This window comes from Stylophora pistillata, chromosome 14, assembly GCF_964205215.1.
Source record: "Stylophora pistillata chromosome 14, jaStyPist1.2, whole genome shotgun sequence".
Lineage (NCBI taxonomy): Eukaryota > Metazoa > Cnidaria > Anthozoa > Scleractinia > Pocilloporidae > Stylophora > Stylophora pistillata.
In genome coordinates this window covers 801,829-942,992 of record NC_142532.1, presented here as the reverse complement: position 1 = coordinate 942,992, position 141,164 = coordinate 801,829, and the positions used below count along the sequence as shown (strand labels likewise).

The window sequence follows — 141,164 nt, the reverse complement described above, 5'->3', positions numbered from 1 at the left end:
AACTTCCAAGATCTGATTGCTAATCCTCCCCTCTAGCTGCTAGACATTTCCCTGTAAAATAGTTCTAAGAATTTGGTGTTCGATCAAGATGAACAACTTCTACCTGATAACTTTGAGTATTCTCATAACCTGTTTGCTGGATCATGTATGGATATTAAAGGGAGAAGTTACATTTTGATCACTTCTAGGAGTTACAGGGTTAACCCTTTCACTTCCATTAGTGACCAAAAGAGAAATTCTCCTTACAATATCAATACAATATCAAGCAGAAAAGTTGATGAGAATAAAGAAAAATATCAGTTAAGGGATTATTAGTTGTTCCAGCTCCAAATTCTCTGAACTAAAACCATAAGAATTGTTTGGCATTCAGTAAGGAGAATTAACAAGGAGATCTTGGGAGTGAAATGGTTTGAGAAGTAATAATGCCAATGGTGATAGTGATGCCTCTGCAAAAAAATCAAATCTTAAAATTTTTTAACAAAAACCTTTGGATGCCAAAAAAAAATCTTTGCAAAAACTACTTAAATTACATCAATCCAAAAATCTACCAAAGTAACACACAGTAAACAAAATGTATTTTGGCAAGCTTTAGGTGAAACAACAAGTGCTCCAGCACTTCACCACACTTTACCTGCACAGTAAACCTGCGTATCATCAGAATTGAATTAGCACTGGATGATGATGACGATCCAACAAAATGATACAACACCAGCCGTCCAGACAAGCTGCTTTGTTGAAGAGCTATCCTGAATGAACAACAATGATGAAAATGTTAAAAAATTGTCAGCCCACTTTCTACCACATTCACATCATTATGATTACAAAGAGTACATCAAAGGACCCTCTGGTCCAACTCTTGAATGAAAAAGAGAACATGTGTGAAAAGATTAAACCTTGATAAATTGAAGGGATGACTTCATTCTCAAAAACAGAAAATATATGGACTAACAAGTACCTTAATTTACATGATTATACAACTAGCTTCCTTTCAGGTTGTCAGGCTGAACAAAATGTATAAAATATTTTTCATGTTGTCCATATTTTATAAAATATAACACTGCATGATGCCACACCCGGGGCCACACCCTATAATAAACAACGGAGCAAAAGAGGTTCTAACTGAATTCTTACCCTATCTATTCCACAATATTACTTAATTCAGTCACATTCTTTTATTTATCAACTAAGCCCAAACATGCTTCTTTCTCTTTATACCAAGGCCTCGAGTAAAAAAAACATTGCTGGCTGAGTGTAACTCAAGGCTACCCACCATTTTGCCAGGAGAAGTGATTTTCCAAAACCAGCATCACCCTTAACAAGCATTGGAGCTTTCAGTCCTGCACTGGAGACATGTTCATTGAGGTCGCTGTAGAACTGACAGTAAAGATTACATGTCATAAATTATTACAGATGTCCAATGTAATTACTATGCATTAAGGGGAATTAATCAAGGAATACTGTTACTCCTTGTTCCTAGTAGACTAGTTTATTAAGGATTTTAACTGATGGGTTTGTGTATTCTTGTTACCTTTGTGTTAATTTAAGTATTGCTGTTGTTTGGAGAATTCAAATATCAGTCACTTCAAGTAAAGGAATAGACACTATTGCTACTAAACCATCTGACCCTTTACATCTTAGCTTCACTATGCATATTCTCCATACTGTTCTCTAAACATTCCTTAAGGTGCTGACAAGGAGAATTTGTTAAACAATCAACAGCTTTTTTAGTTGGTGATCATTTCCTTTATTCTCGTGACATTAATGTGTGATTCAGGCGTGATATTGTAAGGAGAAATAAGAAGCTTGTACACTCTTGGTGGTCAAAGGGTTCAATTTAATTGTAGTGACAGGTAACTGAATGGTGGGACAGAGAGAGTTCTCTTACAAAGCTTTTCACAATGGCAGCTTGATACTTGTACCAAACCTTAACTTACTTTACTGAGTCCTAGTCCCATTTCACAGGAGCATTCTGCAGCAGCTTTCAATGTTTCAACTTGTTCCCAGTCTTCAGCCATATCCCAAGAAGAACCATCAAGAAAGTGAGTGTCAACAAGTGATGAATGATCATCTAATAAGCCAAGTTCCTGAAGAAAAGAGGAAATATTGAGTCAAGGATTTAATCAATTTGGTCATTTATTTGCAATATTTAGACAGGCAGGCCTAGTGCAGCTTTAAAGCTGATTTCAATGGGGACCTGTACGAACAATAACAAGGCCAGACCACAAAAACAGGAGCTACATTTCCTACGCTTTGCAAGAAATGCATGGGTTCTCTAATATCCTCTGCTAACAAATACAAAGAAGATGCAGGACCAGGTGTATGATTTACCATCCTCAACCCAGAGGATTAGAATGTTCAACCATTTGCAGGTGTCAAAACAAAGGCAGCGCATTCTCCTCAGTTAATTTAAAGCCCGGAGCATTGGTCTGGGCTGGAGCTTGAACCATTGACCTACAAGCAGTCCTGCACTCTACAACAAAAGAGCTACCCAAGCCCTCTGGATTTAGGGATAGTTTCTGAAACCAAGCTGACCAGTTGACACTAAAACACTTTAAGGAACATGTCAGAGGAACAAGTTGCTATGACAATCCCCTTCATATGGCCAAAATTTTTTTTTTCAAAAATCCTTCTGCAACATAATCCCATCACAACAATAAACAAGTTTACTTACAACACTGACTCCTTTTAGAAATAGAACATACAAAGCATTTTGAAACAGCCACGGAAGACTTAATCTGTTCAGTGTTTAAAGTCTTTAACAGCTGTCATTACCTTACCTTGCCTAAGAGTTTCTTAAGCTCTCTGTACACAAGCTCTGCTCCTTTTTCTGCTGTCTCATAGTTGTCAAACAGCTATGATGACAAAAATAACAAATCATATTTCTATACAGGTGTAATCTACCAAAAAGTTGTTTATTATAAAGGCAGCTTAAAAATAACTGAAAAATTTTGGTGAAAATTAACCCACCCTAGTTACCATAATTCCAATTACAGTACCTTCATGTCCTCGGTTTTCCTGATTTCTGTCTTCAACTGCTCTGCCAGAAAAATACTTTCATCTTTCAGAGATGGATTACTGTAGAAAATTTATGCAGAAGAATAATTATTAATGACTCATTACCTTCAGATGTCTCACCAATCTAGGGGTACATCCAGGAATTTTTTTTGATAAGATTGCCCCCCCCCCCTTGTCCCAACCTTCACTTGCATTTTCACAGAAATATCAGCCAGTTGAGTAGGACCCACATGCCATCTTGTTGTTGTGAGAATTTTGTCATCAGATGAGTCATGAAAAAACCCACAGTAGATGTAGATCCACAGGGATCCTTCCCCCTTTCCCCCCCCCCCCCACCCCACATCCACATCCTTCTTCTGGATCCTCTCCTGCTGTGTCCCTGACATATCTAAGACAAATAAAGTTGTAAGTCAAACATCTTTCACTTACTTATCCCAGTCTGGGTCCTTGAAACAGAAGATGGCATGGCATTTTCCAGGGTTACTCAAGTGTGCTTCGTGGAACTCTTCATAAGTAAAACTGAGAAAACAAAATGCAAACGGACTAAATTCCTGTTTGGGTTCAAAACCAGAGGAGAGAGTAGACCATTGAACAAGCTATTTCTTAGACATCAGAACACATATTAACAGTTTACAGTACAAATAGAATATAGTACATAAAAAAAAATCCTGAAATGAGAGAGGTAGGTTGGCCTAATTTCTATTTCTTCCTTGTCTAATCCTTTTGCTCCTTACGAGCGACTTGCATCTAAATTCTCCTAACACTATCGTTCCTGTGTCAAGCATAAAGGAAACAAGAATAAAGGAATTGATCACCAATGAAAGAAGCTCCTGATTGTTAAACGAATTCTCCTTGTCAGCACCATGCGAAATGTATAGCGAACGGTATGGAGAATATGGGTGTGAAGGGCTAAGTTGTTAAAAATGAGTGATGAGAAACAATTTGAAAGTTAAAGGTTCAGGTGTAGGAAATGAAACATGAGTATCAAATAAGGAAAACATTTAAACGAAACTTAGACAAACCTGTTTGATTTTCCACCCAAAAATGCAACAAACACCTTACTCTCCTTGATTTGCTTTCTTCTCATCTGGACCATCGTCACCACATCCTTAAAAAGAAAACATTCAATACCTTCTCTCTCAATATCATAATACTCAAATTATTTTCACAGTGATTTAGAGAGCTGTCAAGAAAACTAATTGGGATTGGGATGATTTCTTGACATTGTTAACTTTAATTATTATCATAAATCCTCTAATCAGACCCCAGGGGGCTTATTAATTATTAGTCATTGTTATTATTTATTAATTATTAATCATTAGTTTAGCCCGATGTTCACAACCAGGATACAATAGGATATGATGTACCATATTTATTCAAAAATTGTTCTCATTTTACATTTTTTCATTTACAAATTGTAATTCTGTACACTGTATTCTAAAGATGCCACTGTGATAACATCAATCAATCAATCAATCACCATAATCAGTTTTAAATGACAAACTAAAATTAAAGTATTTGGATAAATTTATCGCACTTACTGAGGAGTATTAATTTGAATTTTTGTTTTTTTGAGGGAGAGGCGTGGGGGGGCTTAATACATTTCTTCCTCTAAAAGGGAGGCTTATTAGAGGGGGGACTTACTAAAGGATTTAGAGCATGTAATGCTCTAACAGCAGTTATTGATATTAAATAATAATTATGCTCAAAGTCACTATCTAAGTAACTGCTCACCCACCCCTCCCCTAACTCAACAACAGTCACCTGATAACAGGTTAGGTTTAAGTTTGAGTTAGTGTGCACATTGATCCCAAAAAGTTGTTTAGTGAAATTGTACCTCTTCATTTAAGTCTTCCTCTGTTTCCTCCAAATGAACAACTACCAGGAACTTTCCATGACTTTCACAAAACCACTCAAGCTTGGGAACATATAACTGTTAAAAATCAAATCATCTGTAAGTCTGCAATATCACATCCTCTGACGTTTGTTTGCATGTGTCACACCCTATTCATCTTAAGATAAGCTATAATCTAATAAGCAGTTACACAGTAACTTACAAAAAGATCCTCAGCGTTGAGATTAACCTTAACATCAGTGTGCATATTGCAGTTAATGGCTTGAACCCGGGGGTAACATGTGAAGGAATTTTTTGTTTTTTTTTTATCGTCCGGGTGGGTGTAGTCCTGAGAAGGACTGTTGTCGGTGGTAGCGACTGACGTTTCAACAACCTGTGCAGAAGTCATCATCAGAGTCAAGTGAATGATTGTTGTCAGCATATTCCCTAAACTGTGCTTGATACATTTCCTAAGGTGCTGACAATGAGAATTTGTTTAACAAGCAAGAATTCATTTAGTTGATGATCATTTCCTTTACTCTCGTGACCTTGATGTGTGATTCAAGGGCAGGGGAAGATCCAGGATTTTTTTGAGGAGGGAGTGCACCACAAAAGAATGGCGTAACTGACTGGTGACCAAACGTAAACAAATTGTAAAAGTGAATACGAAGAAGGCTTTTGCCTAGGCAATAAAATAATATGAACTACTGAGAATACATATCAAACGATACAGTAGAATACCACTTGTATTAGAAAGCCGCAGGTCATCTCAGGGGGGGGGGAGTGTGCACCCCCTGCACCCTCCCCCTAGATCTGACCCTGAAGGGTGATTTTGTAGGGAGAAATTAGATGCTTGTCACTCTTAGGAGTCTAAAGGTTGAAGACAGGAAACACATTTTTGGCAAGAATATCAAGAGCACTTACCTGCTTGAAAAGATCCACTTCCTGTTGCATGCCACTTGGTGCAGATATGTACATTTTAATTGTTTGCTGCTGGACTGGGGCTTGAAGACTTAGTGATGCAAGCTGCAGAACAGAGGGTACAACTGCATTCCAATCATCTGAATTAAGAGTGAATCAAGAAAAAAATAGGTCTGCAATGCATACTTGTGTGGGATGTCATCGACAAGGTAGTTGTGAGGGGTTTTTGAATAGAAGTAAAACTGTCCCTCACTGTGAGCCAACAATGCTACAGGGGTGAAATTAGGCCTGGAATCAGTCAGTCTGGATAGAAATCATTGTGCAAGGAATCATTTAAACAAATAAAAATTCACATGAGGGATCTGGGGTATTAACTTATATATATATTAAGCAATATACCTTTCCCTCCCTCCCTGGAAGCTTTTTGGCATGTTGTTGGATGTTTACTGTTGGTCATCATTTTCAACAGATAAATTATCTTTTGGTGGTCTGGGCTATTTGTTTGCTTGTACGGCAATACTGGAAATATTTGGAGCAATAAATATTTTTTGTAACAGTCATTGAAAAAAAAAAACAAACAAAAAATCTTTCTGCTACTACTTTTTACACATGGTCTCATTTGCAGTTGTTGGTTTTAGTCTTATCACTCAACGCTACATGCCACCCTTGTAATTAAAGAGCACAAATGCAAAATTTTGAATAGCATTTGTTAAGCACACCAAAAAAATGCACTTCTTTGTTATTGTGAAAAGTGCACATTCAAGCCAAATAATTCTTTTCAACCCCCCCTCCTACCTCCAAAGGGGCAGACATTTCAACAGATTGTTCTAAGCTCCCCAAAATACAAGAAAATCCTTTTTGATGCCAAGAAAGCCCCCCAAAAAAAGCTTGAAAGGCAGACTGGTGCTAAATATGCCGTGCCTCAAACAAGTGGCATGACTGAATTGTAAGTTACATGACCATGCACTGAACTGTCACTCAAACCACTTCTGTGTTCAATCTTGAACAATTTGAGATAATTTCCAGCGAATGAAGAAAAACAATGTTTGTGGATGATCAAATGTTGCATGGATTGGTGGCCAGAGATTGGCTAGCACCATTGTTTTGACAGGCGTGAATAATCCAATATAGATCAAAATACAAGAAAATAAAAAATATTATGTAATTACAGAGAAAGCGAATGTGGGCAACAACATAAATGAAAGGAAAGCTTCCCAGATCAGCGAAAAGGCTTTTGTGCTAGCACAAAACAGGTACGCACTAATATATAAAGCTTCTTAGGAGTTGGTAACATATTAGTTGGAATAATTTCATGTTAGTTCTGGGAGCATCATTCTAAAGCCATCACAAGAGGTATTTATTGAAAAACCTGTTTGCAAAAATCAAAACTTTTGCTGTAATTTATCCTACAGTCAGACAAGCCAAATCTCTTATTGTTCTGTTGTCGATGCAATGCTTGTTAGAAATTTTAGATTACATGGAAGTCACACATGTGGTTATTTGCTCACTTCACTGATGTTTGTATATTTACTGATCTTTTTTTTTAATCCTGGTGCATTTCAGGATGGTCGTGATTTAAATGCAATTTGTGCAAGTCCCCGAATATTACATTTCGTTCATGGATTTGTTTTAGCTAATTCTTCCCCCTGCGAATGAAGATTATTATTTATTTAGGGTTGAGAGTTATTCAACTTACTAGTACTGTGATCACTGTGTGTAACATTTATTTTCTGCACTCATATTTCACTTTAAAATGTACCACTGGTACGACCCATCTGTAAAAGAGTTTGTGATATTCCCTTCTTATTACTGATGAGGTCAGTGATAGAGATTTGTTTTCAAACTCAAAAGTTTATTTAGTTTAGCTGAAGAAGCAATGTAAGTGAAATGAGGTTCTTTTCATTGCAAGGTTGAAATGGACAATTTTTAAGTTCTAAAACTTTTCTATAGACCTCTTGCACATGACGTCACTAGCGATTTAGGATCACATGACAATTTCCATCTGGAGGACAACCTAGCATGATAATTCATTGCAAAAATGTAGTAAATGCTAATAATTGATTTTCGCAAATCTTGAAACTGAGCGTAATAAATTTATGGCAAAACATACTGGGATAAAAACACAACTGAAATCACACACAGCCTAAGGAACCGAGTGTAGCGCAAACATAAATGAAATAAGTTTCTTTGCATCCAAGTTCAAATAACCAACTTTGAAGTTAAAAAATACAACAAAGAACTACAGAGGAAACACTTAACAGGCTGCCTTCAGTTCTTAATTCTGTATAAGTTCTCCAAAACAGCTGAGAAGAGAAATGGCCACCATACAAACCGCTATGTAAAAGCACTAATTGGAATCTGTGCAGTCTTCTTGGATTGCTGAATGCCAAACAGAAACCACATGACAAGCACTTCTCTCTCGTGGACAAATAAATAAAGTTCGCAGGCCTTGACAATGAGTGTGAAATCCCACACAAAAATATTTGCCTTGGTCTAAAGGGTTTGTGAACTATAATCCAGATTTAGGAATATCAGCCGACAGTTCAACAACAACAACAACAATATTCATTTGTACTCCCTTGGCTGTGTCAAGTTAAATAACAATATTGAAAAGAAATAGAGTACTGGCTGTCTGGAATAACCATGCAAAGGGGCTAGTGGAGCCAGGCAGCCAGTAGGCAACAACATTAAATGAAAATAAGTTAATGGTCAGCAAGATAGCGCAAATGCACACAAAAAGAAAGAAAAAGAAGCGGAAAAATGCTACAACTAAGCTATCAGGGAAGTCAAAAGGTTTGATCCCTCATTGCAGGGGCTAGACAAGATAGGATAATTTGTTTATTGTTTGAGCTTCCTCAACTGGCAATCGTACCCTTTGTTCCTGTGACCTTAACAAATATTTGATTCAGGGGTGAAACTGCATGGGGAAATGTGATGCTTGTCACTCTTAAGCCACACGCGCATTAAAGGGTGTAATGATATTGTACCTCTACTGATGTTTGTGAAAGGTCCTTCTTTCTCCAATGGACTGTGAAAGAACTCAGGTCCCCGAAAAGATGTCACTTGTGTTAAACTGTCAATACTTGGGTCACTCTCTAAAGATGATGCCCACCAGTCTGTGGCCATGTTGCCCATAATTTCTGACCTGTTTTCATCTCGGGACCATACTGACAAACACTGCTGAAACTGCAGTTCAAGGTCACGCTTTGCTTGTAGTACATCTTGGATTTCACGTTCTCTGGATTCTCTGAAGATTTTGAACTGCCGCTGAACCTTGTCCCGCTCTAACAAAGAACATAGCATTCGTTATTCTCATTTTACAAATATCGACATTACTACGCCCACATCAATTGGGAATTCTAGCTGGCTGTGCTCATCCTTCAGAGCACACCTAAATTAAGAATTGTCTTTGTGGTAAAAATTGTTATTTTCCATCAATTGGTTTTAACCTCTTATAAGCATGAGAATAATGCTGAACCACTGGTTAGAATTGAATTGCTTTACTTTAGATATGCATCAGTCATTTAAGGCTGCTATCTGCTCTCTGTACCATAACATGACGGCGGAGACTCGCTCCTTTCGCCTTCCTGGTTATAAATTACAGATCATTGTTTTTATACTTTTAATTTATTGTCTGTGCATCTCTTGCTTTGTTGAACAAGAGAGATTTCACAGTATCGCCTTTGTGTAATCTGTCTTATTTGTCCTTTTTGGCAAACAATCAAGTTTGGTGAATAATTTGCCTGCTTACCTTTACGACTTAAAATGTTTTTCATTTTGAAATCTTCACGTCAAAGTTATTTAATTAATTAATTAACCCTTAACACACTAACATCAGCCTGCATATTCTCTATACTGTTCTAATATATTTCCTTAAGTGCTGACAAAGAGAATTTGTTCTACAATCGGGAGCTTCTTCGGTTCGTGATCATTTCCTTTATTCTCGTGACCTAAATGTGTGATCCAGGGGTGATATTGTAAGGAGAATTTAGATGCTGGTCACTCGTAGGATCAAAGGGTTAACACGGTAACTGACAGATTGTAATCAGTGCATTCCTAGACAGATTTTTAAATCTTCACTTCAATCTTTCGCATTAAATTACAATAACCCATATTGTCTTGGAGCCAAAAAAAACATTTATCAAGTCACAATTAAGAACTTTATGCACACTGCGATTGGATCAAGTAAATAATGCTTATTCTTGCCTTGCTCGCTATATGATACTATGACTATTTCTCACACACCACTGGTAGCCATGTCAAGCTGACCGCCGCAACAAAAACAACTTTTCAACACTCGTGTTTGACATGGTGACCACCTCATGTAAGGCCACCACTACTCTCAAGTTGTAATCAATCTCAACACAAACCAGATAAATTGCATGAACATAACATACACTTCTTTTGAACAAAGAAATGGTTTCTAATAACAAATATTCCAAAAAGTCATTTGTGCTTGTCTACTTTTGGAGTATTCTTACCAATAAGAAATTTCCACAGAGACTAGATCATTTCTCTGTAATTGTAAAAAAAAAAAAACAGATTCCTCTCAAAGAGGATGGTCAGATGGAATTGTTTGTTAAGACAGATAATGAGATGGCACCAATAAATTCAGCTGCTCTAAGCTGCTCTGATAAATTCTCAATCATTTGACGGCTGCACTGCCCTAAAAGGGCTGTGCAGAACTGCTTTGAGTGATATGCGACAAATTACAAATACCGCAATGTAATTTCATCATCGCATCAAAGTTACTCTGAATTCTATCTCCACAGAAACCTTCAATTGATTAGTTATTCACCAGATTGTGAACAGTGGTATGTCTTGACAAGCCTGTACATTTCTGTCGCTGTTTTAATTATTCGAACACTTTTAATGAAAGCTTAGCTTCTTAACAAGATTACAAAAATTGTCATCTTGACCAATTCAACCACAAACATAAAATATTTCCTAGGGCAAACTGCCCACAGCTTGAGGAGATCACGGAAGAGGCAATAACAATGTTTCCACAATAAAACAGAAATTCTTCTGGCACAATCAAGAAGCTAATCTAAAAGTTTCTTAATTAACTCAAAGAGTTAGATTAACAAAAAACATAAAAAGTATGTAAACTACCAGTACATTGCAACAGTATCACAAAAACGTTGTATGTTGTTATACTAAAAAGCATTTGTAGAGGAGATGAAAAAAAGAACTCAGGATCTTGAAGATCTAAAAACTAAATTAAGGAGGGAGTGTATTTTAGAAGGAAATAAAGGATAATTAGAGTAAATTAACTACAAGTAACACAAAAAATTATAAGTGGGGTGTGTTTTTCAAAAATTTGGCACTAATTCATGAAAGCTACAGTTAAGAAATCCTAGTTAAAGAGAAACAACAGTTCGTGTTGAGAGAGCAGGGTAAAATGTCCTTCGGAAAACCTTTCCTTGAATAATGTTGTGGAAAGTATCTACCATCAAAACTGCAATTAACTCCCAATTTGTCATTTCTTTTGTTTTGATAAATTGCAGAAATACAAAATTCAGAAACAAAGTTCATAAATTTGTGTGTTCTGATACGTACAACCCTGTAAGATATATTACCCAAACCTGTTGCCTGATATGGGCATTGCTGTCATCTTTAGATAGACATTTTTTCAGTAGAAGTTTGTATATTATGTATACATTTCTAGGTTTTGTGCAGAGTTGCCCTGAAATGATCGGTATTCTAAGTCAAGCAACTCTGAATTCACCATGAGCAGACTTTTGATTGAAAACCCAACGAAAAACCTGAGAGCAATATTATATTACTTGCCCAATATCCGCTACAAACATAAAAAAAAAAAAAACACTGGGTCATTTTAATGTATGGAAATGTTGTGGGACTCTGTTCAAATTATTAAATTAACTAACAATAGAGAGTTTAAAGTCCTTGGTTAGCTAAGTGATGATCATTGATCAAGGACAAAGAAATTGTCACGATCCACAATTGGTGTAACATGAACTGCAGACTTTAATCTTAGGCATGCATGACAATATGTATGTCGCTTGCCTCGCTCACAGTGACTACGACAAAATCAATTATTTATAACACAAAATGCCTTCATTAATCTAAGCGTTTGATTATTTTCCATGTGTGCTCGATCACGATGGAACCAGTTAATTCAAAAATTCGATGACAAGCTCCTAAGTGTATGTAAACACAGCTGCACATGGTGATGTAATACAAATCCCAGTTGAGCACACACAGATTTTGTCTCACCTTTCTCAAATGCTGCAGCTCTCTGAAGCGCTTGATCCCTTCCTTCCAATGCCATAGCCCTTTCGTTCTTTAACTTTAAACAAGTGGCTTGTAAAGCTTTGATCTCGCCACGAAGCCGCTGGTTATCGCTGTGCAATTTCTCCTTTCTAACTTCAAGTTCGGCAATTTCTGTAGCTTTATTCTGTCGATAAATTTCAAGCTCTTTACGGAGTTCATCAGCTTCTCTCTCTAGCTCCACAGAAAATGCAGAGCGGAGACTAAAGCTTTTAATAACTGGCTTTGCCTTTGTGCTTCTTCTACTCTTTTTCTTACCAATCGAGCCACTGGGTTTAAGCGATGTAGTTTTTCGTCCAGGCGGACATTCGATGGGAATATTCTTGGTCACCATGGAATCTCCCTCGCTAAATTCATCGTCCACGATCACTTTTTTCGTGATAGAACTCCCAGACCCCATAACTAATTCTTACTGGCCTCTCTTCTAATGAGTGGTACTACATCAGGCTTGAGAAACTTTTACTTTTACTTGTAAGCATAACTCGCAATTTGTGTGGTCGCCCGGACGTATCACGCACCCACAATCTCAAATCCCCATGGGTCGTGAAGTTACAACTTCCTCCAAAGGACATCCATTTGATAACGTAACTTCGTGAAAATTTATGACAACCGCCCAGTTTACATGCACTAACTACTGCGTAGATTCATTCCTCCAGTAGATTAACCCTTTGACACAATCCCAACGAAACGCTTGTTTTGCCTCGCAATCATCATGGTGGAACCATCGATCATCCAATCGCTGTGCTGTAACACATCTCTGGCGGTAAAGCTTGATATCAGCCGCCATCCTGTTTCTGACTGTTGCTGTCATTCTTTCATTGTTTGATATGACCGTAATTACGTTCGATCATTTCCGGAATTTCAAAGTAGCGGATATGAAAACTTCCACCGGTTAACATTGCCTAATCGTTATGTTATGTAACATAACAATCATCAGGATATACCCACGAGATTTCAAATGAAAATTCCACAACTGATGTCAAGGAAATACGGTTTCTTATCAAGTTAAGGCCTGAATTTTATTCAGGCCTCTTATCTGCAATTTTAAATTGCAAATCAGTTGCAAGGATCATTTTTTGATCATACGGGAGGGGGAGGGGGGTTCAGAAATAAAATTGAAAAAAAAAGCAGTTTAAAAAAACACTAAAGCCCTAATGAACTAAGAAATATTTCAAAATAGTAAATTTTAAATGCTTCAAGTCCAAGAGTACAACTACAGTATGTATTCTACTGTTGTAAAATTTTGATTCACATACTGTAAGGTGAGGAGGAGGCAAACAAATACCACTTGATTCTCCTTCATCAGATTTTATTTCAAAATTCTCAAACTAATACAATTTTTGAAGTGCTGCTACTTAACTTTAAGAAAACACCAAAGTACTAACCAAAATACTCATTTTAGCTGTTAATATCCTTGGCCAGAGTCCGAAAATAACTATTCTGATAATTACCATGAAAGAATTGTCATTTAAATTGTCATAAACTATTTATTAAACATTTCAAGGGTCAAATATTTACAGACACTTTCACTACCTGCCAACTTTGAACTCATAAATTAACAAATTACAGATTGATCAAAAACAAGTTTTCTAACATAATACATTACAACTGAGAATGTAACTGCTTTTGCACTTAAATTATAACAGAGACTTAAATGAAAAATGAAAATATTTTAAACAAAGTTTCCAACTGATATGAAAATCATTGCCTTCCTTGAAGCTCTTCTACATTGGAATTTAAATTTTATAAATGCCCCACAGTTTAATACAATATGTAAACTGGTTTTCCCTATGAAGTCTGTGAACTATTCCCAACAAAGAAAATATCTATTCAAGTGTACGTAAAAATGTTTGATACAGATTCAGGGCTTAAAGTTCACTATTTTTTAAAGTCACCATATGGCAATCTAAATTCATACATGTAAAAGTAGTACCCGGATTTAAAACTTTTGTTGTCAAATTGTTTTTCTACTTGGTATGGAGAGTGAATGATTGCAGTTTAAAAGAGATGAGAGTCAACATATTTCCTAGCCACCATTTTACTTTCCTCTATGATAGCAATCCCTTCATACATGAATAGAAATTAGCCAAGATTCACAAATGACTGTGGAGGCAATTGCTTTCAAAACTTTTGCAGCAACTTGTTATCTCTGTTGTCTTTTTGTCTTCTTTTTTTAATTTGAATGTTTTATCATCACCTGATCTTCACCAAAACAAGCCAAAAACAGTCTAAAACTCTCAATGCTGCAAAAAGTAAAAATTCATGACCATTGTTGGTGATGTTCATGTATGCACTGTATCAGTAAAGAAATCAGGCAGCTGCATCCATGTGACAAGTTCAAACTGCATAAAAATTCTGTTGACCAGTACATTTTGGACCCAAATTAGCATAATTTGAAGGAAAGGCAACTTGACAAATCAACTCATCTGCGGCACAGGGATTGGAAGTGTCCTTGAAGGTCTTTCAAGAATATATAGCTTCTCCAGCACATGATTCAGACCTTTTACAGCCTAATGATAAAAAAAAAATAAAAATTTAGAATTAAAGAGAAAAAACATTCAAGAATGTGTTTTTGTACAGTGCTGTACAATTCTTATAATCTATACTTATTGACAGAGTGAATGGATGGGAAAATATTTGACCCAAGGTCGTGACGTATGGACCAAGTGAAGAGAGGTGAGGGCCTGGGGACTGGAAGCCAAATAATCTCACATCCAGCCTGAAATAACTCAAGTCATGTGACCATCAACCTCTCCTTTTCTCCTTTCTTTTACATACATACCTACATACGTTACTTGACCACTCCCCATAGGCCCTTTTCACCCATCCCACCCCAGGGGAGGACATCCACAACACGGTAATCTCGTGCGTGGGAAATTAATGTCTCCTACCCCTAACCCTGCAGGAGACGGGCCTACGGTTTATTCGTCCTTATCCGAGAAGACTAGAATATCTATCCATTTTTTGATTATAGAAAGGTACCAAATTCTCCTCACTTATTTTAAGATCATGAGTATCGGTCCGGCCGGGGCTTGAACCCTCGTCCTCCCGCACAACACAAGCCGGCGCTCTAACCAATTATTGAGCTAAGTGGGAGGCAGTCCCATGCAGCTTGATGGGCCAACAGGTTTTTGCAGCCCTGCTCATGGCCTCTCGTACCATATGGGTCGTATAATGAATCCTGTTCCACCCAATACACTGTTACCTCTCTTTGTAACAACAAATAAAATCAACTGCAAAAGGCGTGGTATTAAAAAAAATGTACCTTGGATGAATTTGATTTATATCTTTCAACTCCAAATCGTTCAACTGGTCTTGCAAAGCCAAAAATGCCACTGGATATCCAAGATTCTTTCTTGCACATGGTCCTTAATCAAAAACAAAAGTAAGAATAAGAATTTCAAATTTTTTCAATATTAATTCCAGTATGTTATTCATTGAAACTATAGGCCAAGGCTGTGGTCTAGCAGTGCCTGGTGGCCCCTGGCACCTTACTTTTGCTCTTGGGCAACTCATGAATTTTAGTTTTTTTCATAAAAAGCATCATGCTGGGCACTCTGGATTTCACAGTTTCAGAGCACTGGGCTCCATTAAATTTCCTTAGAGCACAGCCTTGCTACAAGCTCCTGTGGTTAATTCTCTCCTTTCGTCTCCCATAGGTGACCAAGACAGAATTTCTCCTTACAATATCATTATGATGTCAAGCAGACAAGTAATGAGAATAAAGAAAAATATCAGTTAGACAATTATTAAATAGAATAAGAAAGATGGTAAGTTTTTGAGCTTGCTAAAGAAATAGAGAAAGATGTTTTTGATCTTGCCATAGCATGGGACAACAACAAGTCACACTCGTGAGAAGACAAAAAGCACCTTTCTCTAGAGGATTAGTAGTTGATCCAATACCAAACACAAGTCACTGCCCTCACATCAGTTTTATTTTCAGATATACACTGTACATTACCTCCTACCACCTCACCCAGACCAAACACAACAATAACAGAATGCAATGCATTATCAACATTTAATTCTCACCATTCTTTGTTGCTGGGATGTACTGAATAAACACATTTTTCTTCTACTACCATAAGTCTTGTAAATGTGATATTTCTTGTATACGTCGTGAGGGTTTTGGCCTCTGGATCAACAATAGATTCTTCCACAATACATGCTACCCGTGAATTCACAAACTAAAAAGCCAAGGAAGGAAAGAAATGATGAAGATTGATTCCATTAAAACTTCTGCTTGTTAAATAATTTTTTAAAAATAATGAACATGATTGGCTGTCTTAATCAGGTCTCACAACTTAAAGAGTTGTCTTTAAAAAAATTGCAGAGTTAAACTGATAGTTAAACAATCAAAGCCTGGTTTTCAATAGCAATGCAAGCATAAGGGTAAGCACAAATATAAGCACGAGGTTTACATGCCAAATGTAAACAAACATCAACAAGCAAAAGCACTAACACAAGTAGTGCTTGTGCTTGCATTTTTCTGCTCACATTAAACACAAGGCATGCTATATAAGGAAGTCTTCCCTGGGAAGACCTAGGCTCATTTGTCACTCACCGTTGACCTGTGTGTGGGTCAAATGTGTGGGTCAGATTTAAATGCTGGTAGACGAATAAAAGGAGCTAATGAGATATCTATTGTTTACTTCCACCAGCATGGTGGCATGAGGTAACATGTGAACCACCTACTTCAATCTCAAATTTACCACCAAAAATAAAGACAGTTTCCATTGGAGAAAGGAAATAAAATCTCAAAAATTCTTGTATTGTGATGAAGACACAAAACAATTTTGAGGAATGCACCCGCTGTTCACTGCTTTGAAGTAGCTGTAGCTCAAGCTGACTTGACTCTAAGAGTTCTACATCACATGATGGTTGATGACAAATGGTCCAGTGGGAACTAAGGCTCCTTTTATAGCGTGCCTTCGTGTTTAAGATCATTTTCACAGTGAAATAAGAGCTGTTATGCTTGCATTTATTCTTGCACTTGTGCTGCATCGTTAGGGAAACCAGGCATTATCATTCACTCATCATCATAAACTGTGATGAACTAACATATATTTTGCAATGTCACATTAATTACAATAAAACCAATTACCATTGCTTACGGCGCTGCCTATATGCACACCATATCTGCATGCCATACTCATCCTATAACAGGCAAGTATAATTGTTTGCCATTTATCACTTTAGTCAGAATACGCAAACCTTAATTAAAAATTTTTTAATAATAGTTGAAGTAAAACACAAGTTATCAAAATGTTTCTCACCCTCTCTGCCCATCTGGGTGGACTGTTTGTCTTCCTAGTTAGTTTTTTAGTCACTAGCTTGTTTCCTACTACTGATCTGAAAATAATAAGTCATCACAAAAATTACTTCACAAAATCTTCAGGACAAAAGGGGTACTGATGGATTCTAAACTACTTAAATAAGTTTATAAAATATTTTGCTTATGCTCAGATTTCGAGCCTACACATTCTTCATGCTCCAAGACTCAAAAATGTTATAACAAATTACCCAATACCAATTTTTTTGACAACTTCTTTACTTTTTGTCTTCCAAATTGATTTTTTTCATTATTTCCCATACCTTTCCATGCCCCAAACTAGAATTCTATGAGTTTTGAAGCCTGATAAAAAACACTGTGGAATTTGATGCCAGTGGCTCATCAATAGCATCACTTTTGAGTACTGTATGTGCAAATTTCTCATTCAATTTTTCCCATTCAAACTGCTTTACCGAGTGAGGTGAGAGAAACAAAATTGTTTCCAATTTGAAAACTCTACAATGCTTTGCCTCATACGAAGAGATGTTAGAACATATCTTCCTTCCAGTACAATCATGTTGAAGAAGAGTGAAAAAATGTTGAGAAATATAAGAAACAAACACCGACAAGCATTTTAATTGTTACTTGAGGTTTAAACGTTTCAGTAGGTCTTTCGGGACTTTCGTTCGTGGTAGTGTTTATATATTTAAGATGCCTTTCGTTTATGTCCATCCACGCGTGTGTGTAAGTGTCCTTAAGGTTTAATCAACAAAAAAGATTTCAGTTCCAGTATCAAGGAAAATAAATTACAATTTCGACCAACTCGTATGCAAAAACACACTTTAAGCAAATTGCTTGAAAAATTATTTCAAAAAATGCGTCTTGGCAAAGTTAAACCCATGTAACAAATCTATCGGGTTATCCATGGATAAGCCGAAAAAAAACCAAATTAGAGAAGGTAATTTAAACGCGTCAAAATGTAAATTTGACGTAACCAATGCACAACATATCAAGGTTGCATGTGGTCGGTCACGATGTTGTTACAACTGCTAAAAATCCAAAGATTTCACCAAAACACGAAATAAATGATTCCAGAATTACCTTATCCTTCATGCATGACAAGGAACAATAACAAGTTGGGGGAAAATGCGAGAGATATCTACCTGCTTATGATGTCCTCAGACAGCACGTGTCGACTGAACGGGTTTGGATATCGTGTCCAAAAAGCGCTCGTTACCTGATTCCAGTTAAATCTAAATATACCAAAGTAATGAAAAAAGTTATTTCTTTCCATATGCGAAAACCTTTATATATTTTCGAGGCGAAAATCACTCACTTGAGCAAGCAATCTGTGCAGTAAAACTTCATCGCTTAGGCGAGACCGAATCCATGCGAGACTGATAAAAATGAGGAAAGATATGGACTTATTCCAGGTCTCCCCCAAGGAAATGGTATTCAGTTTCCACACGGTCACAATTCAACCACTGAAAGACTGGGTTTGACGGGGCGTCGACTGGGCGTATGAGTTGTTCGTTGATTTTAAATTGAATTTCTTTTTTTAAACTTCAAGTAGTACACAATCCCTGAATTTCTTCGAGGGGGGCAGATTAAAGCATGTAGAGTATCAATGAGAGAGATGGGCCCCTGCTTCGAGTTAAAAACTGAGATTCTCACGAAACAGTTTTCTTTGTATGTGAACTTGTTACAGTGGGATTTCGCTAATTTTGCTTTTAAAAAGGGAAGTCATTCAAGAAGAGATCATCTACGATCAGTTGTGATCTGAGGAGGTCAGATTACTCTGAGATGTGAAGTCAAGCCAATCGACCGACAGTTTTATAATTTCCGAAGCATTTATTGGAAAACTTCATCGAAAAACAGACAATAATATTTTATTTTATTACAGGACTCGGGCAGTCAGAGGTAGGCATTTATAGATTATGCTAATAAAAGTGGCATATTATGCTAGTAGCATTCCTTTTTTTTTTGGCCAAATTATCCTAACGTTATGCTCTTTTTTCCAAATTATGCCACCGTTTTTTTAAATTATGCTCTTTGAAAAAATGCAAATAAGTCCAAAATATATATTTTTTAACTAGAAGCCGTTCGTCTACAGGAAAGAAACGCAACAAATCTACAATTAATTTCAAATAAACATGTGGTTCAGGTTAGACCCGGGTTCAGTGCTTCACAGTGATCTAAAAATGCTACTAGTTTAACTAAAACTTTAAATATCGATTAAGGTCACCAAGTGCTTGGGACTAGAGACAAAAAATTATCAAATAATGGCATCAAAAATGATCTGATAATTATCAAAATGCGCAAATTATGCTAGCATTGCTGCTTGGCAGAGATTATGCCAGTTTGCTCGAATTATGCCAAAAATTATGCTAGCATAATCTATAAATGCCTAGTCAGAGGGCTAATAACTAAAATCAACCAATCAAAATTCTCTATTACCGATCAATATTCTCTCAGTATTGGACCGGGCACTGTCCCGAATGGTCCCGAATGATACCGCACTTGTGTCCCTTTGAACTTCAGTCGTATAATAAATCTCTTATTAACCAAGCGCGAGGGCCGTAGTGGAAGAATATCGGCCCTCGGTCTTTTTTGTACGGACCTCGCTGCGCTCGGTCCGTACTGTCAAGACCCCGGGTCGATATTCTCCCAGTGCGGCCCTCGCGCTTGGTTAATAAGATATATATCGTTAACAAGAGAGAATGTACTCGTAATTTCTACCAAGAGATATCATTTTAACATTGATTAAAAAATTGTAATTTATTACAATTTTAATGGAAATGATGACAAATAAATAAATCTAAATGTACAAACAAACGAAGCCATAAGGATAATATGTAAAAGAGTGGAAAGCTCCATGCAAGACAGATCACCGTGTAGCTAATTAACCTAAATAAGTCAAATATAATGACAGACAGAGAATTTTTAGATCAACAATAAAAACATTACAAACTTCAATGTTCCTTACTTAAAAACTTCCTCACTCTAGACTTAAAAACTGCAAGACTAAGAGAAAATCTAATATCAAAGGGTATCGAACTCCACATTTCAATAATTCTATTAAAATAAGTGAGTTTAAAATTAGTCTTTCGCGCAAAATTCTTCTTCAAGGAATAGTCATCAACATGTCTAAATCTGTACGGATCGTCCCGAGAATAAAAATTCAAAAACGGAAAAACATCCACATTTAAGTATCCATTTAAAGCCTTGTACAAAAATGTAATATCAAAAAGATAACGTCTCTTTTCAAGTGAAAGCAAATTGAGACCTTCCAGGCGCTCGTCATAAGTAAAATTCCTTTTTCCGAGAATAAATTTTGTTCCCCTCCGCTGTATGCACTCAAGTTTTTCAATGTTTCTCTTGGTATGTGGCGACAAAACTATTGTTCCATATTCCACTTGCGATCTAACCAACGTGCGGTACAGGTATCTTCAGAGTTTCGGTGTCCTTCCAGCCCCTACAGGCTCTTCTTAGCAGGCCCAAGATTCTATTAGCTTTATTTGTAATAGCATCAACATGAGAGTTCCAGGAAAGATGATGGCTCATAAGCAAACCTAGGTCGCGAAACTCATAAACTTCCTCTATGTCCGATCCGTTTAAGATGAAGCTAGATCTGAATGGTTGTTTCTTCCGGGTAATGCGCATCATCTTGCATTTCTTAACATTGAGGGTCATCCTGTTCCGTTGACTCCAGGCGCGCAGACTATCTAAATCGTCTTGAAACATCATTAGGTCATTTGAACAAATTACCGCCCTATACGCCTTGCAGTAATTTGCATAAAGTGCCACAGAACTTTCTTGGACTACCTCAGGCAAATCACTGATTAAAATAAAAAATACTAGGGGGCCAAAATGGATCCTTGTGGCACGACAGATGTGATATTCAGCCAGCTAGAACTTTTGCCATCCACCACAACTCTCTGCTTACGACACAATAAATAATCACCACACCAGGCTAGCAGTGACCCTGCTATTCCAAAGTTACACAGTTTATGCACTAGAATCTTATGGTTCACGCGATCGAACACCTTAGCGAAGTCCAAGAACACAGCATCAACCTGGAGATCATCATTCAGCGCTTTGCTCCACATATGGTTAGTGAGGACCAGCTGGGTTAAACAGGAACGCCCTTTCACAAAGCCATGCTGCCAATCAGTAAGAAAAGGTGAGACTTGAGAGTAGATGGCACGATGGATAATTCTTTCCTGACATTTTCCTAAGATCGATAGTAGGGAGATGGATCTATAGTTCTCCTTGGCATTGTCTTTTAAAAATTGTGTAACATTGGCTCTTTTCCAAGTCAAGGGGACTACACCCAAACTAAATGACAGGTTAAAGTGCTACTGAAACGTAATTTTCATATCCGAGATTTTTGCAATATAATAGAGTTCGAACGTTATTTGCAAACGTGCGTACTTTTTTTGGGCCAACGGAGAGCGGAAAGTACATTTTTAACCATTCGAAGTTGACCGGCTGAGATCAAAATTGGCGGCCATCTTGGCGCGGCCAAAACAGCCCTGTGACGTCACTGGTTGTGTACTTCTGTGAAAGAAGGGTAAAAGCAGGGAGTGTGGCTTGCATGTTGGGAGGCCGAAAAAGAGGATTTCGGGCAAAATGCCATCCTCGTCTTTTTCATCGGCGGCCACATCGGCATTTTGGTTATCTGCGAGAGGTTCGCCTGGATAGGGAGCAAAATTCCCGACTGATACCGAGAACGAATCTCTACCTGTCTATTTAGTTAATCGGCAACTGACGACATCCACAAGATTAGGATCGAAACCGCGGTCTTGCTTGACCATCTACAGAAAATGTCGAAAGATATTATAACGGCAGATGGGCTACTAAACGCCCCGGGCCAAAGCAATGCCATTCAGAGAATGAAGAAAACATGGAAGCCTCATACGACACCGCCACTGAAGATCGGCAAGTCTGAGGATAACGAACAAATCCCTCTGTACCAAATGCCTAGCAGAACATGCCCAGAATCCCTAATTATAGGGCGAGGGCCAAAATAAGAGCAGGCGAGGATTTCAAAAATGAGATAAAGCAAATCCTTAACAACGCGGAGCAAGAAACAGTAAAGGCGATCATGTGCTTCTATGAACGTGAAATCGGTCGTTTTAATACCGAAATAAAGAAAAGAAAACGAGCCAAAACGGCTGGAACACTGAACACTAAGAACTGTAGTACGACAGAATCAGCGCGCGTGACGCAAGCTGAAAGCAATCAAGACAACGTAAAGATCGAGACAGTCAAAAAAAAAGCTGTACATCTACAAAGGCGAACGATTCGAAAAAGACACCAGTTGCCTTGTTAGCATCCAGATTAACTAAAATGTCCTCAACCTCACTCTGAGTGGTGGAATTCATCTACTTGGAGATCGTCACAGTTTACGCTATCTGAGCTATACACAGTACTAAAAACTTCATTGAACAGCGCAGCCTTGTCGACAGATTCCGATGCGGATCTATCTTTATAGGTGACAACTGCAGGCTGCCTCTTTGTTTTTGATTTAATGGCATGGAAGGACCAAAACCTCTTAGGATCTACTTTCAATTTCTCTGATAATGATTAGAGATACTGATGATAACTTGTGGCAATACATTTCTTGGTTTGTTTCCTCAGTTGCTTAAAGCGCATGAAAAGATCTGTAGAAAGAGCAGACTTCATTCTGTTCCACAGCGTTTTTGTTTTCTGATGAACTTTTTGTAATTTCAGCAGTTATCCAAGGTGGCCTTGAACGACCTCTAAGTGTTATTCAAGGAACATGCCTGTCTATAGAACATAATAGCAGGTCCTGGAATTTAGTCACACTGTCATTTAAATCACTAGGTAAAATCACAAGGTCCCAGGGGATATGTTTCAATATACGCCAGAGAGTAAGCGAGTTATTTGGAGATAAGAGGCGGGGAGGGAAGTGGAAAATTACGAAAGTAGATTTTGGTAATATTGCATGTTTACCTCTGTTTTATCCATCAGCTTATTTACTCATTCATTTATTGATTGAGTTCTGAAGTTCCACACTTGGTGAGTGGTTACAAAAAGAATGATGCGAACTATTTCTCAGCAAACATAGCTGAGCGAGCTAGACAAGACCCAGACAGCTAGACATCGGTTAGCTCTTAGATTCTCCCGCAAAGTGTGCGTTAAGTTTATAAGATATGCCCTTCTGTTGCTTTGACTTAAGTGTCTTTATAAGATTTCTTTTCTGTTCCGAATGTTTAGATTTCAGTTCTTCTACTACAGCTTTTATTTCCGTCGTAAAACCTTCCACAGTGCCATTCATTTCGCTCTTTGTATTCTGCATTAACAGCTTCAAACGATCTCCTAAATGGGTAAAACAAAAATATTGCGATCAATGGCGAGCGGAATTAATTTTCCCTAATAGCTTTAACTCTTTAGCCATAATATCTTTCTTTTTCATAATAGCTTTAACTCTTTGGCCCCTAAGAGTGTCCAGCATCTAAACTGTCCTTTCAAATTCTCCTTGTCAGCACTTTAAGAAATGTATAAAGAACAGTATGAAGAATTTGAATGCTGATGTTAGGGTGTAAAGTTAGTTTATCAGCTTCCTTATGATTGGCCATAGTACTGTTTGTCGTACGCGTTTTGTTTGACCCAATCACCACAACAAACACTTGACTATCGCCATGTGCACTAGGAAAGAAATCACGTCAACAAGTTATGATTGGCTCCACAATTGTGTTTGATTGGTCGAATTAATATTTGGTGTGATCCTTTTTAACCAGACAGAGAGTGCATCTCAACACAGCCAAAGCAATTTCAGTCCAACCATCAAAAATACTGAATCAGAATGAGGAACTTTTTTTTTTTTCGTTTTACTCACTATCGGTTGCCACTGTTCGTCTAATTTTTAACCTCTTCGCCAACTCCCACACAAGTCCTACTACGAGAAACACCAGCAACAAAACGGACGATGAAATAAGAGTTGCTTGGAACATTGAACTCTCGATATCAAACAACCCTGTAGTTCTTTCCACTGCAAGTGGTATCGAGGATTCCTGGAGGAAACCATTGATACATTTTAATAAAAATTATCAATGGTACTAAAAACAAAGTAAAATATAAGAAATATTCCGTGGGAATCTCGCATCCACTACGCTATTGTTGAATACTTAATCTGTAGGGGCCAGTGATTAGTTGTCACCTGATGGGGGGGAGAGGGACTTTTGAGGAGGTAACATGGTTTTCAGGGGGAACGGAGGGGGATCAGTCGTCGCTAACAGAGTAAAAAGTGGAGTGGGGACTATATAGAAAATTGACTGCCAAATAACTACCAATAAAGGGGGGAGGGGAGGGCGGGTCACGAGAACATTACAGAGCCTTATGGGGGATCGGGTAAATTTTTTTGTGACAACCAAATTCTTCACATATCTCAAGTGAGTAATAAATTGTTCTAACCTCTACAGACTCAACATGACTCTCTATGATTTGAAAAATTTCTTTCTTGTGGCTTTGTGCAAATTTTCCAAAGCACGTTCTCAGCTTTTTAGCTTCACCGCTAAGCACCAGTCCGTAAGCTGAGGAATAGTCAAAGACCTTGATGATTCGAAGAGAGGGATTTTCAAACAAATCCTTCCTGTTACCAAGAACGAATGCATCGATCAGGGCTCCTGTCACTTCGCCGTCTAACAACGCATTGGCAATCTCTTCATAAGTTGTGTACTGGTTATCTACATGACAAAGAGAGGGAAGCTGGTTATTACAATGTATGTGACCAAAACAGACTGAGAGGATCCACCCTCTCAATGAGACATTTTTTATCCCGGGTTTCCCCCACGACTTTTCATCAGGTCTCCTTGACAATTTATCGTCATGTTATCCCTTCATACTTCTGGATTGGATCCTGGATGGAAAGGGTCACTAAAGGTATAGCCAGAAAAGTCAACTTTATTTAGCCAGGGTGGCCCATTTAGCTACATGGCCCTGCGATAGTAAAGCGACTAAGAGCATTGCTACCCCCCTAAATGATTCCTGGTACCCCCTTAAAAGGCCTGGGTTCGATCCTGATTGGAAGGGGCTCTGAGAGAGTGAAGTGTCGTACCCCAAGAATATGACATGATATCCATGGCCGACACTCAAACCCAGACCTTTCGATCGGATGTGCAGCGCGCGAATTAATCGAGGCATTTAGTCTTCATGTTTGCCTCTTGTTTGGTAGGAGTTGTTTAACTTACCTGGATTAACCAGAGCGTTCCGTCTTAAACCAAAACGATATTCAAAGGAGTCTTGAATTGCAGCAACCTTAAGAGAGAATCAATAATTCCTGATTAGTAGCTTTAGAAATAAACAACCCTACCTGTTAAATTACAAGGATTCACAGAGTAACTCCAACATGATATAACTTAGTAGAGCGCACTTTCCTTGGCTGCCGTCATAGCAGTTACAAAGTTATCTCAATGGCGAATCAAAACGAAACAAATATCACAGGTGCCACTCAGAAATCAAAACACAACTAATCAGGGTTGAGTTTATTTCTCCATTTGATTGGTTGAACTATTGTCGCTGGTTTCCTACACAAATCGCCGACTAAAGAACGAAAAACCAACGCAGACCTGGATTACTTCCGACACTCAAGATAATGTTGCTGCAAATGAAACGCTGATATCTTTGCATGTATTAGGGAAAATGCCTGCCTCTTTCGTGGAGAAAAAATATTCTAATTTCAAAAGCTCCGCTACCTTGTTTCCGTAGAGTTTATAGTCAGCGTCTAGGGACTTGGAAACTAACGACATTGTTACCGTGGCAACGAACAGACTCTGAGTAGCCAAGCCAATTAACATCCATAGAACGGTGAATATTCTAGCTACAGGGGAGACAGCATATCTATCACCATAGCTGTGGAAAGAATATTTCAAATTATCACGAACTACCACAAATTCGCAAGTCTGATTGCTGTTTTAGTTGTCAAATATTAGCCAGAAAACGAGTGTGCGGCGTTTGCAATAGGTTGGAAATTATTTCGCATTCTTTAGTAAGCAACCAGCGTTTCCCGAAATAAATGTACACAAGCAAACCTGATTGAAACATTTACACAAGAGGGCAAAAGCTTACAAAAGTTACACAATTAACCAAAAATAGTAAAGATAGTTCAACGCTTTATATACAGGTGATAGTAAACTATGTAGGATTATTAATTCTTCAGATGACATGACGTTTTTTCAGAGTGACTTGCTGAGTGGTGTAAGGATAATAAAATGAAAATAAACACAAAGAAAAGTAAGATTATGAGAATTGCTATGAAAAAGAGTCCTTTAGTTAGGGACTATAACATAAACGATCAGAGTTTGGAAAGTATACATATACATTAAGGATTTAGGCCTTCTTACCAGCTCTTATTTATCATGGAACGCACATGTAGATTCTGTATGTGCTAAGGCTAATAAGATTCTTAGTTTGGTGAAAAGAACATGTAGCGATTTAAAAGATATTACTACATCGAGAACATTATACTGTAGTCTTGTCAGATCACTGCTCGAGTATTCATGTGAGACCTGGAATCCTCACACACAACGTAATATTAATAAAATAGAGGCAATACAGAGGAGGATAACTAAGTTTACTCTTAAATCCGATGAGGATTATGTTATTAGATCAAAGAAATTAAAATTACAAAGTTTATTTCATAGAAGATACATCAGGGATGTTTTTTTATTCAATTTAATGAAAGGGCATTATGATATGGATATTTCTGATAAGTTTTTGTTCTGCAACGATCGTAGTGTGGATTATAATTTAAGGGAGAATGATTCTCTTGACCTGGTCAGTATGTATAGTAGAACAAATATTTTTAAATATAGCTTTTTTATCGGTATTATTAATGAATGAAATAGTCTACCTAATAATATAAAGGATTCTGTCAGTATTTCTAGCCTTAGATATAAAGTCACTTCATTTCTTGGTAACACTTAGAATTTTAGATTTAATTCAAGTTAATATTTTTATATTAGATTTTTATACTCTGACGATTGTTTCTTGATAGTAGATATATTTTGTTAGCTTACTGGGGAGCATCCCTCGTATGGTGTCTAGGACGCTTTTGGATGCTGCCTCTCCATCATTATTATTATTGTTTACTTATTATTTATTATTATTATTTATTGATTAATCCTTTATTTAGTAATTTAGATTTTGGAGAAACTAATATATAAATAAGAAAATCAATACCTACCCAACTGTTGTCATGGTGACAAATGCCCACCAGAAGCCTTCACCAGGCCCCCGCGTTATAGATCGTGGAAACTGGTCCCGATTTTCCACGCTTTCCTGAAAAGAACGAAGTATATGTTAGATTTCCTCTTCTAAAACTACCTTAGTAAAATGACACATCAATTCAGTTGATGCCAAAATTTAACCGATACCCTTTACCGCAGTATAAAATCCTTAGTTCAACAGAATTGTCATTATCGAGTTTGCAAGGTAGATTACAAACAAAACCAAGGAAAACGTCGCTATGGAGTTCTTGCTGGCAAAGCGCGCTAACGGAACCCCATATTAGAGACCAATACCACAAGTAGCCAATAATCTTTTACGTCACAAGCGAAATCTCTTACGAAGTTCTAGTGTCACCCAATACTCTTTGTGGAGACAGGGGCTAATAAGAATATACCCTTCCTCTTCCCCTTCCCTCCTCCTCTTCCCCTTCCCTCTTCCTCTTCCTGTTCCCTCTTCCCCTTCCCTCTTCTCCTTCCCCTTCCCCTTCCCTCTTCCCCTTCCCTCTTCCCCTTCCCCTTCCCCTTCCCTCTTCCCCTTCCCTCTTCCCCTTCCTCTTCCCTCTTCCTCTTCCTCTTCCTCTTCCTCTTCCTCTTCCCTCTTCCTCTTCCCCTTCCCTCTTCCCCTTCCCTCTTCCCCTTCCCTCTTCCCCTTCCCTCTTCCCCTTCCCTCTTCCCTCTTCCTCTTCCCCTTCCCTTTTCCTCTTCCCCTTCCCTCTTCCTCTTCCTCTTCCCCTTCCCTCTTCCCCTTCCCTCTTACTCTTTCCCTTCCCTCTTCCTCTTCCCCTTCCCTCTTCCTCTTCCTCTTCCCCTTCCCTCTTCCTCTTCCCCTTCCCTCTTCCTCTTCCTCTTCCTCTTCCCCTTCCCTCTTCCTCTTCCCCTTCCCTCTTCCTCTTCCCCTTCCCTCTTCCCCTTCCCTCTTCCTCTTCCCCTTCCCTCTTCCTCTTCCCCTTCCCTCTTCCTCTTCCTCTTCCCCTTCCCTCTTCCTCTTCCCCTTCCCTCTTCCTCTTCCCCTTCCCTCTTCCCCTTCCCTCTTCCTCTTCCCCTTCCCTCTTCCTCTTCCCCTTCCCTCTTCCTCTTCCTCTTCCCTCTTCCCCTTCCCTCTTCCCCTTCCCTCTTCCCCTTCCCTCTTCCTCTTCCCCTTCCCTCTTCCTCTTCCCCTTCCTCTTCCTCTTCCCCTTCCCTCTTCCTCTTCCTCTTCCTCTACCCCTTCCCTCTTCCCCTTCCCTCTTCCTCTTCCCCTTCCCTCTTCCTCTTCCCCTTCCCTCTTCCTCTTCCCTCTTCCTCTTCCTCTTCCCCTTCCCTCTTCCCCTTCCCTTTTCCTCTTCCCCTTCCCCTTCCCTCTTCCTCTTCCCCTTCCCCTTCCCTTTTCCTCTCCCCCTTCTCTTTTCCTCTTCCCCTTCCCTTTTCCTCTTCCACTTCCCTTTTCCTTTTCCTCTTCCCTCTTCCTCTTCCCCTTCCCTCTTCCTCTTCCCATTCCCTCTTCATCCTCCCCTTTCTTCTTCCTCTTCCCCTTCCCTCTTCTTCTCCCCACCCCCACCAAAACTCGACTTCAAAGAAAATATCGGAGCCTTGATGCAGGGATCATCACCAACATATTTTGTACCAGGCTCTTGCACAGTGCAAGTAAGTAGGACTCGTCCATTACAGAATGAATATCAGGTTTTTTTTTGTAATGAAAACTCACCAGAATCCACATGATAAATCCTGCCAGCAGGGAAGTCGCAAAAACTAAAAGCAAAGCTGCCCAGCACTCAAATAAGGTATCATTTAGTGCGTCTGACGGCGTGTAACTGTCTCCAGTGTTCACGATGTAAGCCACACCCGGGGTCTGGACCAACGGCCAATACCCATGTTCCGCGCCGAACTTCTCTTGATCCATGGATCCCGGCATAGGAAAATGAAACTCAGTTTTCTCGGAGATGGCTTCCCTCAAAGCTGCATCGCTGGGTTTCTTAGAGTTTCCCTTGTCGCCATCAAGACTGAAGTCGAGGAACGACTCTCCGTGAGTTTCGCAAGACTGACAACACGTGACTGCCATCTTACTTATGAGAGAAGCCAGAATTCCATCAGGGAGGGGTAGGTCCGCATTGTTTTCACTGACGTAAGGCGGCAATTGGCGCCAGTTTGTTGTGAGGCGCTTATTGCAACGACATGTTTCTATGGAAAAGAAAAGAAAAAGTTGCTAATTATGTTTAAAAGTTTTTGATGATATTCTGGGACCCACTGGTGTCTTGTCAAAACAAGGAGACCGGACTAAGCAATTTATATAATCATTCATATATGACTGAAGAATCAAAGAATATGCATTGAAAATACAACTCATAACACATAAACAGCACTATTTTGAGAGAATTTTCCTTCTGAATTGGTATAAATGAATGGATACTCAACAGAGACCAATAGTTCTCTCATATATACCCTTAAGAGATTGAGTAAAAGAACAATCATCAGGCTTTCAGCGTTTAATTGTTCGTTAGGTCCCTACGGCATTGCGTCTCCCCTTACATCACATCAGTCTTTATTTCTGACACGCAATGGCTCAGAACAGTAACTAACTAATGTAAACTAAGGTTGAGAGCGACAACAAAAACGATAAAGTACAAAAACTAAAACAACAAGTTTAACAGCAGCCTTTAACTCAAACTTTTTCCAGCTCTAACCTGCTAAAGTGAAACTTGCTGGTCCGTGACCATCAAAAGTAAAAGCAGACACCCAAACGCTGTAAGTCCCGTACAGTTCCAGATTTTCCAATAAAACTTGATTGGTTCCCGGACTCGTTACCAGCTCCTTCCGAAAACTTTCCGAGACAGCTATGTCTCCGAGTTTCGCCAGTTGATACCGAACCCGGTACCCAGCTAGGACTCCGTAGTCATCTGATGGCGGTAATGGCTGCCATCTAATCATGACTGAGTGAGTTGTCTTCCGATTGTCTGCTGTAAGGCCTGGGGGTCCCTGATTAGGAACTTAATAAAAAGCATGAAAAGACAAAAGTTAATCTCAAATATCCTAGCCTAGGCGACGACAAAAGTCTTATCTTGAGAAAATATAAGACTTTGGCCTTATTGACTTACTCAGGAACAACTATGATTATTACTCGTAAGGATGCATTGGACCAGATATGGGGCAAATGTTCGACTAAAGTAGACTAAGCGTTACGATTGCTCTAAGAAAATAGTCATACTTTATAAACCAATCATCAATTGTGAGTTATTCAACTTCACCGTCGTTTTCTCTCGCTTGACGCGATTTAACACAAGCCCGCTGTCAGGCTTCAGCAGCCGCATGAGTTCTTTTCTTTACTCCCTGGTTGCTGAGATAACTTTGGTTTTAGTTCTGAGAAACTCATTTAGTAAGAGAAACAGGACGAAAAATAGTCTACTCCCTCAAATGACTACTGTTTACTATTCTATACTCTGCTTTAAGGACAACCTGCATAAAGCTTTCATTCATTTAAAATTTCAAGCAAGCGTTATCAAGTAACGTCATTTCCCCACCTCCCATGTCAGTAGCAACCTTCAGATAATGAGCCGGGCCATTTCCTTTGATGGTATGAGCTTGAACGTACACGAAATAGAAGGTAAATTTTGCGAGTGACGTTAGAATGACTTCTGAAGCGTCACTTGGGACTTCAATAGAACTGGTGTTTGATTGACTGGAGTTGTAAGTGATCCTATATCCTGTTATGATGCCACACCGAAAACCTGGAGGCACTAAACCCCAGCGTACTTTGATGTCCGTCTTGCCCAGCCGCTTGGCCGTTACGTCTGCGGGAGGGAGGTCTGGTACTGGAAAGATGAAAAACGCAGTATAATTCTATTGACAGCTCTGTTACTTTATCCAGAAATCTGGAGATAGTCTTGGTCTTCATGGCATGAAGTGATCGATTATCGCCCATTCCTTTACATTTAAGTAAAGTTTCCCTTTACCATTTCTAGCAACTTATTTTACACCAGCTCCTTGTCAGATTTCTCGAGAAGTTTGCTAGGAGTACGCCTTTGGGAATTTTCATAATGGCCCACGTCAGGCCAAGATGAGCTCATTTGCTCTGTAACATGGGACTCCAACAATAGAACTTCATCATGCAGCAGCCATCTCAACTCCCTATGGTTACAATCTTAGTTTAGCCCGTTCAAACTCGTTTTCGTTTGGAGATTAGACAAGAAAGAATGTAGTTTTATCATTAAAAGCTCCACATTAAACTAAGCCAGTAATAAAGGCTTACTTGGCCTCTAATTCTCCTTCATCCACTAAAGAACAGGCCTAATCCTTTGAGTGGAGTAATCCACACAAAGAAAAGCAGTACACGACATACCTCCTTCATCGGTAGAAACAGTGATTGTCTCACTTTTCGGTCCGTTCCATCTCGTCCGCACTGTGACATATATCTCGTACAAAGTATACTTGTAAAGATTTGTCAGATGCGCATGCGTGGCATTAACATCAACCGCAACGCTCATTTCTACTGACGGTCGCGAAGTGTCACGTGGTAGGTAGAAGATACTATAACCTCGGTGAAGGCCCCGGATATTCTTTTCTTTGGGGGATATTGGTTTCCAGGCAACGAGGATAGAGGTAGAGCTTGTGTTGTGTCCAGTAAAGTTAGCAGGAACAACGAGGGGGACTGGATAAGAGAAAAAGACTGTAGTTCAAGTTTAGTAATGCAAGATGAGAGTATGGCTAAGTGAATGAACGTTGTTTGTCCAAAGATTTTTGGCCCACCCGGTATGAAGTAGTGGAAAAAAGTTGAATCGTAAAGTAACCTACCATCTTCGTTAAACGTTGCTATAACACTGGAGCTATACGGCCCATTCCCCTTGGATGTGAACGCGCTCACTTTGACCGAGCGGTTGACCCATGGTTCTAGGTCCTTTAACTGACAATATAACTGGTTGGAATTCATAATGGTTACATTTTGTAAGAATTCACCCCAGGTGTCGAGCAAGATGACCTGGTAACCGAGGATAATGCCATTCTGATCCTCTTGAATTACTGGGTACCAGACAACGTCCAAAACTGTGCTCATATTACTGTGTGCAGAGACATTGGTGGGTGGACTGTCTGGAACTAGAATTGATCAGTATAAGAAACTAATTGAAGTAAAAACACAAAAATAAAGCCAGTCAGTCAACCATTTAATCAGCAGTCATACAATCAGTCAGTAGACCAGTCAGACAGACAGTCAGTCAGTCAGTCAGTCAGACAGTCAGACAGTCCGACAGTCAGTCAGTCAGTCAGACAGTCAGTCAGTCAGTTAGACAGTCAGTCAGTCAGACAGTCAGACAGTAGGTCAGTCATTTAGTCAGAATGTCAGACAGTCAGACAGTCAGTCAGTCAGTCAGTCAGTCAGTCGGTCAGTCAGTCAGTCAGTCACTCAGTCGGTTGGTCAGTCCATCCAAGATTGTCTCAAAATACTTCTAAATTTTATGTCCTAACCTATGCTGCTCTCATTTTTTTTAAGGAGGGAGACATTGTCCATTAAAACAACAACACTGATAACTGAGTCAGCAAAGCATAGTTTATGACTTGGCCAAATAAGCGATTACATATATTTCCTATCTTTTACGCATCATAATAGAGATTGTTTCAATATATATGTAAAAAAAGTATAAAACATACTTCCTTCATCCGTAGAAACAGAGATTGTTTCACTTTTCGGTCCGTCCCATCTCGTACGCACTGTCACATGTATGTCGTATAAGGTGTATTTGTAGAGATTTGCAAGTTGCGCATACGTGGTAGGGACATCAACAGTTACGTTCTTTAACACTGATGGACGGGAGGTTTCACGTGGTATATAGTAGACTCTGTAACCATAGAGAATACCCCGGATGTTCTTTTCTTTTGGGGAAACTGGTTGCCAGGCGACGAGGATAGATGTGGAGCTCGTGTTATGCCCAGTTATGTTAGTTGGAGCGACGAGAGGAACTAAAAAAAAAATACGAGAAGAGATCGATTCACGTTTATGTAAACGAACTAGTGGAACTCGTCATCAGAGTCACGTGGCTTTCCGCACCCAGACGAACAATACAAGGTAGACTGTGTTATGACTGGCCAAAACTAGTAACTGGCCCAGTCTGATGTAACGTAAAACTAAAATGTAATGCATGGTACTGCAACATACCGTCTTCGGCCGTCTGTACAACAAAACTGGAGCTAAGTGGCCCAGTCCCCTTGGATGTGAAAGCTTTCACTTTCACCGAGTAGTTGGTCCATGCCTCAAGGTCGTGGAACTGATAAAATAAGTGGCTGGAGTTCATAACCGTCGCGTTTTGTAAAAATCCGCCCCAGGCGTCGAACAATAAAACGCTATAGCCAAGAATAATTCCATTGCGGCCTTCTTGAGTAACTGGATACCAGTAGACATCCACAGTCATGCTTCCGTTGTTCCGTGCAGAAAGATTTGTCGGTGGGCTCTCTGGAACTAATTTCCAGAAAAAAAAGCAAAACTAAGCAGTGTCCAAATACTCAGTTAGTAAGTAAGCCAGTCGGTCATTGAGTCAATTAACTAGTCAATTAGTCAGTGAAGTAGTTATTAGTCTGCTTGCCAGTCAATCCTTCCATCAGTCAGTCAGCCAATCGGTCGATTGGACAGTTAATCAACGGGTCAGGCAGTCAGTCACGTCAACAGTCGGTAAGTCAGCCAGCCAGTCACTTCAACAGTCAATGAGTTAGTCAATCAGTTGATCATCAATCAGCTACTCAGCCAATCTGCCAATCAGTCAATCCCTCCGTCAGCCAGTCAGCCAGTCAGCCAGTCAGTCGCTTGGCCAGTAATCATGAGTACGTCAGTCAGTCAGTCGGTCCATTGGTTAGTGAATAAAGGCTGATAGTTTTGAAAGAAACTGTTTGGGGCTGCGTCATTGGGAGTAACGAAATAATTTGGATATATCAACAAAGTTGAAATGGTAAATTGGCCATCGTAATGATTACAAAAGCTGACGTTTCGAGCGTTAGCCCTTCGTCGGAGCGAAGTTTTATTGGTTAGTGAGTTTTATTGGTTAGCAAGTCAGTCAAAAACATTCAGTTAGGAGGACAGTCAACAAGAACTTCTCCTCAGTCACTCAGACATTCATTTAGTCAGATAAACAATCAACCAACCAGTCCATGCGTTATTTTCTCAGTTATTCTCCAACAATCAATCACTAAGTAAGCACAGAAAAGTAATAAGATTATTGAGACTTCCTCAATGATATCTCGATGTCTGCCAGTTACCAAATGATTTTAACTTATTTCATATTCCCGAAGTAAATAAGAATAGTAACTAAAAAAAGACAAATGCGTACTTACTATCTTCGTCAGTCCAGCTTTTGATCTCTGCTGCGGCCCCGTCACCCTTACTAGTGAATCCGTTGATCAATATCCTGTACTGAGAAAACTTGCTAAGTCCTCTTAAGTCAACCGACAAGGATGAGGCATCCACTGTCTCCATAGTAACACTTCTCTTCACTCTGCTAAGTTTTTGAGTAGTCACGTGATAACCCAACAACAAGCCGTTGATATGTTCGGTAGCTATAGGTTCCCAAACAACCCGGATAACGGTGGAGCTCAGGTTGAACGCGGTTAAATTGGAAGGAGGTAAGCTGGGAACTAAATGAAATTGAAGAGAAAATGAAGTAAGCAAAGAACAGGACTACTTCCAGCATCTAGAAAGCCACACGTTTAGTTTGATAAGATAGAAAAAACCCGATCGGAAGACAAAAACATTTTAAAAAAGAAAGAAGATAGTCAGGTAACCGGAAAAGTTTATATGGATAGCACATGACCAACTCGAAAAATCTACAATAAATCTTTCAAGCTTCCCAGCGATAACTACAATACGAAAGCGAAGTTTAGGTAGAAGTTTCAAGCAAAAGAAGAATATCTTACCATCCTCGCCGGTGGTAACGTTGACAATGATAGACCCAGGACCAGCTGCTATGGTAACCGCCTTCACCCACACTGAATACACCGTGAATTTATCTAAATTTGAAATGCGTGCGGATAATGATGAAACTTTAAAGGATATATTCTTCGGAGGCGATATGGTATCTGATGCCTTACGATAGAACACTTGGTAGGCACGAAGGATTCCATGCAGGAACTGTCCTTGAACCGGAGACCATGTGACGTAAATAGAAGTTGAACTGAGGTTGTAGGACGTCACGTTTCCAGGTGGAGCGTTTGGAGCTGATGAGAGAAAAACACAATGTAATGAGATACGAAGGTGACGGTTTTTGGGATATGCTTATCCTAAACTCTGCTTTAAAAACCGTCTTTGACTCGATCCCACCATATCGTGGATAATACACCATTAATTAAGAAACAGTTACGAAATATTGCGATTCCTTAGTTTTGATTGGTCAACAGGGCATGGTTTTTTAGCTTTTATACCATTGACTCTTTTCGTCGAATAATCTGAAGCATTTCCTGGCAGATTTTTGGATTTTTCGCAGGGGTTAAATTGGAGTAAAATAATAACAGCAATAGCATTACTACTACTAAGAATAATGATAATGTAATATAGGTTCTGTAGAATCGAACTAAGAGGAGTCAGTAAGATACCAGTTACTGATCACCTCTCCACAGCTCCCATGAACATTTGCGGGTAACCAATTGATTCGTTCCTTACCTCCTTCAGGAGTTGCACTCATTACAGCCTCACTCCATAAAGTGTAACCACCTTCCAACATCAAACCCACTTTCATGCTGTAAAGTGTCATTCCACGAAGATTTACAAGATCCACCCAAGAGTTACTCCGCTCAACCACCTGGTACCGGGTAAGACTCGCCTCAGTAATGGAGTAAGTCACGTTATAAGCGGTAAAAAGACTTCCCTTTACTGGGCTCCAATCAACACGCATCGTTGAATATGTAATCGCGGTCGCAGTGATATTCTGAATGGCTAGAAAAGGCAAAAGTTTTTACACGTTAGTTTCTCTTCATACAACGTACGAAGAAAATATTCCACGCATGACTGCAAGGTCTTACTTGAAAAGTGATAATTTTATATGAAAGAAAAAGCGTGAGGAAGAATCTATCCCTCGCGCGCGTCCTTCAAACACACGCGTAGACGACCCTTGTTTTTCCAATTCTAGCATCAGCTCAGTGGTTGATCCAGAAAACCAAACCGTTTCCCGAAACTTAGACAGCTGGCTTGTATTTTCTTTTCTGAGAGGGGAGGATGGAGGAGGAGGGGGGAGGGGCTGGTAGGTTTTTTCTTGTAAATTTTTTTTTTATTTTGATTAGCAGATGTTATTACATGTAGTAATAAGGAAAAAAGATTTTGTTTACCTTTACATGGAATCGAACCGTTTACTGCTTCACTTAGTTTGCCGTATCCTTCCAAAGAATAGGCGCGGACTTTAAATTCATATAACTCGCATTCTTCTGCGTCAAAGAACCAAGCTTGAGTAATATTGTCCTTAATGTCATTACTCAGTAAGAACTCATCAGTTATCTCACTTATTTTTCTGTACAAGACTTGATACCCCTGAAATGTCCCATACTCTGGATCGTCCTCAGCAAATTGCCACTGAAGTTGAAAGGTTGAGCTGTTAGCCACAGTGACAGTCATTTGTAAAGATTTGCCATATACTGCGAAGGAGAAATGTTTAACTTATTAGAGTTTCAAGTGTATAAAATGAGGAATCGTGGGAGTGGGGGTGGAGATGGGTATAATTTAGTATAGGAGAGGGGAGAGGGTCGAGTCAAAGCCTAATGGGCCTTTTTGGCTTGAACTAGTTCCTTTTCCGTTGTTAAGCTTAAAACTGCGTTTGTTGCAGATATGCGATGAATGATGAACACGTATACAAACCACCTGGAACTCTCAAGCTTGGCGGATTATTAAGATTTGATGAAGAAAGAACAAAGTGGACTCTTTGATATAACAATAGGACCGCTTGAGTTTAAACCTACCGTTGATTGGATTAACTTCCATAAGATGAATGCCCATATCCCCAAGGTAATTGGATTCGTTCGGTCCAACTGTTTTGTTAATAACCTCCAGAAGCGGAGAGATCAAATCGTACTGAGGAACATTAAAAATCATACTGAAACTTGCTATGACACTTCCAGGCCTAAACAAAAGAAAAATAGTCTGTGAAGAATCAATTTGCTCTAGAGTATTTAAACACGAAGGCGCGCTATATAAAGAAGTCTTCCCTGGGAAGACCTAGGCTCAGTTGTCACTCACCGTTGACGTGTGCGGGTCAAATTCAAATGCTGGTAGAGGAACAAAAGGAGCAAATGAGATATCTATTGTTTACTTCCACCAGCATGGTGGCGTGAGGTAACATGCGAACCACCTACTTCGATCTCAAATTTACCGCCACAAATAAAGACAGTTTTCATCGGAGAAAGGAAATACAAATCTCAAAAATTTTTGTATTGTGATGAAGACATAAAACAATTTTAAGGAATGCGCCCGCTGTTCACTGCTTTGGAGTAGCTGTAGCTCAAGCTGACTTGACTCTAAGAGTTCAAAATCACACGACGGTTGATTGACAAATGGTCCAGTGGGACCTACGGCTCCTTTTATAGCGCGCCTTCGTGTTTAAGAACAGTAACAATTCGACTGAGACTGATCGTGGTAATAAAGGGTCATGTTTGTCAAAAGAGGGGGGTGAGAAAGAATCTGAGTACCCCACGAGGTTTTTCATCACGAATCTCAAAGCCGGATGCTTTGCCAACTATGGAATTCGAGAGCGGATTATATTATTGATATTATTGTTTTAGTACAAATCTACGGTGGTCTAAAGCATGAACAACAAGACAGGCTCGTGTTTTTGCTCTATCTTGTTTGCAAATGCACTCCGCTGTTGGGCAACTGACCTTACCCGCTATCTATTGCGGACTAGATAGCAATAGGCTTAGCCAATCAGATAGCAGCAATATGCGGTAGAACGGTGGTAGATTTAAAAGTACTGAATAGAATAGCCTACGTGTAGCCGCACCCACCCCCCCTGTGGAGAAACATCGTGAGGGTGCGGCTACACATAGGCTATCAATTGAATTGGTTGGTGAATGACAAGTGTCCTGGTCATCAGAACAGTTAAACCATAACTATGGTTAAACCCGCCAATCTCCGAAAATTGATCCAGAAATGACTTCTCCTTACAATACAAATACACTATCCTGCACAAGGTACTGAGAATTGCAGTCGTATCAGTTAGTGGCTGTCATCTTGATACAAAACCCTTTGTTCATTCACATGATTTATAAGAAAATATTAAAGAGCTTTCAGTCACCGCTTTTCAATTTTAAAACTTACGTAAAGGTGGGTGTTAGGATTGTTTCCAAATAGTGCTTTTTATTAGCCTTGTCATAAATATCTGTGATCTGATGATGCGAAAAAAGTAATAATAAGCGTGTTAGTAAGCAGGTATTGATGTGGGATCCACTTACCTCAAAGGTTTCAACTAAGTGCGTCCTCTGATCACCTCTACTCACAAATGTTATAAACACGAAAATTCTGGCCTCAGATTCAAAGCCAAGAAAATTATGGTCCCGTTACTTTACCAAAAAATCTGATCATAGCTTACTTTCTTTTTCATTTTGTCTTCCAGCTGAATAAAATCGATGTGTGAAGCATTCGTTAGAGTGGCATTCCATGTTTCATCCAACAACTTGACTTTCAGACTAATCTCAAGATTACGATCTTCTCGTTCATCTAATTAGAAGGGAAACAAGTGAGAAGATTTAGGATTAAGTCCCTCCACCGGTCTGTACCTCGATCTGTCCGTCTGTCCGGCTGTCCGTGTGTCCACTCGTCTGTTTTTTTTTATCCCTTTGTCCCTCCTTGGTCTGTCCATCCAGTAGTTTATCTGTTCGTCTGCATGGTATTCTTTTGTCAATCTGTCTAACCGTCTGTCTGCACGTCCGTCGCTCCGTCCCTTTGTTTGTCTGTCGGTCCAGTTGTCTGTCCGTCTGCATGTGTGTTGTTTTGTTCATCTGTCTGTCTGTCCGTTAATCTGTCCATCTGTCGGTCTATTTTACCATCTTCCGCCTGTCTCTCCATCCTTCCATCCGCCTGTTCATACATCCATCCGTTCGTTCATCTCTCCTTCCATCCGTCTGGTTTTCTGGCTACATGTCCGTCTATCCCTTCGTCTATTTGTACGTCTGTCCGACTGTCTTTCCGTCTTCCGTCTAACTGTCTGTCTATCTGTCTGTCTGTGTGTTTTCTGTCAGTCTGTCTATCTGTCTGTCTGTCGTCTGTCTATCTGTCTGTTTGTCTGTCTGTCAGTCTATCCATCTGTTTGTCTGTCTATCCATCTGTCTCTCTGTGTGTCTATCTGTCTGTCTGTCTGTTTGTCTGTCTGTGTGTCTATCTGTCTGTCTGTCTGTCTGTCGTCTGTCTATCTGTCTGTCTGTCTGCCTGTCCATCCTTTCGTCAATTGGGCTGTCCTTCCCTCATCTCCTCGTCCCTCACTCCACCCACCCCCTTCCCTGTTTCTCCCATCGTCAAAATTTTCAAACGGTCAGTCAGTTAATCAGAGTATCAGCGAATGAGCGAGCAAGTTTGTCCGACAATGAAGCAGTGAGTGAATCAGTCAGCGGTCAGTCATGCAGTTAGCCCGTCAAATATAAACTAGTTAGTCAGCCAATGAACTGGGGATTTTCTACTACCTGTTTTCATTCTGCAGCATTTAATCCGATTAATGCAGTACAGCTGTCTACAAGCTCCAATGTGTAAACCTGCTATATAGTAATGTTCTTCACACTTTGCCAAGCCAGGCCTATTAAAGTCACCGATATGATAAAAGTAGCAATTATGGTAAGAGGATGGGGCGCTACGAAGCCTGCAGCAGTTACTTGTTGTGACAACATCCAAGGTAGCTGGTGAACTCCCCTGGCGGTAAAAACTTTGAAGGAAGGAGCCATAATGGCATTCGATGCGTAGCTCATTTCTGAAGGAGTAAAAGAAAGAAATTGAGAATGTTGGAGGGTTGTGGAGAAATATTGAAGTAAATGAAGTCAATGATAACCGTAGCACTTGTGATGAAATCAGTCTGTCAACTTTTATAAAGCAAAGGAGATACTACTAGTACCCTCATTGGTTCCAACAAATCACGTGAGTTATTACGCCAGTAAACTAATAGAAAGTGCAGTCTATAGTTTGGATAAGAGGAGCCTTCAAGTATTAAAAGAAAAAAACACTTAACAATGCAACTAAAATCGAAAGTAATAGATACAATACTATTAAAGCCGGCCAAAAAATATATTCCAAGGCATAAAGAGAAGATATTCCTAAGGGTTATACAAAGTTATAGACAATAACTTTCTCGACTTTTTTTAATATTGTATTCCACGTATCATTAACATTACTATTCCACTAACAAAAATGATTTAATTATGCTATTAAGAAGGTCTCAGCGGAGTAAGATCTCCAATCAAGGGCATAATACTTCTCATCGAAAATATATTTGCGTCTTTCAATAGTTACCGATTATTGAGGTAGTATCCAGAACGATGACATCGCAACTTGTCATCTTTGTACTTCGGTGGCGGGGAACAACACATTGCGCCTTCCAGTCGATCAATGTAATCTTCTAAGCCACCGTTCTCTCCTCTGATTAATCCATTCAGCAGAGCGTTGGGCTGAGGACATTTCGACCATCCCTCTGTTTTCATGCTTTCTGTCCAGTCTGATGTACTGCATGTCCACGGAGGGACTGTATAAAGAAAAAGAATTAAGGCCGTGTTACGTTGAAGAAAGTTGAATGAGACAAAGGAAGAACCCTAGTGCCACGAGAAGACCACTTCTCAGACAAAAACTACAAATTTCTTTCTCTGAGACCCCTCTTACAGTGCTGGAAAAGCAACAACTGAGCAAAAGAGAAGATGATTGTAAAGTGGACCATACATTAGGTGAAAAATCAGTAAGAAGTACTTTACACAAAGCAAGGATCCGTAGCTATTCAACGGAACTAAAACAGCTCAAGTTCAGGGTTAAAATTGGTCGTGTCTACACCTGGGGGGGGGGGGGGGGAGAAGGGGGAGCAATAATCCCCCAGAATATAATTACAGATCCGCTCCGCTCAACGGGGTCGAGATTTTTAATTTTCTAGTCTAGAAAGAAGAATCCATTTTACCAGGACTGTATCAGTCCAGTTTCCAGATCCGAGTCCAAGAAATGAGGAAATAGGTCCGTCTCATTTTTTTAAACACCCGGCTGATGAAATTCACTCTTTCTAACATAGGGCATCATGTTGAGAGGAGATTCCTTAATTAGCAGGGTCCAATGTGGGGGATCCTGGTGAACCATACGAACCACAAATAAACCTTCCCAAGTAACCCCAGGGAGCTCAACATACCTCCTAAACACGTGAACATTCCCTCGATCTCTTTTGCTTCGAGTGTTCTGCTCCAAATCCTCAAATCGTCAAACATTGCATCACCTTGCAAACTTACCACTGCCCTTTGGGAGGAAAAGTCAGATATTGCTACACACTTTGTGTCTAAGAATCTATCCACCTTTACACCATCTCTGTATATATTCAAATCCGTGGTGTTCCACACGAAAGCGAACAGAGACCATAAAAACTTTGGAACGGGGAAGATGTAAAGACAATTTCTCGACGACAGAGATAATTCCACAGCAAGATGTTCTTCTGTTTGCTCCGCCAATTGAAATATTTTGAATACGATGTTTTCATTGTCTCCAATAGTCAGCAATCTTTGTTGCACAGTATTATGGTTTAAGTAGGTTGTACTGTGCCTTAACCACAGGGTTAATGAAAAACCGTTGCTGTTTTTACATGACGAGGGCTCAGTTAAGCATTTGTCGATGATTTCGCCCAGGGTTATCACTGCACCTGCGCCTCCTCCACTGGTGTGAACAGCCCCCAGCCGGGCCCCTTGTGTAGTACTCACAGCTCCCTCAAACATTCCCCACTCATCCCCACCTAGGTTGACCATGTTCACGTGACTGTCCAGGGGCCAGTAGGAAGTCCAGTTACCTGTTGCATAGAGGCAAGTGTTACACGACGCATGCTGGAATATCTCGCAGCAAGAGTTACATTCGTTACGACCCCCTTCCAATACACCCTTTATTAGTTATCTTGAAGTGCCAGATACTGATCATGTGAAAACGCCCTCAGTTTTGTCTTGAAATCTTGTCCCTGGTCCCTCCTCCAGCCCTTCTTAATTCGGTTACCTATAGAATGCTTAGAGTATGGCGAGACAATCAGTCAAATGCAATCACCAATTACCGCGATTTTATATTAACAATAAATATCGATTGATAGTAGAAATTGGATAAGCTTTGCTTGACTTTGCTCTGTGACTAGTAGAACTAGAAAACGCGCCCCATATTCTCAACCAAACGATGGGAAGCTTTAACTAATCATGTCTTGTCGTCCGCCTTTCCCCCCGCTTCAAGCAGTATTCCTTTTCCTACTTTTACTCCCGGTAGTTCATCTCCGCTCTGGTTGGCTGCCGCAATAACAAATGTTGTGTGCATGCCACGACACTCAATTTCAAAGCGTTGTAATCTCGCTCCCAACTGTGCAGTTCGGACAAAAAAATTTAAAGATGATTTGTTCCTGTTATTGAAGATTATGAGTGACTACATTTTGAGGAGAATTTAGAATTTGCCTTGTGGTTAACATGAAATTCATCTTACCAATTCCACAAAAGCGAGCTTTTTGGAAAGCGGAGTCCCACTTGCACCAACCCTTGACTTCATCACAGTACTGGTACAGTGGACATTGACTCTGACAAAGTGTATCTGCAAGGAAGAGTAAATATAGTTCAAGAAGAGAGCAAAACATAAGGAAGCAATACAACAAGGGGCAAAGTCGAGCGATGATGGTAAGAAACGAGAAAATTAAGTCGATGAGCGTGAATAATTTTGATGCGAAAATGAACACTGCATGGCCCTATTTTGCGCATGGTGGCAAATAGAGGTTTACATAGGAGCTAAACTAAGTTATGAGATCCTTCATATTCTCATTATCTCGTTCCATGTTCGATTATGATCAGTCAATCTTATCAGTCATTCTGGCCTTAACTCATCCAAACAAAGGCGATTCTGGCTCAGATAAATTATTTTTAACGGGCGGAGTCTGGAGCCAAAAATTCTATATTGGCGACTTGTCCACAAGCATGCTCAATTCGAAGCGGAGCTAAAGCAACATATCACAAAAATACTGTACAGTTTGCTATTCTCAGTATCGTTAGCACGATAAATCGTGGTCTTTGTAAATCTCTACAAAAAAAGTTTAAGTTATGGATCCCAATGGTTTCGTCCATTGCAGTTATTACATTTGTCTTAAAAGTAGACAGGATAAGGGAGATAACATGGGACACTCGGACTTACCTCCTATTGTTAAAACCTCTACGGCGTGAAGAGAGACGTATCTTTCCACCAGCAAGTACTCAAAGGACGAATAATTATTGTTCAAAGCTGCTGGATTAGTGTAATTCATCAGTTTACTGGTTATAGCTTGTTTCATGTTCGATGAAAAGGCCAGCTCTTCCACTCCAAACACTGGTCCTTTGTCCACTTTCCACTGAATTAATTTATGAACTTGTTTCATCCCCAGGACTTGGTCTTCAGATAGCTGGCCTATCTTTTTGTCAAAACGAAATAAAAATGACTTTGTACTGATACGGTATCCTTCGGGATGGCCTGAAAAGGGAAGTGAAATTGTATGTCAGCATATGGCTACACGAAAATCTAGGAAAAGAGCTTAGTCTCTCCGCAACTGCTGTGCAGTTCTTGTGGTTGCTGATACGACCTAATTGCATGTGGTCACAAGAAGAGTTATTTTTACCAAACCTTCTGTATAGGCACAAGAAAAAGAGGTGGTATGGAGGTTTATTAAGTTCCCCACCCTCCCCTTCCCCCATCTCATTCTCGCATGAATTCTGCCATAAGTACCTCCCCAGCTGTGGTCTGAAAATCCTCCAAATATGGTATTATTAAATCTGGCAATTGTCAACGTGGCTCCCTTTCCATCGCACTTCTCGTGGAAAATACCGCTGTCCCATCCATCTTTAGCAGTACTGTAGCAAGGCTTCCAGAGCTTTCCATGAAAATTAACAGACGTTAGCCAGCTCTCAAGGTGCGCCTGGTATGCTGGGATGTGACCGATGATATCAGATCTGAAACCTGGCGAAAGTATAGTGAGTTTGAATTTTGTAGCAGTATTCTGATTTTAAACAGAAAGCTCCATCATGATGAAAAGGAAAACTTTCTGTGACCTTCATTCCTTCTGTAATTACTTCAGTACTTACCTTGTACCGATGACGGATTAGCAGCATCAGGTATGATCGAACAATTACTATTTGTTGTAAACATCACATTATCGATAGCCAAGTCGCCTTGATTTCCATTGCCAACGACTCCTTCAAATATGATCTGATAAAGAACATAAAGAACCCAGTTTAGGCTAACTCTGCCTACTGGAGCCCAGGTGTTTCGATCCGGCTGCCGCCCAATCGACCTATTATTAGGCAGCCGTGCCAACCCTAGCCTACAGAAGAAGGCGTAATTTTTTTGTCTTAACAAAAATTATGGCTGTCATCTTTGATTTTAATGGAAGAGGAAGGCAGGGGAGAGAAGAAATTGATACCAAGGTGGCAAGCGACAATGAAAAAATAGGAGGGGGTGAGGGTGGGGGAGAGAATACCGATCACGCCGTCTCTTCGCCCCTTCCCGCCCCCTCTCCCCACCGTCGACTCTAACACCTAATCAAACATGGCCGGTTGAATAAACGACGCTAACGCCCTAACAAGACGCCTGTGCTGCAGGCTAAGCGATCCAATGTACATCACGGACCTGTACCACATTAACAGCTCTCTATGAAGCTGCTCTATGATAAGGTTTTATAAAAAGCTATTATCATATACATAAGTCCCAATTAAACTATACGTATAAAAATAATTTTTTAACTGAAGCGCCCAACCTGAAAGGTGACGTTGGTTTGAATCGGGATTTCTCCATGATGCCAGTTATTGGACTTCCCCTGATATAGTCTCCACAAAAGAATCTCAGGACTCATGTTACACTTGAAATATACATTCAACCTGCCCATGTGACTTCCTTGCATATGGTACGAGAATGCTAGACAGTTGTATCTTGGTAGAATATACCGTGTCATCAATCGAGACTTTTCTCCTTTAACGCGAGGAGACGCAGAATTTATATAATTAAAACCAGTAGATTGTGCTGTTGGAAAAATATGGAGTTTGTATGGTGAAGCTCACGCGACATTCTCAATTACTTTTCCCTTGTGTTATCAAAAAAAAGCAAGATAGTTGTAATATTACAATGCTAATAAGAAAAGAAACTTTACAGACAGTTAAATTCTGATCTGCTGATTCAATGACAAAAACGGGGATCGTAAAGTCTAACAGGGTTATTAAAAGGAGCTAAAATATTGCTGTGATAACTTCAGTTTGGCGAAAAAAATTACAAATTACTCCGAAATAATGGAATTTTTTTAGTATATTATTTCAAGAAGACAAATCAGAAACCTTTAGAAAATACAGTTTATCAAAGAATTGATGTATAAAACTAGGGAAAACCATTTTGACTCACCTCAAGGACTGAAGATTAAAACTAAACGTAGTTTGGTCGTCTGTGTGACTTACAAATGAAAAAAATACTTCCCTAAATGAGCCTATTTCCTTACCCATCAAAACTTCCACCTCATAAAGGTTCATTACTGGAGAGGGTGGACACGTTGTTAACTTTTTACATTTCACGTGGACTTCCATTGTTACCTCCACCTTAACAAATCTTCCTAGTAACGGCTTGCCACAGGACGTCACCTTGTAAGCAACCTCGTTTGCAATGATGTCACTCTTGTTAACAGCTTCGCACAATGACTGCTCAATCTTTCCAGTCTCGTGCACAATTATAATGTCAAGTCTCGACGCTGTGTTATTCCCATTGCTTGCTAGCTTGAATACGAGTCTTACGCCTGTTACCAGACCCTCACGCCCGAGGTCTACCATCCACCATGTCTCTTCGACTTGCCCCAGTTCACTCCGCGAGTTAAAGTCCCCATCCACTACCATTCGAGAGAAGCTGGTTCTATCATATTGCTCTGTTTTTCTATTGAAAGCTGCGTTGCTGAATGAACGCCGAACTGAATAGCACAAACAGAGTATTAGCCAACAGGTAGACAGTCTTTAAAGTTAAAGGGTTTTTTTTGTAAGAATGATTTCCTAACAACCAATCAGGAGCAACCTATGTTATTTCCATAGAAAAGCCTGGGTCGCAAATACTGCTTCAACGAATTCTCGACTTTGAGGGGAGTGAGTAAGTTTCAATTAAATTCCTGTGTTCTTCACTGTACCCCAGGCGCTCGTGGTGTTCAAAATCGCCGTTTGCACAAAAAAGATCAGAAAAAGAACTGTCTTTACGATTTGTACGATAAAGGAATTGAAAACATACCTTCACCGCTAAGCACGTGTTCACCGCATGGACCAGTGTGATAAGTCTCAGTACAGCTTATTCCAAATGACCAATCAAAATCGTCGTTATAACTTTGCTTCAGGCACTGATCCATAACGTGACAGGTAACTAGCAGGGAAATAAAAAGAGTTACTTTGATTGAAAAGGATACAATCCAAATCTATCATGGGAGTAAAACTAAGTGGGACTTAAAAGTGTTTTGTGAAACCTATTAGAACAATTTGACTGATTTGAAAATTTTGCTGTTAATTTATATCCTGAGTACATCAACAGAAAAAGCATTAATTCTTAAGTTCTTCAAGATAAACATAGGGACGTGACTCTGGTGTTCGAAGAGGCTTGGAACGTTCACTCCTTAGATTTAAATATCAATTCCCTGCACTTCCCATAATTTGAGCCCTGGAAATTTGGCAATAAATCTAATATTATCATCTAATTGATCATTTTCTGTCTTCACGGCTTGAAAATGTAATGTGAGGAGAAATTGCTTTATGGTCACTCCAGATTCAGGCAGGCAAAGGGTCAATGAACTTCTTAGCGATAGGCGGCAACAAACTTGCGTGAATTTTGCTAATTCCTGTCATGTGTCAGGAACACTTAGTATTGTATTGTATTGTAATCTTTATTTAGACACGATCAATTCATCAGCCTATAAAAATACATATCACATACGCTAAGATATTTAAAATTAAAACTACATACTATAACACTAAAGCTGTTTTCCGTGAATGCCGTGCGTTAGACTTTAAAAATGTCATTGATCTTACGTTTAAATAACCCCAGAGACTCTGTGTTCCTTATATCGCGTGGTAAACTGTTCCATAATGTGGCGCCATTGTAGCTAAAGCTTTTTCTGTAATAATTACTGCGCGGTAGTGGAACATTAAACTTATTTTCAGAGTCCCTGAGGTCATAAGCAGAGTCACGCCACGTAAACTTTGAATATAGTAGTCTCTTCCGGGTTCCGCTGGTTCATTACCACGGTTATAATTTACGCTCAGGCTCACAATCGTATCAGGCCTCTACTGGCAAATGTAAAAGATTGAATGATTTTGTAACTGTCAAATTTCAAAATGTATGTCGCGACCGCCCCCTGTGATTCAGTTGTTACTGCAATAGGGTTGAATAAAAGATTGATTGATTTTGATTGATTGATGAAAAAAGGATGAGAAGACACCAGAGAATTCATTGCATCCTGTGACGCTATTCAGTTAAGAGGAAGTTTCTCTGAATAGAGGGTCGAAAAGCACTTCGGACGATTCTGAAGTATATTGAACGATGATCAACGTAACTATAAAGCAAACCATGCGTTCCCTAAAACAGAGTCAATGAACATTTCACTAACGAAAGATAATTGACGGCTTCTAACTGGCATGAAGGAATACAAGTGAAAAATAAACGAGAAGAAAGAAAAGAAAGAAAATTAGTCGCTTAAACATCTGGGACATACCAGTTTCCAACTCGTGTTTTAATTGCGCTAGGGAGACAAGGCGAGGCCACACAGTCAGTCCTTGAATTTGAAAATTAGATATACCGCTTCTTCCGCTGGTCAGAACCCTGTTTCCAATGATGAATAATCCACTGGATTCCCCTTTTGTTACAAATACACTTTTCTCTGATCTCCCTGTCCCTGCTACAAGAGCGCCATCTTGATAAAATTTTATTCCCCAGGCCTTGCTCCACGTGAATGTCACATGATGCCAGGTTCTGGGGACTGTTGGAATGTACAGAGTGTAAGTTTCATTTGCAGCTGTGACGGACAGCTGATGATGGGGTGTCAACAAATCATTCACTTGTTTGAGCTCGAATGCTTTGTCCTCACTGTTAGAGTTTGTACCTCGCCACGAAACGATTGTATCATCTTCCGCTTCACTGGCTAAAGAGTAAGAAGATCAGGAAGAATATTAGTGCTACGCCAGATAGATCTCTCTCAATGGGACGCCTACATTCAAGGGTCCCAAACCTTAGTCCGATCTAAGAATGTCGGTGTGTCTAAGTCCCCATCAGCCCCACCCCTCCAATCTCCATCTGTGTTGCTTCAATTTGCTGTTCATTCAGTTCAATTCAATTCATCTCAAGTGACCCTATCATGATTTGAACTTGAACCTTTCCATCCGGATATGAGCCAATTTTCTCCCCTATCTTGGGCCGCCCACAAGGGTTCATATAAGCATTCTATGCAGAGTTCCTGAAATTCAAAAACAGTTAGCATTGAAAACGTTCATACCTTGTACACAGCCGTAATACAGCTCCACCCTCATAGCTATCAATCCGTGGTAAGTTAGTGGCAGAAAACGGACATAACGTGCTATTATTGGTGGGTTAAGATCGTGTGATACGGTAGAGTTCCCGTCTATGTTACCAGAAAAAACCTAAAGCAAAAGAAAGGTCATAACACATTTCATGACGAAAGTTCATCCATTTGTCTCACCACAGAGTTAGTACAAATTCTTGTTTGTAAGTTTCCATTAAAAAAAAAAGATCTGTCATCCAGCTGGAGCTCATGGCGATCCGCACTGCATTTTACCTTAGCCTCATTTGTCCCGTCCTCTTTAAAGTATTTGAAGTAGTATTCCAAGTTACTGTATTGGAGCCTGTAAGTCGATACCCACTGGGTGATGTTCCCTATAGACCTTCCCTGTGTTGCCACTGAGGTTACGCTTGTGCGGTAATTGAGGAAATCGATCTGTAACCATTCATCTGGGTTAAGCTTTGGTGCCCAAGCGCCACCCTGGGGATAGTTCAGTCGCGCATTCTTGGCGGGCCATTTCAAACCGTTTTCAGACGACGCAGTTATCTGACTATCAGAGATTGCACCGTTCTCCATCCCAAGAGGTTTAGGGCTGCAATCTGAGACAAAATGTCTAAACTAAACATCAGCGGATCAAGACGGAAGACTCTGGGGGAGGGTCTAAAGGTGTTACCCCATGCGAGGAGCCTGTTGAGAGCAGGTACGTTGCACGAAGGTGAGGCTGTGGGGTGCCCATGACAACCTCCCCTTTTCCTAGGTGCGGTTCCAAATAATCTCCTTGGCATCAATGTTCTCTGGGCTAAACACTTAATTTTCTGATTAACTTGGTAGAGCAGCCATATCAGCCACTTCGCTTGAGGAACATGCAAATTAATGATCAAGAGCTCCTCCCCCAACCCCCCTCGGCGAATCCTAGTTAAATTCCCCAGGGAGGCACAGACTCAGTCTTGCTGAATCCTCACACTTTGTTGAAATCAACTTTCCATAACCTGTCACCATTTAAATCTGACGAACAAGAGGGGTTGCAGCTTTTAAACACATTACAGTACAGTAAGCTATAGAAAATGCATTTTTTTTAAAGAACCTTCATCCTTTGAGTCAACATCTACGTGTTTCTAGATTCCGTGAAAATCACTGGGGAAGAAAGACTGTTGGAATAAATCACCCTCAGTCGACCTAAGGAGTACCAAAACATTTACCTGACGCGAGACTAACATTCAATGTTCATTCTTAAACGCATATATTTTTTGCTAAGGGAAATTTTCACAACAATTTGAAAGCTTTCTCATACATTTTCTCAAATGCCTGGAAGTACGTGTTGATCAGAGCAACGTCTTAACCACCCACCATAGGACGGAGGAGTAGGACTCTTCCGTTTGTAAAAACTTAGATTCATAGGCTTTTGTCTGGTTGCACATTAAAGAATGGTCCCTAAGCACTTTAAAGTAAGGACGTATTACTAGAGTTTTGCAGCTGTGGCCAAATTTCATTTTAGTTACCTAAAGGACATCCATAGAGTTCCACCCTCATTGTTGCAAAATCATGCCAAAGTGTCGGTCTAAATCGGATAAAACGCGCTCTGATTGGAGGATCGAGGTCACGATAAGCAACAATATCGCTGTCCGCTTTTGCCCAAAAGCTCTGGAATTAGAGAATAAAATGACGCAATTTTAAGTTTTTGATTTTCAAAGTCATTATTTTGAAACTTAGAAAGGAAGCTTTTTCTTTTCTGGTGCAATCGATTTGAACCTGCCCAGCAGGAGGGGGCAAAGAGGTGCTGCAAGAAATCGTGTGCAGTTTTGTTACTAAAAACCTTTCACCATTGTAGATTATATATGGAAGGCTCAGAAACCCATGCGCAAGCTCTGACGGCCTTTACAAAGGAGTGGAAACAACCACTTCCACAGTATGGCTATTATGGGGGAAGAGGATAGGGTCGCTCAGGCAAGAGATTAAAAAACTTTATACTTTAATTGTCCTCCCTCGTGGTTTCCTAATTTTTACCGATCATGTAATACACACTGAAATGTCTTATTTCAACTACATCACCTTGTGTTTTGTTTCTCCATATGCCTTGTAGTAGTTAAAGCTCACACCATCCTGACTGTACTGTAGTTTGTATTTCTTTACCCACTGCTTATAAAAATTCCTTCCCTGTGTGGCCACTCTGGTGACTTTGAAAGTTTCATTGCCGAGATGGACCTGCAACCATGGATAAACATCGTCCGGGGCAGCTACCCACCCTCCCGCTAGGTAGGGGTCTTCATTGTGTTGTGTATGGAGCCTAGCTCGGCTCGGAACATAGGCCTTAGGGTCAGAGGGTGTATGCCAGGACGAGGCAGTAATCTGTGCATCAGAGATGGCCCCGTTTTCCATTCCAAGAGGTTGTTGACATCCTACCAGGTTTAAGAAGACACGACATAAACTAGTTCATGACTGTAACCAAAAATATTTTAATGACAGAACAATTCGGTCGAACGACCGATCAATCCGTTGATTGATCCTTCCGGTTTTGCTGTGTTATTACCACCGTGAAAATTAGCTTTAAGACCTCGCTACTTTTAGTGATTGGTCCAGAACTCTTGCAGAACCCCTATAACTACTCTAACGCTCAACATGAGCCAACCCCGTCTTGGTCACGTGCGTTCTGCTTTCGATGGCTGTCACGTGTCTTTTCATTCACTATTGTTTGTCATTGGCCATTGTTCGACATTCTTTTGAAAAGTGCTCCATAATACAACAGGATTTTAGTGATCTTAAAAAATTAAGCTCGGAAACAGGCTCAAGTTCTTCGCTTCAATCTTCAAATTCCAATGTCCCTAATCACTGAATTTGACAAGATCATAAGCTATAATGCGAAAGAGATATTCAAAAATAGCTATCAACCCTCTCTGCACAAACTGGAATCAAACCCAACAAATCCACAAAACCTAACTTGATTGAAATAATTCTCTTAAAAAAATATCAGTTTTCTTTACAAGGGTATTCGATAAACGATCGCTTACTTGGACCGTAAATTTCAACTCTTAGGCAACACTGATCTGATTTCGAGTCAACAATGTGAAAAGTCAACGATTTTGTCTGGAATGGATTCAAAATTGCGTTTTTAACAACAGTGGATCCATCCCAGTTCCCTTCGAAGATCTGAAAAAAGAAAAGACAAAAACGTAAACTAAGTAACAATGTACTCTCTTAGAATCGTATGTCCATTTTATCTCTCAAGTGGTAGAAGGAGAACTTTTATCGATCGTAACCAGTGTTGGGTCTTGTCACACAACGCAGTGCAGACGGAACGCGTTGTGTGACGAGAGCAAATGAAGGCTGCAAATGTGACAAAAGAATGAGAGGGCGCGGGATAAGAAAGGAGATCTGGTCAAATGCCTTGTTTTTCTTCCTTCTTTTTCTTAGCTATCCCCACAGTTTTATACAGATCGTTTTCTACATCTGAAATATTTGTCCCTTTTGAACAAACAGCTCTACAAATCTCCCCTAACTTCCGGATTTCAACTTTTCTACCTTTAAGTTCCCATTTTCTGTGTAGTTTCTTATTGTTCCATCTTCCTCATGAACGTAACTAAGATAATAAGACAATACATGAGTCTTGTCCTGTCCGTTGTCGGAACCTTGTGTAGCAACAAACAGAATCTGGTTCAAGCTATTCAAGTTCACGCTCAGCCAGGGATGAGGGTCCTGGGAACGAGGCCGAGGGCACCAAGCAGAAAAACACTCCCCAGTGAGGTGAAGTCGAGCGAAGTAAGCTGGAGACATACATAGTTCAGACGACGCTGTGAGTTTGTTGAAGGCAACTAGAAATCGAGAAACAACAGTAGCAACAAATAACTGGTATGTCTGTGATTAAACTGTTAGACAAGAGGTCATTTGTGCTGCGTTCTTGGGCAAAACATTGTACTCTCCCCAAGCCTCTCTCAACTAAGGAGTATGAATAGATTCCGGTGAGCCGGTAGGGAAACTTAAAGAATTGCCAGGAGGTTACTTTCAAATACAATTGATGGCTTCAAGTTGTGGACCTCAGACTGTGCTCTGAGAAATAACCCTTTACACCCAACCTTTATCCTCAACATTGATCCCCCTACACTTCCTCGGGTATCAACAGGGAAAATCTCTCTAACAACCAATGAAGAACTTCTCCAGTCGGTGACCATTTCCATTAATCTCGTAACCTCAATGTTTAAATCTGGAGTGATATGTTAGGAGAAGTAGGATGTGGTAAATGGCCTAGAGGCTCGTGAAACTTGGCCTTGTTGTAAGATGGAATCAGCGTTAGGGGACCAGTCCTTATCCATCACCGGGGGTTCGGAGGAGTTTGGGGAGATCACATGGTTCTCAGAGGAGGGTCAGTCCTCGCTAAAAAAGTATAAAGGAGGGAGCATAAAAAATTTGACTGCCAATGAGGGAGGGGGGTGTCATAAATATATCACAGAGCCTTTTGGGGATCAGGTAAATTTTATAGTGACACAACAATGCTGATATCACCCCTTAATATTGACGTATTGACTACACATTTCTTTAAAGCTTTATGTGTACCTTGAGATTTGTTTTTTCCAGCATCTACTTCTACTTTCATGCAGATACGAGAATCCCATGACTCAGGTATGAACCTCACATAACGAAGATTTCCTATAAAGGAGACGCCTTTGCCTTCAGGAATTCTCTGCAAAAAAAAAAAAATTATTGAACCAAACCCATGTAACTTAAATAAAACTCATAATAAATTTTACAAGGATATTTATTTGGCCGCTGCCAAAGGCTTTCGTCTCACCTCGCCATTTTTAAATTCGTTCCAGATCTTTCCATCTGTGCTTGAATTAAGTAGATACCAGGTCATCCCTGATTTTCCTCCGCTTTTCAATGCCTTCAATTCAAAGTTATTGTGGTCAGGATCATAACCGATACTCGCCTCCAGCCACTGATGTTCATCATTGTAATACGCACACCATTCGCTGGCAGAGCCTACTGGTGCAGATTGTGCAGAGTAATCCAAAGAGACTTTTTCGGACGAAGAATTGAATGCTGAATTCTGAACTGTAGCTGGGTCGCTGGCACCAAGGGAAGCATGCGGCACTAAAAACATAAACACAATTTTAAATAACACACGTTGGAAAATTCTTAAGTTGAGTATGGAAAGACATGCGTGAGAAGACGCTGAAATAGCGCTTATGATACAATATTAAAGCGCCGCGGGACGCCCGTTTCTCCGCCCGTGGGATACTCGTTTCTGCGCCCGCGGGAATATTTCAGTCGAGTCGGGAAGGTCATCGCTAGACCCCTCGCAGATCCCTCGCGCGCCCATGTTGCCCCAAATCTCATGCGTTCCCGCGAAACATCTACGAACTCGCGCTCGTGACAAAATCGATAGAAATTACAATGCATATAACTCTTAATTTCTATTTTTAGGTTGTGACAATCTTATCTTTATCTTTTTTCTTTTCCTATTCGGGAGTTTATTTTCTTTCACTCAAGGACCGTTGCAAAAAATGGTTCTGAAAAGCATTACTCATCTGATTATTCATTTTAATCTGCGCTATTTAGTAGTTGAATTACCTTCCCATTTATTCAGCGCTTTCTACAAACGTAAGATGTCAATAAGACAAAAGACTCACCATCGTAGTAAAATACTTCTAAGTCGTCCCAACTAAAAATACTGGTTCCAGCGAAGAGTTTCATCCCATCGACTTGATCCGTCCCATTAAATCCTTGGGGTAATTCGTAGGCATGGCCGATATGTGACGCACCATACAGGGGAATACTTCTGTTATCGAAAGTGACTCTTAAGTCGTCTTGTCCAAACACTGGTCCGGTAGTTGGATCATACAGAGCAGCGATCTGTTTTTGACTTTTTTTAATGTTAAGTTTGAAAGGTTTCAGCTCAAGAGCGTTGTTGATGTTAAAGAGGAAGGCCGAGTCTGAAGATATTGATCTTATACCATTCGGACCTATAGAAGAATAAAAATAGCGATGGTCCATATTTATCCCCTTGGTGGCCCCACAGTGCGGGAGGGGAGCCTAGGGAAGTTAGTATATCAAGTTTTAGTGGCATTTTAGTGTTATTATAGCATCATTTTGCATGTACCTTTAAGGCCTTCATTCCCCTTATATATCCTTTAGATCCCTTAGGCATCTCTGAGCAATTGAACTAAGTTCAGAATGAAAAGATGACGATTCAAATCAGTGAAGGTAATTAAGTTTGAAATTTCGTTTGTGATACCTCCCCAATTCTGATCCAAAAATCCTCCAAACACGAACTCGCGCACTCGTACCAAAGTCACAGTGGGCCCTTTGTTATCACATCGCGAGTGAAACGCTTGCGCATTGTAGCCGTCTGACTTGGCGTGGTAACAACGAATCCATTTGCTCCTACTAGGGGTTACCGCTGACATCATCGACTCGATGGCTTCGTGATATAGTTCGTTTTGTCCAAGAATGCAGGATGCAAATTTCACTGGTCAAGAGGAACAGAACGAAAAACTTCAAATAATGCAACATCACTGAGACAATATTAATGGATTCTACTGTCTTTCAAAATATTACATTACCTCCGTATTTCATCCAGAAGCTCACAGTAAAACCATCCTCGCACATAGATGGGTTTCCTGGGCAATTGTCGTGGAAACGTCCCAGAGTCACGTGACCTGCACCTTGAAGACTGATAACGTTAGTGTCCAGATCCACTCCGTCACCCTCGACTTTTCCTCTCCACAGAAGACTGTCATCGGCGACTTCACTTCCGTTGGCGCTCGATAAACTCCAATGAATGTTATCTATGCAAGAAATTAATCATGTCATTTGTGCACGATATAGTTTCCCTAACCTATTCCCCTTAGAATAAGAATAAGGCTTTCCAAGTTTTTCCTCTATCGCCGGCATTAACGATTTTTTCCAAAAAGTTAGCAAGACACAGGAGGGTCTTAAAACATAAAACAAATTACCTTTACTTGTGCATGATGAAGGGGACGTTTTATTGACGCTGCCATGAAGCCAAAACTGAATCACTGACCATGAGATAAAGTTGCCTGTTTGGGCGTGACACCCGCGTGTCATTTTAAATATGTCCACAAAATTTAACTGTGCGTCCCAAATGTTAAAGTGAGTTAACTCCCCGATTACCGATTCCTTCTCTTCTCTGTTGCTGAGCTCCAATTGGGAGAAACTTCCGATTCTCAAAAGGCTGCCTCGTGGTATCCTTAACATTTTTAAGGATTGTATTTGTGTTCGGACTCCATCCACCGCGAACTTCCACTTATTTTTAAACACTGACCCTCTGATACACATGAAATGCCAGTGAGTATCGAAAACATTTATTTCGGGGAGATGAATATCTCTGGAAAATAAGAGTATGAATAAAACAGTTATTCCCTTTACTACGTTCCTTTGTATCATTGCGGATCACGGCAAAAGACCTAAACCCTTTGACTCTTATGAATGACCGAAACAGAATTTCTCCTGACAAAATCAACCCAAAATCAAGCAAACAAGTGATGGGAATAAAAAACAATTTCAATCCCAGGATTAACATTTGATCCATGAAAATTCTCAGAACTGATATTATAAACAGTGTGGCGTAGACATTTAGAAGAATAACTAAGAGATCTTGGTGGTGAAAAGGTTAAAGTAGGAGGGGAGAAATACTACGAGCCAAGTGTTTCTTGGGTACTGCTATTCCTAGAGGTATCGCTATTTTTCCGCGGATTAGATGCTGTTCAATTGCAGGCAATCTCGCAGGAACTTTTCAAGTCTCCCCGAGAATTTATAAACCTTGTTGCAGATATTTTCATAATTTTTTTGGCGGCCACATTGTCCCTCATCTTGCAATCTTTTAATCTTCTGTGTGCCAGGAGTTTTCTCCAGATCGGCTGCCATTTTGGAAAAATAACCGAGAAGCCCTGGGAACGAGGTTAACAATTCCCCGGCAACGATTTATACCCTTAGTGGACTGAGAGGCAATAAGTGAGAGGAATTGACCCGTCATAACTTTAACCCGGACCTCCGAATCTAGAGTTCAGCAAGCATGCGTACGAACCAATAAACCGCGGCGACCGATAATGGAATTCACCTGACTTTGGTGGCGAGCTCCGATAAGGTAGTCGATCGAAACGTCAGTTACTACTGCCGACAACAGTCATTCCCAGGACTTCTCCCAACCCGACGATCAGACTATGAGATCGAGCAGCGTACAGTGGAGAAAGGAACATAAAATAAACCTAAGCAAACCTGACTTACCCGTCATTTCTATTGACAGTAACTCTATACAAAGACGTGCCTTGAATGGAAAACGCAACACTGCTTTGTGATGAATCCCCGATCGAAAACACCGTGACGCTTTGAGTATCATTTAGTCTTATCCACCAGCATGCTGAGAGCTCATTGAGTTCAGTTATATTCGAAATCGTCGCATGTGTGAAACCAGCTTTTTGAATCAAATCTATAGAGTAGTCCCATTCAGTACCTGGTACAAAGCATTGGAGGCAAATCAGTCTCACACTCAGTTTTATCGAGAGGAACTTAATAAGAGATTCCAACCGAAGCTTGAGTTGGTGAGGCACGACTCTGTTAACCCTTAAACCCTCGAGAGTGACCAGCATGTAATTTCTCCTTACATTATCACCTCTGAATCACAGATAAAGATCAGGAGAATGAAAGAAATGATCACCAACTAAAGAAGCCCATAATTGATTGTTAAACAAATTCTTCTTGTCAGCACCTCAGGAATGTATAGAGAACACCTTAGAGAATTCAAAATGCATATTGATCTTAGGTGTGTGAAGGGATGATAAATACGTACGCCCCAGAGATGATGATGCGAAATGATAATCTACGCAACTAAAAAACTCTTTCAAACCTGTCAATCCTCTAATCTTCATCGAAGTGAACCTCCGTGGGCTAGTAGGACCATTGCTTGAACCGTTGGAGTCAACAGCTAAGCTATTAGGAGAACATTTTTTGTACCACCATCCACTACGATACATTTGCGAGCAGTTCACCGAAACTTCTTCATCATTTTTTACATCTTTAGTAGAGAATTTCACATTTTTGTGGTACGTGAATATATCTTCCGCACTCCCTGTATAAGAACCCAAGTGAAGCTCGTACCCATTCTCCTCGGAACCAATGCTGAAATAGCTATATATCGCATGCACAGCTGAGTTATCATGCGCCTCAAGTTCCACCAATAGTTCGTGATGCTGATTGGTTAGTCGGTGGATTTTGTCATTTCCCAACCAAAATTCTTGTGTAACGTTTCCAAATCCATTCTTGTAGTCAGACCAGTTTCTATGGAAGTCCTCAGATCCGTCGAAACGTTTTTGAAAAACAATCCAGCCCCCTCCATTGGTGTTTTGATCACAAAAGACTTGGAAAGGTTCTTGGTCATCGGGGTTGATGAGGTACACGCCATTTTGTTTGAAACCTTTTTCAAGAAGATCCACACAGTCTTTGGCTAATGGGAAAAATAACTCTCTAAAAGACCGCGAAGATTGGAATTATTTGTAGAATATTGCTTCGTCGGAGAAGAGGAAGCCAATAAAACACCAGATACGTCAGCTGTGGACTGCGGTTTGTTTGCATACCCAACAAGCGTCACACACAGGAATTTTCCCGCCAAAAAGCGCTTCTGGCAATGAATGTGTGCACAAAGTTTTGTTCATTTTGCGCGGTCAAAGTGAGCATAATCCTGTGGTCATTAAGTTGACCGCCTGAAACGGTCGTGTTGTGTTCATCCCTGTTTCTCAAAACCCAAGCAGAACTCATTCCAGAGGATAAAGAGACAAACAAACAAACTTGATCTAAAACATAAAATATTCACCTACCTATATCCTTATTGTCTGCATACGTGAAGAAAAGAAAGAGTTGCCAAGTTCCAAGACTCAGCAAGACCTGGCGAAAAGAACTCAGTTAGTTGAAAATTACTTCTACAGTTCTGGGCCAGGTTGTTCAAAGATGGGTTTAGATAACCCAGGGTTTAGATAACCCAGGGTTTAGATAACCCAGGGTTTAGATAACCCAGGGTTTAGATAACCCAGGGTTTAGATAACCCAGGGTTTAGATAACCCAGGGTTCAGATAACCCAGGGTTAGCGCGAAACTTGATTTCAGATCTGCAAGCTTTAAAAGAAAATTAAGTTCAATTATTTTTATCTAAAATTTAATGCTTAGATGCTCTAAAGAGAACAAGGGAAAATTATCCCAGAAAGGCTCTTGAATCGAGAAACAAAGAGACTTGGATTAAAATTTAACCCCAGGTTAGTACTAATCGGCCTTCGAACAACTGGGCCCTGAAGTATAACTTATGATTAATTCACCCTCCCCCACCCTCCCCCCCCTTCCTCCGGCCTGATTCTCATCCATACAGACTGATGCACATCCTTATCATAAGCAGAGAATTTGCACGAAAGTATCGGAATAACATAAGCTTCGACGTCTCTATGGAAACAAAATATTGAACCATTTTGGAGATTGACAGGTGTTTGAGAATTCACTGTTATAAATAAAGTTTCACGAGTAAAGAGGAAAATACACATATGTTTAAGAATCAGTGGGAAAATCTAAAAACAGAAAAGCAAAACATATATATTTGTTTGAAATAGATTACAAATGATTCGAGACAAAAATAATACTCTCCAAAAAATGATTTGTGTATAAATTAAGTAAAGTAATAAACTGCGAAGTTAGTGATGAACAACAGAAACAACAACAAAAAAGTATTACAAATGAAATAATTTGAATATATCAACAAAGTTGAAATGGTAAATTGGCCACCTTTACGAAAATAAAAGAGGATGTTTCGAGCGTTAGCCCTTCGTCGTTCGCTCCGACAAAGGGCTAACGCTCGAAACGTCAGCTTTTATAATCGTAACGGTGGCCAATTTACCATTTCAACTTTGTTGATATATTCAAATTATTTCGTTACCCCCACCGACGCAGCCCCAAACAGTTTCTTTAGAAACTATCAGCCTTTATTACAAATGAAGCAGAATTGTATCTCCAAATACCAAAATAAGAAAAACAAAACATAAAAAGTTCCTCAAAAGGAGACTTTTAGTTAATAACTTAAACAAATACAAAAGTAGAAAAAAATTAACAAATTTATTTTTGATGAGTTTCATAAATCAAGATGTAAGGGGCTTTGTTTTTAGCTTTCCTTCGGTAAGAAAAATTTGAATATGAAAGAATATTACTGTTGCAGGTGTTTTCCTTTTTCTAGCTCAAAAAGAGTGGTCAGCTAACATAGGTGCATCGTATCCAACTTTATCCTACGTTGCAACAAGTTCATACAACTTACATGAGGGAGATTTCGATTTTTAGTGCTCTCGTACATTTGCGAAATATGGGTATTCATTTTGACAAATACGAAGGAAAATGAATGATGATGTTCTATCTCAAAAAAGTTTGATTCCACAGATACGGAAAATTTCCAAAAAATAACGAATTTGTTATTTCGTATATACCCGTCAGTTTTTCTTGTCGAGGCCTTCCAAGTGGCCGACAGCTTATTTCTTCCTTTCGCGGAAATAGGCCATTTGAAGTTGATAGATTTCGTATTAAATGTTCATTGAGGAACGTCGTATATCTTTAAAAAAAATTCAAGAACCTACATCTTGGAAAATTACTGTATTATTTTTGTTCACATAAAGATCACATACGTATCACTGAGAAAAAAAATTAAAGCCGATAATCCGAGGTGACTTTTAAGTGAAAGGAAATGCGTCATCAAAAATACAAACAAAACACGACTAGAAGTACTGAAGTTCACTGCGAGTTTTCTGATGCAAGGCTGACATTTTTTTCACTCCCCAGGAATATCAAACGAAATTCCACCAAACTAAGTGCGCACACAAAATTGGGTAAGTAAGAATTCCTTAAAAATTGAAAACTGAACTGATGTTGCCCAACCTTTTTGAAAACCCAAGTTATCGTAGACAAAACAAGAGTGTGAAGAGCGAATCTCAATATTTTTCTTTTGCAAACTTAGAATTCAAAGTCAGAAGCTTTTGTTAAAACTTGGAATTGTGTTTGACTTATACGTGTTCGAACCCCAAGTCAATTATCTCTAGATGTTTTAGGATAAAAACAATTCCACTTACTCTTACCATAGAGAACATATTGATTTTATCCAGAATTGGACGATGAGCTTTAGAAATGACCAGAAACATCTAAACTTGCTTCTTTTTCGTAATTCTTGCTAATAATACTGGAGGAGGCAACTTCACTGGACTTGAACTGTGCCATTCTGTAACATGTGTTACTTTCTCATACAGGCTTCCGCATATTGTTATCGACTGAAAGGTCAATAACATTCAAATTCCCTACCCAGCTGTTTTATATATTGATTTTTATAATTCTTAAGCTTTTATCCCATAACAATTTTATCTACTGAGAAGATTTTCATTGAGATAATATTTTACAGCAAGAAGACTAAATTGTACATCCTCCCAGACTAAAAGGACTGGAGATTTTATGGAAACATCTCTTAGTGAGAATCAGAAATACACGACCTTTAATTAAATGTCAACCTATTCCTCTTTAGCTTATTACAAGACTTTTCTTTAGTAGAGGTAAATTGATAGTGGGGGTCACCCTGTGCAATGTATACAATTTCTTGTTATGTTTATGGCGAATGCTTTTGAAGTTTCCCACAGATACCGTAACGAAACTGACTAATAAGAAAAAGCGACTATTAAGAGTTGCTTGTCTTTAAACAAAGAAACAAGCTGCTTTAGTTATGTTTCTTTTATTAAAGTTATTATTTTCTTCATATATTTACAAAATAACCACAATAGCAGAATTCTCGTTGCTTCTAAAAGCTTTAATGAAAGTTAACTGAAAGTTAACAACTCTATTTAGGCAATAAAACATTTATGATTCACGAGTTTTTTTTTTTTATTTGCATAACCTATAAACAGCTAGCCTAATATTTATCTCAATCTTACGTCCTATCATAGAAAAGGTTTTTTATTATAGTTTAATTCAGTCCTTGATTAAGAACTTATCATCATTTTATTATTTATCCAACCCAGTTGTAAGTATCAATATGTTCAGCGGTCCTGTAAACTCGTATAAAAATATCTGAGCTTTTCTAAGTATGAAAGGCAAGAAATTCAAGCTATCGCTCTTCAGTTTTTTATCCCAAACTCAACGAATTTAATTCTCCTTCGTACTGACCATACATATGTTTAATGTTATTCTGGAGAATTAAAGCTAGGTTACGCAACAACCAGGTCTGACTTTACTTGAAGCTGTGACGTCAACATTAGTTCCTACCCAGACTTTTCGCGGACATTCAGCCAAGGTCAAGACTGACCACACAATAATTCGTAATTCGCAGAACCTGTCCTGGATAACTAAGCTTTTATTTCTGAGAAACTTTTTGTTGATGTTTTAGTTTAAATAGGCCTATAAAAAATTTGTTTCGCAACTTTTGTACGTCCGCTTACCAGGCTAGTAGAACAACTATACAAACACAAGTAATCGAGAAAGGCTTCTTTTTTCCCCCTTTTCCTGTTTCCTCTTTCCTTTTTCTTTCTTTTCATTTCTCAAACTTGTTCTTACACTATTATTTACAAACCTTCTTGCTTTCTCATGTAACCAAGAAAGGTTCTGCATTCTTATAGAAAAATATGCAAAACTCATTCTTTTTTTTTTTCTTTTTCGTTTTTCTTTCTTTTCATTTATCATACTTATTCCTTGATTTCTTTTCCTAGAAACTTTCTCGCTCTCTTACGTAAACATAAAACACAGGTAAAGACATTCGTAAAGCTAAACGATTACAATACTCTCGCTACTCTTCATGGACCGAATACCACTCGAACACGTGATCATAATCTTCAGTTAACGGCTCGGAATCGGAGCCAGTCCTTTGGTGAGAAGCAACTCCACAATCGTCCTGTAAATTAAACAGTGTGATGTAAAACCTTAATCAATGTAGTGAACGGACAAATTCTTGTGTCCTGCGTGGCGCTTGGGCACAAATACATGAAAAGCTTAGTATACAGTCAACCTTGTAACTTCCACGAGTGACCAAGACAGAATTTCTCCTTACAATAACAGATAAGTAATGAGAATAAAGAAAAATATCTATTTGAGGATTATTAGCTGATGAATACCAAATTCATCATAAGGAATGTCTTGCAGACAGCAAGGAGAGTTACTAACAAGATCTTGGGAGTAAAATGTTAGCGCGCGCCAACTTTGAATTTTAACACACTATCATTTTCCGTAGACAAAACTTTCTTTCGATAATAATTGCTGCGATCTGAAAGTTCTTTATTGGAAAACTTAGTCCAGTTCTAAAACTGTAGGAAGAGTATTTTTTGGTAGTCTCGAATTTTCGATTCCCAGGAGATAACACGCCACTTTTGGAGAAACATTTTTCATAGATAAGTGCTGATGTTCTGTAAAAATTACGCTCGAGAAAACTTACATCTTAAAAAAATATACCATAGTAATATGTGAGTCGAGTTTACCTGATGCCATAAACAAAAAGAATAAATGCAATGAAAATTGCGGCAGATGCGTCTAAGAACCAAATGTTAGGATTCTGATCGTAGATGACGTCACTCATAGCCATTACAAAAGCCATTACTGCCTCTGCTGTCGAATTAAAGGCTGTGAAAAAGAAAGATACTTTGAATAAATTTAAGGGCGTGACAAAGGAGTGTTTTTTAAGGTAATCATGAATCTGTTTTTGTCAGGTAAAAGATATGATAAATAAACATGAAATCCGTTTCTTCACAGGCGTGAGACTAAACATCGATCTAAGTCCAACCCTGCTTTGACAAAGGGCTAATGCTCGAAAAGGCAGCTTCATCACTTTGCGGTGGCCAATTTCACGTTGTTAATTCGGTTGACAAAACCAATATCTTGTTATACCCCCATCCCTTCCTTCCCCCACCGAAGCAGTAACGCAGATTCTTCTGAAACTTACTGCCCTTCTCTCAGTTGGAGAAAGAGCTTTTGCTTTCGTAAACACCAAAACAATTATCCCGATATTATCTTAACAAAGAGAGCGAGATCAATAGGGAGAAAAGCTACATAACTATTAGGCTTACCGTCTGTTCTGAGAGCTCTGCTGTCTACTTTATAAGCAATAAGGTATTTAAACCAGGCCAACAATACCATGAAACCAAAAGCGGCAAAAGTTGTTATCAAAAGTGGTGTACTCTAAGGATTCCGAAAGAAAAAAAAAAAGGAATTGAGCAAATATACAGAAAGTGTCAGGTGGATGTGGACTCGATCGTTCATTATCGGCCGATCGATATTCGGTAAACAATCGGCTAATTCTCGGTATCCATTCGGTAAATAATCGACCGCGAGTTACAATATTTTGATTGATTTTGAAAGAGACTGAAAAATACCTGATCAGAAAGAAAAAAATAAACCAGAAAAGGCAGTAATTAACCAAGAAGTGACTAAGGTGGTAAGGATAGAGAAGGTTATAAAGGATTGCTGGCGATGAACATCAGTGAAAAAATTATTGTGCACTGAACTGATCGATTGAATCAGGTACCCACCCTTTTCGGCTCATTGTCAACAACTAGCATGTAGACAGCTTTGGACAGGATCGCGCAGCCAGACAAAACGAAACATCCTCCAATTATAATGCACGCTCTATGAAACAACGACAAATAGCATATTAGTTATAGTCAGCCACTGCCTCAGTCTGAAATGCAGGCTGTCTCCAACCTCGTTCCCAGGGCCTTTTCCCTTAGTTGGGGTGGAGTTGGGGGTAGGGCAGAAAAAGGCCCTGGGAACGAGGTTGGGCTGTCTCCTCACCCCAATCCCCCGAAAGAGAACTATTAGCATATCAAGTTACATATATTTACTGCCAAACATGGAAACGTAAACTTTCTGGGGGGAGAACAAGATCAATGAGAGAAATAAATGGAAAATTTCCAGTTAGTGATGCCTTACTTTCGTTCTCGTTCAAAGGAATATTTTTGTCCCGCTGCGCCTGAGAATCTCCATACCACAACAGCCGAAGAACAGGCATCTAAGACTGCAGCAAACTTTAAAGAAAAACAATTATGTGTTACAGTGCAGAAAACATCAGTAAAACACAAACTGTTCGTCAATTCAAGCAGCTGGAGTCGCTCTCGGCTGCGCAGGCGCCTAGTGAAACTCTTACGCATTTACCGCGTGAGCTTCATATTTCGATGGACGCTCAGCTGCCGCATAAACTGATTTTAAGTAGAATTGCGTTACTGAATAAAATCTCGCATTCTTATTGGTTAACGAAGCGAGGTATTTGGCATGGAATTGCGAATTGAAAACGAGGCAAAGTGATATTGTTTCACATCTACGTATACGTAACAACTACAAGTAACTTCTTTTTAATGAAATTATGCGATTCAAGGAAAATCCATTGACTCGTGAATTCTGCGTTAAATTGCACTTGAAAACCGATATCGCACTCACTGCTACGCTATTCGTGCGATATCGGTTTTCAAGTGCAATTCAATGCGGAATTCTCTCGTCAAGTAATGAATTCTCCTTTATCATTTTTTTTTGCAAGAATTACTTACCGCGAAGCCAAATGCTGCTGGGCTTCCATCCAGGGTCGACAATACTACATTTGAAAAGGAAAAGATTCATTGATAATGATAGTCTGAGGCGTTCGACTTTCAAGTTAACAGGGTAATTACGCATTCGATAAAGGTTATCTGGGCAGACTGGAGTTACGTGATAAGCCCTCATTGGCTAAACCATCCCTGCCTTCCCCTCCTCCACCACAAAATCAAATATTTTCTTTTACACGTTAAGATGCATTCATTATCGAGAAATTGAACCAACTTGTTCCACTAATGTCACTAAATTGTAGACAACAATTCAGATCAAAACTGCCTTTACTCAATCACGTTCTGAAATTTCAACCCTCAATCTCTTGGACCTTGTACTTGTAGAGGAGGGTCTCAATGGGATAGTGGCTTCAACGGCTAACGCTTCAGTAAAATTTTGGCCAGCTTTCGATTACAGTTAACCCAAAATTACACATAATTGCTCATTAGAATAAGGAAAAACTCAATTTTTTACGCCTAAAAGCTATATTTTCTGGCCGTTTTGCGGCCAATGGTTTACCCCATCGAGAGCACTTAGGACACCAGTTTCCTTTTTTCGGCGAGGGTCGGATGTTTGGGATTTTATTTTAATATTTCCTTACTACAGAATCCTTTTGAAAAGATTATCTTGACTTCCACGTAATAGACTTGAAGCTTCTAAAATGTTTTAGACCTGAATTCTCTTGAGGATAAGCTAATCCCCGTCGTAGTGCTGACTCTTTACAGCCCCACCTCAGCACGCATAATTCTCCATTCATTTCTCTTTGTATTTTCTTAGATGCCGACAAAGAGAGTTTGTTTAATAATCAAGAGCTTCTTTAGTTGTTGATCATTTCCTTTAATTTCGTGATATTAATGTGTGATTCAGAGGTGATAATTTAAAAAAAAAAAGCTGGATGCTAGCCACTGTCAAAGTAGAAATGCACCCTTTTCCAAATAACGATAACCCATTTTATCGCTATAATGCAAAAACAACTGATAAAAATGATAGGATTTTCCCTACCGTAGGAAGTATTTTAAAAAAATTAGCTGAGACAGCATCAAATTGTGGCCGAGAAACGGTGATTTCTCAGTAATTTATTTCCAGTCTTCTCCAGACCACAGATAGTGCCGGCAAAAAATAATACGAAATAAACTAGATGGCATTAGTAATGATTTTATAAAATGAGAGCTTTTGAAAATGTAAATTTCAAATCATAGAATAAATTTCGATTAAGAAATTTTATTGTTTCTTTGCCAAGTTGCTGTTTTAATAAGATATATCTATTTTTATTTTGACGTTTCTACGATAAAAGTGCTTCCTTCATTTAATTATCGTTGTCCAATTTTACATAACAATTTCAAGGGACGGCTCATTTTAAATGATCTTTGTGCGCTTTTAAGCAAACACTGAAAAGGATCATAATTTATTCACCGCACAAGCAAAACGAATTCTCTTCAGACATTATCAGACTCTATCATTCAATTCTAATTGTACTAAAAAAACATCGAGTGAAATATTAATCAACTAAGGCGAGTTTGAGAGGTAAATGAGAGATACTCACCAAAGTACGCTATTCCTAGGGTTAAAGTTATCGTTATGGACGCGAAGGACACCAGAAGAGCTGCCCTTCGCCACGTTTCAGAAATATCAGTGTCAACTTTATCAAACTCACGGAACATCCCATCTGCAAGATATAACCATGTAGACTGATTACAAATTCTTCTATTTTGAATTCACGTAGGATTCTTAACGAAAATAAATTCTATACGCAATACCTTAAAAAACATCATAGAGAATGAAATATGATGCTGCTAGAGAACCCGGTTTGAATAAAAAATAACTAGGCTTATTAAATGTCCGGTAAAATGCTCTCTGTTTTGACGACCGCGACAACCTCGAGCTCGTTGGAAGAGAGTCGAAATGTAAAAAGATACAATCTTTACAAAACAGGTTTAACTACAGACCTTGATGTGCACATCGATTCGCTCTCCTTTGACGCTCTAAATCGAATTGTCGTGAAACATTTATATACTGTATTCTGCAGTCTTTTTCAACTGTAGCGTTGCTTCGAGACATATTGAACGAACAGACGTTAATCTTTTGTGACTACATCTCATCCATGCATTAAAACCGCATTCAAAGAGTTAAACTTGTCAGAAGTAAGAAGTTTCTCCTCCGCCGAAAAACACAAACATACAGTTGACTGATGTGCGTGACTGAGCCGATAAACACAACACTTCGAAGGTCTTTTTCTTCACCAGCGTTTGTCGGTGATAGATTTCATGAAAAAAGCACAGGTGAAAACGCACTGTACGACACTCACGTTATCAATAAATGATGGATAAATTTCGTAATTTCACCGAGACCACGCAGAGTTTCATACGCTGGTCCAATTAATTCAAAACCATACTTTTTGTTCTGGGAAGTCTTTAATTGCGATCAATTCTTTCCTTTGAAATGCAAATTTGCTGGCAATAGCACCCCCTAAAGTTAATGTATTTAGATGTACAGTGTATTTAACTTGTCGTTCCATTAGCATTATCACGTTGGCTAATAGTTTTTCAGATACGAAATCAATATAAAATTTACAGCTGTTAGAGTAAAAACGTCCTGGCATTATTTGATCAGATTGGTAGATGTTTTAAATTTATTGTCCTTTATCCGGTGATAAACGTTAGGGAAACCTCCCTTTTGATAAATAATAAGCGAGAAACGATTTGAGTAAAATTTCAGCTGAATAAGTATGTATTTTAGGTAAGTCGCTTAAATGTAGCCTTTTAAAAGCTGACTGCTTAGAACGGTCAATCAGTTTGTTTACTGTAAACAAAGGAAACGTGGGACTTGAAAATATCTCGAAATACCGGAATGATGAATCAGTACAGTGAAAACAAAAATCGTCTTTAATACAGATAACATTTAATTGAAAAAAAAAATTAAAAAGCGAAAGATGGTATCTTTTCCGTCACGATGATGCTTAATTTAAAAACGCAAGTCGTTTGTGCTTTTGTAAGAAATCAAAATGAGGCGGTTCCCGTAGACTTAGTAATATAATAGTATTTCTGACCACTTGCAGCCTGAGGCTGAATTACGGGTGCAGTTTTAAGGCTGAGATCAGACGTCAGCCTAAAAGGCGCCTCTGGCAGCCACTTCAGTCCATCGATCTCACCTTCCCACCCATCCCACCCCAGGTGAGGACATCCATCACAGCAATCTCGTGTGTGAGAAATTAATGTCTCCTACCCCAACCCTGCAGGACACGGGACCTCCATTTATTCGTCCCTATCCGAGAAGACTAGAATATCTAACCATTTCTGATGTTATAGAAAGGTAGCAAATTCTTTTCAATTATTTTAAGACCCTGAGTGTTGGTCCGGCCGGGGCTCGAACCCTCGACCTCCCGTACAACAGTCCCGTGCACTATCCATTGGGCTAACTGGGCGGCGGTTGAAAATAACCGAGAGTCACATAGCGCTACCGACAGCGTTTTGTGAGTTATAGTTTCCAGGACTATGTTAACGGGCATCAACAAACATGGTTTGTACTTTTACTTAAATTTTGAAGCAAGGCAAACCTTGTGCCTAGTCTAATTATAGCACTCGTTGCTTTGGTAACATAATAGAGAGGGTTAGCACCGCGTTACGTGAAACGCGAAAAAGGCAAAAGTGACCATGTGACAACGATTTTCCCGCCATTTTTTCAAGTTTGCCGGTCGCGGTTTGCCGCTTCAACGTGAAAGTAAGCTGTTCCTAGTTTGCCGTGTACGTAGGATTTTCTTCACTTTTTCTCTTACAGGGTAGAAGTTAAGTTGCTGGAAAAAGTACATAACTATTTTCTATAAGTTATACAATGGAAGGTAAAGTTTCATTTTGAAAATCCTTCAAATGCCGCACTTTTCAGCAGCAGACAGCTGTAAAGTTTACACTTTTCAGCGTGAAATGTAAAAGGGGCCAGCTGACGTTTGCCTTTTTTAGGTAAACAAGGACCTAAATCTCTCCAATACTCGATGATCCCGTACGGTGTTGCCTTTGGTAAATAACATCCCAGATTTCAAGCCCTTTTCTTGACTTTTTAAGAGTGCGATATGGTAGCAACGCCTATGAGGACGAGACCCTTCGCAGATAACTTAGCTCAAATCTTGCGGACTTCACGAGAAGCCCGCGAGATCTCTGTACAGCGGCGCATTGAGAGCTTTTCAATAGTCTACTCACAACCAAAGGAGGCAAAGAACAAACATCGTATTTGGCAACTTCGACCGACAATGCAAATTCTCTAAGCGTCATCATCACTTTTTCAAGTGAAGAATAACAAAATTTTAAAACAAGAGAATTTAAAGATGGTGGATTTTTCCATAAGTGCGTGGGGCCCTAGGAATAAATAAAAGAGCACTTTCCTTGTTACATTCAGCGACATATACCCTGAAGAGATTTTTATTTTGTTATAAAGAAAAACCCACTCGAGTGGTCAGATAAATGTCGTGCGATTAGGAATATCTTATTGCACAGCGCTGTTAGCCATGTCTTAGACGCTCGACAAGCTGTGATTTGGGCACGAAATTCACTTTTAGGAAAGAAAAGCAGTTGTATACGAAAGAAAACTTGTCTCTAATCTGGTTTATTTTAGGAGTTACCCCTCGGTCACACTTGCGCTAGGATCATGCTTGCTTGGTCAATTTTTGTTTATCTAGCAAATTCCTAGCTTGTTATAAATGTGACTGCCAATCTTTCAACTTGGCCAGGAATGTACCAAATACATAACCTCTTGCGTGACAGCCGTTCAACGTACTTTATTTCAACGGGTCACTATTCAGACTTGAACGTAACAAAATAACAAGAAATTAATATTTCCTAAGAGATAAAAGGACCATCTGCTAGAACACAAAATTTAAAAGCGGGATTGCATCGCGTTGTAGCGTACGAAGTTGCCAAAGTTGTATCATTTTTCGTTGCTTTACGGGGAGGACAACGGCCATTTAGGCGGATTTCGAACTTTTCGCTTTTTCGGAGAAAAAAAGGCGCATAGAACTTTTTGATATAATTTTTGAAAAAGGTTCATTAAAAGGGTCCTTTAGAAAAAATAAAACGAATTACAAAATTTTGCAACTGTCGGCGGATTCTCAATATTACATAGTTAATTTACGGTCAGTAAACAGACTGGTCATAGGCAAGAATAAATTTTCTTTGAGCGGGAATCGGGAGAATAAATTATAATGTTTAACTGGCTCTTACTCAGGTTCCACTCGGTTCGTCGGAAAAATAGAATAGAAATAGAGACATCACCGCGCCAATTTCTATTGTGTTTCGCCAATTTCTATTCTGTTTCGGCAATTTCTATTCTGTTTCGCCAATTTCTATTCTGCTTCGCCAATTTCTATTCCGCTTCGCCAATTTCTATTCTGAAAAGAATTTGATAAAAAGCAATAGCATACAGGTCTTTTAGAACAGAATTTGAAACAGGATATTGGGGGAGATGACCCCTCATAGTGACCAAGGGGTTATTCTCCAGCTTATCTGTTATGTTAGACCTGATATCCAATTACAACATTCATATTCACTCCAAAGTGAAACAGCATATTTTCCACGAAGCTTCGTTGTCTTAACCACCTTACGATAGATAAGTTTATATTTTCATCCGAAGGAAGAATCATAGACAGTATTCAAAACCTGTGCAAACATTTCAAAATTATTTCTTTTGTTTTACCTTCTTTGCTCGAAGTTCGTTAACACTTTTTACTTAGAATATTGTTCATCTTATCGAAAAGATCTGTTTTCTTCCCTGTTACTAGACATAATGGGTTCAAAAGCTGTGACTTTGTGTTTTATTGCGAACAAACGAACGCCCCTGATCACAAGAGAATATTTTATTATTTTCTTCTCTCGAAAATTTAACAGCAAAATCTTGATATTCATTTAAAAAACAATTTAGTCTGGATATCAGCGTAGCTCGAGGATATAACCGTGCGTGGTAGCAGTGAATATTTACGAATTTGTTATCAAAGAAATTTTTTTCCTGGTACTTTTTTACCTCGAATCGAGCACTCCTAGCAGCATTTCTGGCCATTTCGTATCTCACCTTTGAAGAATCTTTTAAATTTCATTTTTATTTTTATCGTATTTTTTTTTTAACGGAAATTCGTCCGTGACTCGCACGTCCCAGAAAAGCTGCGATGTGGTGCATAATGGTTTTCAATGAAAAGGTGAATAAATCGCACTAGAAAATGTCTGCCTATCAAACTGCTATTTAGCCAAATGGTAAATCTGTCTAAATCCTGATCACAGTAGATCAGCCACAAAATAAATAATGAAATGAAATTCGTGTCTAGCGGACAATACAGAAACCAGGAAATTAATCTAATATTATTTGGTACTACATCCGTTTTTCGTAACCTCGCGTTCAAAATTATACGTGTTTGAATAAGGAAGTTTTTCTTAAAATGAAATTGCCCGTTCATTTTAAATGCTTCTTTAAAGATTTTAATTTTTTTACTCAGTTGAAAGGTGAAGCAAACGTGCCAGCGGGATAGTTTGTGAAAGGGAAAAATTACATGAAAATGAAATATGGCCACTTACGCAACAGGACTTCGCGTTTAGAATTTTATATTTATTACATTGATTTCATGTCATACTAGGTTATTTGTAGAATGCAATTCTATCAAATTTTGAAATGCTTGCCTAGGATAACTGCAAAAGAGTTAAGATTGGTTATGAAAACCGCAGTAACAAAAAGAAATAAGGAAATAAATAAAGGTAAGTAACAGCAGTGATATTCGTTTTTTGCTTGAAGGCCAGTTTTAAACAGCACGACTTTTCATTTCTGGTCAGAAGTTTTAGTTTAGGATTGTGAGATGTCTAAATTGCCGAAATAAGTTAATTCAATCACGGTTTTTGAAATACACAAGCTACCTGTACCATAAATCGTTTTTATATCTTTGAGAAAGAGCATCTAAATCTGTCGATTTCTCTACTCTTGAAATAGCAAGGAAAAACTTACCAATTTTTAACCACGTAGACTCGATAAGGAAACTGTTAAAACAGTCTTAAATTTTCCTACAATATGATATCTCCCTTAAGAAAGGTCGATCAACATGTACCGAGGAGACTTTATCGCTGTTATCAATCACACGCCGTCAATATGTAATCAGCTGTCAGCGGCGGAATTAAAACGCTTATCATTAAATGAATACATAGTAGCTAATTATTGTTTGGAAAGTGCGTCAGTTTGTTTTAGAGATTGTGATTTTAGAAGTATACTTTCTAAATTCCTAAAGCTGAATGTGTGCGATAAATGCTCCGAAAAAAGAAAATTCACTCTCTTTCACTTTTAAGACAGATACTGATAACTGCTACTGATGGGTCAAGTATACTGACGTATTTTGTAACCCAGGTATAGGAGACGCGACTTACAACAGACCAATCAATGTTAATAAAAGAAAATTTACATAAGGGAACTTTTTCAAAAGTTGCTAGTAGATTTCTGATTTTTGGCATTTAAAAATTTGAATTTTTGGACTTAACCCTTTGAGTAGTTGTAATTGCAGTTCTCTCTGCCTGGACCTCCGGCTACATTATTAAATGTTCCTTCTGAATTAGTTTGGAAAATTTAGTCTTTTATCAGCATAACAGACGCTCGAGAGACATGCCTTCTCAGCTCCAAACAGTAACTTATTAGGGGGGAGGACTGGGGCTACGGACTCTTTCCTCAAACCTGCGAGTATTTTAACATCTTGTATGAAACCAAAATTCTACCAATTACATGATTGCATATTAATTAAAAGCCAAATTAAACTAAATAAGTTGTACTCATCTCAAAATATTTCTAAGCTTGGTAAGGATCTCCTAGAGTAAAAAAGATTATGTGTTCCCCCCTCCCCCCATCTTATCAAAATTCCGTAAGTCTGCACCCTATTGAGTGCATGAAGATCAGAGCCATTCTCATAAGCCTTTTGAACGAATGTCAGTATTTGGGCAACGACGCAACTACCCCTCCCCTAACCATTTACTAACCCCAACATCCTGTCGGTTGACTACTGTTGAGCTAGGGGAGGGGGGTAGGTGCGCAGTTGCTTAGATTCTGACATTGATACAACCTTTTCATCTCTAACAGGAAAATTTGTTTTCGTATTTTTACATGACGCTACATTTGAGGTACAATATCTTCTGTTAGAGCCGAGGAGATGGGTTGAAATTACAATGTTCGTTATTGAACCGTTTTGAATAAAGATAGGTGATGAAATAAATCATACCCGGATATTTTGACTCCACTCAGTTTTATCGCACATTGAGGCCACAGACATACAAACTTTTATGAACATGAACATTTTTGAGGCTTCGCCACCTTCATTCCACAAGAACACGTTCATCATACAATCTTAGCCGGCTATGAAAACAGTGTAATCTCAGGCCGAGGTTCTAGGAAATCAGTAGAATTCGAGTTTTTAATTTTTTTCTACAGGACGGTTATTTACGGAAATATTTTTTTCATCGCAAACTGCAAGACTTGCTGATATTGTTGACAAAAATTAAAGGTTTGGTAAAACGTGAGGCTCAATTTAAGGTGATCTTCAAAACACGGTCTTGCTAAAGAAAAGCTGAACCTTGTGGTAGTAAGTGTTACTTTTGGAGGTCCTCTTGAAGTTGTTTTGCTTTGGACAGCCTCCGACGAATTTAATCTTACTTGCTTATAAGTCTGTCTTTCCTCGACACAAAATTCAACACAACACCGTTATAATTACAACTTAGATTGAACTGTAAATGAGCGGAATGGAAATTGATATCAAGTATGCGTTTCGAAATTTTCCCGATGTACGAGAGGTTTTACTTACCTCTACTTGTTTCCATGAAGGCGGAAAGCGGAAAAAAAATGCCCTCGAGGCTTTCTTTCAATTTTGCTCTGTGTGGCGTCAATTTGTGTACGAATTCTCGGTCAACCGGCAAACATCAGTCCTGCGTCATATCTGAAACTTCTAGGAGGGCTTGGATGACAACTTTCTCCTCTCTTCAGTTAGAAATTGAAAATTCAAAGTGCGGTTTTTTATTGCTTCCCGTTTCCTCGTTTACTTACTTGTCAGCTCACTTGTTATGAAAAAAGATATACTTCACTTTTTTGAATGATTTGTCTGACAAGTTTTCACGAGCACGAGATTGCGTCACCTTTTCCGAATAATTGTCAGGCCGTGAAAAGCGTGAAACACGTTATTTTTGTTGACCAACTTTCTTCAGGAGTGCATTTTGTTTTATCTCGCACCCTAACGAAACATTAATAAGGGTGTTAATTTGAGATTCTTGAAAAATGAATGAACTCGCATCACAAGTGACAAACATTTAGCAAGAGATTATTCATCTGCAGGGTGTTTACAGTTAAAATTCTGGTTGCTCTATTCATTTAAGGGAATTAGAGGACGGGGGTCCATGCCACTGTTTTACCCATTGCGGAGAAAAAACATTTGTCGACATTGGTTATGGTTTAATGGCAGCAGCGAAAAGGTCTATGAAAAGTTAACTTTTCTTTAGATATCACACGATTCATTTATCACAGGCACTTTCACCCTTTCATTTTGTTATTTAATACTTACCCCGCAAACTTTCAATTTAATTATATCTGTTCACATGATACAAACAGCTGCTCAGTGCACGCTATACAGTCGGGTGCGTGCATCTGCTGCACGAACTACCCACGTCGATAAAATGTTTTCGAAGTTAATCGACAACAAAATTTCAAAACACTGCAAAACGGATTGAACTTTTTCGCATAATTTAACATAAATCTCATTCCAAAGGATAATTTCATCATTATAAGTGGTATTGTTAGCAGAAAGTAAAATATTAAAAAAAAAAAATTAAATATAAAAAGAGACAACAAAAGCTTTCCAAAATAGCATAACAATTAATATTTAATAGTCGTCCTTGATACGGGAGACAAACAAGTACTTCTCAGATTAAAATTGTGACAATAAACAGGTTCTGAAACCAAATTTGAAAAGAAATACCAGATGCTAAAATTCTCTGGGAAACTAACACCTGAGTGCATATGTATCTATTTGAAACTTATATATTGAATGATATTCAACTTTAGTATTTAATAAGTAAAGCTATGTCACATTTCCCAAATTTTTTCGAGTAAAAAATAATTTAAAACATTCTTACGCATGTGCATTTAGCTCTGATTTGACCCAATTTTTTTCCTTAAGTTTAGGAAGGTAGCGAGTGGATCAAAAACTTCCCACCCACTCCCCACACATTGTGAATATATCACCCCACAATGTGAAGTAATCACCCATAAATTACATCACCTTAGTGTGTCCTCTTTCACAAAATATTGAACTTGATAAATAATTACATTCTCTGCATATCAAAATACTTGGTTAAATATTACCAAATGACAACCCAAATAGTAAGTTCTACTCACTGGCTTTGAGTTCACCGTTTACACCCAAGCATCAGTTAACAATTTCTCCACACTGTTTTCTATATGTTTCCTATGGTGCTGCCAAGGAGAATTTACCTACTGATGAAAAGCTTCATGATCTTATGATCATTTCCTTTATTCTCATAACCTTTGTGTTTGCTTTAGTGATACTCTGGGGAGAAATTGAATGCTGATCATTCTTTGGGGTTTAAGGGCCAAAGAGTAGCCTTGGAGGCCCTTTGAAGTTGCATGAGGGTGTCACTCATTACAACTTCTGCTTTGTCCCTTCGAGGGTTTGAACTGGTGAGTTAGGCAGATTTTGGGTGAAAATAATTTGCTCAAAGCTGTGTTTTTAAGTCAAAGAAGGATCATTGGGTGAGTGAAAGCTCTGCTCTCACAAAATTGAAGTGTCCAACTCTTAAAATCTTTCTTAGAAGGAAGCTGATAAAAGCCATCCACAGGTTGCTGTTAATTGCCAATCTCCTGTGGAACACAGCCCCACAGTTAGAGATTTTTCAACATAATCCTCTGCTACTCCCCTTTTTTTTTTTTTATACACAGACCAGGAAACAAAGTGATAACTGTGGACCAAAGGTACTCATGTGATACATACAGTTCTCAAGTGTATTGTCCTTCCTTAATTTTATTTCCTCCTTCCTCTCCTTCGCCCTGGTCTTTCATTATCAGAAAAGTGGCAATTGGACAAGAAAGTGTAATCCATTATGAAACAGAAGGTTGACTGAGTAAAAGCTGATTTCTGAAAATAATTCTTGTGCTGTACTGATCCACTATCCCCTTCTTATTAAGGATATCTACAGTGTACTAGTCAAATCCTTCCCACGTGGGTGGGGCTGCTTTTCCTTTTGAAGAAAGAAGATTTGCTAATAACCTGTTAAGAGGAGAAAAAGATAGAAATTAGTAAGAAAAGTCAAGCTTTAAATACAGGATATACTTTGACCTACACGAACAGTTCATGACTGCAGGATTTCAGTTTAAGTTTTGGCCAAGGCTTTGTTGTTGTTTTCTGGGACATGTCACTTTTCTTCTGCACGGCCCCAGTTCTTTGAAGGCTGATTAACACTAACCCCAGGTTAGATCTTAATCCAGGTTTCTTTACTCCCTTCTTCAGAAGCCTATTCAGAATACTTTTCTCTATTCTTTTTAGAGCATCAAGTAATTAAATTCTAGACAAAAAGAATTCTACTAAATTATCTTTAAAGGCTTTGAAATCTGAAATCAGATTTTACCAGTTAAGCCTAGGTTATCTTAACCCAGCTTTAAAGAACCCCGCACAGGAGTATAATTGGGCACTGATGGACTATTGGAAACTGTTGGGGAGGGGGGTGGGGAAGGAGCAATGCCTCTCATCCCTTCATGTACACTGTACTACAGCAACCAAGATAAGTCCCTTGGGAAGCGGGAGTGCCACCGTCAAGAAAAACTTGGTACTTGTACATCAATTTTGAATATAGCCCATGATGGCAGAACACAATAATAGTTCTATAGTGCAACTTACCTAATACCATAACCAAACAGGCCCAAAGCAATGCAAAAAGCAATAGCTGCATCCAGATACCATATGCTGCTACTGTACTGATACACCATGGTACTTATAATGATACCCAGTGCCATGATTGCACCTGCTGTGGAATTGATAGCTGAAAAGGAAACCATAAAGCAATGGAAATGAGATGCAATGTTGTCTAAATGTTAAAAAAATGGTCATTTATATCATTGTAAGCAGTTTGAACCACAAGTAAACTGAACTGCAGTACTTTGGGGCGTGACACTCCACTCCTTCCCTCCCCCACTGGGTACACTGACCCTTTCATATAAATACTGTGATGATTCAATTAAGGGCCCTTATTCCTCTCTTATAAGTGCCCCGTGAAGTTTTTTGTTTTTAAATATGCAACACTATTGAGTACTGAGAAACCTTATTCCAGCAAGCCCCACCCCCCACCCCCCTGATTGCTTGGCTGGTCATTAGTTTTTAGCCAGAAAGGATCCAGGGACAGCAAGTTTGTTTTCCACTCTTTGATCCTTTTCAAATAAACATCAGAACTTTGTAATTTGCACATTCTGCTATGTTGTTTCTTAAAAAGGAATTTATCACCCCCTCCCTAATACAGTGCTCTTTCTCTGGGTATCAAAAGTAAATAAGCAGCCTGGACCTCAATTTGAATCATTACATTTCTGCAACTAATCCAAGAAGATAGCTCCAAGAAAGCCTGATTTTTCTTCTAGCACTTGCATGTTATTCTACAAAATACCCTTGCTTGATATTTAAGGAACTTTTTTCCCAATCTCTCTGGTTAGAAAGTAAAAGAACAAATAAATAATATCATTTTTCCAAGGTGTTTTCCCCATACCCTACCTAAAACAACAAAAACAAAACCAGACTGAATGAATTCCTTGAGCTGTACCTTTTAAAATGTCTCTTCCCCCTTAATGTAAGTTAATTAAGATTCCCTGAAAACTTGATTCTTGATTCTAAATCCTTGATTCTTGAAACTCTCTCTCTCTCAAACTGAGATTTGCATCATTTAATATTTAAAAATTGCAGAGTTCTGTTTTACCAGGTTCAAACAGCAGAGTTAAAAGTATAAAAATATATATCTATCAATGTTAATGGTAAGTTATAGTCAGGGTTTTGATCTAGCCATACCATCAGTTCGTAAAGATTCACTATGCAGTTTTTCAGCTGTGGCAAATTTTATCCATGCTAAAGTTGTAAATGCCACCAAACTGACACCTGAAATGGCCTCAATACCTGTGAACTACATTCAATTTGAAAATGTAATGTTTGTGAGTTTTTTCTCCTGTACTTAGTACTGAGATACAATGAATATATGAAGTTCATATATTTTTGAACTGCAGTATTAGATACATATGATGGACGATCCTCGCTGTAGATAGCGCTATTTAGGCAATAGCGAGAATCAGACCTGAAAAAAATCAGGCCTGTATGGGATTCGAACCACTGACCTCTGCAATACTAGTGCAGTGCTCTACCAATTGAACTAACAAGCCAACTGGGAGCAGGCCGTTAAGTTGATTCGTAATAAACCCGTGAAAGTGATAAATGAGATACAATGAATATATGAAGTTCATATATTTTTGAACTGTGGTATTAGATACGTATGATGGACGATCCTCACAGTAGATAGCGCTATTTAGGCAATAGCGAGAATCAGACCTGAAAAAAATCAGGCCTGTACGGGATTCGAACAACTGACCTCTGCGATACTAGTGCAGCGCTCTACCAATTGAGCTAACAAGCCAACTGGGAGCAGGCCGTTAAGTTGATTCGTAATAAACCCGTGAAAGTGATAAATGAGATACAATGAATATATGAAGTTCATATATTTTCGCTATTGCCTAAATGGCGCTATCTACTGTGAGGATCGTCCATCATACGTATCTAATACCGCAGTTCAAAAATATGAACTTCATATATTCATTGTATCTCATTTATCACTTTCATGGGTTTATTACGAATCAACTTAATGGCCTGCTCCCAGTTGGCTTGTTAGCTCAATTGGTAGAACGCTGCACTAGTATAGCAGAGGTCAGTGGTTCGAATCCCGTACTGACCTGATTTTTTTCAGGTCTGATTTTCGCTATTGCCTAAATAGCGCTATCTACTGCGAGGATCGTCCATCATACGTATTTAGTACTGTTAGCCAGTATTTAAGATCAGTGCATCAGCAAAGTTACTGATTTTACATGTAAATCAGTCTGGGATGTGGATACCATAAGATTAACATCAGGGGAAGTACATGTTAAGCATCTGAACAAAGCTTCAGACATTCACTTATTTCTAATGGAATGTAGGTATAAATGTGCAGGATTGGAAAAAACAATTTTTGTCAAGCATGCACTCAGAAGGTACTGTACCAAGGTGGGAAGGGGAGGAAAAAGGAGTCAAGATTGTTCCAGGAGAAGCTGGAGAAGAAAAGCAGATGGCAAGGTTAATGATTTATATAACAGGCCACACCTAGCCACAGCTTGCAGCAATATACGAAAATAGACTACGGTAGACTGGACGGTTTCCATGCCAGACTATGCTCCGCTGGCGGTTAGGTGGGAATGAACCAAGTCAATAAGGCTATTGAAAAAAGTTATAAGCTGCTATCTTACCCTTATAGGATGCTTCTCTACAATCAGGGACCTGACTGCTCTAATCAATATTCCGGTACCAGATAACACAAATAATGCAGCAATTGCTATACATGCCCTAAAAAGAAACGAAGACAAAAAAGTAAGTTTTTGCAATTCTTACAAGGGCATTTATCACTTACAAGCAAGATTTGATCACATTTACCTTCGTTCTCTTTCCCAAGAGTAAGTTTGTCCTGCTAAACCACAGAATCTCCAAATAACAACTAATGATGAACAAACATCTAGTAATGAATCAAACTGGAAGAAAAAGATTGAAGAAATGTTCAGTCAGATTATTTCATGCTGAAAGTATGACAAATGCTTTTTCTTTTGCTAAACACAATTTTGTCAATGTGGCCTGAATATGGCAAAAGAGCAACTTACAGCAAAACCAAATGCAGCAGAACTTCTTGCCAAGGTGGAAATGACTGTGGAAAACAGAACATTCAATTATTTTAATAAGACAAGAAATTAATAAAATCAGGAATTTATCAAAATTGGTTATAGAACATACTCGTACCAAAGGCACTAACTCCAATCACAAAAGTTGTAAACACAGAAGCATATGATATCACAAGGGCTGCTTTCCGCCACCTGTCCATCAACTGTGTCGGTACCTGCTTCTCTTTATGGAGAAGATAATCTACAAAGAGAAAATTTGAGTGAATAAGGTCAGTTCTACTTATAGCCACCTAATTCACGTGCTGTGATTTCAACTGATCAATGACAACTCTTATTTTTACTTGCCCAGTCTCCCACAGCCTCTTCATGAGAGTCAAGGAACCTTACTGGTCCACAGTGTTTGACTCCTTCCCTCGTAAGGGAAATTTCACCGTCCTTACCAAATTATGAATTGGGCATTTTATTCTAGACATTTTTAACATGGTTACCCAGATGAAGAAAGTGCAAACTTTTTTATCCTGGCAACCTGACTGGACAATTTACCATTACAGCTGTAAGGTAAATTGTGAGACAAACCAAAATTTCTTTCACAAAGATTGAGATATTGTATCCATAATTCCCTGCATTCTTATAGAAATATGTTGAAACTTTTCCAAGCAAAATCTCTTTAGCAAGCTTGTGAAAAAGGATCCATTATTTTCAGAATTTTTTATTGGATAAAATATTGCAAACAAACTATAAATAACCAACTGAATATGTACAGTGTACATAGAATGACATTCCAACCCTTTCCCTCTCAATATCTAAATATCAATTCTTTATGCTGTGTGTCATACAATTCTCATTATTTTAGTTTTGAGAATTTGGCACCAAATCTGAGACAACTTCCCCAAATTGAAATTCTTCTCTCTTTTCATAGTCCACCGGTGTAAAGAGGCTTAAAAGCTGTATTCCAATTATAATGTGTAGTAGAATAAACATCTGCCTCACAAATGCTACAAATGTCTGTGACATCTGGCATTATTTTATTTAAATTCCTATCAGTAAAATCGCTGTCACTGAATAACTCATAACCTGCATCAAATTTTGCCTGCAGCCACAACTTCAATGTCTTTTCTTCCACATAAATACGCATATATTTCCTCAGCCATGCTTTCTCGTATTCCTCTCTGTCTTCAACCTTTCGTTTCTGCCTTGAGTTAATGCATTTAGCACCATGTCCGGATCCTCCGCTAGACGCCATTTTGAAATTGTGAATGCAACTTGAAAAAGTCAGGATGACTTTTTCAAGTTTTGATCGGCTACAAGAGCATGTGCAGACCATGACCGTGTCCCTTTAAAATATGTTGTTATTGTAGGGGGATAATAGTTTTTGGCAACATCAAAGAGTAAAATGGTTATTATCATATGACACGTCTAGTCTCACCCGCACAATCTTATAAAAAGTCATAGCAAAAGCTGACATGTGCAGGGCCAGACGGGTTGATGCGTAAGCCAGTCCAGAAAATAAATCCAGCCCTACTGCCCTTACATACCGCTTTGTTGCAAAAACTTAGAGAAAAACATAATTGAGAAGTTGTGTAATTGTGAGTTTCTTTTCCTGTCCATAAAGAGGACATACGTTGTAAGAAGAAAACACAATATGGAACTGATGTTACAATTATACTTTTCTATCTATGTTAGTTTTATGTAAATAGTGTGAAATAAATGAACCTTGAACCTTGAACCTTGGTAATAAGTACAGAATAAAATGGTAAAAAATGCTTCCTTCAAACCAAAGAATTTTTTAAAGGAAAATCTGCCAACTTATTACATATTGAGAAAACCCATTACATTTGCATGTCACAAATCTAGGAAAACCAACCATGAGTTAAGCTTCTCCTCCCACATTTACCATTGACAATTGAAAGAATTCAAATGAATTTCAATTGAAAAGTTTGGTGAGAGGTCACATTTGGAAATAACAGATGCTATGGTTTCTATTGGTTTAAATTTAATCCAACTCAGCTCTTATCAGAACATTTTAAGATTTGTCATTTAATGAGTAAGCCCAAAACAAGCAAATACAAAAATTGAAATATTTGCATATGACCCAAAGCGGAAAAACAATTACTTCCTTAAAACACATTAAAGTGTTCTAGTTTTTAAAGCAACTCACAAAAAAATGATGTAATGCTACAAATTTTATACTAGTTAAAAATTTATAGCCGTGCTTTTTCAAACAGCTGGAGCGTTTCATAATATTCTTCACAATATGATCACCACAGCTTGAAAAAAAGTTATCGCGTTTAAAAGAAATGTCAGATTGCACACTGATTAATTACCACTTTAACAGGAAAGCCCCTTGAATCTCTTTGGAGAAGTATTAAAGTTTAATAAAAATTTCATCAATTTTTATTTGCGGTTTGCGAAGGGGATTCAACGTCATTTTATCGAGATGAGCACAAAACTAATATTATTCAGAATTAAGAATTTTTTTTGCTAGTCTCATATCGAAGGCCGCCTCACAATCAACCAGCTTATTACAGGCGTTGTTCGCGAAAAAATATGCCGAGACACAATTTTCTTTTCTACGAATCGGCTTCCAAAAATCTACCGTTTTCGTCTATTTCTTCAGCTTGCTTGTTCCTGAGCGGGGAATCAGAATTAACTAACCATGGTTAAAATTATCAAGTACAATCATTTTAAACTTAGACTGAATTATTCCATTAGGATCTCTTCCTAAAATGGAACAGGAACATTAAATATTTCTTCTTCCGTAGATGATAAAAAAAACGTCCATGGTGCATCATGCAAGATATATAGTTTGACTGTCTGATTTTGAAGTGTGAAAACTGAAGAGGCAAACAAGAAAAAACACGAATTTTCTTGAAGTACGCACAGATCAACCAACTTCTCGGAAAAATAATTTAGCATTACATAGGCTATATTTGTCACAAATCGATAGCTGTTGAAAAGCAATAAAAATTTTATACGATGACTTTCCCATTAGTGAACCGAAATTAGCCCTCTCAGTTGTTAAAACAAAACAATCGTCCGATCGTAGACAAATTCCTGCTGAAATATTGTCAAGATCGAAATCGATACAAACAGAGTTGTTACCGTCATCCATAGGCGAGATACAAGGAAATCCTTCCAACTCCTTGGGCTTTTCTTCAGCATCACTAACACTTGTTAAAAGGACGGTCGAACTGCCATACTTGGTTGTGTCCTCCATTGCTATTTCAGCGAATCAATCATTCCTAACTCGGTGAGACGTTCATATCCATCACCAGCCTCAATAATCATCCCGAATATTCTTTGAATACGCATTTCAAATGTTGTCCGAACTTGCCTGAGAAGTCTGGGTAATATTCTCACTTGGAGGTGATCTGGGAATAGAGAACAGAGAGGGAAAATAATTTTAAAAACACGCGACCTGATTGGTCAAAACTTGTGATCTTTTCAGAAGTAAATTAAATGTTTGTGTTCGCTGTAAATCTTGTTGGTATCAATATTTAGTATATACTAAAACAGTGGATAGCGTTGAAGGCGCGCTCTGATTGGCTAGTCAAATTGCCAAAGCAAAAATTCTGCCTGTTACGTTCCTATATTATGAAGCCGTAAGTAAACTTATGTTTGACGTGCACAACCAGAGGGCTCCCATTAATATTTTGAAACTATTTACTAAAACATCTCATATTCATACCTACAATACTCGATCATCCAAATCGCAGCTCTTTAGTACAAAGTACTCTAGACTTAACCTACAAAAAAAGGCTTTCTCGCGTGTTGGTGTCAAAATTTGGAACAAGATACCGAAAGAATTCAAAACGTTATCAAAACATTCCTTTAATAAACAAATTAAAACGTCTTTATTTCAGATACTAGATAATGAAGATTCTTATCTTGATGTTGAAAAGATCTCCTCTAAACTTAAGGACTGCATAATTAAAACAAATTGATCCGATTGCTTTCAGTACTAATGTATTTGCTTCTATACTTTATTGAACAACTATTGATGTATTTGCCAGCTATGCTTCTTTTTATAATTTAACAATATCTAATTATTTAGTTTTTAATTTTCTTTATATATTGTAAATAATGTTTGTTGATGATTGACCCGCCTCGAATAGCAAATTTGCTATCTGCAGGTCAACATAATCTAAATTATTTTGTAAGAAAAAGAAAAATAAAGTGTGTAAAGTGTAAAGTCAAACTCCGAATATCCTTTGCTATTTACCTCCGAGCAACTCGGGAAAAAGTGGCGTCCCAGTTTGCATCCGTGACAAGCGAAGAAATCAATTAAAATCAATTTTTGGTGGTGTGTTTTATCTCACTGTTTTAGTATATACTAAAACAACTATTCACCTCAGTGTCGGTGGTTAGTTGTGAATATTTACCTTGCCGCTTCGCGGCTCGGTAAATATCCACCACTAACCACCTCCACTTCGGTGAATAGTTGTTAAATATTTTGTTCCAGCTATCGCTGCCATAGGCAAGGGGAGCTCTCGCTTGAAATAAACTAAAACTCAAAAAAAGGATGAGTGGATGAATTTATGGGGAAAAAATGAGCATTTGCTAAGCCTCACAATAAACAAAGATCAATAATATAAGAACTTTATAGTGGGCAACTGTTACGTAAGTAACACGAGTTACGACGAGATATTCTAGCCCGTATCAAGATAGCGTGACAGTTTTCCAAAGCAGGTATATGATTTTACATGAAATGACAGAATAGTAATAAGAGAAGGTAGAAATCCATTTAGCTCCCAATAAACGAAGTCGTAATTACAAGCATGTATATTATCCAAACCTTTCCGTAGTGGACTAAAGAAACTGTTGCTGCGTCGGTGGGGGTAAGGGAAGGTACGTTTTTTATTGGGGGGGGTGGGCCGGGTTATTTTAGAAATTTTTTGGCAAAAAAGTCGTGGCCCTCCCACTTTCCAGATTGTATTAATGCATGACCCTTCATAAATGCCTAATCAAAAAGGATCTGACTCTCCCCCCACCTCCTCCAAGACAAAAATTACCGTAAGTGAAAATAACTGACCGGAAGTGTTGCTCACATAACCGTGTCTGCGCACAAAGCAGTTAATTGCGTGGCGGTGCACGGTGAAAACTTGAAAATGGGCAAGAATGTGCGAGGAATAGAAAGAGGGAAATGCGCTTCTGGAGAATGTGAGGATTTCATGAGGTCAGATGGTAGGCCTAGCCACAAGTTGCCGATGAGTCCCAAAAAAGTTGCCGATAAAAGTGTCTAAAAGTTGCCAAAAAGTTGCTATTTTTTCAAAAAGTTTCCGAAAAGTTACTGAATTTCCAAAAAGTTGCCTAAAAGTTGCCAAAATTTTTCTGATTTTCGTACCTTTTTTGAGTGTTAAAGATTAAAAATTCGCACATTGCTTCTTATCAAAACTTTATTTGTCAAAGTCCAAGATAATATCAGAGGTTCTTTCCATTTCACTTGGTCACCAAATAGTCGCAGTGACTAGTCACTGTAATTGTCCGCCATCTTGAAAAACGTGCAACGTGATACCGCTGACCTCGTGATTAGGCATCACAAAAATCAACCCATGGGGGGAGGGGCGGCCTAATTATTGTATTTTTGAATAAATGTCTATTGAAAACTGACCAATGTGGCTCAAAACGTCAAGAAAGTGGCTTCAGAGAACCTCAAAAAGCCCGAAGTTGCTGAAAATTGCCAAAATTCTAAAAAGTTGCCGAAAATCTCAAAAGTTGCCGAGCAACTTGTGGCTATATAAGCCTATCAGATGGAGTAGCTCAAGCAACGAATCGTCACCGGACACTAATTTTATACCAGAGCCCTGCGCGGAAACATTACCGACGTCAAAATATGGACGAAAGCGGGCACGGGTCGAGAGAGACAATTTACGTTAGTTGGGACAAGATAGTTTTTTGACATAATATTTCGACATCTGTTTAAAATGATGTGGATTTAGACTGGTAGCTTTGCTTGCATATATAAGTTTTAGGTTTCTATAAACTTAGCGTGTTTGGTAACAAATAATTAAAAGTCAACTAACCGACATGGAGTAGTTTCTCCCTTGCCAAAAAAAAAAACAACAAAACTGTGACCCTTCTGTTGCGTATCAAACAGGCTTGACCCTCCCCAATTTGTAAAATATTTACTAATGACCCTCCCCTCCGAAGCCCCGCCCCCTCCCCCCCAATAAAAAACGTACCTTCCCTAACAAGGTAATTTGGTTATACCTACTAAGTTGAAATTGTAAATTGGCCATCGTAAAAGAGTTAAAAAGTTGACGTTTCGAGCGTTAGCCCTTCGTCAGAGCGAATGACGAAGGGCTAACGCTCGAAACGTCAGCTTTTTTTTACTCTTTACGGTGGCCAATTTACAATTACCTTTCCCTAGTGGGATTGGGAAGGGTTTACCCCTCACTGATCGAGGAGGACTGGGAAAAGACGCCCGCTACATTTCATTTCTTTATGTTCAATACGTTCATCTCTTGGGAGCTGATCCTTTCGACACTCTTCAACCGAGAATTAATGTACCTTCAATATTTGTTTGAAATCAGAATCTTGTATTTGCTACTCTACTTCTCAGCAAACGGGAGAGTTGCAAACTCCTGTTGGAAGAGATTGTGAATGAACAAAAACCATTTGCATCAACAAGATCGAACACAATTTGGCTGGCTGTCGGCATCTGGGGCAATTTAAGTCTTATTGCGCTTCTGCTTGTTGTTTTAACAATTTGATTAACAACAGGTTCTTCAGCTTGTTTGGTAATGTCTTACCTTCGTATTCTGGGTGGAACAGCTACCGTTAGCTTTAGTCTTTATGCATATTACAGGTTTCGTGACAATGGAAGACAGGTTTGTGGAATATGTCGATTTATTTCTGCTAAAAGAATCCGTTACAGTTGAGTGGGATTAAGTACATTTATGTTTGTTTTAAGTCATTGTATTCGACTCCACGTGCAAAAAATCCTAATTTTAGCAATGCAAACAGTTACCTCAGGTTATATTATATGACCGCCCGTGCAGCAAGGAATTATTGTTATTTCCAGCTGTGTTTTTATTTACACCAGTGCTGCAAGGGTGCGGCTTGAGCGGGTCTCAAGCATGCCATGTGAGCCCCTTCTTGTCCAAAGTAATTGATAATTAATGAGACTAAAACAAAATGCTTTACCTTAAAAGGCCAGTGTAAACACCATGAAATTCCTCTTCAATTCTGTAGGCACACAGTATTAGTACTAGGTTGAAACAGTCAACTTGCAAAACCTTACATTATTACTTCATATGAAGTGCTCTGAAACCATAGGTTGTTTCAAGTTCTATGTAGCAATATAAAAGCTGTTTGTTTCACATTTTAGTTATGTAAGATCTGGATCAAACTACATCAGAACTAACTATATCCTATCAAGTGATACCATTGAGCTAACTGCCTCCTGGTTAGCTCAATGGATAGAGTGCTGGACCGTAGTGCGTGAGGTCGAGGGTTTGAGCTCCGGCTGGACCAACACTCAGGGTATTAAAATAATTGAGAAGAATTTGCTACCTTTCTATAACGTCAAGAAATGGTTGGATATTCTAGTCTTCTCGGATAGGGATGAATAAATGGAGGTCCCATCTCCTGTAGGGTTAGGGGCAGGAGACGTTAATTTCCCGCGTACGAGATTTCTGTGTGATGGATGTCCTCCCCTGGGGTGGGATGGGTGGGTTTACTGGGCCCGCAGTAATTGGCGCAAGCTGTTGTGGTGTCCCTGCCGGTTGGTGAAGCTATTAAATAAATAAAATAAATAGATACTGAAATACTATTTGTCTAACAATAATGCCTAAATTCTCACAGCTTTAATTTTAAAAATTTATCAGGACCATAGATTTTTAACCCCTTAACTCCTAAGAGTGACATGCATCTGATTTCCTCTTATAATATCACCCCTGAATTACACATTAAGGTCAGGAGAATAAAGGAAATGATCACCAACAAAAAAAGCTCTTGATTGTTAAAATTCTCCTTGTCAGCATCTTAGGAAAGGGAAGGGTGTACCTTCAGACTTTCATTTGTTCAGACAAACGCCTTCAGACTTTCTTAATTATATTGTACAAGAGCTTGTTTTTTACCTGCTATTCAGGCTATCTGAGGAATATGTTTAGTTTCCGGTCTGTATCCTATAGTCTAAGCGGAAATTATATTGTGTCTACTGTTTACAAAAACTACTTCTTATGGTCTTCACTCCTTTTCATATATGGCTTTAAAACTATGGAACTCTCTTCTGGATTGTTTTAGAACGTCTGACTCTTCTGATTTCAAGCGCAAGATTCTACAGTATGACTCTTTTTGATATTTAAATTTTAGAATGTTACAATTTTACATTTTAGTAACATTTAGAGTTATACTTGTAACTCAAAGGTACTAGCTTATCTTTAGCTACTCCAAATTTGAAGTTAAATAAAGTATATGTAATTATGTATGTGTGTATGTACATCACAGTGTATAGAGAATAGTATGGTCTGAACATGCATACCAATATAAAGGAGCAAAGAGTTAACCTTGTATTAAACTCCTCTTTTGTTTAGAACCCTCTGTTGTCTGTGTCTGCGGCAGAGTCAGCAGTGGCACAGAGACAAAGTAATCCTTTGCCACCAAGATCAGACCAAATCAACTCCTTGAAGAACACACCAGAGTTTGATGTTTTGGTGATAGGAGGGGGTGCCACAGGATGTGGAGTAGCGCTTGATTCTGTCACAAGAGGTACTCATTTTAAATAACAGTTTATGGTCCAAATTTTATGCAAAGCAAATTATTTCAGGATGTATTTTTGAGGAAGAGTTAGTTCCTCACAGTGTGTTTGTGTGGATATATGCAGTTGCTTTAAGGGTTGCAGTTGTTGCCCTGTTATTCATTTTATTGTCAGATAAATGAATAAAGGGGATAAGTTTCTAAAGAAACTGTGGTGCTGCATAAGCATGGGTTATTACAAGAAAATTTGGTTTTATCGGCTGAGTTGATAATGTTGATAAGGAACATGTATACTGGCTGCAGTATACACAGATACGTATCTAATACCGCAGTTCAAAATATATGAACTTCATATATACATAGTAAACACAGAGTTAAAACTTTAAAAATTAAAAGCTGATGTTGGGAGCATTAGCCCTTTGTTAGAGGGAATGGTCAATTTTCTGTGGTTAGTTTTCCATAACACTTTGAAGAATACTGATCAATGTGGATTATTTCCCCAGGATTGAGTACAGCTTTGGTGGAATTGGATGACTTTTCCTCAGGCACAAGCAGTCGCAGCACCAAATTGATTCATGGCGGTGTACGATATCTGCAGAAAGCTATCATGAATTTTGACAGAGAGCAGGTCAGACCCGTGGATTCTTAGATAGAGAAAGTGATCATTTCTTCTTTATGTTAAGCTGCTTATCAAGTAGAACTAGTTTTGTTATCTTGATCTAACACCAAATTCTCTTAACTTATTTACAAGGATATGTCTAACAGGTAGAGGGGAGAATTAACAATCAGATCTTGGGATTTGAAGGGAAAAAAATTGTTTTTTTTTCCATTTACAGTACCGCCTGGTAAAAGAAGCATTACATGAGCGAGCAAACCTGTTGGCAATTGCTCCACACTTGTCTGCACCATTACCAATCATGTTACCTGTCTACAGGCAAGTAGCAAAGAGTGATATTGACATTTCTCCTTGAAAATCATGTCTCCCATAAGCAGAAATGTTTGTGAAAATATGAACATCATATATGTGAACTGCAGTTGAATAAATGAGTATGAGAGCAACCTTTGCAGTGATCAACACTACTTAAGCAGTAGTGAAAATAAGGCCTGAAAAAAATTCAGGCTTGTATGGATTTTGAACCCATGACCTCTGCGATACCAGTGCAATGCTCCACCAACTGAGCTACCAAGCCAACTGGGAGCTGGTCATTATGAGTAGTCTCAAAGAGTAACATTATGTTATCCTCCAATACTTAGTATTTGTAGCATTGGCAAGGTTGTACAATTTATTGTAATGAGCAATAGAGGATATTACATGGCTGCGCAGGGATACGAATTTTATCTTCGAGTGCTGAAAGTATCTCTCACTCGTTCGCTGTGCTCAATCGTGAGAGATACTTTCAGCACAAGAAGATTAAATTTGTATCCCCAAGCGGCCAAGTAATGTTCTGTTTATTATATAGATGCTGATGAAATTTCCACATAAAAGACAACTTTTTTTATTCATTTTCGAAACAGCAATTGGGTAATTATGGTGGTAACCATGGCCACACCAATATCCTCACACTTGAAAGATAAAAATAGTATCTTCACTGTGCGCGGTGAAGATATGATTTTTTAGTAAAAGGAGAAATCCTGGTATTTCATCAGTATCTATATAATGAATTAAGTTACTAAACATTTATGAATGTTTTGATCTAAAGGTGGTGGCAGCTTCCTTACTTCTGGGCTGGACTTAAGATGTATGATCTTGTGTCCGGTCGACAGCTTCTCAAGAGTAGCTATGTGGTAGGGAAACAGAGGGCCTTGGAACTTTTCCCAATGCTCAAGAAGGAGAAATTGTGTGGTGCAATTGTCTATTATGATGGTTAGTGAAGTATGTCTGTTGAGTAGAAGATGTTTTTACCAAATCATAATAGTAGTTAACCCTTAAATGGACCCTAAGAGTGACTAACATCTAATTTCTCCTTACAATATCACAACTGAATCAAACATTAAGGTCAGGAGAATAAAGCAAATGATCACCAACTAAAAAAAGCTCTTGATTGTTTAACAAATTCTCCTTGTCAGTACCTTAGGAAATGTATAGAGAACAGTATGGAGAGTACATGTTTGCATACTTGGCTGAAGTTAGGGTGTTAAAGGCTTAGTTACACTTTTCTGTTGATGTTAAGATTATCAAGATTGCACCCACAGGACAGCACAATGATGCAAGAATGAATCTTGCAATAGGCTTGACAGCTGTCAGACATGGAGCATCAGTTGCCAACCATGTGGAGGTCCTGTCTCTTCTTAAAAAGAGAGGTATGTTCAATGAGTTTTTGTATATTAGCCATCATTGTTGGACATTGAGAGGTTTTCAGCTTGGCACCACGTTGTCTGTTTCAGAAAAAAAAAAACAGGTCAATAACAAGAAAAAAACAAGAGGAGCATCCACTCCTTCTCAGACTTCTGCCAAAAGTCACTTGCTAGCTTCTATACAACTGAGAATCTGGTACAGGTAAATTGAAATGTGACCACAGAACTCAAATTTATGGACATTGTATTTCAGTGGAAGGTGCTGAGGAAGAAAGAGTTTGTGGAGCTCATGTGCGAGATTTGATTACTGGCGAAGAGTTTGACATAAAAGCCAAGTGTGTGGTGAATGCAACTGGTCCATTTACTGACGCCATCCGTAAGATGGATGAACCAACAGAAAAAAATATTTGTCAGCCAAGTGCAGGGGTGCATATTGTCCTCCCTGATTATTACAGGTATTGTGTCGACAGAACTCTACGACAGTCAACTATGTTAATGAGAAGCATGCAAAAATACTGCTCAGAAATTTTGTGTTTAAGGTAGTGCAGTTATCTTCTTCCACACATTAAACAGTGTCACAAGGAAGTACGGCTTAGTAGTTTTCCTTTCATTCATCATACACTAGGGTTTCATCCACAGACTTAACCCTTCATCTCGCATGAGGGACCAAGACGGAATTTTTTCTTACAATATCAGTACAACGTCAATCAGACAAGTGATGAGAACAAAGTAAAATATCAATGAAAGGGTTATAGCAGACACAATAATAAGTTCTCCGAACAGAAATCATAAGAATTGTATGGCAGACGGTTGGCAGAATTACCAAAGATTGTGGGAGCCACGGCACTGCGGCTTTCATGGAGGGTTTCGTTTTTAGACCTACAACCACGTAGTACAAACGTACCCGTACACAGTGAGGCTTCTCTGAATCAAAACAATTGTCTGTGTTAATCGTTTTGTTTCCATTTATCACAGTCCAGCAGATATGGGACTTCTAGACCCTGCTACAAGCGATGGGCGTGTAATTTTTTTCCTCCCATGGGAAGGTGAGCTGAAATTCTCTGCAGTGATTGAAAAGGTGAGTCAGTTTACTGCAGGGTAAACTTGAGCGGCAATTTTTTTCTATATTGTCGCAGGAAAGACGATAGCAGGCACTACAGATACACCAACAGAACTGTCATACAACCCTCTACCAAAAGAGGCCGAGATACAGTTTATTCTTAGCGAGATTAGACACTACCTGTGCCCAGACGTAGAAGGTGAGTAATTCCTATCAAACGGCAGTGTGGGGAAATTAAAGGGGGAGAGGGTAGGCGGGGGTTGGGGGGAAGGTGGGGGGAAGGTGGGGGGTAGGGGGTCACGACATTGTCTCGGCTACATGTAGCATTACAGGTTTTACTGAAGTGTCCACTTGGTCTCAGCCCGTAAGATGCAAAAGAAATTCACAAAGTGATTTCCAGTTATTTTGTATCTGGCGTTTGGTCAACAATGAGGGGATCTTTTTATCTCATGGTTACTCAATCACTTCTGTTGTAATATTCACTTAGCTTTATCACACGCATGGTCAATAACGCATGTTATCATATGCGATGAACTTTGCAATGTACCTCACGTGTGGAGAATAACATCTGTTATAGTATCTAGATGTCTTTATCTCATCTTGGTTCAATAATGTATGTATTGCATAATGCACTTTCTTTCAGTTCGCCGTGGAGATGTTCTAGCGGCCTGGAGCGGGATTCGGCCCTTGGTTATCGACCCCAACTCTGAAAACACAGAATCCATCGCTCGCAACCATATTATTCTAGTTAGCAAAAGTGGACTGGTTACCATAGCCGGCGGCAAATGGACAACTTACCGATCCATGGCCCTGGAAACGATGGAGGCTGCTATAAAAGCGTGCGGGCTCACACCAGCTAGGGAGTGTCAAACAGACGGACTTTTTCTTGAGGGAGGGGAGGGTTATTCACCGAATGACTTCATACGACTTGTGCAAGACTTTGGTCTCGAAGTGGAGGTTGGTAAAATTCACCTAAGTGCTCTTGAAAGTCAGGAGTGACTTGCACCATTTCCAAGGAGAGTTTCTTTGTTTATCTCTCGTAACTTTTTCATATTATGTTCCTATACAGATTGCGAAACATCTCTCCCACACTTACGGCGATAAAGCAACGGAAGTAGCCAAACTTGCTAACATCACCGGGCGTCGTTGGCCAGTTTTAGGGAAACGCCTCTTAGAGCAATTTCCGTACATTGAGGCAGAAATAAAATACGCCGTGCAGGAGTACGCGTGTACTGTGGTTGATTTCCTCGCCCGAAGAACGCGTCTAGCGTTTCTAAACGCGCAGGCTGCCGCAGACGCCATTCCGAAGATTGCCGATATCATGGCGAAGGAACTAAAGTGGTCCAAAACCAAGAAGGAGGTAATCGATGAATAAACGGAAGAAAGACTTTTTTGCACTCTTGGGTAAAACCCTATTGCACGAGAATTGGAAGAAAACCCATAATCAAAAAACTAAGTCCTCCTATCTTTTCATTTTCGTTCCATTTTTAAGGACGTTTACTTTAGAATGCAACGCTTAGACAGCTTTAAACTCCTACTGGGTGATCCTTTTCCCAAACCAACTTTTGCCTGTCACGAAATTTTCAGCTGAAATCCCTTCAACCCTGAACACCTTAACAGTAAGTATGCATATTCCCATCTGTTCGTCTGTCTTCCAATAGAGCACGAGTAAGAACCAATCAAATTGAAACATTTCACTTTGCAGGCTGAGATAGCAGACGCTAACAAGTTTCTCGAAGCCATGGGATTAGAAGTTCTCGACAACGTTCGACGCGTGGAGGTCAATTTCAAAGAGGCCGAAGTCAAAGAATACGAAAAAATTTTCCAAAAAGCCAACAAATCAAAGCAAGGGTGTGTGACCTCAGTCGACTTAAGGAACATGTTGAAAACAATGGGTGAAGATGTATCAGAGGAACATCTCCATGAAGTCATAGCAGAGGTGGATACCAACAGAAATTCTTGTGTCGAACTGGATGAGTTTTTGCAGGTAAAAAAGTATTTTCAGTCAACCAACCGTTTACGTCCCAACATCAGTGGGCATATTCCTCATAGCAATTTTAATACATTCCCTAAGATGCTCACAACGAGAATTTGTTTAACAATCAAGAGCTTCTTTAGTTGGTGATCATTTTCTTTATTCACGTGGCCTTAAATGCCCGCTTCAGGGGTGATATTGTAATGAGAAATTACATGTTTGTCACTCTTAAGGGGCTAGAGGGTTCAGGATTATTCATGCCGTTTCGTTCAAACTGTTTCTTCCCATGTTTATCGACTCATTATTTCGTTCTTTAGTCCGTTCAATATTTCATTTATTCGTTCGTTATTCCTTTTCATTTCTCTTTGAAAATCAGGTTCTCATTTTTTCTTACAAGGCCTCCTACTTCCCATTTTCTCTTCTCCTACCTCATTAAATCTTTGATGATGTCCCATCCAAACATACAGATCTTAACGCCAGCGAGGTCCATGCGAATTGTAACTTTTCTCTGAAAAAAGCTCTCGGTGCAGCTGTTACAGTGATAATATCTGATGCAATACTTACTTCTAGCTACTTGCATCAAGAGCTGAAAGAATTACTATTTATTTCTTTGCTTCAGGTTATGAGCGCTATCAAGACCGGAGCTGTCGCCAACAATCGTTTTGCCGTCATTATAGATCGTCATCATAAACATTTGACACGTGAGATTCCCGTGGATCGTAGCGGCGGCGGGCTATGACGTCGTCGGTTAATTCTTTGAGCCAGTGCGCCTTTTTTCGGTGCCAAATTACCCCGCGATTTATTACTGACCATTCACTTCAGTGGTAAAGTGCGGTGACCGCGTAAATATGTAGCCAATCAGGCACTTTTTTTCTTTACTGAAATAATAGGGAAATAAATCAGGAAAGAATGGAAAATTAGCAAATTATGTGAACAAGGGGAACGAAATCCTTAGAACATAGGATGTCGCATGAAATCACCAATTTCACGTCAGTCGATGAAATACAAATTTTTGTACACAACGTAATAAGCGTAAAATTTTACGTGCGACCTACGGTCATACAAGGGAGGAAGAAAACTGTTTTGTTTCTGAACAAGAAGAGTTTTTCTCGATTAAACTATAATTTTATTAATTAATCAACCATAATATGAATGGTGATAAGTTAAATAGTTATGTTATTCTGCTCTAAACATGCCTTTTTCTCCTCTTCCGAATAACAAAAGCACAGTTTTTTCTTTTCATTTGATTTTGGGCTCTCACTTTCATTTCTTTGGTAATGATTAGAGATTGGTTGTGGTATGTTATGGCTCGTCTAGAATCACTGAGGAGAAGATAAGTGACTTCAAGTTTTCTGAACACCTTTCCTTCTGTAGCCCGATCACACATTTCTTTGGAAATAATTAAAGAATGGTTGTAGTGTGTCACAGCTTCTTTACAATCCCCGAGGCGATCATAGGCGTCGCAGGCGGAACACATCTTGTTCTTTAGCCCAATCACCCATTTCTTTGCTAATAATAAGAGACTGGCTGTAGTGTGTCACTGCTTCTCTACAATCCCCGAGGCACTCATAGGCGTCGCCAAGCAGGCGGAACACATCTCCTGTAGCCCCATCATCCATTTCTTTGGAAAATATCAAAATCTCCGAACACCTTTCCTTCTCCAGCCCTATCGCCCTTTTCTTTAGCAAACATTAGAGATTGGTGGTGGTATGTTAAGGCTTCTTTTAAATCACCGAGGCCATGATAAGCGATGCAAAGCGTGGCGACTATGCAGCCTGTGCAATTTCAGGCGTCTTCGTGCTTGGCAATATTAAGACCGTATAGTAAGTAATCTTATATATGCACGATCCTTCGCAGTAAACTGCTCCCAGTTGGCTTGTTAGCTCAATTGGTAGAGCGCTGCACTAGTATCGCAGAGGTCAGTGGTTCGAATCCCGTTCAGGCCTGAAAATTTTTTTCAGGTCTGATACACTATTGCTCAAATAGTGCTTTACTGCGAAGGATCGTGCATATATACGTTTCATAACCGCAGTTCATACATATGTTCATATGTTTGTTGTTGTTTGAGTAAGTAATCTGTAGCTTGTTTGAATCACCATGCACAGCATACACTACACCGAGTCCCATGCAGGCAAATATTTCTGTCTCCTTGTCTTCGCGCCCATTTCTTGCCTCTGCGTCTTAGTGCTTGACAATATAAAGACATTGCAGTAAGTTGTCTCTTGCTTGTTTGAAATCATCAAGCTGAAAATACGCTGCACCGAGTCCGACGTACGCCTCCATTTCTGCCTCCTTGTCACCACTGTGTTTTGCATCGATGAGAGCTTGCTTCATTATCTCTATATTGGGTTAGAAGTTTTTGCTGCCATGTTTCAACTTGTGCCTCAACCAGTAAAAGTCTTAAAGGAAAGATACAATGAAGTGTTGTGGGCATGCGTTCATGATCAGGTTTAAAGTTGACTCGGCAGAAGATTAAACTCTAAAAAGAAACCTTCAATCAGCGGCTACTTCATAATCAGAGAAAAGGCATCCTCGTAATGAAGGCAACAGATTCAAAAGCTTCTTTTTTCTTTTAGGAGATTTCCCCCGACTTAAGTGTCTTTAAAGACAGATTGTACTTTTTTAATCTGCTGAATTCCGGGGAGGTTCTAATACAGAACTTACAAATAAGAGGAGCTATTAGAAGAAACTTGTGATTAGGTGAACTTCACGTTACCGAGAATTTAAATAACCAGAAACATGTGAAAAACATGTCGTGATTCTGTGCTTCGCCACAGTCAAGAGTTTCATTAAAAAATTATAACCGCCTTTAATGAACTACAGCACCCCTCTACGTAGCAATATCTCAACGTTAAACAAAGGATAAAAATGTAAACAGCTTTTCAGCTTGTTACTTACCAACGATGAAAAAACTCGAGTTCCAAAGAACTGAAATGCAAGACCAGAAACTGCCAAGTAGACAACCAACAATTCACTTTAGGTAACTCTCAAATGATCACAGTTTTATATTGTCGATTTTGGAAAGTGAAAAACATGTTTTTGTCGAAAAAACCCCATCATTACTTTATTTTAGAGATAATGTTCACTATTTTAGTTTCTTATTTTAGTGATGTTTCCTTCCATTATTGTGATGATCTGAAAATGAATGCAAACATATTCATTGGTGAATTCGGATTTAGGAACTGAAACTGCCCGCGTAAACAGAGAGGAATATTGCACGTTTAAACCTTCTCACTAACATCATTACATTCTTCAGCCAATAAGTGATGAGAATATGCCTAAGTATTATCGCAAGTGTGGTGTATTTATTTAACACCAAATTCCCGTTACCATTTTGTAAGGAAATGTGAGTAGCTAGTAAGGAGAATTTCGAATCAGATTTGGGACTCAAAGCAAAGAAAATACAAACTAATATAAGAGTGGTTGGGTTCGGAGAGCTTGTTGATTCAGCGATCTCAAAAGTTGCACAGCAGTTGTCTTGTATATTCACAAAACACTTGATTTGATTTGGTAGAAAATGTCGCAACGAGACAACATCGAAAGTCGGTACAGCCAGGTTTGAAAGAATTTGGAGATAATTCAGAATATCAATGAGTTGACTTATTTTTAAAAGCGGAATGTTTGAGAAATGTTTTCATTTTCGGTTAGATTCAAAACATGTAGCCACGGCTACCATAGCTTCGTTTTGCCATAGGATCAGCCGGCGAGGTTAGACGTAAATTCTTTTAGGTACAATCTCACAAACGAAAACTAACCAAACATATACTAGCGACAAAATATGAAATAAATGTACCAGAATTACGTATAATTCACGTGATCACATGGATGTTCAGTATGAAAATTGGATGCGTACTTCTATTTCGAAGAGATTCGTCATTCCCCACTCCGGAAAAATGTCGCCGACTTCCTTGATTTCTGTTTAATTTCCTAGAAAATAGCGAGCGCACAGAAGAAAATATAGCCTTTTGTAACACAATCTTATCCGAAACATCAATCTTAGCCAAACAGCAAGAACATACAGATGGGGAAATGACACCTATAAAACTGATCCTTATTATCGCAAAGGAAAGTCGTCAAGAGATATCCTAATGAGAGCTAAACTCTGAGGGTACAAGATTAAAAGCTCGAGCGAACAGAAGGGGACGCGCAGACTCATCAACACTTTTCAACGGTCGACTGCCTTTTGCCTTCCGGCTTTCCGGCGTGTCGCCTCACGCACGGTAGAGGTTTTCATGGATCAAGTGACTCTTTCAGTGCTCTAATTAAACTGTCCATCGTTCAAAGATCAAAATAGAAGATTTACCACACAACACTCGCGATTAGTTAATTTTCCTCCAATGCGACACAACACGCTAAACGCAACAATGGGCCTTTTCACTCCATAAAAGAGTCTCAAACACCATCACTTAAAATGTGTAAAATATTTGTACCGTTGGAGCGCGTTTGAGCCCGTTTGGCCAAACTGTTGGAGAAGGATCAAAAAGGCCATACAAATCTTTGAAAGGCTTCAAACTACTATGACGTACAACGAATTTCACCTCGTAAAACCGGTCTCAAATTACATGCTAAATAACAGTGCTTGCGTTTGTCCTTGAGAACGATAGAATACGCGATAAATACGTTCGAAAGATACTTCTACACATTCAGAATATATCAAATTATATTTATCTGTACTGAAAGGAAAAAGAAACGGCCTAACTTGTAGGGAATGTTCAGTCAAAATCTTCCGATTCCTGCCGCTTTTACCACCATATTAAAACTAGTAACGCTACCACAATGCAATGTAATCGGAGTGCGCACATCGCCTGGAGTTGGGTCATAATAGGAACTGTTTGAAATCACTAATTTGAGTTTCTTACCCTAGTTCTTCCTGCGAAATAAATATAGAAATTATGAGATTTAAAAGTGGTGACGTGTAAACATTTTGGATCAAATGAAAACAAAATAAAAATTTTACTTTATTATTAATTAATTTCTTGAGGTAAGTTACAAGAGGTTTGATAATTGCGAGGAGAATAACGCGGTAATAAAGATTTAATACATCATTATCATGAGAAGGTGCGTAGCTGGGGCAAGGCTGAATATCTATATCTTATATGAGAACGATCCTTCGCAGTAAAGCACTATTTGAGCAATAGTGAAAATCAGACCTGAAAAAAATTTCAGGCCTGTACGGGATTCGAACCACTGACCTCTGCGATACTAGTGCAGCGCTCTACCAATTGAGCTAACGAGCCAACTGGGAGCAGGCCATCAAATTAATTCGATATAAACCCGTAGATGATAAATCAAACAACAACAAACATATGAAACATATGTGTGAACTGCGGTTATGAGACGTATATGAGAACGATCCTTCGCAGTAAAGCACTATTTGAGCAATAGTGAAAATCAGACCTGAAAAAAATTTCAGGCCTGTACGGGATTCGAACCACTGACCTCTGCGATACTAGTGCAGCGCTCTACCAATTGAGCTAACAAGCCAACTGGGAGCAGGCCATCAAATTAATTCGATATAAACCCGTAGATGATAAATCAAACAACAACAAACATATGAAACATATGTGTGAACTGCGGTTATGAGACGTATATGAGAACGATCCTTCGCAGTAAAGCACTATTTGAGCAATAGTGAAAATCAGACCTGAAAAAAATTTCAGGCCTGTACGGGATTCGAACCACTGACCTCTGCGATACTAGTGCAGCGCTCTACCAATTGAGCTAACAAGCCAACTGGGAGCAGGCCATCAAATTAATTCGATATAAACCCGTAGATGATAAATCAAACAACAACAAACATATGAAACATATGTGTGAACTGCGGTTATGAGACGTATATGAGAACGATCCTTCGCAGTAAAGCACTATTTGAGCAATAGTGAAAATCAGACCTGAAAAAAATTTCAGGCCTGTACGGGATTCGAACCACTGACCTCTGCGATACTAGTGCAGCGCTCTACCAATTGAGCTAACAAGCCAACTGGGAGCAGGCCATCAAATTAATTCGATATAAACCCGTAGATGATAAATCAAACAACAACAAACATATGAAACATATGTGTGAACTGCGGTTATGAGACGTATATGAGAACGATCCTTCGCAGTAAAGCACTATTTGAGCAATAGTGAAAATCAGACCTGAAAAAAATTTCAGGCCTGTAGGGGATTCGAACCACTGAACCACTGCTCAATTGGTAGAGCGCTGCACTAGTATCGCAGAGGTCAGTGGTTCGAATCCCGTACAGGCCTGAAATTTTTTTCAGGTCTGATTTTCACTATTGCTCAAATAGTGCTTTACTGCGAAGGATCGTTCTCATATACGTCTCATAACCGCAGTTCACACATATGTTTCATATGTTTGTTGTTGTTTGATTTATCATCTACGGGTTTATATCGAATTAATTTGATGGCCTGCTCCCAGTTGGCCTGTTAGCTCAATTGGTAGAGCGCTGCACTAGTATCGCAGAGGTCAGTGGTTCGAATCCCGTACAGGCCTGAAATTTTTTTCAGGTCTGATTTTCACTATTGCTCAAATAGTGCTTTACTGCGAAGGATCGTTCTCATATACGTCTCATAACCGCAGTTCACACATATGTTTCATATGTTTGTTGTTGTTTGATTTATCATCTACGGGTTTATATCGAATTAATTTGATGGCCTGCTCCCAGTTGGCTTGTTAGCTCAATTGGTAGAGCGTTGCACTAGTATCGCAGAGGTCAGTGGTTCGAATCCCGTACAGGCCTGAAATTTTTTTCAGGTCTGATTTTCACTATTGCTCAAATAGTGCTTTACTGCGAAGGATCGTTCTCATATACGTCTCATAACCGCAGTTCACACATATGTTTCATATGTTTGTTGTTGTTTGATTTATCATCTACGGGTTTATATCGAATTAATTTGATGGCCTGCTCCCAGTTGGCTTGTTAGCTCAATTGGTAGAGCGTTGCACTAGTATCGCAGAGGTCAGTGGTTCGAATCCCGTACAGGCCTGAAATTTTTTTCAGGTCTGATTTTCACTATTGCTCAAATAGTGCTTTACTGCGAAGGATCGTTCTCATATACGTCTCATAACCGCAGTTCACACATATGTTTCATATGTTTGTTGTTGTTTGATTTATCATCTACGGGTTTATATCGAATTAATTTGATGGCCTGCTCCCAGTTGGCTTGTTAGCTCAATTGGTAGAGCGTTGCACTAGTATCGCAGAGGTCAGTGGTTCGAATCCCGTACAGGCCTGAAATTTTTTTCAGGTCTGATTTTCACTATTGCTCAAATAGTGCTTTACTGCGAAGGATCGTTCTCATATACGTCTCATAACCGCAGTTCACACATATGTTTCATATGTTTGTTGTTGTTTGATTTATCATCTACGGGTTTATATCGAATTAATTTGATGGCCTGCTCCCAGTTGGCTTGTTAGCTCAATTGGTAGAGCGTTGCACTAGTATCGCAGAGGTCAGTGGTTCGAATCCCGTACAGGCCTGAAATTTTTTTCAGGTCTGATTTTCACTATTGCTCAAATAGTGCTTTACTGCGAAGGATCGTTCTCATATACGTCTCATAACCGCAGTTCACACATATGTTTCATATGTTTGTTGTTGTTTGATTTATCATCTACGGGTTTATATCGAATTAATTTGATGGCCTGCTCCCAGTTGGCTTGTTAGCTCAATTGGTAGAGCGCTGCACTGGTATCGCAGAGGTCAGTGGTTCGAATCCCGTACAGGCCTGAAATTTTTTTCAGGTCTGATTTTCACTATTGCGCAAATAGTGCTTTACTGCGAAGGATCGTTCTCATATACGTCTCATAACCGCAGTTCACACATATGTTTCATATGTTTGTTGTTGTTTATCTATATCTTATTAACCAAGCGCGAGGGCCGTACTGAGAGAATATCGGCCCGAGGTCTTGACAGTACGGACCTCGCTGCGCTCGGTCCGTACAAGAAAGACCGAGGGCCAATATTCTTCCAGTACGGTCCCGAGCAAGCTTAGTTAATAAGAGATTTATTACACGACTGAAGTTCAAAGGGAGACAAGTGCGGTATCATTCGAGACCATTCGAGACAGTGCCCGGTCCAATAATGAGAGAATATTGACCGGCAATAGAGCATTTTGATTGGTTGATTTTAGTTATTGGCCCTCTGACTTCCCGAGTCGTGTAATAAATCGTTTGTAACAACGCTACGCAATAACAATTTCATTTCCGAACCGCGTACTTTTCAGTAAATTTAACGACAGCCATTTCAACTTTACAGCTATCAGTAAGTTTTTGAAACGTTCTATAATATGCAAGCTTACATAATCACAAATTGCCGCTTTTGACATCGATTACGTCAGTTTTTTGTAATCAACGAAACCATTTGGTCCTACTAAAAATGTTGTCGCACTGTACAGTTTGTATATCTTTACTAGGCCGGAATCCGTATATCAATATTTTGGCAGTCAACTACATTTTAAAAATAGTCACCATCCTTCACGTGTCTTTGTAAGCAATAACTTATACGCTTGAATCGATATTTGTTCAGAAAACAATACCTGAGGAAAAATAATCAAACACATGGCCACACCGAATGTGTGCTGCTTCGTTTATCGTCTTCTGATTTCCTTAAACGGTTTCTTTAACCACAAGGGGCCCATACAAGCGGCGTGTCCAGTTGTTTGTTCGAAATATAAAGAAATGTATGCGAGAATATTAAGAGTCGTAATATCGTAAACTTATATCAAGGAATGTCTATGTTAAGGCTCAAAATAAATGTAAACCTATCTCACTTGCTGTGTATTGTCGTTTCTGTGGTTCTAAATGGCGAATTTGAGCGATTTGGTAGATTTAGCGTTGAGTGTTGCTTTACTGTATAAGTTCCTTGAATTCAGTTTCGTAGTGTAGTGATGTCACGAATGTAATGATTAAAAAAAAAGAGAAAACAAACAACCGAAGTTTACAAGTAACAAAATCGACTATTTTGATCAGGCCCCAGATTTGTAATTACGCAATTTGGAAAGGGTTTTTAAGCAAGGTAAAAATTATTCACCGGCAGATGCAAAAAGAAAGATAAAAACCACTCACCTTTATTTTTGTCAAAACTGCGTCATGACATCCTCGGACATAAACTATGTAATGCACTTTTACCGTAACACTATGATGTTCCCCTTCAAAACGAAGGGGAAGAAAGCAGTATGTTTGCTTTGAGACTTGCTTATATGTACCTTTGTCGCAAAAGAAATTGTTTCAATAAAATTTGAGTTAGAACGAGTCATACTCAAAAGATAACTTTCAAATATTTTTAACTGGTGTATTTTTTAAAAAAATTTGACTAGGCATAGTTTAAAAATTGGATTCTGACGAAAACGTGGCTTTAAAAAAATCGATGTTTACAACGGGGCTTAGCGACAAAACAATTTTCTCCGTTTTTCTTCCTTTTGTCATTGGATTGAATTCGCAATTCTCCATTCTAGCTGTCACACAGTATAAAAAAGTTAAAAGAATTTGTTGTTATATCAGGGGCCGACCATTTAACCTTTGAAGAGGGGGGGGGGGGGTGGATGATTTCTGGTCATCAAGAAATTTTTTTTCTAGAAATCTGCTGTGCAGGATATTTTTTTCCGTTCTAAATGCCATTTTTCTTCTGTTACATTTGGGCTGCATGCAATGTTTTTCTTCCAACAAGCGCTTGCAGAAAATTTTTTTTCAAAATCACCCAACCTTCCCCCCCCCCTCGAGAGTTAAATGGTCGGCCCCTAAACAACCTCTAGCTGTATTTTCTTTTTTTACTACCTAATCACCACTGTTGGGAGTTAATTCTTAATCTTAGATTTGAAGCTGATTAAATCGTACTTTGCCGACGAAATTTTGCTTCCGCGACAAAAACAACCCTGCCATTTTCATATTTGTCCCTTGAAAATCCTTATAACGAATTCTGAGCGATTTCTAGAAATCACAGTCATTCTCTAATCTCAATTTGCTCAGTGTTTTCATGAAAAGAGAATATATCTGAAATAACATTATGATAAAACAATTGAAAACTATAAGTGCAGTAATCGTTTCATGTTGTTCTCTTGGAGCATTTCTAAAATGGTACATTATTTTCTGGTGAGGCTTTCGACTATACTGCAAAAATAAAGAAAAAGTCTGCGCTTTAATCAGCAAGTGCAGTGTTAGGATGAAAACTTTACTTTCCACTTGACCCGATAAAAATGCTTCCTTCTGAAAAATACTCGTGTTGACGAAGGTTATAATTAGGTGTGAGTCATAATAGAAACTGTATGAAATCACTAATTTCAGTTTGAGATACAATGAACTATATGAAGTTCATATATTTTGAACTGCGGTATTAGATACATATGATGTACGATCCTCGCAGTAGATAGCGCTATTTAAGCAATAGCGAAAATCAGACCTGAAAAAAATCAGGCCTGTACGGGATTCGAACCACCGACCTCTGCGATACTAGTGCAGCGCTCTACCAATTGAGCTAATAAGCCAACTGGGAGCAGGCCGTTAAGTTGATTCGTAATAAACCCGTGAAAGTGATAAATGAGATACAATGAAATATATGAAGATATATTTACAATGAAGATATATTTACAAAAGATACAATGAAATATATGAATCAGACCTGAAAAAAATCAGGCCTGTAAGGCCTGTATCGCAGAGGTCGGTGGTTCGAATCCCGTACAGGCCTGATTTTTTTTTTCAGGCCTGATTTTCGCTATTGCTTAAATAGCGCTATCTACTGCGAGGATCGTACATCATATGTAATTTCAGTTTCTTACACCAGTTCTTCCTGCAAAATAAATATGGAAATTATGAGATTTAAATGGAGTGACATCCAAACATTTTGAACCAAAAGAGAACAAAATAAAAATTTCTTATGACAAAAACCTTTTTAATTTCTTGAGATAAGTTACAAGAGCTATAATAATTACAAGGAGAATAACGCGGTAAAGAATAACCCACTCCAGATTTAATACATCATTATCATGAAAAGGTGTGTTGCTGGGATAACTCAAAATGAATTGTTTGTAATAACGCTACGCAATAACAATTTCGTTTTCGAATCGCGTAATTTTCAGTAAACTTACAATTACAATTTTACAATTACAATTTATCACTTATAGAGCGCTATTTACAATGACAGATCAACAGCGCTTTACAATCAATCCTAACCCGCCCATCCCACCCCAGGGGAGGACATCCATCACACAGTAATCTCGTGCGTGGGAAATTGACGTCTCCTACCCCTAATCCTGTAGGAGACAGGACCCCCATTTATTCGTCCCTATCCGAGAAGACTAGAATATCTAACCATTTCTTGATGTTATAGAAAGGTAGCATATTCTCCTCAATTATTTTAAGACCTTGAGTCTTGGTCCGGCCGGGGCTCGAACCCTCGACCTCCCGCACAACAGTCCAGCGCTCTATCCATTGAGCTAACCGGGAGGCGGTTACCTAACCGGGAGGCGATGACAGTTAATGACAGTTATTTCTGCTTTATAGCTATTCCTAAGTTTTGTCAGTTAAACGTTCAATAACATGCAAGCTTACATTATCACAAATTGCTTTTGACATCGATAACATTTTTTGTAATCAACGAAACCATTTGGTGCTACTAAAAATGATGTCACTCTGTTCAGCTTGTATACTTTACCAAGTCGGAATCCGTATATGAATATTTTGGCAATCATGATCATTCACGTGTCTTTACATAATTATAAGCAATAACTTATATGCATGAACCAGTATTTGTTCAGGAAACAATACCTGAGGAAAAAATAATCGAACGTATGGCCCCGCCAAATATGTGCTGCCTTTGTGAAGTGTCACGGTAATGCGATGCAGTCAAAGCCTTCCCTCTAGTTTCTTAGGATCAGCAAGTGCAGGGGGGTTTCCACTGATTCTGCTTTTACTGCGCTCCAAAAAATGTGGAGATAACAATATATAGCCCTTTGTGTGAATCTGCTGTTTAGCGTTTTTTTTTTTGGGAGGGGGGGGGGGGTAGCTTCAAGAAATCAGTCTCTGTCCAAGTCGTTCTCCGGGATGTCACGCTGGAACACGATACCCAAAGTTATCGGATCAGCGCGCCATTGTTGGAGCTTGTGTGTCACTAGTTTTTCAATCCTTCAGCACTCTGCCTCGTATAAACGAAAGAAGCCAAGAAATCAACTAATCTAATTGTATTTTTTCGACAGAGCTGACAGATTGATCGGAGGTTTATCTGACAGTTCATCAATACTCATTTTGACTCCAGAGTAAAAGGAGGGGGGCCGGGGGAGGGGGAAGAACCCGAACGACGCTTGAACCCAGGCCTGTCGCCGCACCGACGATAAGGCTACCGCGTCTCTTCTCTGGTCCCTTCAAAGGTTGAATTTTATGGTGATTCCGATCATTTCCGTCATTTATAAAAGTTCAGCGTTGAAAAGACTTGGTTCGCTTTCTTCCTGGCCTTTTGACCCTATTCATGGCGTTGAAATGCAGCACGATCCTTCCCTACCCTCCTAGAATTTGAACAGCTCAAAGGGGAAAGAGAAAGACTATTTAATTTCCTTAAGATTATTAATGTGGCTTTCAATCCCACATTAACATTTCAAGGACGTCTAAACTAGAAAAACAACGAATAGGGTTCAATATGCCAATAAGAGCGGTCTCTGATTAGAAAGATTGTCTTGAAAGCTAGAGCACTTGGCTTTCTGTCTAGAGTTTTAAGGACAAATATTTAGAAACCAAAGGTGCAAAATATATGACAAATGATGAACTGTGAAGAGAAACGGTAGAATGGGTAGAATGGGTACGATGCACTATTGTCACAAAAACAGTTTTATTTTAGAAATAGTTTGGGGCTGTAATCTGCTTCTCTACTCTTAGTAGTTTGCAAAGATTTCAATCTTTCGAATTCACAGCTTTCCTTTATGTATCCGTTAACATTAAATAACGCAAAATAATGGTCAATTTATTTACACATTGTAACATTAAAAATTGGTATTAACTCTTTGTTTATTCAAATCCCTTACAACCTCATTGGCATATGAGAAAGGTTCTTTGCTGACGTTGCTCATCTGATCAGTCACTATGAGTAGGCGTACGCCAGTGCTATTGATATTGCAGGACTTCGCCAACCCCTCAAGTCAGTGCTTCGTCTGTTACCCTGGGGAACACCGTCTGTTTTTCTCTGGGGGATGGTCCTTTGTCGTTCCCAGATCCACTTTGAAATTTCTCACCAGACCCCACAACGCCTTTAGATTTGTGAGTTGATAAAATTTGTTTTACAACTCCCTTTGCAGACCGTTTTTAGCAATTTCAGAAATCGCAGAATTCCTTATGCAAAAACTAAGGTTACTTTCTCGTGACTACCTCGCGATAAAGATTTAAATCAGAGAGAAACAGCGGAAGCCAGGTAACTACACACACAAGAAAAGAATTCGCAGACATTCATTAATTGCACGTGTGGTATTATAAACATTGCAATATTTTGATATCGCACGCCTCCACTTTTTCGAGAAGTGTGTATACCACTGCAGTTTAATTTACAACCTCCACTGATTTCGAGCTGGCGTTTTGACCTAAATGGTCGACCTCTAAATATCAAGCTCTTTTAACTGATGATGACGAACAATGGGCGAGAAAAAGTATGATAATTTAGAGCTCCGGGCACTTGTGAGTCAGACTGAAAACGAACAAAACACTTATGGAATAGACGGGGAAAAAAGTGAAGATTCAAGCATTGGTGAGCATGTTTTTAGTTTGACTGGATTCTAAAAACATAATTTTTTTTTAACAGACCCTTTTAATTTGTAATAAGCATTTATAATATATGTTGAAATTGCCAAGTATATCACTGGAATGGTTGAATACTCATCCCGTTATAAAAATAAATCGATCGAGTTATTAGATAAAAGAAAGGTTTCAAACCATGCTGTGTATTTTTGTGACCACGAAGTAAAATTTATCATTGCGTGTGTTGGGAAAAAACTGTATGAAAATAACTAATTTACAAAATAATTGGCGTTGAGTGATAATGATTTAGTAACTTGTGAGGCTATTCACTAAGGTTTTTCCTTGAATGTCTTAGGCCAGAAATGTCTCCAGAAATGTCCTCCACTGATTTTCTTTAAGTTTTTTAATTTGCAATAGAAAAGAGAAAAAAATTCTTAGCAAGCCATTGGACAAAATTCGTTCGAGAGATTTGGTTTTTTGAGAGTACAAAAAATAATGGTAAAATTACATAAATATAAGCTTACTTTCATAAAGGTATTCTCTATTTAACAGACAAAGATGAATTTTACGCATTTTGGAGAAAGGCGGCCATTTGCGTTTCGTGTGCGTCTATCATTTTGACCACGGGATTTGGAGGAACATTTTTCGGTAAGTTTTCTTTTCAAAATTAATACATCATGCCTTTTAAGGTGTTCAGTATCCCCAAATTAAGGATAGATCACCAGTTTTGTTTATGGAATTGTTCAGTAGTATTCAATCACAATTTGCGCAGTTGATCATCCCGTCATGCAAACTGCGCAATATAAATTCACAATTTTATTTATTTAATTTTTTGAATTTATTTTATAGCTGACTAAAAATCCTTTTTCAACGGTTCTTTCTGCAGCATTGTCTCAAATTGCCGGTAGTCCCGCGGCCTTTGGATTTGCCGTAAGTCTCTTTTACCTTTAAACACAAAAACATGACTTATCCTCTCAAATCTTCAAGAACATTCTGTAACTTTGCTAGTCACACATTATGCTTACATTGTTTTCATGGCTGGCGAAATTAATTCAAACAGGTGATTAAAGCTTTGTCTCTCAGCTGTTCAATTAACATTCGTCGTTCATTTTTGACCCAAAAGTACCCATTGCACATTTGTATTCTGATGAAGGGAAAAGAAAAACTCTGCTGTGGATGATCGCTTTTATTAGCTGTTAGACTTGTCAAACACAGTTGATGTTTTCAACATAAACTACGTTCTGCTTTCATAGATGAAAAGCTCATAAAGTTTTAGCCTCTGATTAAAAAAAAAAATACGAAGCCACAGTAAAGAGGAAAAAAAGCTGCTTTTTATATTTTCATAAATTAATGAAAGCTTTGTATTTAATTTTGGGTAACTCTGAAGCCACAAGGGTTTTCGCAGTACAAAAAAATATTGTATATACGTGTTTCATCGTTATTCTTGGTTACGAGTCGCTAGCTTAATAAGCAGAGCATTTGTGTAAACAAGACTGTAATTCAATTCAGAACAAAACATGAATCATAATGAAACGAAGTTTCCGTCATCTGCTTTACTTCAATTCGTAAGCTTTAAGAAACTGTTGCGGATAGTTGTTGTAAGAGTCAAGAGATAGTCGCTTAAATTCATTGGGTAATAAACTTAATCCATCACTAAAGATAAGACAATTCGAACTACGTTTTCATTCGCACTACAAGACTCCAAACCTTTGCAAATCTTCTGTTGTTTTCAACTTGGAAAGTTCAACCTCTCAGGAGCAAAAGGGCCCTCTCTCTCGATATCTTGTTTAACCGTTCTGTCTTCGGCTTTTTTCTTTATTAGGACTTATTCCCAGTTTCATTACAGTAGAGGAACTATTGATAAAGAATGGAAAAGTTTTTAATTCGTTGAAATTTCCTCTCCAAAACTCTTGACTCACTTGCAGCTTGCAGCCGTGTTAGACTCGTTCAGCTCAGCGGTAGTTCTGTGGAGATTTTCCTTCAAAGAAAGCAGGAAGGTTTCAAACTCGTCAAAACGAGAACGAAGGTTTGTAACTATATATCGCTGTGGCAAAACTTCGGGAATCCGCGGTTTTTATCGCCAGGCTTTGTTAAACTTCTCTAGCCATTGGAGTCGATGTTAGCATGTTGCTCTCGCGCTCTGATTGGCTGAGGATAACGTCCTCTCTTGCTTAGAGTTTCCCGCGCAAGGCACGCCAAATAGGTGCGCCGGGATCTGAAGCCGGCTGCCTATAAAATAGCCGCCAGGCAATATGTATAGGTAATCGCATGGGGCCGAGTAAAATTAAGGATTAATATCACACGTGTTTTCGGAAGTTGCCCGAGTCGCTGCGCGACTCGGGCAACTTCCGAAAACACGTGTGATATTAATCCTTAAGTTTACTCGGCCCCACGTGATTACTTGTTTATAATATAAGGGGCAAAATGTTTTCTTACTGATCTCGCGCAAAACGGGACGCCATTTTTACAAAACAAACAGAAATTTCTTTACCTTGGCAGCCGTTGCTAAGCGATTTTCAGCCAATCATTTTCAAGTAATTTTGCCCGGGGCAATTACAAAAATTAAGAAAAAAAATGCCCTCTGTCTTGACCAATCACAATTCAGTAATTGTTTCCAGAACAGGAATTATTTCACATTTCACTTTTCTCGAGGCACGTGGCTGGAGGAGATAAAGAACTCTAAAATTGACTATTCATCCTGTTTTTATCTATTTTGCAGAGCATGTACAACAATAGCCGTATGTTTTATCCTCTCAGCATTTGCTATAACAGCTAAAGCCATCTATACCTTACTGGAGGACAAAATACCCTCCAAGGTGAGAAGAAATGCATCAAAACATCCAGGACGATGTTTTATTCCTTTAACTCTCAAGTTATGTTTGTGAATCAGTTCTCCAACCCAGCCGCTACACACTTCCTTGTAAATTAGTTTTGAGAATTTGGTGTTATACCACAATAACAACTTCTGCTTGATAAGTTTGAGTATTCTCAGTATCTGTTTGCCGGATAATAAATGGTTATTGTGGGGAGAAGTTAAGTCATCACCTCTAGAATTTAAAGGTTAACGAATCTGCTCAGTATGGGAAGAAACTACGTTTTCTGATCCTTACGATTTGTAATAAAATACTGCAAAAGTCGTTAGACCTTGATAAATGCGTAGAACTCAGTAGATTTCATCAACATTAATTGCAGGAGTTTTTGATGGAGATGTTATCAGTTGGTAGCTTCTTACACCTGGTATTTCTGACGGCTTTCAAATGTCTAATAGCAGACAAACTCGAGAGCAGAGCAATGAGGATAGATGGTAACGCATAAATGAACCCTCAGGAATGTTCATCCTGGCGTTTCAAAAACGTTCCTAATTTCTAAACTTTGCACTTGTTTAGTTTGATAAAGTCTCGTCCCAAGGAATTTCTCGCCTCGTGATGGAAAAGATAATATTCTTAGAGCGATGCTGTCCATCAAGATATTGATGATAGGACGTGTTTGTTTATCTTATTTCCATTTTTCAATCGAGTTGCTTTCCAAGAACTTCGCAAAGTCATCGTCACGCAAAGTCTTTAGAAGCTCGTATCATGTACAAATTGTTGAAAAATATTGAAATTTTCGCGCTGTGACTCCGAAAATAAAACTTCCGTTTTAGATCAACGGAAAAGAATTGAATTAACTCAAATATTTCACTTGGAAAGCTGTAATTGCGAGGTTTCCTGAAGGTTTCATTGTACATTTACGAGATAACCTACTTTATATGTTCCTCTTTACCTTTTCAATCCTCTCCAGCAATAAATTCTTTGGCTGGTGCTGTTATGACGCTTGGTATGGTGGCCAGTGATGTGATCTGTTTAAACAACCCAAAAATCTGCTACTTGGACTCCGTTACTGCAATTCTGATAGCCATCGCGCTCTTCTGTTATGGCGTCGCGTAAGTATAACAAATGTTTCCATATTTCCCAGCATGCATCACCATCGTTGGTGGCGAGGAATTTAATGCTTGCACACAGTTTTTCGTTCTCCCAATTATTTCAATTGACCCAAAAAGGATTTTCAGATTTTTTTTTCACTCTTTTTCTTCTGATTTACATTTTCAAGGACCATCGCAGAGCTGAAAACGGGCGAGGGAAAGAAACCGCTGCACAACTAAATGGAATTTCAGTTCAACAGGTGGCCTGGACTTCTCCACCCCCCCCCCCCCGCCCCAACTCCCTCTTTTCCGCTCCAAATTTCCTTTGCTCTACGAGCGGAACCTTGTTCACAAGAATGTAATAACGCACGGGCAACGTTTTAAATTGCTAGAGATTTTCACTGAATCGAAGAAAATGAAGGCTACTTACTCAGATTTGCTTTTCGTCAGTGTTCAAAGATACATTTCTAGAAATTGTTGGATTGTGACCCTTGTAGGCTGTAATACTAGAAAAATTAAAATTTAGATGTTTAACATCGTCATAACTTGAATTGAGTAACGATCCTCTTTAATAGGAAAGTATTAAAGAGCATTCTTCACCAAACAAATGTAACTGTATTGAAAGCTCACTTTGTTGCAAATAGAGTAAAGCACAGGCGCATGGTTCTGAAATGGCTGCTAAACAAATGTTTTGCGAAGTTTAAAACCGGTTTTTTTTTACCCTGATTCCGAGGGGAACGAAATTATACTGACTTCCATCGAAAACGTTATATGTCAGCCAACAAAAAACAGGCAAATAATACTTGGAACTGTTCCACTGTTAAGGAATGAAACAAAAAGTACAAAATTTTCAGCTTTATTTATCAAATAATTCCAGCTCTGTACTTTATCACGTATAATGTAAGTCAATATTCAAGTCACAAATTTATATCCATTAACCCATTTAACATAAACAAAATGATCATTATTCAACACCGATTCGCATATCAGTTTAACCTTTATAGATTTCCCGCCTGTTCGATCATTTCACCCATTCGACAAAAAAATTTCAAAACGCATTTTGCGATCTCGTAAAAAAAAAAAAAAAAAAAAAAAACTGCACCGACTGTCAACTGGAATAAAAAAACTGCTGGTAATATCAACAAAGTATAATTCCGATGGTAAACATTATTAGATACAAAAGAGAATTGTTCATACTCTATCACTAAAATAAACAAACTTTACTTAAAAGTAAAAGTGCTGCTAGAAATATCTAGATCAAGGTCAGCATCTAAACAGCTACGCACCTAACCCTCCCCTAGCTCAACAACAGTCAACGATTAGGGGAGGGGTGGGTGTACAGTTGCTCAGATACTAACACTGATCCAATATTTTCAACTGAAGATAAAAGAACGTCTGTGATTAACTGGCACAAAAATGAACACGGTAAAGGGCATGGCACGGTGGATAACTGTAAAAAAATCTCTTTTACAATTGGACTTCAATTCGTTAAAGCGCTAAATCAAATTAACATTTCAGATTTGCACAATTTTCTAAAGAGATTTGATAATTCAAGTTGTAATTAATGCTAACATTTCATGGCCGTATTCTTTTTAGTCGTTTTCTTTTCTCTTTCAAGCTTTTTTTTTTTTTTTTTTTACAAAATTACCTATAATACACTATAAATGTCGCCGCGAAGTACCAGGAGCGCATTCTCATTTCGCAAGCCTGACGATGCCGAATATTTCCGAGGCTTACCCGAGCATACGACGGTAGATGCGCACAAGGTCTGTACTCCTTCCAACATCTTTGCCTCTAAGAAGCCGAAAAACCTACAAAACAGCATCTCATGCTGCGCAGCAGAAATTAGTTGATATTGTAGACTCCTTTCTTCTTCATAAATCCCATTTTTTCAAACTTTCCTTCCTTCTTGCCGGCCTTCTGTTCTTTTTCTCTCTGTTTTCTCGCTTTCTGTTCTCGTTCCATCTCAGCTTTCAGCTCTTTGATCTTCTTCTTGATGAGAGCCCTGTGGTTCTGACTCACTCCCATTGTCTGAAAAAGTGAAATGCGATGAAATTCAACGTTTCCTTTTATTTTTCCTTCCAAAGCCATACAGGGTAGTGACGAGAGTTAAAAACTTTCACCCAGGGTCCAGTCATCGGTCAAATTCGCCTGGGGGAGGGGGTCGGATAATTTTGGTTGTATTACAACCAAACTTACCTAACTTTCCCTCCCCCCCCCCCCCCCCGCTAAGGCTTCGCAATGTCCTTATGATCTCCCTCATTAGCAGCCAATTTTCTATAGTGCCCCTTAATATTCTGTTGGCAACGACTGATCCTTCCCACATTCCACCGAAAACTACGCGATCCCCCAAAATCCTACGACTGGTTCCTTGCTGAAAATGGGGGAGGGGGGGGGAGTGGCCGGGGAAAGGACCATGATCGAAGGCTCTTATCTCTTGCCACCGTCCCCCTACAGAGAGTTTTTCAACGCTTGTGTGCTTGAAAATTGATTTGCAACTTATTTCAACATTTTGCATTTGATTTGCAACTTTATTTCTTCATGCTGTTTCATCAAAATGCGGCAAATTGAAATAAAACCTAAACGTTAGCCATTGAAGGTGCCGTGAACATTCAATTGTCATGGGCACTTTGTGATAAGACACAGAACCCTACCTTAAGCCTGGAGCCATCTAAGTTTAATAGTTGTTTTCCATCAATCTTTTTGGCAATGAATTCCTCGGCATATTCGTCCAACTCATTTTGGATTAACCACGCATACACCTAGAAAACAGTTTAGAGAAATCAGTCGAAGAAAAAACAAATCGTAATAAAAATAAATCGTGAACCCTTTTAGATTACAATAACATATTGGTACATGAAGTCAAAAAGAAAATTAAAAATGAGATAACAGAATGCTTGTCCACTCCCTTTGTACGAGTTCAACCCACCCAACTGGAAGAAAAACTAGCACGGGGCACTATATCTGTCAGTCTACCTTCTCATCCCAGTCCGTCCGTCCGTCTGTCTGTCTGTCTGTCTGTCTGTCTGTCTGCCCGTCTGTATCTACTTCTCAGTCAGTTATCCAGTTATCAGGGTCTGGGGTACTCCCCATCTTACAATCATATAATTTCAGTATTTTTTTCTGTTTAAATCTTTGCCTGTCCGTCCGTCTGTCTGTGTCCCTGTCTACATGGCAGTCAGTCACGAAATTCACTGACTATGGGTGTGTTCAACTTTCATTTATATTTAAATGTATCTGTGCTGTATTGTTAGAGTCCATTCCCCCACTACTCACCTGATCCGTGTCCCAGTCTGAGATCAGCTGTGCATTTGCAGATGAATTGAAGTCTGACCCGGGACTAAGAGACGACTGTCCATCAACACTTGATCCTGTTCCTACAGATCGTTGATCGAAGTCTCTCTGTCCGCTGGCCGCAAGTAGTTCCGGGGGGACATCAATGGCAGCTTCATTATAGGACTCCATCACGGGCACACTCTTAACTTGTAACAGGGGCATGGCAGGAGGGAGGAATGGGGATGAACCTCGAGAGGAAGCCTGGGACGAGGCCAAATCTGAGTCAATCTGAAAGTAAATTGCGATCAAAAACGTTAATTCGCAAAGCGGATGGAAAGAAACATGGAACACACTTTTAGCTCCTTGTCTGAACACACTGAACTTCCCTATTTGAACATTAATAGGAACCTTCACAAGAAGACAACAATTTTTCACATTGGTCGTTTTCAGCTCGCTTCAATCTTTTCCATTTTTGAACATTTCTACTTTAGATAGATAATAATCTTTAGACAGGGTGCGTTCTCACAGAAGTGGTTTTCAGAACGGCCCTGTAAGCACCCACCCAACCCACCCCAGTGGAGGACATCCATCATACAGTATACTCGTGCGTGGGAAATTAACGTCTCCTACCCCTAACCCTGCAGGAGACGGGACCTCCATTTATTCGTCCCTATCCGAGAAGACTAGAATATCTAACCATTTCTTGATGTTACAGAAAGGAAGCATATTCTTCTCAGTTATTTTAAGACCTTGAGTGTTGGTCCGGCCGGGGCTCGAACCCTCGACCTCCCGCACAACAGTCCAGCGGTCTATCCATTGAGCTAACCGGGAGGCGGTTTATGGTACTTCATGGTACTACTACATGGTACTTCATACCATTCGCGTGTATGGCAGCACCCCCACGCGCGTCAAGCGCGTGTAATGCTGAGGTACACACGAGCGGTACTGTAATTTACTATTAACATTTTAAAAACATTCCATCTTGCCGAACGATAATTTTGCGATTTTCTTCAGATTGTTAACATCTCGGCCAACGGATAAGTATTACGGGCGAAAAAAGCATCCTTCTCTTACCCTTCTTGTAGCTTCTTCAATCTCATCCAAAGAATTCGTGGACCCTGAGAAGCACTCTGATTCATCATCATCTACCTGACGCCGCGCCTCTCTGTCCGCTCGATCAAGTGCAGTAGTCGGCAAAGATGTCACTTTCACGTCAGCCCTAGACAGCTGCTTCTCCAAAAGATTCTCCACCACAATATTACGCGTCTCCTCCTTGTGTGACAAAGGGAAGCTGGCTCGTGTCTCGTGCGGAGGTGACTCACTGCCCTTAGCAGCTGATTCATCATACAAGTTTTTCCCCGTGGATCGCAGTTTGAATCCCCCGACAGGCAAACCTGGAAGGACGAGTCCTGGTCCCCTAGGAGGACCCCTAGGAGACTCGCTTTCCAAGGAAGTACTCTTAGCAGGAGTGTCCTCCACGTCCCCATTAGACACTTCATTATCTCCAAATATCTACAGAGAAAATCATGTCAGAAAATCATTTTCTGGTGATAAAATACCCATTGTGCAGACACTGAGAACATTTCAAAAGTTTCTCTGATAATCTTTGGAACATGGAGAGAAACATTAACAGCATGCAAAATACTTTTTATGATTGAGTGTTTTATATAATAAAACCAATAAGGTGATCACTTCAGCCACAGGAAGCTGATAAAAAGTCAACAAGGCTTCAAGACCAGCCTGAGCGACTATACTGTAGCAACAGTTCACGCGCGAGAAGCGCGTGTAATGTTTGGGAATTGCACACGCCTTAAACCAGTAAAGATCCCCGCATGTAAAAGGAAAATTACACGCATGCGCCAGAATCAAAGATATAGTCTCACATGATACGCATCATCATCCAGCGACTTTCCCCAGCTTGCACGAGTTGGTTTATATTTCTTCTGCTGTGCTTCAGCCAGTCTTTTTTTCTCCAAAAGATGTTCATTACTGAGTGTTTTTGTGGCTGGGATGCTGTTCAGATCCAAATCACCTTTTGACGCGCACTCTACAACTGGCTCTAATTAACAGAAAAAAAAGTTTATTACTCATAAGAGATGTGACATTTTACAGTTTCAGGTTCCACATACAGTGTATCATTATCATAATTTAACATATGTACACTTTCTTGTTTTCTGATGTTTCTCAATGTCCTGCATATATTCTTGATTAGCAGGTAAGTATAAATACACTCAGACTAAAACAGGCCAGTGATTGTGGGGCTGTAAAACTTTAACCCTCTACTTCTTTCTATGGAATGCTAGTAGGTATTCATGGATTGATGTCTCACCAGAATCTATTTGTTAATCGGGTAATAGATCCATGATTATTAATCAGATCACATGTTACCTGTGACATCTTTTTTTTCAGCTGAATCCCAACTAAAGTGAAAGTTTGACAAAGCTTGCTCTACTTCAAAAGCAAGTCCATTCTCTACAACTTCCTCTTGAACCTCCTCTTTCATTTTGGTATCAGGCATAGAATTCTGTTCTTCAATTCTCACTGGAGCTGATATTGTTTCTTCTTCTTTCACCTCTGTTTCCTTTTCAGACTTTTGCTGTAATTGAACCCTCTTCATTTGGGTCTCCAGTTCTTTAACCTATTTTAGAGGTGAGAGGTGATTCATTTATTGCAGACTTAAAAAAAAAAACAAAAAAAAAACTCAAAATTCACAAGGCTGGAAAAGAAATAGAAAAATGGCAGTGAGCACAAGTAAAAACAACAGAGCGACAGAAATACATGTTACTTAGCCTTCTGAGCTTGGGATATGAGACTTTACACACCCACTTTAAAATACCACATTTCTTTGTTAGCTAACAGTGAAAATTTACTTTCAAATAAGGTCACAGAGTCTACTATACATATCTTGTACACAGCTACAGTACATAACACCACAAACAGTCTTAATTTGCACACAACATAAGAACCCAAACTGCTAAAATTTAAGCAAACATCATAACAAAAGGTAACAAGTTTTACACAAATTGTACTTTCCATAACTCACTGACATTAATTCACATTACAAGTACCCACCTTATCTTGTAATAACTTTATTTCAATAGCAGATCTTTCAGAAGACACAGCATTTGCTTGCTCTCTACCAGAACAACAAACATAAAATTGCACATATATCTAAATCACTTCCTCTGGCTTACACTTGTACCTCTCATGTATTTGTTAATAGGCCTTACAGTCTATTTGCATACACATACTAAAAAAATGGTGCATTCCATTACACCCGAGGGAGTAAAAAGTATCCTGCTAGAGAACAGAATGACCCCATCAGGATTTGATTCTCCACTCCACCTGCTACACATTTCTTTGTCAATTAGTCATGAGAATTAGGTGTCAGATCAAGATCATAACTTCTTCCTGATACATGTAAGTTTGAGCATTTTCATTACATGTTTGGTGAATAATGTAATGGCATATTATAGTGAGAAGTGAAACCGTCTCCCAGTTAGCCCAATGGATAGAGCGCTGGACTGATGTGCGGGAGGTCGAGGGTTCGAGCACTGGCAGGACCAACACCCAAGGTCTTAAAATAATCGAGAAGAATAAATTATGCTACCTTTCTATAACATCAAGAAATGGTTTAGATATTCTAGTCTTCTCAGATAGGGACGAATAAATGGAGGTCCAGTCTCCTGCAGGGTTAGGGGTAGGAGATGTTAATTTCCCACGCATGAGATTACTGTGTAATGGATATCCTCCCCTGGGATGGGATGTGTGGGTTGTTGTCTTGCGTTTCATACATGAGCCTTTGGCTCGGGCAATATGGGTAACCATGCCCCACGTAAAGACATTAAACTTTGATTACTATTACTTCTTGGAGTAAAGGAGTTAATCTGAAACCAGTGAGTCAATGGGCTATGCTGTGTAAGAAAAAAAAAAAAAAAACACAGCAACAAGTACTTTTACTACTTTTATAAGTCAAATTACCTGTCTTCAAGTTCCTTCACTTTATTCTTGGCCATATGATATTTCTTCTCCAATATGAGATACAGTCCTTTGCTTTCTTCCAACTGTCTGACCATGTCTTCATTCTCTGCTTCAGACAGAGCTAAATCTGATTCTAATGAGTTGACTTTTTCTTTCATCTCTGCTAAAGCTTTCTCTGCCTTCTTGGTTTCATCACTGGCTTGTTCTCCACTTGATTCCTAGAGGACAAACATTAACAAATCTCCTTACTGGTCTACATAAAGAGCAAGTTTTTCTAGCTTAGGACAGCTACAAAAATGATGAACACACCATTTACTTTTCCATATTCCATTAACAAAGTATTTTACCACAAGCTAACACCCTGGCCCAACAACTCATAAATTTTGTTGCAAAAAAATCATCACCTTTTCCCTCCAAAATTAGCTAGTTGTCACAACGTTTTTGTAGATGAAGAGATGAAAATGAGAGGAAAGACTTTGTATATAATCCAATAAAGGTGCAGTACTCCTACTCACAGGTTTTTTCATAATGTTTTGAAGTTGAACCATTTTTTCTGCCAGGGAAGCTCTTTTCTCTGCTTCTTCAGCTTTGGATTCAGTCTATGAACAAATGACAGAAACTAAATAAAATAATCAATAAAAAAAAATATGAAACTAATACATACAACAGAAAATATTAACTTGGGGCCTCACCATGAATAATTATTACTACTCCCCCCCCCCCTCAAATTTTTTCATAGAAGTTGCTATCATTTGAAGTAATGGCCATTTGTAATCACCATTGAGTGGCCTTGCATTCTTAGGGTCCAACAGCTAGTTTTTGTGAGGAGGGCAGATGAAAGACATTTCAAAAATGTAAAATATTATCTAATTCAGATCAGAGTTGTTTAAATTCTTTCAACCCCATACTTGGATACTTTGTGAATTTGTCAAGATTTGTCAAGATGTGAGTGTGCCACTGACAATTAAGCTTTGAAATCATCTTCTGAGGAGGCAGTGTGGTCGAGTGGTCAGCCTGTCGGACTCGCAATCCGTCGTTCCCAGGTTCAAGTCCCACTCTGACCAATCCCTGGATTTGTTTCACGGTAGCTCCGAGTTCAAATCCTCGGCCATGCTTGTAAATAGCCAACTGGTTTGCCTCCGGCCAGTTGGGACTCTTAACAATATTATGTTCAATTTGAATTATTTGTTTACAGCCCACAATGTAAACTACCGGGTTACCAGTAATTGTGTCAGCTACTAGTTACTATAGTTGTTATGATTAAATTGTATTATTGATGAATTCTTTTATTTATCTATTTCTTTATTTATGGAATTTTAGAAATGTAATTTTGAACTTGTATTTCATTTTTGATTTAATATTTATTGTAAGGTGCAGTTGAATATTTTTATAGAAACGGCGCGGTATAAATTTAAATTTAATAATAATAATAAAGTTAATTTTTTTTTTTTAATCTTCCTATGACTAAGCAGTCCTTCTTCTTCTGAATTTTAAACAAACACACAGCCCCTTGCCTACATAGTCCTACTGACCTCGGCTAGCTTCTGTCTGAGTGCCCCAATTTGTTGTTCAACATTTGGATCAATCCTGTGTGAAACATGAGCTCTGCTTTTGTCTCTGCCCATAAGAAACCTGAATAAAAGCAATCAAACATCTATTTAATTTTGGTGAAAATACACAACTGTCTCAACATTGCGAGTAAATCAAGAAGTCCAGCAATAAGTATCTACCTCATGGCTATCAACCCATACGACTTTTACCAAGTGAATAAAAACAATGCAAAGTTATGCATTAACAGTTCCAAATAACACCCCCACCCACCCTCCCTTTGTTTTGTACTTTTCTTCTTGATCTACCACTCTTTATTTGCATGTCTGCCGAAAAGTATAGATGGGGAGAGAGAATATAAGAATAGAGAAAACCATGGCTCAGTCAATTTTACAAGTGACACCCCTAAGAAAGAATCCACGACTGTCCTGAAATCTCGGTCATGATCAAATGATAGGACAGCTTCCATTGAAAAAATTTCCACTTCTTTAACTGAAAAAATTCCACAGCCTTCATACCTTACAAGCCCATTTGTGTTCTTTAAAGTCTGTGCAGCAAATATTTGTGTTACTCCAACGAGAGAGACTCCATCAACCTCAACTATCTGATCATTCACTTGTATTCTGTTAGAGAAAAGATTAATTACTGATCACTATACTTTATATTGATCATTATGTACACTGTTCCCTGTGAAAGCAGAAAGGGGAGCATACAACTTATATATCTGGACTGTAGATGCAGTCACACTGTACTATATGACAGCAGTGCTTACAAGAGTAAAGATAACTAACAGCAAGAAAGAACAGTCATGAATTATTCATTTGACAGAAGTATTGAAGAGAAAAACGTTTAGAAGAGGAGGATAGAAAAAAAGTGAGCTTGCTGTAGTCAGAATCGATTCTCAGGCCTCATGTAACACACGGATTGAATTTGTTACTCATATTCATCCACATCTAAATTCATTTTTGATACCTGCTTGCCTGCAAAACACGTTGTTGTGCATGATGGCATTATTTTAAACCTTTCACTCTCAAGATCTCTAATAATAATAACAATAATAATAAACTTTATTAATGAGTCAAATCAATAGCAGTTTCCCAATAAATAAAGAAACCTAAACTAAACTAATCTAATATATATATAATGCATAAAATATGCAATCCTGCCCCGTATAGTTGACCCTATATATATGTACTACCCTACCCTGTGTAATTAAAATTACCTAAAAGATTAGAAATACAATACTGATAATATAAAATATTAAGATTTACATAAAATACAGTTCTTGCAATTGTCCGAAGAGATTAAACTTTGTATTACTAATGTATGTTAAGCACTTTTAAATTCTTGTAGTGTTCTTAGTGTTCTTGTTTTTCCATCTAACTTAGACCAGATTACTGGACCTAAGTACCTAAGAGAATGCTTACCATAGCGTGTTGTGCTTACTCTGGGAATAATGAAATCATTGTTTCTTAAATTACATCTATTATTATTAATGTCACACTAGTTCTTAATATTATTTAGGCACAGATCATTTTTAACTTTATATATTGACACGGCTACATCATGTAATCTTCTATTATATAAGGTAATTCTCCTTACTCTCCACCACACAATTCCTATGATGTTAGTTTCGGCGAATTTGGCATTGGATCAACAAATAATCCCTTAAGTGATATTCTTCTTTGTTCTTATCACTTGTCTGCTTGATATTGCATTGATATTGTAAGGAGAAATTCTCTCCTGGTCACTCAAGGGAAGTTAGAGGGTTAAGTAATGGAAAATTTACCATTTCCCTTTCCCACCAGCATAGTCAGACCCTACAATCCCTGGTTACCAGTACTTGTAAGATGTCACAAATGTTTACTGGAGACATATCCAGAAGAAATTCAAACAAACCTTCCATCAATTGCAGCAGCCCCTCCCTCTGTAAGTGACTTGACAAATATCCCCAGCTTCTCCACCCCCGTGTCAGTGCCAACACCTAAACCAATTATACTTAATCCCAGACCTCTCTCATCTGAAAAGACAAAATAGTTATTATATTTTAAGAAAACTATTAGAACTCCAGTAAGGACCTCTAGAGAGCGGGGGAAAAGGGTCTTTAAGTGGACCCGGTAGCATAAAACCATGATCTTTATAATTAGAATTTTCCTACAAATGCCATAGAAGCATTGCCTAGTCTGCCATACACTTATCGTTTAATAATTCTTAGAATTTCTGGTTAAATCACATGTACGTCTGTAAAGACAGAGGCTTGCAGTCAGTGCCCACTCTTAAAAGGGAGACTGAAGAGGAATACATTAGATATTTTTCTTTATCTTCATCATGTTTATGTTTGGAAATTCTTTGATATTGTTGAGAGAAATTACTTATACCTCAATTTAAAGAGTAAAAGGTATAAACCTCTAATTCCTAAGATCTCATTACCATTTCTCCCCTCTACCTGCTATTCATTCCTTGTAAATTGGTTATAGGAATTTAGCATGAGATCAAGATAAAAACTTTACCTGATAAATTTGAGTATTCTCATTACCTGTTTGCTGGATAATGTATGGATATTATAGGGAGAAGTTACATGCTAATCACTCCTGGAAGTTGAAAGGTTAGGAGCATTACAACATTGAATTAAGCTTACCTTTGCTCAAGTCTACAGAGAAAATGTCCATCTTTTCTACCCTTTTTTCCAATTCCCACTCTGCAGAGGCAGTTACTGGATCAATACCATCATTGCCCCTATCATATTCCTCAGCACTGTACGTCAGAAATAGATCAGGAGTATCCAAATTAAATCCAACATTCCTTCTACCTTTTTTCTCTTTTTCTTTGGACAAAGCTGAAGATGCTGGCTTAGCTGAGAAAAGTAATGATACAGGAGACACTGTTTGAAGATGCGCACGATCTTCTTCATCAACATCACTGTGCTCAACAACACTTCCAGTGCTCTCGTCTCCAGAACTTTCAGTTTCTTCATTATGGGATTGGGTTTCTTCATTCTTTAGGAAGTACACACTGTCATGCTTTGGGTGAGATTCTGAGTTAACTTTATCTTCCAGAATATTTGATTTGGGTACTGATGTAAAGCCAGGTGTAATGCTTATGGGTGACATTTCTACTGGAGCAGTTTCTTCCTTTGGAATTTCTTCATCTATCCAAGAAGCTTCACGGATTCTCCCTGGGGTGTCATCAAAGAGATCATCCTTTGGTTCCTCCTTTCGGTGAGATTTCAATCCTTTTGGAACACTGGGAGATGCTAGCTTGTGATCCTCAGCTTTGACTTCTGTCTCAGCTTCACAGCTTTTTTCCAACATGGAGGATTGTTCTTCATCCCCTTGAATTGTAGAGGAGGGTTGCTGTTCACTCAAGCTTTCTATAGTCTTTCCTATGTCTGAATTTGATATCAATGGACTTCCATGAATATGATCAACACTGTGAGACTTAAAGAGGCGCCTGGTATCAACTGGCGGCTTCCTTAAAACAGAGTCATCTCGAGATTGCTTAAGCTTGTCAACAGTGTTATCATGATACTCCCCATTCATAGCTTTAGTGTCTGATGGAAAGCGTTTACGAGATTTTATGAAGTACAAAGGTCTTTTGGTTCCTGGATCAGATCGTGTACGAGATCTTTGCACAGGGGCAGGGTCATTGTTGCCAAGCAGACTGACATCTAACTCTTTCAAATCTGGAACAAGATCTAGCAAACTTGGTGACCTTTTCTCCTTCTTTGGTAAATCTTCGTTTGAGCCACCACTTTCAAACATAGCCCTCCTTGCAGCAATCCCTGAAGACACATGTGGCTTGTGCGAAGGGGTTTGGGGTAATGTTTTCTTGTAATAGTTGGGTAAGGACCATCGTTCTGTGGTTTCACCTTGTGACGTGTCTTTTGCATGGTTTGCCTTCAATCTGTCAAAAGCCTCCGAGACAGGCCTGGGTTTCTTGTAAGTTTGCTGTGCTTTAATAGCCTCATTTGCAATAGTCTCATCAAAAATGTGTTTAAGTTTGCTGACATTTGGTTTGTTGACTTGTTCAGTGCTGCTTTTGTCGTTGTCATTCGCTTGTTCAGTCTCTTTCGCCGGTTTCCGCGGCATACCCGGTTTCACATCGCGGGATTTCGTCGTTCGAACCACATTGTCACTTTTTAGAGGGAAAATAAGTGTTTTCTCGGTAGAGATAATCTTTTTCGGAGGTGCTCCAAATTTGTTATACGCTCTGTGCCTCTCCTCTTTAACATCTCCCATGTTTGGACTGCCCGCTGTTCGCTTTGTCTTGGTGTCAACAAGATTTTTGCGAACAGCTACAGTTGAGCTTTGACTCCGAGAACTTTCGTTCTCCACTTTTGGGCGACTCGCCACCTCACGACGAGCGCGGAATCTGTTCTCTTTGCCGTATTCAGTTCTTGTTGTAGCCATCGAAAAAAATTAACGTCGTTTCCGGTAGCTATGTTGTTCCTCCAGAAACTCTGTGCATTGAATGTGTTTTGTGTTGAGCTTGTACAAGTATTATAACATCTTGTCCTAAACAACTTGGGAACGTGAAAAGTTTAAAAAGAGACAGAGAAAAACAGGCTCGTAAATGAAGTCTTTACCTAGCTTATTCGGTTTCCCAAATCGTACCAATGCGCAATAAAACGTGTACAATATTCGTCCCAGCAAGTTCCATACCACAAGGAAAATGGCCGACGCGGTTGGCTACTAAAATGGACTCGCCGAGTAATCCCGTACGACTGGCTGGCTATCACAACTGACAAGCTAACGAAGTTTCGTTTGTTAGACGGCCGGAATAACTCCTCGGAGTTATAGTTAGCAAAAATCGCTTTTCACACGTCGCCACGTAGAAACCAAACTTCGCAGGAAGCGAAGTTTTTTTCGGCAAAACGGCCAAAGTATTCGCCCGTGACAAATGCGTCACGTGACAACGGTAAATAAAGAAGGAAGTGAGTTTTCAAGCGATGTAAATTAACTTTAATTTAAAATTCCTTCAGGAAAATATGACTTCCCTTCATAAATTCGACAGATACAATCGACGATATTTAAATAAACAAGCCGTGCTTTTTTTTTTTAAAGGAGATTTGCGAAGCGAGTAATGTACATTATAGGCCTAGTTGCATTATCATACGAACACGAACAATTTTCCCTCACTAATGTTAATTGACAAAAGAAAAATAATACGTTTAGAAGTTCATTCAAATTGTTGTATATAACCTTGTAACCGTTTTAAGACCAGAAAATTAAAGCGAAACAATGAAGAAAGAACGAGTTTTGCCGTGTTTGTAAACATGCATTACGATTAAGGCTCGACTAAGCCCGTGATTTGCATATATCATGCATCCAACACTATGATGGAACTTTCACGAAAAATTAATCAGAGCAGCTGCCATACACACTATGAAATAGAAATTCAACCACTACAACATCGTCATTATTTAATCAGTTTCGATGGAAAATCTGCTGAAGTATGAGTATTTTGATGTTTAATGATCCCATGCAATATACTTAGTGATTTAATTAATAATGAACTAGAATTTTTCAGAAAAGTTGTGGGTAAGATTTGATATTGCACAAACTATTTTCAAATTTTTTTGTAATAATCAAAACCCATATCGAAATTAACATAGAGGCCACAAAGACAAAAACTGGAACAGTATAAGGTTTGGTTGCTGCTTTTCATTTCATGGTTAAACTGGTCATTTGTTTATCTACTTTTTATTTGTTTATTCGTAAACATATTCAAATCTTTCTATTTCTGGTTTATTTCCTTGGTCTCTCCAAAGGAATTGGAGAGGAGATGTATCACAGTTTTGTGCAATTTTAAGATTTTACCTAGCAGGTTTATCAATCAGGCTACTCTGTGGTTACCTTCTCCGTTAAAACCCATTCAAATCAAGATATCAACTCTCCAAAGCCTCTCCAATACACTCCAATACTTTCAACTCTGAGAACTTATATTAAATCAAACGAATTAAAATGAAACGACCCTCCCGAGCTGATGTGTTCTCACTTCTCATAACCTCCTTAAAAATGCATTGACTTTAAAAGGAGAAATTTCTTTCCGGTCACTTAGCATTTAGCTCAAAGACAGAGCAATAGCTAGGGTCAACCATTCTCTTTCATTCAGGATTTTCTTTCTGATCTTTATGGTTTTCCTTCCAAGCCTTAATTTCCTAATTTTCTGCATTGTTTTTTGCATAAATTTGACACGCTTTTGACCTGTGCTGATTAAATTTCACAGTGAATAAGAATTACAAAGTCAATGATTATACATACTACTAGATTGATTGACAAAAACAGGGAGAGAGATTTTCAAGAAAAAAACTTTAATTCTTTTTCTTAAAAAATCACCTTATTATTTTTTTTGTTGGGGGGGGGGCGTCCAAGTGATTTAAAATTTCGCTTGCGTAGCTTTGTAGGCTTAAGCTCACTTTATTATCATAGCTTAATTACTGCCCTCAAGCCCTTTATTTACATTGACTACTAAAATTACTACAGCCAGCTTGACTTCCTTGTTATGCACAAACAAATCGTAAAAGAAATTTGAGCCAAACTAAATAAAGTGGCAAAATTGAGCAAGTCATTTGTTTCCAAAAACGGGAATTTGATTTTTTTTCTCGAATTTTCTCGTCATTTCTACTTCCGTCAGAGCACTAGCAGTAAGACTTAACTTTGCTGACGTTTCCAAGCAGTTCCACATATTCTAAACGTGAACTCTTTGCTTTTTTAAGTGCGACATGTTTTACAGACGAAAATCCTATGCTTAGACGAAATGAGCGTCCACTCCATATTTGTTCATGAGATTACGACGACGTTACTTGCACAGGCGCATCTGAAAGCCGAAACGGTTGAACAACTATCATCTATACTGATCCTTGGCCTTGGAAAAATGTGAGCGTTGGAGCTCTAACCGAGAGTCAATTTTTCATGCACTGAGGTTTTGATTGGCGAAAGGAACGGATAATATTTAATCCATAATCTCATTAAACAATCCGGGAATAAGTCTAAATCTGTCTAAGTCAACCAGTCAAAAGATTACTGTCAAACTCAAGCACTTAGTGTCTATGCAAACAAGTCATATCCTTAGCATTTAAATCACATGACCAAGAATGGCTCCAGGAGCCCGCGCGGCGCACACTCGTGTTTCACTCGCGGCCGTCTCACGTGTGAATAGTCCCTTTTCCGGCGATGAGGACAAAATCGTAAGTGGTAACTTACTAATTAATGTTCGAAAGTAAAATTGTAAATTAACTTTGCTGGGAAAGGGACATTGAAGTTAGATTGATCGGGTGTTCCTAAATTCTGATCGCAGTGTCTTCTTATGTAACATAACAGGATCCAAGATAAATAAGATTTCTCACTTTCTCCCATTCCCTCGATAATCCGATGATCCCCAATTCAAGGCTCGATTTCTAGCCCCTGTTCGGGAATAAGCCCATGCCACCCTAGTACCCTCCGCCCCCTTCTCGCCTTTCAGAGGGTATCGAAGACCGAATACGAGGAAATAGTAGAAATGAAGTTTGAAGGTTTTACCCACGAACGCCAGCGAAACAGCCCCGCTTTCTAGTTTTATTGTGTTGCAAGTTATATCAAGAAGATCAGAAACGATTTTTTTTTCACTGTCTTTTCGACTCTCCTCGAAATACACGCCATTTTAGAGTTCTTGGTAATCTCTTTTGAATCCCTATTTAAGACGTGATTTTTTTACTTAAAATCGACCGGAGTTATATTTTTAGGAAAACACTCAAGCGACTCCGCGGCACGTATTGGAATGTTTTAACGTAATCGCAGTATATCCGCCTCCTTAGGAAAATTCAAAATATTCCCATGCTCGAAAACGAATAAAATAAAAAAATCCTTCATCGCTGACCTTCTGAAATCGCACTATTGCTTTATCTTTAGAGGAATACAAAGCGCGTTCGTCACCCTGTTAATAAACTTTATAAACCGGAGACATGAAGATTTGTAACGCGTGACTTTTCGTGACATTTCTGGTCGGTTCGGTCACCTCCGGTGTAAAAATAACGCTCACGTTCGTCACAACAGGAAACGGAAATTCCCGACGAAATCTCAATGTGGTGAGGTCTGGATAAAATTAACTTCATTTGACCGAGAAATGGCTTTATTGGCAAACTATATGAGTAAGAGATCGTTTTATTTAGACAATAATATTCATTCGCATCAAATTTTCATAAATAACTTAAAACATGCTATAGAACCGAGGCCACGGAAAGAACGGAACATTTCTATACATAGTCACAAAAGATGTATTAATAAACCCCTCAAGTTCTTTAGAATGTCGCTCTTTTGTTTAGCATATCAATGAGCCCGATATGCATCAAGAAATATACAATTCAAAATAATAATATTTTCAATTCTCCTATTACTACGCTATTCCCACGTACTGGAGAACAGTTTTGCTTGTAGTTTGCCCATTTAGCCGGGAGAATGTTTCAAAATAATGTTTTTCAACGACGCTTGGGTTGTACTGTTTTCGTCCGTGATTGTTTTGGCAGCCATTTGCCTGACAAGAACAAGGAAAGCGGCCGTAGTCAACTTGGCAGGCTATCCCACTTAAAATACACTCACATGTTTGCGGGTAACAAATATCCCCACAGCTGCAACCGCAAATGATTCGCGATAACCTCAGCTGAGCGCAATCTTGTTCTTCTTTCTTGAGAATCCGGCGAACGCCGGCAGTTTTAAGAATATTTTTCCTTGCCTTTTGCGCTACGGGTGCGAAGGGTCTTCGATCGCCTGTTGTAACACCGTCCACTTCAAAATCGACTTGGATTTTCTCTATCAATACATGCTTTCTCGCCATTCCCAAAGTAGTACCTCCCGACGAAGGCACGGAAACAAAACCTTGCTTTCTGGGGAAATGGTAGATCGTGACTTCCCCAAATCGTACCTCTTTTTTCAGCCGTTTACAAGAATCGTCGCTTTCTTCTCCGCTATCGGTACTGTGTTTTCGCTTTCCCATTTTCAACCAACGCGAATTCTAACAAGGAGCGTCTAAATTTCACTGCGCCGACTGCTCTCGTTTCACAGATTTTGGCATTTCGTATTTATACGCTGTGATCTCGGGTTCCTATTTTCATGACATACGTGCTTGTCTTGTGACGTCAAAAACACGCAAAAAATGACGTTCGATTTCAATCCAATGTTTTTTATTGGTTGCATAGTGATCTTGAACGCGATGTGGGTCGAAGACCGGTGGTCGGGGGAAATTGAGATGTAATCTAAATAATAAAGGGCGATGATGTCTTTGAGTGCGAACTTTAGTAGAAGCCTCTTTTCCCTTTTCTTTTTTGACGTTAATTTTAAGACTTCCTTTGACTTCAGTGAAATAATTATTTTGACGTTATGACTTCAATTCAAATGGGTGCTGTAATTGATAAAAGGATTATTCAGCTCACGACCACGCAAAATGAACTCATCATTACGTTTGATGGCCTTCAAAATTTGATTTGCTAAGAGCTAAAATAGGATGTAGCTACACGTACAAAGGTTAACCAGAGATGGTTTACAACCAATCTCTAGAGACACAGGTAACAATTAGTAAAAGGAACAAATGCTGGTGGACGAACAAAAGGAGCCAATGAGATATCTATTGTTTACGTCTACCAACATGGCGGCAATGACGTAACGTGCAAAGCAGAAAGGAACGTATCGTTTTAGTTTTATTTAGTTCCCAATGAGAACCATCAAAAGTCTATAAATTGTAGCTTTAGCATAATCTTTAACAGAGCAAGAAATTTCCGTGCGAAGGAAAGCTTTCGTGAAACAAGCTGTCTTATCGGGAAAGTTCTAGAAAGAATTGAGGAAAATCTTATTGCTATCGTGGTGAAGGATTTCGACATAATACGTGCCTCAAGGAGAAAAACTGCTTAAAATTTATAAATATTAATTACTGAAAGCTTTCTTTTTTCCCTGTAGACTAAGTAAACATAAACCTGTTAAGATGAACCCAGAAAATTTAAATATAAATATTATTATAGATCGCCTCAAGCACTTCTCGCGTCGTTTGAAAAGAAAAGGAATTGAAGAAAAAACGAAAAAACCTCTCAATTTTAGAGAAATAGGATTTCCTTATATTAAACTCCCGGTGATTATTGTGTGGGTTCTAAGAGAGTATCCTTTTTTGATATAAAAAGGAGATTAAACAAGAGTTCGATTGAACTGTTTCGGCATAATATAGTTTTCGTTATTATTGAAATTAACCATGTAATAGTGAATCTCAAGAAAAGAAATTACTTGGAATCATGATCAAGAGGTTGCATCGATTTTTTACTTCGAGTTCAACCTTCATTCTAATGTAACAGGCTCCAGTATGTGTCAATTTTTCGTCAAATACTGCTGGCTTGATCAAGAAGACTTTGTAATTTTGAACATGACATCGCAAAACCTTTTATCCCGTAGGCTTTTTGTTTTAAGAGCCGAAGTTACCTTTAAGCGGAACACCATTCCATGACTTGCCCCATAAAGTTTACCTACCCCATAGAGGTTTTTTATACTAAATACATTCGGTTTTTAACCAGCGGAATATTTCTTCGGAAGGCCTTGCAAGGAAAATGAAAAACGTCGTTTCCAAGCTCCTATCTCTTCGTATATTTCTGAGGAGGGAGAGATAGGTGCCTGGGCCAAAGTTTCGGAAGCTCGAAAGCTAAAGGTGTATTTCTTTCTCGAATTTCTCATCCAAACAAGCTCATCCAAACAAACTCATCCAAAGAAATTCATCCAAACAAACTATAGAATTTAACGAAGAACTACAATTCCTTCAATAGAAAACTGGACATTTAACACCTGTTGTGTCATTTCTCAGTCTTACGACGCCGAAGTATATCAAAACAAATTGAAGAGTCATGTGCAATTGAAGTCATGATGACTGAATAAAAACATTTGTGCTTAAGTTGCTTTAAGACTGAAAATTGTCGGAGACTTCTCAGATGTGTGACATGTACCCCTAAAGAGGGTGTCACACGGTTTATATGTCACGCTTGATTAAGCCCACACTCAATTCACGACGTCCCGAACGAGAGTTGCGAAAGAGACTAAGGCTGTCACATGAGGCATATGGTTTAACAAAACGACAGTTACATGGTTACCTCGTGATATCTTGAGACTCAAGAATGAAGATTTGGAAAAGGTTATTGGTAATTTCTCTCTTATAATAGGCTATTTTAAGTTACATTCCTACACCCCTTACATGCTTCGTGATTTTGATGCCTCGCGATATATGAAAATTGTTAAGAAAAAAAAGATTTGTTTTACCGACGACATCGATCTGACATAGGGAAATATTTAAGTTCATAATAATTTTGATGTCTCTCTAATTACACCAGCGATGAGGGACCAGTCATTATTTGCCGCCCAAGGGGAGAGAGGATGGGGGGTTTTGGGGATCACATGGTTTAAAGGGGAAAGGAGGAGCCTATCAGCTGTCGCTCACGGAGTATAAAGGGGTGACTAAAGAAAACTAAGGGGGGAGGCGGATCATGTAAATAGTACAAAACCTTATGGAGGGGATCAGATAATTTATTAAGACACAGCCAGAAACCTCCGAACATCCCCCTCCCATGGTAGTTAAAATGTTTCCTGTCACAACAGCTTAACTACGAGGTCGTGACCTAGATCAGGTTTCCGAGTAAGGATTGGAGCCTATTATTTCCGTCTATATCATGGACCTTTACCGAGTGATAAATGATAAGTTCCAGTCCTCACTCGGAAACTGATTTGAAATATCTATTTGAGTCACGATCTTAACTACATGCAAGAAACTATCCCATATTGATTGGCTACATCGGAACTAAATACAGGCTCAAAAATTGTTCCCTGATCAGCGCTATCTTCATGATCACATTTATCTAACGAGCTGAATGGGTTCAATGATCATGAAACATCGCGTTTAACTCATTCCACTCTCGTTTCCAGGTTGGGGTACCGGTAATACCAGGTAAAATCTCGTTGTCCTCCAAAATGTGGCACCGTAATTTAGGATTTTTGATGAGCTTAATCCAATCAACTTACGGTGCAATTTTTGTGAGTGTCGGAAGGGTGATCACAGACAGCGCGAATTCATGTTCTATACCAAAATCGCTCAGTTTGTTGTCACCTTCGAATATTCTGTCATCAAAAATGATCACTTGCTCTTTTACCGGTGTTGTTGTTATGTCCTTAATTTTCCCTTTTATATTTGTGAAGTTATCCTCCGGTTATGCATCTCTTACGATTTTAAAACCGTTCTGCTTCTATACGTGAGTGTGTATTTTGATAAAATGTTTTCTTCTGATAACAAGTTCCACGGCTGAATCTCTAGTGATGTGGTAGCTTTCCAAACTGCACTGTTCACCTTTAAGTTCCTGGTTGTCAAACATGAGTTGTAGCTGATTTGCCGGTGTTCCCATCTCTTCTGTTATTCTCCTTTTAACGTCCCGGATGATATCTCCCGATACAGTGTCCATTGTGATCGTCATCTTTCCAGATAGTGTCTTCAGATGAAGCCTATTACTCTGATGTTTCACATCCAGTCGTAAGGTAAATTCAGTCTGATTGTGGTAATCACTCAGAGGAAGGTGATCATTTCCAGCAAAGCTAAGGCGTTGTTGATTAATCGGAATCCCTTCTCTATCATGGATTATTTTTTTCACGCTCTGAAAATTATCTCTTGGTGACACATCTAAAGATGTCTTCCTTCCACTGGGAAACTTCACCGTGATATGAATACTGCGTAGTATTCTAATTAAGTGTAAAGTCGATTTCTCCTGAATGTTGTAGTCCTTCAAAGTACGGTTATCTTTAAGTAGCTTGCCACGATAGACGAGACCTTGCTGACCCGCTGGGATTCCTTCCTTGTCTTGAATTTTCGTTTTCACATTCTCTGTGGAGTCTGAGGGTTTTACATCTAAAGTTATCGTCTTCATAGTCAGTGTTTTCACAAAGATTTGCATACCACTATTAAAAGTTAAGTGCAAGGTCGCATCTCTGTGGATATTGTAGTCACTCAAGGTACGGCCATCTTCAAGTTGCTTACCAGACCAGACCAAACATTGCTGATCAGGTGGCAGTCCTTCTTTGTCTTGAATTTTCTCTTTCAGCCTCTCTATGGTGTCTGAGGGTTTCACTTCCAAAGTGATCGTCTTTCCAGTACATGTTTTCACAAAGACTTGCATGGCACTACCAATTTTTAGAAGTAAGTGTAAAGTTGATTCCCTCTGAACATTGTAGCTACCTAAAGTACGGCCATCTTCAAGTTGTTTACCGGCATAGAGCAGACGTTGCTGAATCAGTGGGATTCCTTCTTTGTTTTGAATAAAAGCTTTCACACTCTCGACCGGGTCTGAGGGTTTCACTTGCAAAGTGATCGTTTTTCCAATGGGTAATGTCAAAAAGATTTGCACGCCACCTCGAAGACCTCCTTCCGGGTGACTCTGCGGTAAGCTAACTGAACCTTTTTCGAGTGGTCCTCGTGGGATATCGTCGAGATTTTCCAAGGATGTTGAGTCTCGGCCGATTTCCATACTTCTGCTACTCTTCATGCCAAATGGACCATAATCTGAAAGCAAGTATAAAAAGAAAACTCTAATAGGCTTGATTTAGGACTAGAGCTGCCCCAGGTAACCTTATCAGACGCATTCACCCTAATAAATTGGATAAGTGATTGATTATAGAAAGCTTTATCATTCACGAATATATTTCTGTCTTTCTTGAGAATTTCAGTCACTCCCAACACCAAATTGTCAATCAGTATAAAGCAACCTAACCGAGGGGTCACATAAAGTACCCTTCTCTTCCGGTCCAGATCCATAAAGTATATTTCTCAAACTGATGACCATACATTTCTCTGCTGGTCATTAAAAGAAGTTTGCTTTAAATCGGCGTAAAATTTTATCGAGACAATATCCTCTCGTTGTTCATTCTCTTGAATGATAGTGACCTGTCTGAATCTAGTGAAAGAATAAATTTGTAACAGGTTCGGGGGGAGAGCATAAAAAAACATAACAAGCAAACCTATGCTGATGTGTTTTAAAGCACTAAAAAAGAGGATGCTCCATTTATTCGGTTAAAGGCAGCTCTCCGACGCATTTTGTACCTGCTCACCTGAACCCTGCAAAAAACACTTTCGTGCCGCCATGTAATCCTCCATCTGAATAGTTGTCGTCATATTCACCTCAATAAGGTCAAACTCCTTCAGAATGTCCTTTGTCACAAGATATTTCTGTGCCATATCATTCAGGTGACCTGTGCAATAGTCATACCACAGGGCGTCCAGTATCTCCAGTGAAGTACATAGTACTGTTAATATCAAACTTCCTGTCTGAGAATCCAGGACCAGAACTTTGCGTACCTCTCTTAAATACTGTAGAAAAGCACTCAGTTCCTCTGGTTTGGTTGTGTCAACTGTCTGAAAGTACTTGTGTGCGATGAAATTCATAACTCGTTGTGAGTTGGGTACAACATCGCTTCCAACACCTGCTTCTTCGACGTTTTCTGACCTTCCTGCTCGTTGTAGACCAGCGGATATAACAGGCTCCACCGCCTTACGCTTTACTCCAGTAACTACCCTTTCGTGGCTTCCTGCCTGGGTATCCTGTGTGTCTAGATCCGTTCTTTCTGAGGTTCCAGTAACTCCCAGCTCCTCAACACAAGCCTGGGTACCTTGAGAGGCTATAGTTACTGTCCTTGATGTCTCTCGTTTCGGATGAGGGTCTGGGATGGTCTCACAATTCATCCACATTTGAAGTTTAACTGTAAGGAGAAAGTGTGTCATTAATTGAAGCGACTAGCCATTTACAACAAAGCCAAAAGAGACTATTAATATGAGTGGTCGTCCGGCTGTAATCAGGTAACTATAACAAATTGACATCGTTTTCCGCTTCAAAAATATACGAGGCCGTTTCTGTCAAAATTAATGAACAATGCGTGCTGTAAGGGTAACCCTGATATGATGCGTAAGTGGCTATGTTAGAGGAAGAATACTCTTTAAATAAAAGATAATGGGAAAAAATCAACAAACTGACCTCCACCTACGGACTTGGCTCGGCCACCCAATTGTAATTGATCTTTGATGTCTTGGGCTTGATCTCGAAGCTCGTGCCTCAAGCGCTGTACTTCTTGGGCTGTAGATTCTACTTTCCCTCCAAGCTGATCTTTGATACCTTGGGCTTCATCTCGTACTTGTTGACCTAAGCGTCGTACCTCTTGCGTCGTGGTTTTTACTTCTCCTCCGAGCTGATCTTTCATACTTTGAGCTTCTTCTCGAACTTCTTGTCCTAACCGCTGTGACTCTTGGGCTATAGATTCTACTTTCTCTCCAAGCTGATCTTTGATTCCCTGGGCTTCATCTCGAACTTCTTGTCTCAAACACAGAACTTCTTGGGTTGAAGCTTTTAATTCTCGTTCAGTTCCTTCGACTTCTTTCTCCAAATGTTTCATTGAAGATTCGACCTTTTTCATGATTTCTTTTACTTCTGTATCATTCTGATACCAGCGCTGCAATTCCTCCACATGTCTCATGTCGTCTTCAGTGAGAGGATCTTTTAAAAATGTAGCAAAAGCATTCTGCCATTTTTTTGCCTTTGCAGGGCTGATCTGACCCGCAATTCTCACCAGGGCCTCGCTTATTTCTCTCCAAAGATCTGAAAACTTGTCATCTATGATTTCCATGTTCTCGTTCACATGACCATATATCGAATTGCGGTAGTATTTAATTCTCGCTAAATCGGCTTCAAAGCTGTGGTCTGTACTTGCAGGTAAACAATCCCAGCCCGTGGTAGGAGGGGTGAGGCCGCATATCGTCCTCAGCAACCGGAAAAGGAGAGTTATATCAAAGTCTGTTGACTTTCCATACACCCCCGGGAAAGGGTACAGGCAGTCCCACTGTGGTTTAGTGAGCTTTGCTACCTTTAGCAACTTCTTTGTGGCTGAATTCTGAAGTATTGTGGGAAGATTACTCGGTGGACATCTGATGTCAAAAACCTCCCTCAAGAGCACAGTACCTCCACTTATTAAAAGTCGGGCCATCCGTTGAAAATTATCTCTTCCTTTCGAAGAACGAAGCACCGCATCTGGATCCAGGGTGGCTGCCATTTTTAAAGAGGACAAACTGTGTAAGAGATAAACGGAGTTAATGGTAATTCTCACTTCCCTGCTTAAATTGGATGGGTGGATGATTAAAAAGAGAGAATAAAAACGGATTCCTCTCAATGATACTTGGAAATTTTCTATCCACGTTATGTGGGTATGGTTTTAATGGCAAGGAACTGCTGTTCAACAACTCTGATGTGTTTTTTTTTAAGCCTGTAAGAATATGAATTCTTACAAGAGTACCTGAAGTACTCTGACCTTAGTCCCTTTAGCAACAGCGAAATATATATAGAGTCCAACGAGTGACTTGAAATCTCATGTCCCACATCCTTAATTATTTAAATCAAAATAAAAGTTTGTTCACTCAAAAAGTTTAAAATTCTTTTACTTTTTAAGCTGTTCAGTTTTTGACAGCGCTTTGGAAAACTTTTATACGCCTTAGCAAAACTGACAGGGAAGTGTTATATCCATCTCGACAAAATATGTAAATAATAAAAGTTTGGGAAGTAAAGCACTAATACAGCTATATCTCCGTTTCACTTCGTAATAAAAATTCTACATTAAAGGACGTGAGTTTATTACTCAGTTACAGGAGAATTGAATATGCTTTTTCAACCTAAGGGAAACTAGGCGCGCTAGAATGTGTAGTACCTTGCGTGACACAAGAAAGAAAGCACTTAGTAGTCACGACACGGTTGATAACCACCCACTTAGTTTACTCACTATCATTTACACGAGTAGGTACACAATTTTCGTATCATCATTCTCTCCGGAGGTAAAAGTGTATGATGTATCACTTATCAAAACCAAAGGTTTTGTTTATTCGCTTGAGCGGGATAATGATAATGAGTAAATATCACGATGCACCGGCCGCTCTGATCATTCTATGTGGAGAAATAAACCGAAATTTTCATCGAACAGGAACCGAACGAGGCTCCAAATATTAGTAATATACTGAACGAGCTGGTCAATCATCTTTTAAGTATCAAAAATGACATTTCTATAGTAATGAAACTCAACTTTCGATTTTGGTGCCGATTCTCACAAGTGGATCACTCACTTACATCGCACTCATCTGACAGATTTCTCAATAAAAAAATCTACAACTTCAACAGATCTTCAAGAAAAATTTAACTAAAGGATTAGAGTTAGAGGAAAATGTAGAAATGTAGAAGAAAGCGTCTTACCTTTTCCTTCGTATTACATCTCAGGTATGCAATCTTTTTGCATCGGTAGACATGCAAATTTATCGTCCCAAGACCCGTGACAAGCGGAGGTGAATCAGTCAGCAACGTACCACGGGAAAGCAAAACGAAAAGATATTATAAGGGCAGGGTTAGTAGGGCATCGAATTGTCGTCCTTTGGTCAGTTTCACTTTTCAAGACTTCTAGACATGCAATTGTTTAGCTTATATTGTTCAAAGAGTGGAACCCTTTACAAAAGCGCTTTTTTAATTGTTATTTTCTTTTATATTCTATCGTTGCTTGGCACGGAATGATCACAAGAATTGAACGACCCACTCACGCCGGGGATTTTTAGGCTCTAATTTGGCCAAACCGACGGGCTCAAGTAATGCGTCAGCGGCTAACTTCCAACTGGCTATTCTCTAACAAAACATGGCGGACGCTGGTGCAGTGTTTTTGAATACTGTTCGTGGTGCGCTTGTAGTCGCAGAAGCTGAACTTTCGGGCAAAGATGGTCAAATTAATAATATGAGCGAAGCCCTAGATGATATAAATGGGTTGTTGGCACCAGTTTTGGTTCGACACTTCAATAACCGAACCGGATTTAAGCACATCTTGGGAGATTATTTTCCAATGTTTCAAAGGCAAGCCATGGATTGGCTCAAGACATTTCAGCGACGAATGTCTCCACGATGTTCCGTCAAACACGCCTGGCAAGTAGTCGTGGAGGAAAAGCTGCACAGAGAGCTTTTTCAAATTTTGGAAGCTATTGTTTCGCGGACACATTTCGGAGTTATAGCTGACCGAACACGAAAGAACTGTGTGTTTGCTTTCATCTCTCATGACAGAGTGAGAAAGGTATTTTCTGATTGTACAAAACAGGCCTTTTCTAGAGTTGGTGCGAAAATATGGAATGGCATCCCCCCTAAAATTCGTAAGGTAAAGAAAGCACCTTTTAAACGTGAGCTAACTCACTTGCTTTTGAAAATTCTTGAAATTGAGGAGATGAATGTTGACTTGCGCTACCTTGACCTTTCTAGCTTATATTTGTATTTCAACTGATTAACTTTCTCTTTGACCTGTTAAAAACTCCCTTGTGTGACTGGCTCAGTTAAAACCTTTAACATGATTATCACTACTATTATTATTTATTTTTATTTGCTCATTTATTTATTTATTTCATTGTTGCGTGTGTGTGTGCGTGTGTGTGTGTATGTCTGTGTGTGCGTGTGTGTGTGTGTGTGTGTGTGTGTGTGTTTGTGTGTGTGTGTGTGTGTATGTGTGAGAGCCTATACAGTGTCTGTTTAGGTAGCCCGCCTAGAATAGCTTTGCTAACTGCGGGCTACAAAAGCCTTTATTTCTTTCTTTCATTTAAAAAAAAAGGTAAACATACATGTGCCTGTAAAAGTTTCAAATGACTGAGTTATAAAAATATAATAATAATAATAATAATCATAATAAAAAAGTGCGTTTCATTGAAAATGCTTTCGTGTAAAACAAATAGAGCTGTTTGGGAAATTAAAGTAGCAGTTGTAGTAACAGGTACAAGTAATGGAGATCTACAATCGATTAATATCAATAAAGACTTAATTCAAGATAAATTGTAAATGAACCAATCATGTTGGACGGTCTCAAATACAACCAAATCACAATCTCTTCGATTTCCACTCCCTTTGTAAACATCACCATAGTGATATTGGTAGTCAGACACAATCCTCGAATTTCTTCAGAAAACTTTTTTTGTAACTTAATGTGGGTATTAGATGCTTCCTCAATGAAATATATCATGCGAATGTGATAAAAATTATTTTTGTTTGTTAGAGATCGAATTTTTCTCACTAGTGCGTACTTCGTGCATGAAAGTCCGAAAGCTACTTGCTTTTTGAACCACTTCAAATTCCCCAAAAAATGACTGATAATTTCAATAATTTTGAAAGAACTTTTCCATCAAAATTTCTCGTCGCTTAACTTGTGTTTAAGTTCATTTAGGAACGCGCCTGTCTGCAGGACATTTAGATCCACGTGTCGGAACCTTCATTTAATTAACCAACTTAGCCTTGAAGGTTCGACCCTTCGTTGACACAGGGACTTAGACTAGGTTTACACTAGAGGAAACTGCTCCGGATTCGTGATGAAACGTTTTAATACCGGATTGATTCCACCATTTACACGGAAGTGGACGAATCCAAAATAAAAACTTCCCGGTTTGGTTGTGTCTCCTGGAAATTTTGAATCGGCAATTTAAAGTGGGAACTTTGAATCCGATAACTTTTGAATCTGGAAAGGTTTGTCGTGTAACCGCTTTTTTCTCGAATCCGGATATTATTTCCACCTGCAATCTTTTGAGTTTGCGGTGAAACCAAAATGGATCTGGTGCTAACATTGCTAGCGGTCTCTGGTTGCCTAATCTTGTTGCAGGTTCAGGTGATAAAATTTTATCATGTGTACCGCAGTATTTCTGAGGAAATGCAAATTATTATTGTAAGGAAGTTTAACGTCAGCCACACTTAATCGCCGACGACGTCGATGGCTTAGCATCTGTCCAACTCAAATTTGCCTCTGTGGCATCTGGATCTACTCTAGCCTTTTTTGGGGAGGCATTTTCACTTTGTCGATCGAACCACAAAACAACACTGGGCTTGGTAACCATTCCATTTCAAATGTTCCCGGAGTTGTTGTTGTGTGTAAACGGTCAG

At 38.9% G+C, this 141,164-nt stretch overlaps 10 protein-coding genes and 1 long non-coding RNA gene across 17 annotated transcripts in view; 2 read left to right on the top strand and 9 right to left on the bottom strand.

Moving 5' to 3' along the window:
- Positions 1-12,840, bottom strand: part of LOC111338362 (nephrocystin-3) — a 29,899-nt gene extending 17,059 nt beyond the window's left edge. The window contains exons 1-11 of one of the 2 annotated variants that reach the window (XM_088744714.1): positions 12,008-12,840; positions 8,758-9,054; positions 5,774-5,910; positions 4,853-4,948; positions 4,038-4,123; positions 3,445-3,534; positions 2,997-3,075; positions 2,778-2,852; positions 1,935-2,084; positions 1,271-1,374; positions 632-746 (exon numbers count right to left, since the gene is read on the bottom strand). In XM_088744714.1, coding sequence (XP_088600840.1) covers positions 632-746; positions 1,271-1,374; positions 1,935-2,084; positions 2,778-2,852; positions 2,997-3,075; positions 3,445-3,534; positions 4,038-4,123; positions 4,853-4,948; positions 5,774-5,910; positions 8,758-9,054; positions 12,008-12,461 — 1,683 coding nt within the window. In that variant the 5' untranslated portion in view covers positions 12,462-12,840. The remainder of the gene's footprint in view (positions 1-631; positions 747-1,270; positions 1,375-1,934; positions 2,085-2,777; positions 2,853-2,996; positions 3,076-3,444; positions 3,535-4,037; positions 4,124-4,852; positions 4,949-5,773; positions 5,911-8,757; positions 9,055-12,007) is intronic. The other variant, XM_022944837.2, reaches the window with a different exon arrangement.
- A 513-nt stretch (positions 12,841-13,353) lies between these two features.
- Positions 13,354-18,773, bottom strand: LOC111338378 (PRELI domain-containing protein 1, mitochondrial). The gene is made up of 6 exons (XM_022944862.2): positions 18,670-18,773; positions 18,497-18,586; positions 17,338-17,413; positions 16,094-16,248; positions 15,327-15,429; positions 13,354-14,571 (listed from the first exon to the last, which is right to left on the bottom strand). The coding sequence occupies exons 1-6, from the start codon at positions 18,699-18,701 to the stop codon at positions 14,479-14,481; spliced, it is 549 nt and encodes a 182-aa protein (XP_022800597.1). The 5' UTR covers positions 18,702-18,773; the 3' UTR covers positions 13,354-14,478.
- A 4,558-nt stretch (positions 18,774-23,331) lies between these two features.
- Positions 23,332-58,727, bottom strand: LOC111338357 (uncharacterized). Its single transcript, XM_022944831.2, has 45 exons — positions 58,103-58,727; positions 57,484-57,709; positions 56,193-56,584; positions 55,800-56,024; positions 55,472-55,705; positions 54,867-55,199; positions 54,026-54,327; positions 53,791-53,917; positions 52,762-53,051; positions 52,251-52,389; positions 51,295-51,641; positions 50,745-50,886; positions 49,522-49,844; positions 49,222-49,366; positions 48,445-48,870; positions 46,974-47,102; positions 46,207-46,665; positions 45,478-45,740; positions 44,807-44,930; positions 44,451-44,681; positions 43,887-44,198; positions 43,191-43,295; positions 41,881-42,525; positions 41,010-41,238; positions 40,193-40,473; positions 39,106-39,233; positions 38,835-38,902; positions 37,481-37,641; positions 36,857-37,159; positions 36,195-36,467; positions 35,453-35,752; positions 34,874-35,173; positions 33,708-34,007; positions 33,203-33,511; positions 32,351-32,650; positions 31,899-32,207; positions 31,081-31,371; positions 30,247-30,549; positions 29,271-29,743; positions 27,544-27,638; positions 26,054-26,210; positions 25,550-25,616; positions 24,774-25,045; positions 24,199-24,373; positions 23,332-23,678 (listed from the first exon to the last, which is right to left on the bottom strand). Exons 1-45 carry the CDS (start codon positions 58,227-58,229, stop codon positions 23,467-23,469), a joined length of 11,352 nt encoding a protein of 3,783 aa, XP_022800566.2. The 5' UTR covers positions 58,230-58,727; the 3' UTR covers positions 23,332-23,466.
- A 3,248-nt stretch (positions 58,728-61,975) lies between these two features.
- Positions 61,976-75,081, bottom strand: LOC111338377 (transmembrane protein 163a). 4 transcript variants are annotated; one of them, XM_022944859.2, is made up of 8 exons: positions 74,614-75,081; positions 67,357-67,479; positions 65,780-65,823; positions 65,169-65,263; positions 64,769-64,865; positions 64,307-64,418; positions 63,722-63,863; positions 61,976-63,141 (listed from the first exon to the last, which is right to left on the bottom strand). In XM_022944859.2, exons 1-8 carry the CDS (start codon positions 74,627-74,629, stop codon positions 63,087-63,089), a joined length of 684 nt encoding a protein of 227 aa, XP_022800594.1. In that variant the 5' UTR covers positions 74,630-75,081; the 3' UTR covers positions 61,976-63,086. The 4 variants fall into 4 exon arrangements, with proteins under 4 accessions (XP_022800594.1, XP_022800595.1, XP_088600856.1 ...); XM_022944860.2 differs by lacking the exon at positions 74,614-75,081 and adding an exon at positions 72,783-72,922; XM_088744730.1 differs by lacking the exon at positions 74,614-75,081 and adding an exon at positions 68,119-68,239.
- A 582-nt stretch (positions 75,082-75,663) lies between these two features.
- On the bottom strand, positions 75,664-86,845 carry LOC111338363 (transmembrane protein 163a). 3 transcript variants are annotated; one of them, XR_015995208.1, is made up of 9 exons: positions 86,786-86,845; positions 83,865-84,133; positions 81,837-83,596; positions 80,881-81,003; positions 80,745-80,788; positions 80,524-80,618; positions 80,340-80,436; positions 77,713-77,854; positions 75,664-77,085 (listed from the first exon to the last, which is right to left on the bottom strand). XR_015995208.1 is itself a non-coding variant. In XM_022944839.2 (8 exons), the coding sequence occupies exons 1-8, from the start codon at positions 83,977-83,979 to the stop codon at positions 77,019-77,021; spliced, it is 795 nt and encodes a 264-aa protein (XP_022800574.2). In that variant the 5' UTR covers positions 83,980-84,100; the 3' UTR covers positions 75,664-77,018. The 3 variants fall into 3 exon arrangements, 2 of the variants coding, with proteins under 2 accessions (XP_022800574.2, XP_022800573.2); XM_022944839.2 differs by lacking the exons at positions 81,837-83,596; positions 86,786-86,845 and adding an exon at positions 78,865-78,976 and having other exon boundaries at positions 83,865-84,100; XM_022944838.2 differs by lacking the exons at positions 83,865-84,133; positions 86,786-86,845 and adding an exon at positions 78,865-78,976.
- Positions 86,846-87,188: 343 nt separating this feature from the next.
- Positions 87,189-95,929, top strand: LOC111338371 (glycerol-3-phosphate dehydrogenase, mitochondrial). The gene is made up of 13 exons (XM_022944852.2): positions 87,189-87,592; positions 89,300-89,474; positions 89,966-90,090; positions 90,299-90,396; positions 91,163-91,326; positions 91,656-91,763; positions 92,011-92,212; positions 92,733-92,803; positions 92,894-93,016; positions 93,461-93,774; positions 93,887-94,177; positions 94,523-94,804; positions 95,412-95,929. The coding sequence occupies exons 1-13, from the start codon at positions 87,506-87,508 to the stop codon at positions 95,529-95,531; spliced, it is 2,160 nt and encodes a 719-aa protein (XP_022800587.1). The 5' UTR covers positions 87,189-87,505; the 3' UTR covers positions 95,532-95,929.
- A 12,092-nt stretch (positions 95,930-108,021) lies between these two features.
- LOC111338374 (transmembrane protein 163a) lies at positions 108,022-114,049 on the top strand. Its single transcript, XM_022944856.2, has 8 exons — positions 108,022-108,514; positions 109,057-109,152; positions 109,391-109,434; positions 110,430-110,530; positions 111,224-111,320; positions 111,697-111,808; positions 112,285-112,426; positions 112,594-114,049. The coding sequence occupies exons 1-8, from the start codon at positions 108,403-108,405 to the stop codon at positions 112,643-112,645; spliced, it is 756 nt and encodes a 251-aa protein (XP_022800591.1). The 5' UTR covers positions 108,022-108,402; the 3' UTR covers positions 112,646-114,049.
- LOC111338375 (uncharacterized) lies at positions 109,676-112,406 on the bottom strand. The gene is made up of 2 exons (XR_002695577.2): positions 112,267-112,406; positions 109,676-110,482 (listed from the first exon to the last, which is right to left on the bottom strand). It is a non-coding gene; the product is annotated as an uncharacterized LOC111338375 (long non-coding RNA).
- Positions 113,246-126,105, bottom strand: LOC111338376 (uncharacterized). Its single transcript, XM_088744715.1, has 14 exons — positions 125,796-126,105; positions 123,849-125,724; positions 123,110-123,230; positions 121,729-121,833; positions 121,195-121,294; positions 120,178-120,261; positions 119,663-119,880; positions 118,754-118,817; positions 118,070-118,319; positions 117,565-117,740; positions 116,756-117,193; positions 115,682-115,969; positions 115,060-115,167; positions 113,246-114,436 (listed from the first exon to the last, which is right to left on the bottom strand). Exons 2-14 carry the CDS (start codon positions 125,617-125,619, stop codon positions 114,251-114,253), a joined length of 3,909 nt encoding a protein of 1,302 aa, XP_088600841.1. The 5' UTR covers positions 125,620-125,724; positions 125,796-126,105; the 3' UTR covers positions 113,246-114,250.
- A 3,230-nt stretch (positions 126,106-129,335) lies between these two features.
- On the bottom strand, positions 129,336-130,304 carry LOC111338373 (cysteine/serine-rich nuclear protein 1). The gene has a single exon (XM_022944855.2). It carries the CDS (start codon positions 130,178-130,180, stop codon positions 129,584-129,586), a length of 597 nt encoding a protein of 198 aa, XP_022800590.2. The 5' UTR covers positions 130,181-130,304; the 3' UTR covers positions 129,336-129,583.
- A 2,410-nt stretch (positions 130,305-132,714) lies between these two features.
- LOC111338372 (uncharacterized) lies at positions 132,715-138,781 on the bottom strand. Its single transcript, XM_088744716.1, has 4 exons — positions 138,471-138,781; positions 136,218-137,302; positions 135,298-135,945; positions 132,715-134,752 (listed from the first exon to the last, which is right to left on the bottom strand). The coding sequence occupies exons 2-4, from the start codon at positions 137,284-137,286 to the stop codon at positions 133,449-133,451; spliced, it is 3,021 nt and encodes a 1,006-aa protein (XP_088600842.1). The 5' UTR covers positions 137,287-137,302; positions 138,471-138,781; the 3' UTR covers positions 132,715-133,448.
- Positions 138,782-141,164: the final 2,383 nt, after the last annotated feature.

What these genes read in the sequence shown, in the direction of transcription:
- LOC111338378 (XM_022944862.2), bottom strand. Translation starts at nt 18,701, where the DNA reads ATGAAGTTTTACTGCACAGATTGCTTGCTCAA. An exon ending in TGCACAGATTGCTTGCTCAA is followed by an intron (nt 18,587 to 18,669) that starts GTGAGTGATTTT and finishes TGGTATATTTAG; the next exon opens with ATTTAACTGGAATCAGGTAA. An exon ending in TCTGAGGACATCATAAGCAG is followed by an intron (nt 17,414 to 18,496) that starts GTAGATATCTCT and finishes TATTATTTTCAG; the next exon opens with ATCAGTAGTAGGAAACAAGC.
- LOC111338357 (XM_022944831.2), bottom strand. Translation starts at nt 58,229, where the DNA reads ATGTATCGTAGTGGATGGTGGTACAAAAAATGTTCTCCTAATAGCTTA. An exon ending in CTTCTGGATGAAATACGGAG is followed by an intron (nt 55,706 to 55,799) that starts GTAATGTAATAT and finishes CCTCTTGACCAG; the next exon opens with TGAAATTTGCATCCTGCATT. An exon ending in GAGTGCAACTCCTGAAGGAG is followed by an intron (nt 35,753 to 36,194) that starts GTAAGGAACGAA and finishes TTCTCTCATCAG; the next exon opens with CTCCAAACGCTCCACCTGGA.
- LOC111338377 (XM_022944858.2), bottom strand. Translation starts at nt 67,871, where the DNA reads ATGTCTCGAAGCAACGCTACAGTTGAAAAAGACTGCAGAATACAGTAT. An exon ending in GAATCGATGTGCACATCAAG is followed by an intron (nt 67,480 to 67,759) that starts GTCTGTAGTTAA and finishes TATATCTTGCAG; the next exon opens with ATGGGATGTTCCGTGAGTTT. An exon ending in TTGACAATGAGCCGAAAAGG is followed by an intron (nt 64,419 to 64,768) that starts GTGGGTACCTGA and finishes CGGAATCCTTAG; the next exon opens with AGTACACCACTTTTGATAAC.
- LOC111338363 (XM_022944838.2), bottom strand. Translation starts at nt 82,086, where the DNA reads ATGGTCTGCACATGCTCTTGTAGCCGATCAAAACTTGAAAAAGTCATC. An exon ending in GATTGGAGTTAGTGCCTTTG is followed by an intron (nt 80,789 to 80,880) that starts GTACGAGTATGT and finishes TGTTTTCCACAG; the next exon opens with TCATTTCCACCTTGGCAAGA. An exon ending in TGAATCTTTACGAACTGATG is followed by an intron (nt 77,855 to 78,864) that starts GTATGGCTAGAT and finishes TTTCCTTTTCAG; the next exon opens with CTATCAATTCCACAGCAGGT.
- LOC111338371 (XM_022944852.2), top strand. Translation starts at nt 87,506, where the DNA reads ATGTCTTACCTTCGTATTCTGGGTGGAACAGCTACCGTTAGCTTTAGT. An exon ending in GTCTCTTCTTAAAAAGAGAG is followed by an intron (nt 91,764 to 92,010) that starts GTATGTTCAATG and finishes ATTGTATTTCAG; the next exon opens with TGGAAGGTGCTGAGGAAGAA. An exon ending in GGTCCAAAACCAAGAAGGAG is followed by an intron (nt 94,178 to 94,522) that starts GTAATCGATGAA and finishes TTCACTTTGCAG; the next exon opens with GCTGAGATAGCAGACGCTAA.
- LOC111338374 (XM_022944856.2), top strand. Translation starts at nt 108,403, where the DNA reads ATGGGCGAGAAAAAGTATGATAATTTAGAGCTCCGGGCACTTGTGAGT. An exon ending in AAGTGAAGATTCAAGCATTG is followed by an intron (nt 108,515 to 109,056) that starts GTGAGCATGTTT and finishes TCTATTTAACAG; the next exon opens with ACAAAGATGAATTTTACGCA. An exon ending in TCGTCAAAACGAGAACGAAG is followed by an intron (nt 110,531 to 111,223) that starts GTTTGTAACTAT and finishes TCTATTTTGCAG; the next exon opens with AGCATGTACAACAATAGCCG.
- LOC111338376 (XM_088744715.1), bottom strand. Translation starts at nt 125,619, where the DNA reads ATGGCTACAACAAGAACTGAATACGGCAAAGAGAACAGATTCCGCGCT. An exon ending in CTCTGTAGACTTGAGCAAAG is followed by an intron (nt 123,231 to 123,848) that starts GTAAGCTTAATT and finishes TTGTCTTTTCAG; the next exon opens with ATGAGAGAGGTCTGGGATTA. An exon ending in TGGATGATGATGCGTATCAT is followed by an intron (nt 117,194 to 117,564) that starts GTGAGACTATAT and finishes TTTTCTCTGTAG; the next exon opens with ATATTTGGAGATAATGAAGT.
- LOC111338373 (XM_022944855.2), bottom strand. Translation starts at nt 130,180, where the DNA reads ATGGGAAAGCGAAAACACAGTACCGATAGCGGAGAAGAAAGCGACGAT.
- LOC111338372 (XM_088744716.1), bottom strand. Translation starts at nt 137,286, where the DNA reads ATGGCAGCCACCCTGGATCCAGATGCGGTGCTTCGTTCTTCGAAAGGA. An exon ending in AGCCAAGTCCGTAGGTGGAG is followed by an intron (nt 135,946 to 136,217) that starts GTCAGTTTGTTG and finishes TTCTCCTTACAG; the next exon opens with TTAAACTTCAAATGTGGATG. An exon ending in GTGTTTTTTGCAGGGTTCAG is followed by an intron (nt 134,753 to 135,297) that starts GTGAGCAGGTAC and finishes ACTTGCTTTCAG; the next exon opens with ATTATGGTCCATTTGGCATG.